Source organism: Peromyscus californicus, unplaced genomic scaffold (assembly GCF_007827085.1).
Source record: "Peromyscus californicus insignis strain IS unplaced genomic scaffold, ASM782708v3 Scaffold_15__1_contigs__length_86483966, whole genome shotgun sequence".
NCBI classification, from domain to species: Eukaryota; Metazoa; Chordata; class Mammalia; order Rodentia; family Cricetidae; genus Peromyscus; species Peromyscus californicus.
The window spans coordinates 8,713,835-8,858,013 of NW_026294447.1; the positions used below are offsets into that span (position 1 = coordinate 8,713,835).

Below are 144,179 nucleotides of genomic sequence, written 5' to 3' on the forward strand. Positions count from 1 at the left end.
CCAATAGTGGAGGGAGATTCCATAACCCCTTTCTGCTATTCTTGACTCTATAGCCAGAATCAAATGGCTAAAGCTGCTAGGTTCTGCTCCTTGCTGGGGCTGGAACATGGCCCCCTTGTTCAATTACATCTTCACCAGCATCCTGGTTTTGATGGTTTCCCTTACTGCTTAAGCTTGGCTCTCCTGATACTCAATATGTAGATCAGGCTGACCTCAAACTCAGAGATCTTCCTGCCTCTGCCTTCTGAAAGTTGGAATTAAAGGTGTGTACCACCATACCTGAACCTATGCTGTGGTGTTTTGAATAGTTATGGCCCCCATAGACTCATGTATTTTAATGCTTGGACCATAAGGAATGGTATTATTAGTAGGTGTGACCTTGTTGGAGGAAGTGTGTCATTGTGGAGGTGGGCTTTGAGGTCTTACATATGTTCAAGCCATGTCCAGTGTGACAGTCTCCTTCTGATGCCTATGGATCAAGATGTAGAATTCTCAGTTCCTTTTCTAGCACCATGTTTACCTGAATGCCACCATACTTTCACCATGATGATAATGGACTAAGCCTCTGAAACTGTAGGCCCACCCCAATTAAATGTTTTCCTTTATAAGAATTGCTGTGGTCGTGGCATCTCTTCACAGCAATAGAAATCCTAACTAAGATAAAATATGTTCTTTAATTCCTTTTCCCAAGTTGGAAGCTTAGCTGGGTAGAATCTTGGACATCTCATTGTAGCTAGCGTTTTCCTGCCTTGCCCACAGTCAGGACAAATCTTTGTCACCTGCCAGTCCCACAGCCGCTCAGACCCAACCAAGTAAACACAGAGACTTATATTGCTTACAAATTGTATGGCCGTGGCAGGCTTCTTGCTAACTGTTCTTGTAGCTTAAATTAATCCATTTCCATAAATCTATACCTTGCCATGTGGCTCATGGCTTACCAGCATCTTCACATGCTTCATGGTGGTGGCTGGCAGTGTCTCCCTCAGCCTTCTGCTTCCCAGAATTCTCCTCTCTCCTTTCCTGCCTATACTTCCTGCCTGGCCACTGGCCAATCAGTGTTTTATTTATACAGAACGATATCCACAGCATCTCATCACTGGAAAGAATGTAAGAGCTGGAGCATGGCAAGGAATGCGATGAAATGCTGTCTTCTGGACTTGACATGGGAGCTGCCTCCATGAACTCACAGTATCTCTCTGAGGAGCTATGGTCAACTCATGGTTGCTGGGGCAGGGAGGGTCATACTCCTCCATGAACTCACAGTACCTCTCTGAGGAGCTATGGTCAACTCATGGTTGCTGGGGCAGGGAGGGTCATACTCCTCCATGAACTCACAGTACCTCTCTGAGGAGCTATGGTCAACTCATGGTTGCTGGGGCAGGGAGGGTCATACTCCTCCATGAACTCACAGCACCTCTCTGAGGAGCTATGGTCAACTCATGGTTGCTGGGGCAGGGAGGGTCATACTCCTCCATGAACTCACAGCACCTCTCTGAGGAGCTATGGTCAACTCATGGTTGCTGGGGCAGGGAGGGTCATACTCCTCCATGAACTCACAGCACCTCTCTGAGAAGCTATGGTCAACTCATGGTTGCTGGGGCAGGGAGGGTCATACTCCTCCATGAACTCACAGTACCTCTCTGAGGAGCTATGATCAACTCATGGTTGCTGGGGCAGGGAGGGTCATACTCCTCCATGAACTCACAGTACCTCTCTGAGGAGCTATGATCAACTCATGGTTGCTGGGGCAGGGAGGGTCATACTCCTCCATGTTGCAGCAACTGTTAAGTTGCTCAAGTAAATAACCACAAGCTAGGCTTATGGAAGCCACCACACCCAATCCAACGCAGGTGTTCTCTCCCTCCCGCCTCTCTCTCTCTCTCTCTCTCTCTCTCTCTCTCTCTCTCTCTCTCTCTCTCTCTCTCTCTCACACACACACACACACACACACACACACAGACATACTCAAAGATATAAAATAGAAATGGAACTTATGACTAAGAAAGGTGGGTTTGGAAGGTATGAGGTGATGATAAGACAAGCTAATGGCTAATGGGGATACAAATATGATCAACTGTAGTGGGCAGCCATTCCAGCTTTGATCTGGAAGTTCCAACACCCACTGAGGCTTTGGTAACTGTCACGCCTACAAGGCGGGGCCAAGAGAGGACCCTGAAGACCCGAGATCCAGATGCGCTGCCTCTTTTGGTTCCTGGGCCCTGGACGCTGGAGGTAGACTGAGCAGAGTTCTCCAGAGAACACTGCTGGACTGCACTATATCTTTCCCAGACCTGCAATCTACCTTTCCCTTCATTTGTAAGTTATGCCACTAATAAACCTCCCTTTTAACTATGTGGAGTGGCTTTAATAATTTCACCAATAATCAACGTCCTATATGTGTGTATTTGTGTGTGTAGGTATGTGTGTGTGTGTTTGTGTATGAAATTGTAAAAGAAAACAAAAAATAAAAAATACTTGATTTTAAAATTGTACTCTGATTACTCAATAAACAGTCACATAATTAGGAAAATAATACTAATTTTGATTAAAGGCAATTATTTTTTGCAATATTCCTAATTTGTGATGTTTGAAAACGCACACACACAATTGTAAAGAAAACACAGAAAAGTGTTAAGTGCTAATGAATTGGAGTAAAGAAATAAGAACATTTTTATAACACCATTAGATTCTTTATGAAATTTGGGGATTTTATTCTCAAATTTGAAAACATGAACAGCACACACACACACACACACACACACACACACACGTATATGCTAAAATGATTCAAGGATGAATTTTTTTACTCAAAATCACTGAGGGGGTTCCTGCAAGTACCACAGCAGGCAGAGAAACAAACCCCAAAGAGGTAGGAATGCAAACTTGCTCAGTTCCATTTTATTTATTCAAACTGGACCACTTCTAGAGAGTCTGAAGCAGGTGGTTTATTGCCAGCATATTTAAACACAATAAAATTTGGAAAAAAATTTCCCAGTCAACAATCATTCCAATTCCAGGTTCACAAAAAAAGCTAACGGTGTGACTACATAGAAACTCCATTGCAAAGTACATACACAGGTGCGTTCTATAGTTAAAGGGCCCAGAATCTAGTGTGGTCTCTGACCAAGACAGCATAGAGATCAACAGGCCAAAAAATACATGTCACATCTCTCCTAAGAATGGGTTCTATTAACTGGGAGCTAAAGATAAAGGTCTAAGGAGGGAAGAATCTGGGATAAATATTCTGGGAGATTTGGGTGAAGTCTGCCTGTGTAGAATACAAAAGGTAGGTGAGGTCTGCATTTATAGATAGCGAAAGGTCACCAGGTCATTAACAACATTCACTCCCAGCTTTCTCAGTGGAATGCAGGTATTTTATCTCTTCTGAGTGTTTAACATTTCTGGTTTCCCTAGTGAGCTGTGGGTGCAAAGACCTTTCTGCCCCAACAAATCACAACAATTGTTCTATCATGTAGCATCAAAGACTGACTTTGGGCCGGGCGGTGGTGGCGCACGCCTTTAATCCCAGCACTCGGGAGGCAGAGCCAGGTGGATCTCTGTGAGTTCGAGGCCAGCCTGGACTACCAAGTGAGTTCCAGGAAAGGCGCAAAGCTACACAGAGAAACCCTGTCTCGAAAAACCAAAAAAAAAAAAAAAAGACTGACTTTGGAGGTCACAGCACTAGAAAAATGTAATTTTAGAATCTGCAAAACATGTTTTCTTGGCAAACACCTCTGGTTTCATGAGATTTTAATAGGCTTACTACAGCATTCAATTGATCCATCTTTGTGTCTTCAGTTTTTAGTTAAGAGGTTTCCATAAAATGAAAGTGGTTGGTCAGAACCCCTAACAAACCTTTTAGGAGGTGCTACTGAGTAACTTGTACTTGTCTTTGGAATAATAAAGCTAGAATAATGTGAAGTTAGAAATATGAGGCTCCAGGCATCCAGGACTCAAAATAAGACAGCTTTCTTGCACAGGAGATAATAAGATAAAAATACACAAAACTAAACAGAACTTATTTTTAAAAAAATCCATATGACATTTGAAAATAGATATTAAGTTATTTGTTTAGTCTCTCTTCTTCCATGCTTGTGTGTGTGTGTGTGTGTGTGTGTGTGTGTGTGTGTGTGTGTTTACATACACATGCCTGTGCCAAAGCACATGGGTAGATATTAGTAGATAACTTCCAGAAGTCAGCTCTCCTTCTATCATGTATGTCCTGAGGAATTCAATCACAGTTCTCAATCTCTTGAGTATTTCTTCCTCTATTCTGGGTACCTTTTTATTCTTTCAAGTCTTCTTTTGTTTGCATATAATTACTAAATTTTATAGTCATTAACTTGTTATACATTTGTTTATTGCTTTTACTTTGTAACATTCCTTGACATATTAGCATTTATGCTGGACATTGTAATACTCTTTAAGTGATAAACACCTAGTATAAATTACAACTTTCACCCTATTCCAGACAATGTACCAACCTCAGAACTATGTATCAATCCTAAAACACTAGAGGTCTTTGACAATTTCATTATTTTATACTATCTGTATCCACTTAATCTTGAATACTGCTTCTACGACATCTGTCACTCATCCAAGAGTTTTCTGTTATCTTTGCTTCCCTCTCATGAATTGTATCTGTCTAAAGAGATGCACAGAGTGTTTACCTAGGGAGCATGTGGTCCATAAGAGTTTCTGAAATGGAATGAGTAGAACCTCTGGTAAGGTAGATCAGCAGTATAGCAATGTCTGTGTTTCTCCAATAGAAGCATGGGATGGTACAAGGGCAACAGGGAGAATAAACATCCGTAGAGATCCCTTTCAAATTCTGACTCCATACCACTCTGCTAGCTTCAGATTTTGACTTTAAAATCCTAATACTACCTGTCAAATGTGAAGGCTTTTATTTGAAGTACATCGACTAAGAATCACATTGCTTTCTCTCCAGCAATTGATTGGGCTTACTTACAACCAAAACAGTCTTTCCAAGGTCAGCACTTGGGTTAACTAGGTAAGTTCAAACTCAAGAGACTGGAAACTTTAAGCAATAATTCTTATGGAGTGATCTGTTATGAACAAAAATTACCTCCTAAATATTGTGTGTTTTCAAATACATTGTAAATTGTAAAATCTCTACTTTTGTTTTATCTACCAATGTGCAAAATTTTACACACCGATCCTGAATTATGTTGCTGGTTTTATGAATTCAAGAGCATTTGGCATTTTGAACACCGAATGCCAGTTCAGTTCATACATACACATTACAGCTAACTATGTAAGTTATTGACAATGGTTCAATGCTTTTTGTCTACACTATTCAGCTGCAACTTTCCTTTGAGCTAAAAAGCACTTCATGTTCCCAGCATAAAGTTCTTTGTTACCAAGAGTGTGCCCTGCCCCAGTCTGAACAGCTGGAATTGAGGTTTATTTCAAGTTTCATGTCTGCTTCAAAGACTGTTGGCATGCAAGCAAAGCTTTATGAAAATACATAGACATTATAAATGCCACGAAAATGTCATTTTTCTGCTCTTGAAGCCTGTGCCTGTAAATGACAGTTCATTATTGATTTGTTGGTACAAAAATACACAAAAAGCTCCAAGACCTGTCTGACATCTTAATTCATGTATGTCTTACAGTTAGCGGAGGAAAAAAAAATCACAAATAGCATATACTTTTCCTCCATAGCTCTTAACAATACCACTCCTACCCTTCCCTCCGTTTTGACTCTGGAACTGCTTGCCAGAGTACGCCTCTTAGAACAAACTCTAACTCTCTAACATAGTCTATGAACTGAAAACAGGTTAAATGATACTTTTCAAAATATTCTACTCAAATGGAAAAAAAATGGTGCTCTTAACAACTAAGGTCTACTGAAGGAAAAACAGACACAACTTACAGCAAAATATATCTTTATCTGTCTGTTTCATCAGAGAGATGGAAACACCTTCCTTCTCTCCATACCTTTAATCTCATCTGTCTGTCCACAGGCTTTCCAGTGCAGCATTATCCTATTGTATATTGATTGTGCTGGAGGGCACCTCCTCGTGGAGAACAATTGATTTTTCTTTGTTAGCAAAGTGATTTTAATAGTCTTTCTACAGGGCTGTCAGGTCTCAAGGCCCCAGGAGCAAGATGCGTCCGTTAACTAGAAGTTACTGATCAATGTATAACCCACAGAAAATGTGCCTCTCTGCTGGGAGAAAACACCTCCACAGCAGTTACTCAGAAGGGGACTTTAACTCGTTTTGATAAATAGGTTGCTTGGGAGTCTCAGGTGGGTTGCTGAAGCATTGTTTTAGCTGAGCCGGAAATGAGGCATTTTGTTAAATTGTCATGAAGGTAGCAGAGTCCGATGGACATATTTTTGTCATTTAATGTTACTTTAGTCACTTTGTGACAAATGTCCTTGCAAAAGAAACAAGCCCAAAGTAGAGGTCCCAGATCTAGAGAGTGAGTGATGAAAATAGTGTTTGGTTTGTCCCTGATATCTGAAAATGGCGTTTCTGGTTAACGGTATGACATGAATGAATGTCATAGGTAGGGTCTGCAGCCCACTGTGGCACACCTGTTTGTTCTCTTTGACCAGTATTGACACTGCTTCCTTGATCTTACAGGAAGTGTCTCTTGTATTGTTTCTTCTTGAATCTGGCTCAAAGCTTTTTTCCCTGTGTATGGAGACTTTCCTCTGACTTATGGTCATGCCAAAATCGCAAAATACTTCCTGCAAGTCCTGAGCAAGCTTGTGAGTACTACTAATGATTTTTTGTCTGTTTCAAAGAATATTATCACAATGCTTAGGAGGCCGAATATGTGAACTTAAGAAACTTCTAGTCCAACCCTTCATGGTAGTTTTTGTCCATGTCATGTGAAGAAATTTATGAAATATTTGTAAAAGCACAAACAATGTCATGTTACACCCCTAAGCAACTAGATCAAATGGTCACTCAAGTCTACTTCCTTAACCAAGATATTGCAGGATTTCTAAGCACTGTGATGTAAGTACTTGCTGGAAATGTAGAGGTCCCTGTTAGAGTTCAACTACATTAGAGTCCCTGAGGTTTCTAAGGTGTAGAAGGCCTCTTCTTTGACTCGGTAAACATTTCCCAGTGTGTACTGCATATCAGATAGTGTGATAGACTTCAGGGTAAAATGGATAATGGAGAAAAACACAATCTGTTGAGTTCAAGAAATTTGTGGTAATATGGAGAAGGAATTGTCTCTTTCTCTTGGAGGTCGTGAAGTGTTTCTTGGCAAATACCACTTTTGTATCAAGTTTAGAAATACAAAAGTTTTTATATCCTTGACAATGGCTCCCTTCAAATTTGCATATTGAAGTAAGGCCTAATACCCTGGAATGTGATCTTACCAGGAAGTAGGGTCTTTGCACACATTGTCAAGTCAAGATGAGGTTATTAAAGTAGGTTCTAATCCAAAAGACTTGACTCATTATGAAAAGGAAAAATCTGGATGCGCATACAGAGGAAGAATGCCATAAAAAAGATTGAATAAATGAAGCTACAGACAGGTCAGCAGCCAGTTCCTAGGAGCTGGAAGAGATGAACAGATGGATTCTCCCTCACAGCTCTCAAAAGGGAACAACCATTTCAAAAGGACTTCAGAACATTTACTAAACTTGATCCTAACTTGTAGCTCCCAGTACTGTGAGGCAACAACTTCCTGCTCTTTAGCTGCTCACCTTGTGATACTTTGCTGTAGCAGTTCTACTGAATTAATCGTTGTTTGGACCACAGAAGGAAGTGGTTTATCACGAGGAAGCAGTGAGGAGTTGTAGCATGCTTTGTTTTTCCTATAAGTGGCACAGTGGTGTTTTCAGAACTATGCTTGACCCGAGTGAATCTCATCCCATGGGAAGAAGACTGACAAAATGAAGATGCAGGAGAATCAACAGATTAGGATTTCAGATTAGCAATGAACTGTGTAACAACTCAGATTACTTCAGGCTTCAGGATTTCAGTCTTTTTAGGGAAAGGAAGTAATGATATCCTAGTAGCTCCTTTCCTTGCCACTCAGATACAGTGTCTTTAGGGAATGTGTAGATCTATTTTCACTTTAGAATGTTTGATGTCTCATCCATTTCTTGGTGTTTTATGCTGTTTCAACAAAATCAAATTTTTCAGTAAAATCAAACCCTGAAGAGTTTACCTACCCAATACTATTCTAACTATCTATGGTACTTGTGGAGTTTGTGTAGGGCCCACAGTCACAGATGATGCAAGTTTGGATGAATATGTCGCAATCACAGCTCTAAGAAGGAAGAGGAACAGAAGTCACAGATCTAAAGGGGAAAAAAAAAGGACAAGTTACAAAATCAAATGACAATTCAGGAAAACAGAAAGTAGCTAAGTAGAACCTGGGCAAAAAGTAAGGTAAGCTGGTGGAGGAGGAGGAAGAGCAGGGGGCGGATGCAGCAAGCAGCAGGCAGGTGACAAGCAGGTGTGCCAACAAGGCATGCAGTCATGTATCTGCTCTGGAAAATTCACATGCAGGCTCTGCTTCTGGCTCTGCTCCCCAGGGGACTGGCCTCACTCAGCAAGGCCAGTCGGCGGGGCTGGCTGAAATTCAGCTCGACAGAAAGCGTAGCAGCCATGGACGAGGAAGAGGGTGACGCAGGATTAAGAGCTGTTTGTTTTCCTAAGACCGAGCAAATCATTTGCCACAGCAGCTAAAGGAGGCAAGGGTGCAGCACACTGTGGCCTATTGGCCCCATCTAGCTGACTTCCGTTTTTAGAAATAAGCCTTGGTTGGAACACCGCCATGCCCATTTGTATACAGATGTCTTCGACCGTTTTTGCACCACAATGACAAAGTTAAGTTATTATGACAGAGACCATATGGCCCCCAAGCTGGAAGTATTTACTATTTGGCCTTTTACAGAAAAAGATCTTTGGCCTCTGCTCTAGAAACTATCTAACATAAGCTCCAGAAAATTCTCAGCCCTTCCAATCAGATTAAGTTTTTTATTGCTATCTCTGTGGTCTTGTGCTTGGTATGCGCCACTCTCCATTCATCCTACAGTTATCTTTACATACAAAATAGGGTCATAATAATTTTCCTTCAAACACTGCAACCAAGCCCTCCAGCTCCCATGTCTAGCATCCCGTTATGCTGTGCTGTTTCCACACTGCTGCCTCCCAGAGACCACAACAGTGTCCGGCAACTCTGTTCATGCTTCCCTAGACCCTTCTGTGGCCTTCGCCTTACAAGGGTCTTCAAAGCACAAAGCTTCCCAGATGCCCCTGTCACTGAGTATGGAATGGCCACAGTCTAATGTGAGTGTGGGCCAGTAGCCCTGCTTTGGTTTTCAATTGCATTATTGTCTGGTTTTGCCCGAGATTGCTCCCTGTGCTAAACTCAGAAGCACTTGTCTGGGGCTGCAGTCATGTGCTCTGGAGTAAAGGTTGGCCACTGACTGCTCTCTGTTCATCTAAGATTTTGGGTACCTTTCCAACCCAGAGGCTTTGCAAGTCTTCACTCTTGGAGTCTTCGTGATTTTTTTCAGACATTGCCAGGAAGTTCTGCATTCTAACAAATGACAGGATGTATACTAAAGCAGAAAACTTTCCATGTCTTCTTAGCACTTCTCTCTCTCTCTCTCTCTCTCTCTCTCTCTCTCTCTCTCTCTCTCTCTTTCTCAGTTTTGTGAGTTATTTTGTTTCCCAGCCTCTTCATGAGACAAGTCTCACACTATAGCTCAGACTTAATATTCACCATGTAGGCCAGACAGGCCTTTAACTGTGGTAATTCCCCTGCCTTAGCCTCCCCAGTGCTGAGGCTGTAGGCACGAGTCATAATGCCTCACTCTCCTCACAGACTGTTAACTTTAATCGTATTCAAAAGAGTGATTCCTGTTTACATTTAGACATAGTTTATATAATTAGTAGTGATTGGTGACATTTACTGGGCATTTGCTATATGCTAGCTACTGAGCAATCATTTTGGTCTACTATTATTTTATCTGACTTTCAGTAGTTATTAGCTACTCACCCTTCTTACTCCATGATGAAAAACAAGGAATTAATATGAAAGTAACACAGGTCAAGGTTCTTAGTTCCTAATGTAATAAAGTTTCAACCTATTCGTCCTTTCAGGGTCTCTTAGTCTACAGTCCATGAGCTTGAGAATCACCTATTATCTCTCACCATGAGTAATTGCTGTGGGCTGACTGTATGCAACATACAAAAGGTATTTTAGTGTGACCTGATTTAGAGAGAGAGAGTTGTTGCAGACATCACTAACTTGGCTGCAGCCTTAGAAGAGCAGGGTGTGCTCCTAATCCAGCTGTTCTTCTAGCCTTATAGTAAAGACAGAGATACTCAGGGAGATTGCCTGCACAAAGCAAGGCCGAGGTCAGGTTGGTGGAGCTATCAGCTGAGCAACTGAACTGCAGTATGAAAATTGCTAGCAAGCAATCCAGAAGATGGAAAGGGGCTGCCGAGGCTCCCCGACATGGCCCCTCAAGTCGTGAAGACAATAAATTTCTGTTGTTCAAAACTACCTATCTTGTAGTATTTTATGATGGTATCCTCAGGAAGCTAATACTGGCTATATAAATAGAGAATCTATAACAAAAAAAGAAGTATCATGCATGGACTAGAGATTCTAGAATGGAACACAAACCAGAAGGGACTAGGGACTGTGAGCAATGTTCTAGCCAAACGTGGTGTTGGGTACTTGCAGTTCCATCTGTTCTGGAAACTGAGGTTGAGAGATGGCCTCAGTCAAGTCACTGGAAGCCAGACTGGGTGATACAGTGAGACTAAGTGAAATAAAATGATTTAAAAAACTCTACAGTTACTAAATCATGTATCTGATAATATCCGATTTTAATGAGATGTGTAAGAAAGAAGAGACACAGCACAAAGAAAAGTAAGTGTAAAGAACTCACTATAACAAGGTTACCATTTGGGGATTTGGTGCTAGAGACCTGGGATGAGGTATTTACAGGTAACTAAAATCCCAAATGAAACAAAATAAGAATTGGATATCTTTTGGGAGCATTTTGTCTTATAGCCGAGGCTAGTCACTATGGAGCTGAGACTGGCCTTGAACTCATGTCCTCCTGCCTCTCCTTCTCAGACACTGGGAATTACAGGTGAAAACCATCACATCCAGCCCTACTAGATATAAAGTTTAAAGTTAAATGATAGCCATGTGCGTCACTGTAGAAAGTGACTTACAAAAGATTGAAAAGTAAGCTCAATCCACAGTGTAGGCCATCAGCTATAAATTGCTAGATGTAAAAGAGCAAAAATTGCTTTCTCCTGAGATAACCTACAATCATTATTTACCTAAGGTGAACTCTATCTTTTTCCAATACAGGAATGAGGCATCACGGTCGCCTGCTCTTCAGTCGCTTACGCCAATTATTACTGACTCCCAGGGGCTTCAAGTCAAGGAACAGGCATATTCTTAGATGGAAGTGCTTTCAAGGAGCCTTCGAAATACAGTATACTCAAAGACTTGCTTTTGTCATTTTATTTAGTGTGAAGAGGGTCAATCTGCCTATGGTAATTAGAAGTGTGCATTCAAGAGGCATGCGAAGTCCCAGATGTGAGAATGAATGGCCTGCATTTAAAGCCACACTTTCCTTCTTCTCTTGGCCTCTGCAGCTGCTTGGATTTCTCGTCCTCCAATCATGCATTTCTGACAAATTTTATTCTTTCCTTAAGACAGAGTTTAAGAATCACTCCCCCCTGGCCGGGCAGTGGTGGCACACACCTTTAATCTCAGCACTTGGGAGGCAGAGGCAGGTGAATCTCCGTGAGTTTGAGGCCAGCCTGGTCTACAAAGCGAGTTCCAGGAAAGGCACAAAGCTACACAGAGAAACCCTGTCTCGAAAAACCAAAAAAAAAAAAAAAAAAAAAAAAAAAAAAAAAAAAAAAAAAAAAATCACTTCCCCATGTTGCCTGTGAGGGCCATGTGGATGCCCGGGATCAGGTCAGCCACCTGAGTCCATGTTGGTGGCCAAAGGACATGCTGCAGCTGGGGCCATGCAGATCTAAGTGGCCTGAACTGCTACCTGATGCTATGGTGACATTTGGGGCAGAGCTGCAGCTGAGGGTTATGTCTGAGTCTGTTGCCCTATTGAAGCCAGGGTCAGTTGATGTTCAAGGTTCCTGTTACAATGAAAGGCCATGTGGATACCCAAGATCTGGGGCCAAATTAGTGTCCAAGGGCCATGCTGCTGCTGGGGTCGATCTGAGCGGCCTGCACTGCCACCTGGGGCAATGATGACATTCAGACCCATGCTGCGGTGTAGTGGTATTTGCTCCGCCCATGACCTTGGGCTATACAGCCCAAAGGAGGTGGTGCTACCTGCCCTTTCTCCCTGCTCCTGCTGGCGAGGTGGATTCACTCCCGGTCAGATCAGAGGATAACTTCAGCTGTCTACTCCATTCTGTGTTCGGGAGTATTAGAATCCGCCTCGCAAGCAGGATCAGGGAGAAGGGGCATGTGACCCTTCTCCACTGCCTCCTTTGGGTTGTATAGCCCAAGGTCATGGGCAGAGCAAATACCACTACACTGCCGAGGACCCTATCTGGGTCCACTGTCCCACTGCAGCCAGTGTCTGTGTTGCCAACAAAGGTTATACGGAAGCCTGGGGTCTGTGTGTAGCCTGTGCCCTTGTTGGTGTCTGGGATGTATGCCACCACCACAGCCATCCTGGTCTGAGTGGCCTGTGCTTCTACCCGGAGCCAAGATGTCATCCGGTCCCAAGCTGCTGCAAAGGGTCATGTCTAGTTCTGGGGTCCTGCTGCAGATGGGGTCTGTGGCCAGTGTTGCCTCATGGGGCCATGGGAATCATGCATGATTTCCATGCATGCTAAGCCAGCCCTGGCCTTTGCTGGCCTAGGGATATCTTGTCCTTGCCCCTCGTTGGACGCTGCAGCAGGAGAGCTGGCACTGACCCTCCTCATGGAAGAGCTGCCCCCACCCCCTGCACTCGGGAGAGATGGTACCACTCCTCACCATGAGTGGGGAAGAGCTGATCCTGATGGCATAGGCATAGAGGAGCTGGATCTGCCTCTTGTCTGAGGGGTTTGGCCCAAGTGGCCTGGACTCACCAGCTCAACTACCACACAGGGCCACAGCCAGGCCTGGGGTTGGCCTACGCTAACATCTACCCCTTCTAATGACCTGCTGGAGCTTGTGAAGGGACTGGTCCTCTAGAATGATAACTGCAGGGTCTCCATGACACTGGTGGCTGTGGGATATTGGAGAGGAGTTTTTATGGTGATATTTTATTTGTACTGAAATGTGATTTGTATTTTAATAAATAAAGTTGCCCAGGAGTCAGAGCTATTAGAGCGAAAGCTGGGCAGTGGTGGTGCACGCCTTTAATCCCAGCACTTGGTAGGCAGAGCTAGGTAGATCTCTGTGTGGTCAAGGATACAGCCAGCATTGGAGATACATGCCTTTAATCTCAATACCAACCATAGAAGACCTGGAGGTCTGTACAGACAGGCAGTGACGAGGCAGTCATGTGGTTGGGTTTACAACCAATGAGAAGGAAGAACAGAAAGTCTATATAAAGACAAACACACAGGAAGTAAGTCTCTTTCTTAGCTGAAGCAGGAAGGGTAAGGCTCTTAGCTCTGACCTCTTGGACTTTTATCTTTACATTGGCTCTGTGTTTCTTATTTAATAAGACGGTTACTTCTACAAGTTTTGGTGAGGATCCAGTGATAATGGTGTACCAGAAACCAGAGGCCTTGAACCAGACCAGTGACTCATTGCAAAGAACACTTGCAAGTAAAGTTGTTTGGACAAAAGGGTAGACTGTGTGACACACAGCAGCTCCAAATGCCACCAGGACGAATGAAGAGGTGTTGGAGAGGCAGGAAAGATGGAGGAGTGAAGAGGATTTTGTTGTTGTTGTTTTTCTTGTTTGTTTGCTTGCTGGCTTTTATTGGTTTTATATTTTTTTAAATTTTCATTTGGGGAGCCACTGCAGGGGAGAAAGTATGATATGGAGGGAATGGGACATGAGCAGAACCAGGGTACAAAGATTCAATAAAGAAATCATGTTGGAAAAAAAAAAAGAATCCCTCCCCCTGTGAAACCTTACAAAGTGCCCATTTTTGACCCAAGGCTGCAATTCTCTCCCTTGGTCCAGCAATATACTTTTCACTGTTGCTTCCTACAATATCTGGAGATCTATGTGCCAGCCTGAAGAGCATGAGTCCCTGCAGCAAGATTTCCACTTAAATATCTAGGATCTAGCACACTATCTGACTCATGAAGCCACATGTTAAGCTCAGTGGCTAGGATACCAGAAACATACCTAGCTAGAGTAAAAATAGACAAGTGGACTGCAGAGGAAAGACTAAAGACCTTCTGTACCATCAACAGAGTAGCAAAGCAACCTACCAAAAAGAGAGACAGCCTTCCTGACTGGGGTGAAGTGGTATCTCAAAGTAATTATAATTTGTGTTTCCCTGATGGCAAGTAATACTGTACATATTTTAAAATAGTTACTAGTCAATTGTGCTTCTGTTTTGGGAAACTACCTACACACGTCATTTGCTCATTTGTTGACTGACATTTTTACCTCCTTGGTATTTAATTTCTTTGTAAATTTTGGATGATTAGTCCCTTGTCTTAAGTGTAGCTGGTACACTTAAGATTTTCTGTGGGTTGTCTGTTTGCTTTGCTGGGTGTTTCTTCTGCAGTAGTGTCAGAACAGCTTGCTTCAAAAATCTGATATCAAATATTAGAGGACGTGGAGAGCAAGGAAACTTTACTTACTGTTGGTGTGGGTACAAATTAATACAGCTATTGCCGAAACCAGTGTGGAGATTTCTCATAAAATTAAAAATTAGAGCCACCATATGTCCTGACTATTTCACTCCTGGGCGTACACCAGTTTAATTCCATATCCTACCATAGAAATATTCACAACCCTGTGTTTATTGCTACTCTGTTTACTGTTACAAATAATTAGGATCAACTTTGTTGTCCATCAGCAAAAGAATAAATAATGAAAACACTATATATAATATATTACTATTCACTCTAAAGAAAAAAGCAATCACAAAATTTGCAAGGAAATGGATGGACTTAGAAGGTATAGCATTAAGTAAGACCACACAACCTCAGAATGAAAATAAAAACATTATGATTGCTCTCATATTCAGTACCTAGCCAATAATATATGCACACACACACACACACACATATGTACATGTGGGTACAATGTAACAAGAAGAAATAGAAGAAGAAGGAGCAAATATAGAGATTCACAAAGGACTGAATGCAGGTAATAGATACAAATCGTGAAAGAGGGTAAGGACTAATTGTTTCTCTAGTTCTAACTGTCATGGATTAGTTTTGGTGGTGAATAAGCACATAAATATATATTCAGCTGTGAAAGTGTAAAATCCAAGGTGAAGCTTCATAGAGTCAGGATGCCTACTCTAACTATATAGAAGTTCATTAAGATGTATAGACTTTTGGCTTGGTTAGTTTTGGTGGGTGATGTTTGTTTATTTCCAAGTTTTTATAGATAGTTAATTTTTTAAAAAAGAAAATATTCACAAGATAGACATTATAAAATGAGATAATTTTCAAAATCTATCATGAACTACCATAATCTAATATAAAAAAATTATAATTAAATTAAAATAAGCTTGTCCTCAACATAACAAAAATGACCAGCAGGTACATGAAAAGATGTTACTAGTTGTCACAGAAATGTAAATCAAAACCACTATAAGGTATGGTCTTACATCTATTAGCATGGTTGTCATGAAAAAGTTCAAAGATAAGAGTTGGTGACAATGAGTAAAGACTGGAACTTTTGAAGATTATTGGCAGAGGTGTACAAGGTGGCTGCTTCTCTTCCTAATGAGGGAGGCTCATTAGAAAGTTAAAAACCAGGGCTGGAGAGATGGCTCAAGGGTTAAAAGCATAGAAAGCCCAAGTTCAGTTCCCAGCACCCACTTTGAGTCCTCCTAACCACCGGCAACACCTACTCCAGGGGATCCAATGCCCTCTTCTAGACTCTGTGCACATCTCACTTGCACGTGCACACACCCAACATGGACACACATATATACACATGACTAAACATATAATAAAACATTTTAAAAGTTAAAAATCAAAGTACCATATCGGTCAACTATCTCTCTGCTGTATCAAAAAGGCTATAGTTGAGATATTATCAAAGTGTTAGCACACCCATGTTCATTCATAACAGCAATAATAACTACAGCCAAATCAGAGAAACACCAGCAGTGTCTGCAGAGAGATGGATGAGTAGAAGAAAGAATAGGTGCTGTATGTTTGCAGTAGAATATTTCTCAGCTTTGAAGAAAAACAAATCTTGCAATATGCAGCAATTGGTGAGGACATAACGCTCTGTTAAATAAGAACATCACAGAAGGACAAATACCATGTGATTCCATTTATGTGAGGTATCTACAGTAGCCAAGCATTAGGTAAAAGAGTGTGTGGTGGTTGCCAGGAGTTGGAGGATAAGGAAATGAAGAGTTGCCCATCAACAGATAACATTGAAGTATTCAAGGTGCATAAGCTTTAGAGGTTGTCCATACAGCACTGTGTCTATAGAAAACAATACTATGCTGTGCATGTAAACATCTATGCGCTGAGTACATTCTGTTAGTGTTTCCTACTACATGAAAGTAATACAATAAAAAAAAATGGGTGAACAAGAAAATGAGGAAGATGTTAGAGAAATGTGAAAGAATTTGTCAGTGTTATCTAGATACGATCAAGGGTAACAGTGAGAATGAAGAAACGCTGAAAGCTGACTCTTTGTCTATTTTGTGTTTAAAGAAGGTCTTGTTAGGAAATGAAGCCAAGGCCAAGTTTTTTGGGTTTTGTTTTTCTTTTTCTTTCTTTTTTTTTGAGGCTGTCCTGGAACTCTCTTTGTGGACCAGACTGGCATCAAACTCACCGAGATCCATCTGCCTCTACCTCCCAAGTGCTGGGACTAAAGGCATGTGGCCAAGATCAGGTCAAGAATGAGTTTACTGAGGTGGGTACAAGAAGCACCCGGCAGCCCTCCATAATTCAACCCTCTAAAAGCTGATGAACGATATTTTGAATTCTGTTGATTCATTATATGGACTGAGTCCTTTTCCATTGCTTTTCTTGGCATCATTACAATCAAACACAGGCCACCATGCACTTTAGAGAATACAATGGCCTTATTTTCAGTTCATTTCCCTGCCTTGAGTATTTTTCCCCATTCATTCATTTCATACACTGCTTTTTTGTGCCATTCTTTTGTTCTTTGTTGGCCTACAGATGAAATCTGATTTTCCTTAACCAATACTTTAATTTTTAAAAAGTTGCTTTTATTTCTTGTGTATGTGAGGAGGGAGTAGAGAGGTCAGAGGGCAACCTGGTTGCTGCAGAAGTTAGCTCTCTCCTCCCCCCATGCCTGTTTTGGGGACTGAACCTAAGTTGTTAGGCTTGGCTGCAGGCCTCTCTATACCTGTTGATCCATCTCGCCATTTCTTTACGTACACGCTAATGGATCCTTTAAATTCACTCACTAGACAAACCACGTTTCTAGTTACCTATCTTATCATTCCCAGTAAGTCTTTTTCTTTTCATTTTATTCATTTGAATAGATACAATCCAGAAGACATATCAAGAAATCTGATTGGATTTTTTTCTTTGAGGGAATATTTGGAGTACTTATCACCAACTGCGAACAGAAGAGTTTGATCTGCACACCTCAATTCTTTCTTCTAACTTTTTTTTCCATCTTAATATTTTTAGGAGCTGCCTGCAAATTCTTGTGACTCTATAGCTCCATTAAGGTCACTTGCTATGCAGGTGTGCTGGTGCCAGACTCCACTGAGCTGTGTCCACTGACCTGGGACATCACAGATTTCCTTCTCTAAGAGGTAGTGCAAAGTGTATGGATCTACTGTATCACTGTCACTATCAATAGCATGTTATTGATCTCATGACATTCACATGCGTGTGTTGTCACCCGCTTTCATGTTTAGCCATCCTGCTTGACTGGATTATCTGCTAGTAATACAGACTCATCATGTGTCCCTGTATTACCAGGAAAAGGTTAGAATTACACATATACTGTAATTGTTTCTCTGCAAAGCTCAAAACCACAGTGTGTCAAACTGAAATACTTGTGTGAGATATGCACTGTGAAGGAGATTCCCTGTTATTTCTCTGGGATAGAGGAAGCTAGGCTTTCAAGATAGACAAGCAAGTATTGGATGGTTGTCTTCTTGGTTCAGTTTGTCCATACAAAATACTGGAATCTGGGAATCCTGCATAACTTATACTTCTTTCTCTTAGTTCTGTAAGTCAAACTGTCGCAGGTCAGCCTTCAGCATGGTCAGGCTTGGCTGAGGACCCTCTTTCCTGGTTTGTAGGTGGCTATCTGCTCACATGGCAGAAATATAAGAACAATATTTATAACATGAGAACCACACTCTCTTGACTTCGTTACATAGAACTATTTACCAGGGGCTCCAAAACTATCAGGACAGTATTAGATTTCAACCCCTTAAACTAGGAGTATCAATTGATTGATTAGTAGCTGAGATAATGGACTCATAATATTACAGAGATTCTTGAAGTCATATATTGGGGAGATTTTGCAAAGCTCCCCTTTGGTACCATAGGCTAGATTGAAGAAGTCATTTTCATGACTTAATTCATCAGCCTCTTATTTCCTATATTGAAACTCTTTTGATTTTAGTTTTTCTCAACTGACTTCTGATAGGTGCACCAAACTTTAATAATTTACAATGAGAACACTCTGTTCAAGTAACCAGTTGTGTTACTCTACATTTCTTAATTTCCAGGCCTATCAACCTATTCCCATACTTATAAATATTCCCAAATAAACAGATTGTTATCATCCATGCTGCTAAATAACACACTCAGAGTAGTTTAACCCTGAGAACACTTGACACTTGGGCTGAGCTCTCCTTGCATAGACCCTAACATATGTTGACACCAAGAACAACAGAAGGTGCCTTAAGTGGATACATTGTGCCTTGCATTGTGCCTTAAAAATCTCATTTCACAGCCAGGCACCTGAGATATGACTGTTGCCAGCTGGATTTTTCTCTGGCTCTGAAAAGCAATCCACATGTAAGGATATAGAAACTTCTAGATCTTTTTAAAGGAGATGGTCAGAAATTTGAAGGGAGATAGACTGGACTTCTGATTGCAGCCCACACATGACCTTTCCAGCACTGAATTTGAGTTTGTGATTGACACTGTGGAAATATTCTTCACAGGATACTGGATGGCCTGTGTGTCGTACATACATGCCCAGGTTGCAAAGTACTGTAAGGAGTTCTTCCCTAGTGCAGTGTCCACAGACTCCGGTTTTAAAGGATTAAGAAGTGTCTTCCTCCATGCCAAGCAGCAGCTAGCAAGACCATGCTTAGTATTTCTCCGGTGTAGCCCAGAGCTTCAGCCATCTGCGTGGGCACTCCCTGTCTCCCCATGAGTCTGGGAGTAGGCAGCAAGAGAGACTGACACAAACATGTTCATGCTCATGCTTCTTGCTGTACCATGCATGATTAATGATGTCCTTTGTCTCTTCACCAGGACTGTCCTGTCTTCTGCCATCACCAATGAAGCAAAAAACAGACTAGCTTATTAGTTCAAAATAAAGTCAAATTCCACTTAACAAATATTTGACACCATGTGTATCCCAACTACTACAGAGAGGCACCCAGCGTCATGTGTTTCTTCTGTTAGCTGAAGGGCTTCAGAAATACAAAAGCGTGCTACTTTATTCTGTTCTTTTTATAGTCTAAGAAAATAGTCCATATATTTCAGGAAGGCGTTAGCACTGTTTATTGACTGAATTAGTGAAAGTATCAATACTCACTGATTTAAACATTCATTTGAAAACCTTGGAAACAGATGGACATATTTTGTGCCTGAAATTCTGAGTCATTAAGAATTGTATTGTCTTTACTGTGAGTATTAAATAAGTCAGGTTTGGTGAGGTCGCTCTTCGCTTATAGATTCTCATAATTAATTGAATTCGTCTCTACTTCTTAATTTCCAAATCACTTATTTCTTAAACCACATACAACCTCTGTCCTCTGGGCTATTTTTCTCATATGAAGAATAGTTGAAAATAGTTGCAGTTTTCTTAAACCATTTTGCCTTGATAATAAACAGGTGGATTAAAATAAAACACTCATGTCCACTAAGTTTAAAGCACCCCTCCCTCTCCTGCTTTCATGTCTGCTGTGTTATTGGGTGGTACTTGGGACCTAGTATCTGACATTCAGCAAGTGCTCTACTACTACAGCCCAGCCCTTCTCTTGCTATCTGAAGTACAGGTACCATGGCTAACATCTGTAATTGGCAGAGAACTTTGTGTAGGAAATGGCTTCGAAGGATCCTCTCCTCAACTTTTGTTCTGTCTTTCTGGAACAACGATGTTCAGCATTGTTATTAGTGATTCTTACAGCAGAGAAGATAGTAAATTTTCAGATTAATAGCTGTTTCCAAACAATAAGAGGTCTCCCATACTTACATGGAGACATTCAGCAATTCGATTGTCTGTCTCTATCCAGGAGAGATTAATTCTGGGACCCTAGTGAATATCTAAACCCATCAATGCTGAAGTCCCTTGTATACATTGATATAACATTGCACACAACCTATGTGTTCCCACTACTCACTCTAGATTGCGTAGAAAAATTAACACCTTGATGGTGCAATGGAAGTAGGTTTTACACTGTATTATATAGGGAACAATTCAGACACAAAGTCTGTACATGTTCAATACAAATACATTTTGGTTTCCAGTTGGCAGTTGTTCAACAAGGAATACTTGCAGGAATACAACCTGCAGATATGAAGCACTGATCCTTCATGTCCTTGTAAACTCCTTGCTGTCTCTTCAAGCCTTACCAGCATCCAGTCTCTGTTCCCACAGCTGGCACTCATGGTTTGCTGGCTCTGCCCTAGCCAGGCTTGGGGCAGACCATTAAAGTAAACCAGTGGATGGGAACCAAGTGAAATGATCCAGAGTGATGGGTTTGCCAGCCTCTGAAGTAAGAGCTCAGCTCCTTGATTTTGGAAGGACAGAACACGTTTTGGTTTCAATTTTCTCATTTGTGGTACAAAATACCTCAAGATTTAGTCAAGGATTAAGCCTGTGGTTTAACTTCCTTCTTCCTAAGAGCATGAAGTGTTTGAGTCAAGCCACCAACCCATATCCCTGTAAATGAAACCTATTTGCATTTCTCATGTGTGTAAGCCCAGTAAATGCTGATTGCTTCCAGCTCACTGACACAGAACCATTCTGCTTCCATTCTGTTACCAAATAACAAAATCTCAAACAGAGGCCGTCTGTGGGCTTAACAGGAAGCATGACTCACGCCTGGAACCCAGAGAGCCTAAAAAACTGCAGCCGTGCTCCTAACTGCTGAAAACGTCTGTTCCCATCAGCTTTGTAACATATGTTCCAAGTGGTGGTCTTTCCTGCAGGCTTTTCTAGGGACTGTGGTTAAGGACTAAGCAGAATGTAATAGTTCCTAACCACAGTGTCCTACTGGCCCCAGTGGAAGCATGCTCATAGAACTTTATATTTATTTTTCAGCAACCTTGCTATGTATTACAATTTTTTTTCCTGTTTTTAAAATGTCAACAACCAACCAACAAACATCACACTAAAAATTATGCTTCACATTGGTTTAATCACTCCACTCATACATGGTAGTGGACTTCAGGTGAAGTGTGATAATCCGGCCTCAGCTTTTGTGTCTAGTGAACCTTTCTCCCCTTGCCTGTTAATTCATTTGTTTTGTGATAAGAAAATGGCTTCAGCTAATTCCAAAATGCCCATCTCTAGCTTCTGCATTTATGAAACTATAGAAGAAAAATGTCACACTTTATAGATTGAACAGCATTGCATCACGTGCCTGTCTCTTCAATAGTCATAAATAACCAGGCATTTCTTGGATCTGTGCAAAGTGCAGGCAGGCTGGACTAGGCCACTTAGCCCTTTCAACTCATTCCTTGCAGTCCCAGGGTCCCATGGCATGGCTCTTACATGATATACACACGGAACAAAAACACAGGGCCGCAGCCACAGAAAATCTAATTTAGCCCCCAAACTGAGCCTTGTGTTCGTGACTCCAAATTCAGCAAAATTTTCTTGTAATTTCTCCAGTTCTCTTAGACTGTCTGTTCATTTCTGTTTCACAGAAGCTCTTTGCGACGAAACTGCTCCTGGGCTTCCGCTTTGTGTATATTTTTCCCCTCGAAAGTTCTAATCTAGTTTCTGCAACATCAGGACCAAAAATAATTCAGTTGCTTTAAATGCCATATGGAATAAATAAATGTTTCAAAACAGATCAAATTTAATTTCTTATAAAAATTCTCAGCATTGGTTACTCTGATTAAATATGTAAGGGCAGCAAAGGCCACAGCATTGGCAGGCCTATAAAGGAGAAAAGAAAGGAATTAGAAAGCAAAAGACTAAAGTCGCTTTATGAATTAGAAAGTGATGTGGAATTGTTATTTTTATAGCTTCCCAGAATAAAATAAAAACTATGGGCTTGCAGCTGAAAATTGGCTGGTGATCACAGCCTGGCAGGGTGCAAGGGCGCATGCGCTGTGGATGGAGAGAGCGTGGGTTCTCAAGCATACCGCAGTACACATTGAAAACAGCTACATTTGGAGGAAAATGGTACCAACCATTTCAATAATACTCAGGGAACAAACTCCTAGCCAGCCAGCACTGCGTCCCAGGTGTTGAAAGGGAATCAGAAAAACAGGAGGAAGAGATGGCGCTTATCAGACTGGAGCTCCTTCTGTGAAGTAAAATTAAAAAACAAACAAACAAAAAAAAAAAACAAAAAAACGCAAGCCTGATCATAGAGGAAGGGCGACTGCACTGGCTGGAGGGGCTTCTCAGCGATGATATCTACTATGTGCAGAGAAACAGTGACTGACGATAGTGTCTACGACTTTTCTATTACCGAGCACAAAAGCCAAAAACAAGTTATTAATCAAACATAAATTTAATTTATGAATAGTGTACAGGGGGAATGGGAAGATATGCATGTCAGGAAGAGCCAATATGCTAGGTGTGCTTTTCCATCAGCTTTCCTTTTGAGCGCCGTGGGGTCTCCTCTGCATTAAGATTTTGAATGTCTTTGTCAAACATCCAGTTAGGTGGAAGTGCAGAACATCCACGGTTGTCACCTCCAGGGCCGCGCTCTTGTGGATTCAGATTCCGCTTTGATTAGTAACTCGGGAGGAAGGGATTTGTATTTGATACCTATAAACACACGCACACACACACACACACACACACACACACACACACACACACGTATATGTATATGAATGCAGATTTTGTTTTTCCTCTACTATCCACAAGGAATAGAAATTGTTCTATTTTCGATAGATGTAGAGAGGGAGTTCTTTACTTCTTATCTGCCAGCTTCCTGTTAGTCACCAAGAGATGAAGATACAGGGTTTCGTGTGTGTGTGTGTGTGTGTGTGTGTGTGTGTGTGTGTGTGTGTGTGTGTTGTCTTAAAAAATTTTATAATAAAGCAACACCAAATTCGTGATCAGTTATAATACACAGAAATAGTCATTATAAACCACAGTTACAGCTTCTATGAGAGGAGGGAAGTGGGAGCGATGACTGTAGAGCTGGGGAGGTCTGCAGATGGTTTCACTGAGGGTTGGGTGACTCACTCAGCTGAGGAGAGGAAGTGAGAGAGATTTCCAGGCAGGAGACCTACTTACAAAGATAGAGGCCATGAATACTGATGGGGCTGAACGGAGACACCCCATCTTTTTAAAGTTTCTTTCTATATAAATGGCCTCCAGAAACTTGATTGTGAACTGATCAGTACATATTTTTGAATAAGAACATCCAAAATATGTGCAATTTCCTGATGTTATCACTGTCATCAAATATTGTAAATGCAGATAAAGCTTAACTTGTAACTAATTAAAAACCCAATGTCATCTGAGTGATAATTGCTACCAGTTATTGATTGTGGTAGTTTGAATGTAATTGGCTGCTGTAAGCTCATAGAGCATGGCATTACTAGGAGGTGTGGCTTTGTTGGAGTAGGTGTGGCCTTGTTGGAGAAAGCATGTCACTGTGGGGGTGGGCTTTGAGGTCTCCTTTGCTCAAGTTTTGCTCAGCATGACACTCAGTTCACTTCCTGTTGCCTATGGGTCAAGATGTAGGACTCTCAGCTCCTTCTCCAGCACCATGTGTGCCTGCATCACACCATGTTGCACCATGATGATAATGGACTAAACCTCTGAAAATGGAAGCCACTCCAGTTAAACGTTTTTCCTTTATAAGAGTTGCCTTGGTCATGAAGTCTTTTCACAGTAATCGAAACCCTGAGACACTGTTCAAAGAGTTATTTCACAAATGGTCCAGTGACTTTCTTTTTTCTTTCTTTTTTAAAAAAAATGTGTGTATGTTAGTTTACAGCATTTGGAATAACAGTCTAGAGAAGAAAGAGCCATTAATCCCATTTTGCTAATGAGAAAAATGCAAGTGCAGATATACATTTTAACTTTGTTTCCCTATAACCCATGTGTGGTACTTCAGAACTACAGGCAGTAGACAGCACAGAGGCCAGGTCTGATTGTGATTTTAAAGACATTTTGTGACTTGTTTGATGAATACTACATGAAAGATTATAGAGAAGTGCTTGTCTGTGTGTGTGTGTGTGTGTGTGTGTGGAGAGAGAGAGAGAGAGAGAGAGAGAGAGAGAGAGAGAGAGAGAGAGAGAGAGAGAAGGAGAACAGATTTGTTGAATGTCATAACTAAAAAATATATTTGTCTCACTCCTAGGTTCACAGTGGAGACAGCTATTTAAAAAAAGACAAATTAACAAGAGAAAGACATGCAGATTTTCTCAACGTAAGTTTTACACAATCTGAGAGCCTTTGTAAATGTAGAACAAAAGAAATAGGAAATCTGTTTTGTTTTGTATCTTTTTATAAACAGAATCTCATTATTTATTTATGCTGGCCTGTAACTCAAGGGCTCAAGTGATGCTCTTGCCTCAGCCTCCAAAGTGCTGGGACTATCGGCAAAATGCTTAGCTAAATTCTCCATTTCTATGCTTAGGGTTGATGAGGAGTGCACTTCCTGCAGATACATGACTGAAAACAGAAGAGCGGCTTACTGCTGATTCATGGGGCGCATGGCTGGATCTGCTTGAAGTCTTCCTTGAACCCCCATGACTTTTAGGACATAAAGGAGAACATCTCTGCAGTGAGTTCCACCACATGCTTTAGGTGAAGGTCACAGTACCTCTAAGGCGAACTTCAAGTGTCAGTGGTGGGAGAAGGAGACAGTGACCTTGGAGCTTCAGCTATTTCGTCAAATGCCACTGTGCCATATTTTGGGACAGCACCACATGAATTCTATCAATGGTAACACAATTTCCTCCATTACTTCAGATCAATGTTTTGGTGCTTAAAATAATTGTTAAGCCATTGCTTAAAACAAATGACTTCAGAAAGGCTTTTAAAGTTGCTATTGATTAGATACCTCTGTATTTTTTCTCAATTATTTTTTAAAAGAGCGTTTTCCGCCGGGTGGTGGTGGCGCACGCCTTTAATCCCAGCACTCGGGAGGCAGAGCCAGGCGGATCTCTATGAGTTCGAGGCCAGCCTGGGCTACCAAGTGAGTTCCAGGAGAGGCGCAAAGCTACACAGAGAAACCCTGTCTCGAAAAATCAAAAAAAAAAAAAAAAAAAAGAGCATTTTCCAAATTCTGTATTCATAACACTTTTTTATATAGAAAATTTGGACCAAAAGAAAAATTCATTGGAAAAAATATCACACAAGCCTATTGAGTAATGCAAATAAAACAGTGCAGTTTTGATGTGTTCCCTTCACCAGTTATGGGATATTTGTCTTCTCTACATAGGTGTCATCCTTTAGTTAAGGCCTCCCTCTACCTACCCACCCCTTTCCAGATCAGCTGCATTTTCACTTGAGTCTGGTAGTTATATTTATTTTTTGTTGTCTTAAAAATATATTAATTTCATCAGATTAACATTAAATCTATTTTTTAAATTTACAAGCATTCATGCATGTTGTGGGATAATCTTTTTGTACACTGTAAAGATGTGTCTCTGCCTAAGGTGCCTTCTGATTGGTTTATTAAAAAGATGAATGGTCAAAAGCTAGGCAGGAGAGGATATGTGGCACTTCCAGGCAGAGAGAGGAACTGGGAGGAGGAGTCTATGTGTGTGGATTTTGCCAGCAGAATCAGAGCAAGTTGGACATGCCATGCTAAGGAAAAGTAAAAAGCCACGTGGCAGAATGTAGATTAAAAAATATGGGTTAACTAATTACAAGAGCTAGTTGGAAACAAGCCTAAGCTAAAGGCCAAGCTTTTATAATTAGCAAGAAGTCTTCATGTCATTATTTGTGAGCTGTCAGGGTGCATACCTGTGTGTGTTTGTATGTGCGTATATGTGTATGTACATACAGGAGTTCATATGGCATGGCATGTGAGCTCAGAGGACAATTTGTGGAAGTAGGGTCTCTCCTTCTGTGGATTCCAGAAATTTAATGTGAGTGTTCAGGCTTTAGAGCAAGCGCCTTTACCTGCTGAGCCATCTTGACAGCCCTAAATATATTTTTTGATTCTCTAGAGAAAAGAAATTTCTAGTCCTTTGCAGGAACATTTTTTTTTAATAATTTCTTTAGAAAGTCTCCTTTTTTTAATGAAGGTTCTAATCCTATTTCTTTGTTTTTCTAAATGAGACCTATATTGTTTTTGAAAATCTTTGAAAGCTGAAAAAGAATGTTATTTTACCCAGTCAGCATTAAGTTAGAGATGTTTGCCTACACACCAGAAAGAAAGTTCTATAGCTATTGAGAAGAATGGCATGTACTGACATTCATATAAAAATATGTAGGCCTCCAGGACCAGGTTCGCAAAGGAGATAGAGAAATCACCAAGACTTTGTGCCTAAGCCAAGTATGTGTGAAACATGGAGCTTTACGTGTTTATACACTTCAAGACTAGATGCAGTTCACTACTGGGGCTCTTGGCATATACCTTCTGGGGACTAGAGTGAAGTACGATATTGGAGATAGGCTAGAAAAAGGAGTTAGATTATGGGCATTGCCAATGTCATTTAAGGAATATAAGATTTTCGACATGGAATTCAGCAAACATGGATTAAAAACCTAATAACTTTACTGTAGTTTGCTTCTCATTTTATTTTTATTTTTGCCACTACCAGGGATTAAAAGTAGAGCCTCATACATGCTGGCAAGCATTCTCTGTAATTCAACTCCAACATCTAGCAGTCATTGTAGTTTCATTATCTGTAATAATAATTACAACTAACATTTATTTCCTAGAGTTGAATAATGTCCTTGACAGGGGAGAAAGATGTGGTATAAAATTAGGAGCATAAGCTCCCCAAGCGTGGTCCTGTTCTTAAAGCATTTTCCATGAAATCCTTAGAGGGATGATGGAGGTCCTTGGCAGGGGGAGGGAGTGTGTGCTGTTACATCATAGATCTTTGAATAACAGGACTAGGAGTTATCTGTTCTCTCTCTGTGCTGACATTTGCATTCATGGCGCACAACTCAAGGCTGATGCTCTTCCTTGTGCTTCACAGAAATAAAGGCGACAGAACAAAATGTTCTAGCAATTTCCACGTGCCGTAAAAAGTATTGGCCTTTATCCATAAGAGAGGGAATTATAAAAATATTGGCTTTTTTTTTTACTTAGTTTGTGTTAAGGCATGGGAACTATTCATAATGAACAGCTGCTAATCATCTAGACATAAGAGTAGTTCCAATGAAATGTATTAGTGTGGTTGCTTCAGTGCGAGAAGAACCAGCCACATTTTAAAGGAATCATTGGCTTTACTAGCATGGCTGACTCACAAAAACTATGGCTTTTTAGTCTTGGGTTGTAGACAAATTTTCATGACCTTGGAACTTCTTGTTTCAAGGAAAACTACTGACAGGTTTTGTTGCATGGACAAGAGATAACAGTCAGAAGTTACAGTACAACCATGATTATTAATGTGAAACATCCCAAAATGTTGGGTCTCGTATAACATGTTAAACTAAGTCGTTTTGTTAATGCCAATGGTTTTAACAATCTCTATTTCTATCCTCTTGAATTGATTGTCCTGTTTTTGTTTTGATTGACAAGTTCATTCTAATCAAAATGTTAAATGGGAACAAGTTGATGAGCAAGCAACTCAAGAATACAGACTTTGCAAACTCCAGGCCTGTATTTAGCCTCTAACCACTCTCCAGATACTAAGAGTATTTCAGTGTAACAGATCAAGTCTAAAAAAAGGCACCAGGTGTTTCCCACTCACTGAGTAAAAACTGGAGCTTATGTTTTAGTGTGAAATTTAAGCCCTGATTTCAGTGAGAATGTCCCTAACTGTCCCAATCCTGATTGAAGCTAAAATGCCTTTTTGTTACTGACCCAGAACCCTGCCCACTGTTTGAAAAAATGCACAACCTCTCTGGCACTCCCCAAAACCAGAACAGTAAAAAAGAAACAGATAATCAAATCATTAACTAGGAAGTTACCTGGATTAGATGAAGATCAGGATAACGAGGGAGAAGACATCTCACAGTTGACTTCTCAAGAGAAATATCAATCTCATCTTCTTAGAAAAACTGCCCTTCAGAGACTGTCAACTAAACCTCTTTTCAGTAGATGTGTGTGTATAAAGAAACAGGAAAGAGCAGAGATGACTGAAGACAGAAACTGTCTCTGGGTTCCTAGATGCTTCCTATTGCATAAAGCTACATACGGAGTCTGACATTGATGGCAATGATCTCTCATGTCCACTACCAATGCCATCTTCCAGATGGATAGAAACGATCTTGTTCAGCCCCTCTGCTGATAATTTGATGCACAGGTATCCATTGTAGGCCATGAAGTATGAGGAAGTGTAGCTAGAGTTTTCCTGCCTGGCCCACAGTCAGGACAAATCTCTCTCACCTGCCAGTCCCACAGCCGCTCAGACCTGACCAAGTAAACACAGAGACTTATATTGGTTACAAACTGTATGGCTGTGGCAGGCTTCTTGCTAACTGTTCTTACAGCTTAAATTAATCCATTTCTCTTAATCTATACCTTGCCACATGGCTCGTGGCTTACCAGCATCTTCACATGCTGTTTGTCATCATGGCGGCTGACAGTGTCTCTCTGTCAGCTTTATTCTTCCATTTCCCAGCTTTATTCTCCTCCTTGTCCTGCCTACACTTCTTGCCTAGCCAATGGCCAATCAGTGTTTTATTTATTGACTAATCAGCAACACATTTGCCATACAGAACATCCCACAGCACTTGCCCCCCCCTTTTTTTTTCAAAAAGGAAGGTTTTAACCTTAACAAAGTAAAATTACATATAATTTGGGAATTTGGGCGTAGCTTCTCTTACTACTTCCTGCTGGAGGGGGGCGCTGTATCTTATGGGGACACAAAGAAAATTTTAGGATTATGGAATAGTCCATGAGGCTGTATTGTCTGAGCCAGTTGCCTTCAAACAATTCTGGATGTTGGATCATTTGGGTCATGGTGTCATCAGAGACCTTTCAGGGGGTCTTGGCTGGTCAAACCTGATGTATCTTAATCTGGAACAAATCCATAGCCTCTGGCTTTCTGTGGGAACAAAAGCAGAATCTCCTTTCCAAAGCAACATATCCTTGTATCCAAATTTTGAAGTCAAGATATCTTTAAAATATGCATATTGGTTTAACTCAGTTTCCTTTACAATCAAATATCTCTCTGCAGTTAAGAATCCCAAAGACAAAACAATCCAGATTCTCTGTGTAATATTCATCTTTACGTGGCTTATTTTCTATATTAATTTTACTGTCTCTTTAAAGACTTTATTTTTTAAAACTATGTATTTGTTTATATAACTGTATATATCACCTTTTTTTGTCTCGTTTAAGCCTACGTATATTTTATACACATTGTAAACTGTTACATCTGAAACTGTCTTATTGTGAATCTGTTGCTTTAAACTGCAGCAGCTGTGGCTGCTGGCTCTGCCCACCTCAGCTTCCCAACATGGGCTATGGTACTTTACCGCCAGTTCTGGGAGCTATCGTGGGTCTATGCTTTTATCCAAGCAGTGTTTAGCCCAGAAACTTCTGTTTTTGTTTTGTACTAGCAAACTCTAAATCCACCATGCAGCTTAATGTGCCACTTGCAGAGGCCTCATTCCCGCCATACTGCAGGTTGAGCACGCACGCTAGGAATCCACCAGTAGCTCAAACCAGCAGCTGCTGCTCATTTGAGAGAGACAATTAGGAAGCTGTTTTTAGCTCCGTTTTAGAATCTTTTTTCTCAGTTTTTAGGTGGAAACTCTTGCCACCACGTTGGACGCCATTTGTATCTTGAGTTTAAAGAAGGAGAGAGCCATTTTCCAACTCCAAAGTCAACTTTAAATTTTAATTGAACTGGGACTATTAGCTAGTCATCTCAAAATTGCTCTGAGCACCTTGTAGTTCAAAGCTGATCTGTAGATGATGGTTGTCAGCTTAGTGATATTATTATTGTCCACATGGAATTGTTGTTGTTGTGGGGCCCCATCTTCTTCCTGGAGACTTCAGTTGATGTTAGGCCTGACCGTGATTTCCTGCAAAAAACTGATAAGAGACTCGAACACAAAGACTATATATGCGACTTTTTAGAATTAGTTAGTACTCTATATGACCATTTATATCTTAACAAAGTTTAAAATGTATATATATATCTATATATATTAATCTTGTAAATTTTGATATAAAATTTATACTTTAAGAAAAGTTTAAAGAATCAGAATAGAATCAAAAAGTTGAGATTAGTAATAGAATAGTCCCTTAATTAATTTGGCTTTTCTCCTGTCCCATAGCAGAAGATGGCTCTTTTCTTCTGGCATGATACAGGGAGTTTGCATTTTAGCTCCGTTTTAGAATCTTTTTTTCTCAGTTTTTAGGTGGAAACTCTTGCCCCACGTTGGGTGTCATTTGTAGCTAGAGTTTTCCTGCCTGGCCCACAGTCAGGACAAATCTCTCTCACCTGCCAGTCCCACAGCTGCTCAGACCTGACCAAGTAAACACAGAGACTTATATTGGTTACAAACTGTAAGGCTGTGGCAGGCTTCTTGCTAACTGTTCTTACTGCTTAAATTAATCCACTTCTCTTAATCTATACCTTGCCACGTGGCTCGTGGCTTACCGGCATCTTCACATGTTGTTTGTCATCGTGGCGGCTGGCAGTGTCTCTCTGACTCAGCCTTCCACTTCCCAGCTTTATTCTCCTCCTTGTCCCGCCTACACTTCCTGCCTAGCCAATGGCCAATCAGTGTTTTATTTATTGACTAATCAGCAACACATTTGCCATACAGAACATCCCACAGCAAGGAAGTAGCTGATGATCACCTAGATGATGTGTAGCACTGTCTGCAGGAGGTAGGAGAAGCTCAGCTGCCTCCCAACAGGTTGGCTCCACTTGGTCCTGGGACAGGATTAGAACCGTGTGAATGCTGACTTTTAACTTGTGCAGCAGACCTTCTTGGCAGTGTTTCTCAGTCTTCCTAACGCTGAGACCCTTTGATACAGTTCTTCATGTTGTGGTGACCTCCAACCATAAAATTATTTTGTTGCTTCTTCATAAGAGTAATGTTGCTATTGTTATGAATGGGGATGTAAGTATCTGTATCATGTAGCTATGATGGTCTTAGGTGATGCCGAAACAGGTCGTGACCCACAAGTTGAGAATCACTCCTCTGGGGCTATATCTAGTCTGTCATAGAATGTTGCTAGTAAAAACACTGCCATTAAAGCCATCTCTCCAGGAGTATTTATTACCAAACTGGACAACAATAGTTCCACATTCTTAAAGCCAAAGTAGAAGGCTGTAGATATCACCATCATCATCCTGCTGCTGTCTCCTCCACCTTGGGAGTGTGAAGCCAAGGGGATCGGGGAATAGTGATGTGGCATGGTGCTATTGTCCATGTGGTTCATCCTGATATAGTGGGAAGGATCCAGGAAAAGATGAGAGTCAGCACAAGCATGTTTGTGTTCTCAGTTCTCAGCAGATGTGTCTACATCTAACCTGTTCCCTTCTCAAGGTGTTTAGGGAAGCTTGCCCAAGCTCTGAGTGAGGGAGAAAGGCTGCAGCAGGAATTCATATTGCTACTCCAATAGTACCAAGACAGATATTCTAATCCAGGAAGACAGTGGCTTTTCAGGTGCACCAGATCCTACATTTCCAATTCTCAGACTGAAATATTGAAGAAGACCCATTTCTACTTTTCTCTTCCTTACACCTAAAAATAGCCATTTAAAACACCCATGGAAAAAATAACTTCCTCCAAGAATGCAAGAAAGGAGCTCACCCGTATTCTTGAGTTTTTTATTTGTTTTGTTTTGAAAACAACAACACAAAAAGTCAAAAAAAAAAAAAAAAACAAAAAACAACCCAAATATTACTGAAACGTTTCAGTGTTGGAGTGATCAGAACTAGGGAGGGTTAGAACGTATCCAGTTCACACACTCTACCCAAGTTCACAATTTAAAGGGCACTGCTGGCACAGGCTCCAGCCCTCATGCACCCTTTCCAGTTGTATTGCGGCTCACAGTCAGCTTCACAGGTGAAAGCGGATCCGTCTTCCCAGGCTGAGCTCTGCCACCAACGCCTCCCTCTGTCAACTGATCCCCTCATGGGTCAGGACTCCTCCAGAGATCCCACCTCCCTAAACTTGTTTCCAGGACCCCACTGCTCATTAAACTTTGCTGTGATGCTGGAGAAGAGTCTCAATTTCTTAGAAGAGTTGTTATCTGCTGTCCTGATTCCTTACAGTGTAGCAGTATGAGGCACATTTTTCTTTAATTCAACCAATAAAATCTGTTCTATAAGATTGCTAGAAATGTGAAAAGAGTAGATTCAGGAGCCATGGGCTGGGAAATGGCCTCTGGTTGATTTAGAAGTTACAAAATGACATTAAATTTTGCTAGTCTCATCAAATGTTGATATTGTGTGTCTTACCTAGAGAAGTAGACTAGAGGTATGAGCCACAAGTATTAGTGGCTCCATGTATGAATTTATGTAGCAGGTAGATAGTATGGAAAACATCAATTCAGATAAAAGAAGGAAGCTGAGGACAGTTTAGCACCCTTGGGGCACAGAATGTTAAAGAAAACCAGAAGTGTGTGATTAGAGAATGTTTTGGGACATGCCATAAAACTTTCAAGGCACATATTTGAAATGCAGCATAAGTAAAGTTAGATGGAGAGTGAAGGGTGCCTGCTACTTAAGGCCATAGTTCTTCTATCATTGTCTAAACAACAGTTTTCAAACTCTCAGCTACTTCAGTGACCTGCAGGGCTTCTTCAAATAGGGAATTGAGTCTGAGTCCTAGATTTTCAATATGGCTATAGTAGGGTCTCACAGAGCAGTGTGTGTGTCTGAGGGGTTGCCTGGGCTATTGGCCCAGATGAGACATTTGAGGAAATGTTATTCAGGCAGACAGAGTGTCCCTACTAATCTTTCCCAGAGAAGCTGAAGAAAAATGAGGATCAAAGTGTAGTGACGTCATGAAGAGATCACACAGTGGGCCTGGCATTTCACACGTAAGAAACTCAGGTATAAAACTGGGAAGTAGGAAAGGAATTGAAAGATATCGGAAAGTGTATTTGAAACCACAATATGATCTATAAATAAACACATGGATACAAAGTTAAAGTTGTCTTACTCCATTTAAAGAAAGCACAGGCATGGCTGGTGACACAGGACTTCAGGGACACAGAATAGAGGTGTAGAAACTGATGTTAAGAAATAGGACATTTGATCATAAAGACACCTTTAAGGATGATTGTCTTGTCCTAGGTGCTCTGGTAACTGCTGGGTGTTCATAACCATAGTTAAAACATTCAATAACTCTCTAGGGTAGGGAGGAAAATTTTCTCCAAGATGAGTAGGAAGGAAGAATGAGTGATTTATCTATAAATTAATTGATGTCATGATTGAATTTAAAAAGAAATTACTGAAATTTAGAGCAGGATCATCCCTTGGAATGAATCAGTTTAGAAGGGCACCCTACTGGATTATAAGCCAGGCAACCATCGGTGTGAGCCCCTAAAATCCCCATTTCTAGATATTTAATATCTTGTTTCATTTCCTTTACCTGAATCTGGCAGGACCTGGTAACTTGTTTTAAATGAAAATTAGAGAAAGGATAGAACGTTATTTCCAAGATTATTTCATAAAAAGACTAAATGCATGGGGCCAGACATGTACTGCTGGTCTGTGGCCACCTTGGGGCCTCACTGACTTAAACCACCATGAGTGTGTAGAGCTGTTTTTCTTAGCAATGAAATAAAACCCACCACTTTGTAAATTCCATTTTACATACACAGACATAAGACTTTAGGGGATATGCTCATCATCTTAGGTAAATATATCTGTGGCTTTATCATTCTCATTTATGATTATGTGAAACTCTTGTAAAATTGACCTGCCCACATATTTTGTATCCTACTGGTAAAAACAAATTTGCATGAAATTGTGATGAAGATGTAGTAGAATGCACATTTCTCACCCCACAGATTAAAATTTTTAATGCAGCCATTTGGATAAAACTATATCCTTCTTCATGCTGAACTGAAACACGGACAAGAAAAGATACTTCTAAATTTGTGAGCAATGTTCTTATTACTTCAGTAGATCCACCTTATTTTCTCTAATTGAGCTTTCATAGGATGCAGTTTGTCTTTCTATCTATTCAGCCATCTGTCTTTTTTTCAATATATATTTAGTTATTGAACATTTGCTGGATTTAAGTCCACTTGTGTGGGAACAGGTTCTGCTTTGTGGGGGTCCCTCCAACACTGCTATTCTAAGGGAAAGAAGGAACAGAGAGATTTATGGTAAAGCAAATATACATTGAAATGCTATGGTTTGAATCTGAAGTATTCCCAACAGGACCATGGTTTGAATGCATGGTTTTCAGGTACTGGCACTATTTGTGTGTGTATGTATGTGTGTGTGTGGGGGGGGGGGGGGGAGGCTTTGGAACTTTTTGTAGATAGGACCTAGTTGGCAGAAGTAGTTCCCAAGGACTGGTCTTTAAACATTCCAATTATGTCCTCTGCTTCCTGGCCTGGCATGATGCAAATAGCATCTATCGCACATGCCTGTGGCTGTGAACTGAGTTTCTTTGCTCCGTCCCTGCCATGATGTCCTGAATGTCTCTGAAATAATGACCCCAAGTATCTTTCTTCACTTAAGATGTCACCAGGTGTGTGATCACACTGACAAAAAAGCAAAGCATACATTCAGTATTAGGAAATCGAATTGTATTTAAAGTCCTAGTTATCAATGGGCTTTCTGCATTTCCTTTTCTTCTTCACCTCCCCTCCCCCTTTTTTTTTCAAATATGTGCATCCATGAGAAACACCCACAGAATATAGGCTCACATTATGTGCATGCATGTTTCTGTGCACATGTTACCTTTTATCTTCTTTTAAAATGTATCTGCCAGGTACAATTATGTGACAGGTATATGTCTCAGAATAAAGTAGTCATGACAAAGTCAAGACAGATACTTTCTGAGATGTGAAGAGTAGTAGTATTGAAAATGACAAATCTAAATTGTTTGCACAAGAAAGTAAACTAAACAAAACTACAAAGGTAGATTGTGGATTTATTTACTCTTTCAAAGCAACCAAAGAAAGTACTTTGTTAAGAGACTTAAAAAAAAAAAACAAAACAAAACAAAAAAAAAACCTTTCCTCATTTACTATTTAATGGGTGTAAACACTAGACATTTAGGTTATCATAACAATCAGTTTTAATGAAGGAGAAGTCAATACTCACTATCTCTACTTGAGCAGTATGGTTCTGATAAAATGAATTTATAAGAAGCCTCAGCAAGAATAGGCAATACTGTTATCTTTTTTAAAGCTAGAGTGTCAAATTTAGGGTAAATGATGTTCAAAACATTCTAAACAGTTTCCTCATCTTTGCTCCTATAATAAAACAATCATAGATGTGCTTTCTCACCATCAAAGCAGATGGCTCTAATGATTTTCTTACCACAGTTAATTCCTTTGCAAACAACAGAGACAGGTTGGCAAATATGTACTGAGAGAGCGATGTCACTGTTCATAAACGCCCTGAAAGTTTATTTTGTTCTGTCATTACTGGAAAATGGTGTTTACCTAAGCAAAATGATTTGTGTGACCCATCCCTGAGACAGCGCTGCTGTTGTGATAAATTACCTGTAAAGGGAAGGAGCACCACCTGGGTAATGTGGTTGACTGGCACCATTGACTTCATGGAGCAAATGAGCACATCTCTGTTCTCTGAGTTAAATTTTATGAAGGAAGCTACCCCTTCCTAATGGGGACACATCCATTTCCATGTTTAAGATATCCTTCAGAAGATACCGAATATAGTATATACGTTAGTGAAAAGTACCGAAGGAAAAATGCTTTAGTAAAATTTTATTTAATCAACACAAATGTCAAATAAGGGACTATTAAATCTAGCCAAGGTTTTTGAAATTACAGAGATATTTTCATGAGCTTATTTTCATTATTTTTAAGTTGTTCATGATCTCTGACTAATCAGTGAATGATATAAGTAAAATACACATATACACCTTTTTAGTAATACCAAAAAATTTCTGAAACTCAAATTGAATTACTTTGAAAACAAAATATTTGGGTTGTATATTTATCACCATCTTTATGGCCCCAAAGTTAACCAATGATTAGAGATTTTAATCTTGTCCATACTTTCCATTACAGATGCATCTAGGGGATAAATATTCCATCACAGAATAACCATTTATCACTTATTGATGTGAGCAATGTTTCCAATTAGGACACACAAGCCTTGTTTACTTTCTTAGCTGATCTTACTTAAGCTAAAATATGTTTCATGATTTGTGATTGATGGTTTGCCAGATAAACCATTTAAAAGGTAGCAGGGATAGACAAGGTGTTGGGATGCTTCTGACTATAATAAATAACATGAGATACGTGTTAAGAAAACTGTGAAATTAGATATTGAAGAGCACTGATGCTTGGGGTAGTGGATGCTTTGATTTGAACTGGAATTATAAATAAAAGAAAGTTGCATTCTAAATTGCTTAGGCCAAGAAAAGTTATAGGTGGCATTTGTGCTGGCCTCTCATATATGTCCTGAGGTTAGAATTGTTGCCTTGACTCACAACTCCAGGAAAGAGTCACCTCTCATGTTGTAAAAATATTGGCTTGTATGATATTTGTACATCACTCTTCTAAGGGATAACTAAAAAAGATAACTGAAAAAGACTATTGGTTTTAAATTTCTCCAAGCATTTGAGTACACTTAAAATACACCAAAAGGCTTTACACAAATACTTTTTGTGAGACTGAAATATTAATATTTAATTTTAGAAATAGCATTTGCATCCCCAAATACTTCCTCATTTCTTATGACTGTCTATCAAAATCCATGAAGTTTTCTAACAATTTGCATTAAAAATTCTATAAATTTATTTTCAAAAAATAATAGAAAACTAGTGTTTATATTTGTGAGGTGTGAAAAGTAATATTTTTCATTCAATAGTCATTTGTTACCAAATTTGCTCTGAGGGGATGTAGTTTTTAATTCGTTATTTTGTTGGTTTCTATATCTTCTACAAGAACATGATTTTTTGAAAATTAAATCTTCCTGCATCTCAAACAATTGGCCAAAGAAATATAGTTATTCCCAGATTCTTTCAAACTTTCATTTAATTAATTTTTTTTTCCAATGATTACCCAGCCTCATACAGATGCCAGGAACAGGGTATAAAATCCTGGACAAGGCAATGTCCCGAAGAAACTGCAGTCAAACTCCTTTGGCCTGAAACCCTTTATGCCACCATTTAATTCATGAAAGTATATGGTATTTTGCAATTTATCAAGCTCCTTTACTTAGTACATCAAGTGAGGTATAACCTGTCATTTTCAAGCATTGGTATGTGCCTAACACCAGTTGTTTTAATGTCAAGATTGTCAGGCAGAGCATGATGTATGGAAATTCCATGCTTTAAAAATGTGTTATCATACTCCATCAAAAGAGAAAACATAATCTCACAAAAGCAGGCTCTCTCTGTAGGAAAATATTTAAAAGAGCAAGAAGAATTCAATATCAATTTAATATCATGTGGTGATAGTGTACCAATATTTTTAAAATCTTGACTTTGAGACCTACAGTGAAAATTGTAGTTAGTACCTAGGAGGTAACCCCTAGGAATGCTTGGCTCTTGGAATTAAGGTTTCCCTCTGAGAGAGAAATGAGAAACAATTGTCACAAAACAGGCAACAATAGCCAGCTATTGAAATGACTGTACTACATAATAATGTGGCTGGAGTGTCTACAAACAACCAGCAGCAAACATCAGCTAAGAGGGTGTGGAGTGAGTGCCCTGGTGTGGCCAAAGCGCTCACAAACTCAATTTTGATTCATCTCGTCTGAAAAAAAAAAAGAAATAGGGTATGTTATTATGAGTGAATTTGAGAAACAAATCTTGACAGCAAGGTGTAGCTGGAGTTTTCTCTCTGGGCCCCGCCAAATCCCGGCAGTCCGACAGCCCACTTATAAAATAAACACACAGACATTTATGTTATTTACAAACTGTATGGCCGCAGCAGGCTTCTTGTTATCTAGTTTTTATATCTTAAATTAACCCATATCTATTAGTCTATAAGTTGTCACATGGCTCATGGCTTACCAGTACCTTACATCAGAACATACAGAACATTCCACAGCAGCAAGGCTCATTTTGAAAATCCCCATTTTGGAAAGAAAATATCACTCAGTACCTTGTTTTGCGTTTCCCAAACAGTAACCCAGTTGATAACTTAGCTGTGTAAGTGTGGTAAGATAGATAGCACGCGTATCTTGATGGCATGTTTCCTAGGTGTTTTCTAGTATCTTTAAAGGCTGCTTAGGGGTAATTTGTGTACTAGGACTGATTTAAGACATAGTGTTGTAGCTTCTGGCTAGAAAGAGGAAAACCTATCTAGACATAAAGGAACATGTCTGTAGCGATGACTGCTTACTTTTCAGCTGGAGTAGGAGTTCATAGGGGATCATGTGACTGGAGTTTAGAATTCCCTCCCCTTTTCTTTATGCATGGAAAGCAATTTCTCATGATGATTAAGTGTCCATGCAGACACAGGTCTGTGAATGTCCAGAACAGGGGTACAGCTTGCTCTTCTACAGGCAATAGCTATCTTTTATTGTGTGGACTTTCATGTCATCATCACTCACAGTGCTTCCTCAAGAAGGAAATTTTTGAGCTTGTAAATTAGTTGAGAAGATTTGAACATTAAAAATACTATTTTAGACTGAGTTGTGATGGCATTTCAAAGTATTCTGAGTTCAGGTGCTATTAATTTCTTCAGTCCTGAAACAGCTTATTGTTAAAGATGGAGATTACAAAATCTCTAGGCCCATAATATTCCCAATCTCTTGGAAAGACTTTCAGGGAACAAGAGCTACCCTAGTAATATAAGAATATGCAATGTGGCTTAGATGATAAATTCATACAAAAATATAAAGGTTAAAAAATAGTATAAGTCATGAGGATCTTATATTCTCTTCTGACTGATCCTCTTTGAATAGTGAGTTAAGGGTAGACTGGATGGGCCTTTGATTTCATCTTACACACATGCCCAGATTAGCCATTAGAGTTTACCCCTTAAACCTCACTTCTCATGATATTCCCCTGTACTGAATGAAAGAAGGTCTTTAAGAATTTATAATCTAGCCCAAGAAACATGGATGTTATTGAACAATTGTGGGAAAGGGGACTCTCTCTCTTCCTCTCTCTCTCTCTCTCTCTCTCTCTCTCTCTCTCTCTCTCACACACACACACACACACACACACACACACACACACATACACACACACACAAGTTAATATGTAGTCAAGGCTGGCCTCAATCTTGAGATACTCGAAATTAGTAATTTCTGTCTTCCTGGACGGTGCATAAGTACAGACCTTGGAACTGTGCAGCCATTTCAAGAATTTGAGAGTGAAGATAATCCTAAGGAAGTCACCGTAGAAATGGAGAGAAGAAAGCCTCTAAACGATAGCCTTGACATGTTGAGTCAACCCAAATGGGAAGCCCTATCTTCTATCTCTGTCCACATATGTAAGCCTAGATGTTCTCTTTAGGGTGGAGTCAGTTGGCTGGAGATGTTTTACTCTTAAAAATGGGAATTCTTAGTGAGGTGGTAGTTGGCTTCCAGACATTAGCATTTCTTCTTCCGTCTCATTGTCAGATGAGCATAGATCACTTTGCAATCACTGACATTACGTCCCCAGAGCCTTTTTTTGTGGTTCATCTTTGGTTATGGATGACAATTATTGTTCTTGATCTCAAGATCATTGGACAGTGAACACGACTAAGTTTTCAAAGTTAGACAAAGAAGTAAACATCATGACATACATCACGTAAACAGGATTATAGAGTGCACTCAAAACAATGCAAGCAACCTCACTATACAACTCACAATTTACACTGCAGACTGGTTGAAAATCATACACAGAATTACTCATTTGTAAACAGACAGATTCTCTACCATGCAATGACTTTTATCTCACCTTGAGTGGAAACTATTAATTCTCTCTTCTTTGTGATTCTCTGAACTATATCATTCTCATTATGGGGAATGTCATGAAAAAAAGACAGCAAGCCTCTGCATGAAGAGCTGTGAAATTCATCGGTGGGTAACAGCAATCAGCCTTCTTATCTGACACAGTGCTCACAAGAATGATGCACATGCCCAGAATTCAGGGAACAACAAGGAAAATGTCTAAAACTGGCCTACAGGAGATACATTTCTTAACTGGTGGAAGGCAGGTCAGACACCATGTTAGCAGGGAGAATTTAACCCAAGTCTTCATGTATACAGCCAGAAAAGCAGCTAGTGGTACAAGGGAAATCTAGCCCAGTGAGGTAGGATAGGAGATAGGCTGCCAGTTTGCAAAGGAAGTCTTGGCTTGCAGTTTGTCTGTGGAATGAAGGCGATGTGGCACCCGTGTGCTACTTGGGACCTGAATGCTGCCTTTCTGTTAGAACACAGCTCTCTGTGTTCCTGTAAACAGGGAATTTTAGTGAAAGCCAGAACAACTAGGTTGAAATAAAAGCTTAAGACAAATGGGAGCAGACAGCTGATGTTTCACTGACTAATACAGAAAAACCCAATATGAGATAAGTAACTTTACATGGAAACATTTTACACACCATATCCTGCTGGTGGGAAACATGTAGCAGCAGCTTTTACATGGTTATGGACTGCAGATGATGCTGTGAACCATGGTCTCTGGTCTCTCAGGGGGTAGCAGTTTTCTGTGTGGATAACTCTAACACCTCACACAGTGTACTAATATGTCACAGAGTTTTAAGAGCTTACACTGTTAGAATATACACTGAAGCACAAAACAAAAGGCAGGGAAAGAAACAGTCAGGTTTAAAACTACCAGATAACCATTTTATAAATGTAGCCGGCTTTTAAATAATAACAACTATCCTCAAAAAGATTGAACTTTGCACAGAACATTTTTACTCCCTTTTCAGTCCTTGTTGTTGGACCCGATTTCTCTCTTGATGAGTTCTTCCTCACAGGCATTTCTAATCCTTCTCTCTCACTGTTACTTTTCAATAGGCTCTCTTCTGGGGGCTTTCAGTAGCCCCAAAGCTAGCAATTCAAATTTGGTGATTTGTTTCTTGAAAGATGTGATTTTTAACAGATCAGTGAGGCAGCTGGTCTTAAAAATATGCTGAAGAGAATGTTTTACCAGCAACAATGTCTGAAAGAGCTAGACAGGAGAGCAATAAATATGGAACGAAAGTGGCTACATTTATGGAAGCAATCAGCTGATAACAGCAAGTAGTGGTCAGAAAGGTAATACATTCCGGCTCAAATCGTCCACATTAAAATGTAATGTTCTAGCTCTCGGCTGAGCTGCCCAGCACATCTCTGCGTTAGGAAGTAGGGCTGATATAGGCTCTTGGAGCATTCTCTGCATCAGGAAAGACATTTTCCTGTTCTCAACTAATATTTAGTTAGTGGAAATAGAAACCAAGAAGTAGATCTACTGAAGAACAGATTTTTGAAGAATTTAGCTAATAGAGCAACTGACTCATTTTTGATGCCAAAAGTCATTGTTCTCTGGCCCATGGGTTTATAGACGATGCTTTGAGTCTGTCATGACCTGATGGCCTGTGTCACCCTAGAAGACTCAGATGTCAAAATCTAATCCTGATAGAGGGCTGAGGTGATTAAATTGTGATTTTGCTTATTTATTTATAGTTGTATTGTTTTTTAGTGTAGAATACGAACTAAAAGGTTCACCTGTTGCTGCCTTGATCTTGGACTTTTCATCCCTCATAGTTGTGAGAAGTAAGTTTCTGTTGTTTTTAAAATAACCAGGTTCCCAATATTGTTGGAGTAACTTATGAATACTAAGTCAGGTTCATACTCTTTGTTTCTCTTTGTCACTCTCTTCAGATGGGTATTATGTTCCCTTCTGTCATAGTATATGCAGTGGTTTGGAGGATAGCTAACCATTTTTGTGGTTTGTTTATAGTGTATCAGGATATGCTAACATAATTTTGAGTTGTCTCCTGATGAAATGAAGTGATAGGTTTCAGGGTTATGTAGGGATTTGTTGTGTTATGTAATTTCAGCCAGGCTGGAATGTTTATTTTCAGAGTATAGTATGAATGATTTCTAGCACCCTAAGGGCAGAATGCAATAAAAGCATTTTTATTTTGATCTGCTTGCTTCCTAGAATTTCTGTAAGGAAGACTCCTATTCCCATTTTGATTTGCCATTGTTTGGATTGACTAATATTTCCTCTTCCATTTTCCATTTTCAAACATGGACAGAAGACCCCCATGTGGCCAGGGAAACTAATATCTTCCTGATGGAGCAACTACTCTGACATTTAACATTTATGATACTTATTTAACTTGAACGATAATTAACATTGCAATCAACATTGAAACAGAACAACTAGAGTCATCAGGAAATCAGTGGAACTGGCTTGTAAAATATTAGGGAAATCATACACACTTCCAGGAAAATTCTCTAAGTAAAGGAGTCTAAGTCTATGTCACTTTGTCACCTTCACAGTTCATATGACTTTCATAATCATATAAATGTTACTATTCCTGTCCTATAAAGTTAGTATGAAGATTCAAAGGGATGATATATACATCAGCCTATGTCTCTGTCCACCTTAGAATATATTTAACTCAGTATCTGATGATAGATAAATTCTGATATCTAATGAATTACATTTCTTTCCAACATTGCCTATATCGCAGCATTTGACTGATTCACTGTGTCTAATTATTGTCATATTTGAATTACTTCATATTTAATCAAACAGAAATATCATTTGGATATGTATACATATATAACATAAAGAATATGACAGATATAGTAAAAGGTGTCCATCAGTTGAGAAGTTTTTAAAGACTTACTATTTTTAATTTATGTCTGTCCATCTTGCCTTCACGTGTATACATGTGCAGCACATTTATGAAGGGCCTGTGAGGTCAGAAGAAAGCAGTAGATCCTCTGGAACTGTAATTACAGAACCCATGTCCTTGGAAGAACAGCAAGGGTTCTTCTCCTCCATATCCAATGCTCCAGTTTCATCCTAACTCTGGAAAAGACTACCTGCTGTGGCCTCTCCTCACTCTATGTCCCCATTCCCTGGTGAAACACTCTGCTTTCCTCTCCATGCTAGAACCCCTCTACCCGAATCCTGGTGTATCCTAATTCTTAAGTGTCAGTCTCCAATACCTAGAAACAAAATTTACTGAAAATTCACAGTGGTCACACCTAACAGGATCCCAGAGGAATTCCCTACCAGGCAATACACACCACTACGCTCTTCTAAGAACCAGAGAGAACAACAGAAGACAAGGAGAAAAACATACACCTAAAAAGGGCAAGACCAGATATCAGCACCTAGAATTCCAATTATCCCAAACCCAGCTGCCTAGATCCTAGCATAAAAACACAATCAATAACAGCCAAGCTAATATGTGTCTACTAGAGTCCAGAAACCCCACCACAGTAGGCCTTGAGAGTTACAACATAGCTGAACCTTAAGATAGCCTTTATGAATGATTGGAGTCTTTAAAGAGGAAATGGATAAATCCCTTAAAGAAATCTATGAGAACACAAGCAGTGGGAGGATGTGAATAAAGCAGTTCAAGACCTGAAAGTGGAAATAGAATCAATAAAAAAATTCAAACTGAGGGAAATCTGGAAATAAAAATGTTAGGAACTCAAATAGGAACTTCAGAGGCAAGACTCATGAATAGAATAAAATACAAAGAAGAAGGACACTTTGGTTAAATAAAATGTTAAATCCAAAGATATTCTAGTACAAAAAATCCAGGAAATCAGGGACACTGTGAAAAGACCAAGTCGAAGAAAATAGGAATAATAAAGGAGAAGAAACCCTGGTCAAGGCCCAGAAAACATTTTCAACAAAATTATAGAATAAAAAATTTCTAACTTAAAGAAGGAGATGAACATCAAGGTACAAGAAGCATACAGAATAACAAACAGACTGGACCAGAAAAGAAAGTCCCCTCAGAACATAATAATAAAAGTGTTAAATATATAGAATAAAGAAAGAATATTAAGAGCTACAAGGAGGATCTGGCAAGCAAGAAAAAGCCAGGGGCCTGCTTGGTGCCATTAAAAACCAAGTGGCAATCCCCAGCAGTAGGCCAGTAGGTAAGAGTCCTGCTGGCAGGCCACTCCACCACCACCACCACCCATTGGACACTGTAACCTACTCAAATCCACCAAACCCATCATCCTTTCCCTGGCCAACCATCCTCTGCAACATCAGCAGTGCCTAGAGGAACAAGCACCACCTGCACCAATTGGAAGATGATCCCCTAGAGGCACAAGCACCACCTGCACCAATTGGAAGATGATCCCCTAGAGGCACAAGCACCACCTGCACCAATTGGAAGATGATCCCCTAGAGGAACAAGCACCACCTACAACAAGTGGAAAAAGAGCAGTCTCCCAATGAACAGCCCATTCCAGAAATATCAACAGACCCTATAGACACAAGTGTCACCCGCGTCAGTTGGAATAACAGGCACAGGCAAAACCTAAACCAGTTGGAAAAACAGACTCCATAGGCTCAGGCACAACCTACACCATTTGGAAGAACAAACTCCATAGACACTAGTAAAGCCCACACCAGTCAGAAGAACTGGATGATATACTGGATATAGGTACCCAAATCCAATAAACCTCACCTGAGACAACCCTACTCAACCTGACAACCAGCCAATCACCAGAACTCTTGGCCATTCAGGCCAAAGACAATAAAGGAAACAGACAACAAAGGAACAAAACACCCATCCAACAAAGACATCAGAAGAATCAACACCTGTACCTATAGTTATCCCAAACCCAGATGGGTAAACATCAGTATAAGAATACATCCAACAACATAAAGAGCAACATGGCATCACCAAAACCTAGTGGTTCTACAACAGCAAGAACTGAACATCTCAATGCAGATGAAGCAAAAGAAAATAACCTTAAAAATAACTTTATGAAAATGATAGAGGCCTTTAAAGAGGAAATGAAAAGTTCCCTTAAAGAAATTGAGAAAAAGATAAAAAAAATTTGAAAGAAATCAATAAATCCCTTAAAGAAAGCCAAGAAAAAACAAACAAACAAACAATCAAACAGGTGTAGGAAACAATTCAATACTTGAAAATTTAAGTAGAAGCAATAAAGAAAATACAAACTGAGGGAATTTTGGAAATGGAAAACCTGGGTAAACAAACAAAGAGGAAATACAGATGCAAGCATAACCAGCCGAATACAAGAGATGGAAGAGAGAATCTCAGGCATTGAAGATACAATAGAGGAAATAAAGGCATTGGTCAAAGAAAATGTTAAATCCAACAACAAATTCTTAACTCAAAACATCTAGGAAATCTGGGACACCATGAAAAGACCAAACCTAAGAACAATAGGGATAGAAGGAAAAGAATTACAAAGGCACAAAAAATATATTCAACAAAATTATAGAAGAAAACTTTCCCAACCTAAAGAAGAACATATCTATGAAGATATAAGAAGCTTATAGAATTCCAAGCAGACTGGACCAAGAAAAAAAGTCCACTTGCTATTCCACATAATAATCAAAACATTAACATACAGAGTAAAGAAAGAATATTAAGAAATGCAAAGTAAAAAGACCAAGTAATATGTAAACGCAGACCTGTCAGAATTATATCTGACTTCTCAATGGAGACTCTGAAAGTCAGAAGGTCTTAGACAGGTGTATTGAAGACAATAAGAGACCATGTATGCCTGCCCAGACTACTACACCCAGCAAAACTTTCAATCACCATAGATGGAGAAAACAAGATATTCCATGACAAAACCAGATTTAAACAATACCTATCCACAAATCCAGCCCTACAGAAAGTACTGGAAAGAAAATCTAACTCAAGGAACTTAGCTGCAGAAACCACAGGCAATAGATAATCTCATACCAGCAAACTGCAAAGAAGGGAAACACACATACACATCCACCAGCACCAACAAAACCAAAAAATAACAGTAATTAATAATCACTAGTCATTAATATCTTTTAATGTCAATAGACTCAACTCACCTATAAAAAGACACAGGCTAACAAATGGATATGAAAATAGGATCTATCCTTCTGCTGCATACAAGAAGCACACCACAATTTCAAAAACAGACACTACCTCAGAGTAAAGGGTTTGAAAAAAGACTTTTCAATCAAATGGACCTAAAAAAAAAAGCTGGTGCAGCTATCCTAATATCTAACAAAATAGACTTTAAACTAAAATTAACCAGAAGAGATAGAGAAGGACATTTCATATTCATCACAGGAAAAATCCATCAAGATGAAGCCTCAATTCTGGACATTTATGCCCCAAATACAAGGGTACCCACATTTGTAAAAGAAACATTACTAAAGCTTACATCACACATCAAACCCCACACACTAATAGTAGGAAACTTCAACACCCCACTATCACCAATGGACAAGTCTGCAAGACAGAAACTTAATAGAGAAATAAGGGAACCAACAGATGTTATAACTCAAATGGACTTAACAGATATCTATAGAACATTTCACCTAAACACAAAAGAATATGCCTTCTTCTCAGCACCTCATGGAACCTTCTATAAAGCTAATCACATACTAGGTCACAAAGCAAATCTCAACAGACACAAAAAAATTGGAATAACCCCCTGTATCTTATCGGATCACCATGACTTAAAGTTAGAATTAAATAACAACACATATTACAGCTAGCTTACAAACTCATGGAAACTGAACAATGCTCAACAGAATCACCACTGGATCAAGGAAGAAATAAAAAAGACATTAAAGACTTCCTAAAATTCACTGAAAATGATTGCCCAACACATTCAAACTTATGGTACACTATGAAAGCAGTGCTAAAAGGAAAGTTTATAGCACTAAGTGCCTACATGGAGAAATCTCACACTAGCAACTTAACAGCACACCTTAAAGTTCTAGAACAAAAAAAGCAAACTCACCCAGGAGGAGTAGACAACAGGAAAAAATCAAACAGGGCTGAAATCAATAAAATAGAAACAAAGAGAACAATACAAAGAATCAATGAAATAAAGAGTTGGCTCTTTGAGAAAATTAACAAGATAGACAAACACTTATCCAAACTAACCAAAAGGCAGAGAGAGAATATCCAAATGAACAAAATCAGAAATGAAAAGGGGGACACAGCAATAGACACTGAGGAAATTCAGAGAATCATCAGGTCATACTTCAAAAACCTATACTCCACAAAATTAGAAATTCTAAAAGAAATGGACAATTTGCTAGATAGATACCACACACCAAAATTAAATCAAGACCAGAATAAACAATTTACATAGACCTAGTACTCCTAAGGAAATAGAAACAGTCATTAAAAGTCTCCCAACCAAAAAAAAAAAAAGCCCAGGGCCAGATGGTGTCAGTGCAGAATTCTACTGGAATTTCAAAGAAGAGCTAATACTAATACTCCTCAAACTGTTTCACACAATAAAAGCAGAAGGAACATTGCCAAACCTTTTTTTAATGAGGCTTCATTACCCTGATACCCAAACCACACAAAGATGCAACAAAGAAAGAGAATTGCAGACTAATTACCCTTATGGACATCAATGCAGAAATACTCAATAAAATATCAGCAAACAGAATCCAAGAACACATCAAAAATATCATCCACCGTGATGAAGTAGGCTTCATCCCAGAGATTCAGGGAAGGTTCAACATACAAAAATCTGTCAATGTAATCCACCTTATAAGCAAACTGAAAGATAAAAAACACATGATCATCTTGTTAGATGCTGAAAAAGCCTTTGACAAAATGCAACACCCTTTCATGATATAGGTCTTGGAGAGATTAGGGATACAAAGAACATAACTAAACATAATAAAAGCAATATACAAGAACCAACAGCCAACAAATTAAATGGAGAAAAACTCAAAGCAATTACACTAAAATCAGGAACAAGAGAAGGCTGTCCACTCTCTCCATAGCTATTCAGCATAGTACTTGAAGTTCTAACTAGAGGAATAAGACAACAAAAGGAGGTCAAGGAGATACAACTTGGAAAAGAAGAAGTCAAACTTTTGCTATTTTCAGATGTTATGATAGTATACATAAGTTACCAAAAAAATTCTACCAGGGAACTCTTACAGTTGATAAACACTTTAGGTAATGTGGCAGGATACAAGATTGACTAAAAAAAAAAATCAGTTGCCCTCCTATATACAAGTGATAAATGAGCTGAGAAAAAAAAATCAGAGAAATGACACCCTTTACAATAGCCATAAATAATATAAAATAACTTAGGGTAACTCTAACCAAACAAGTAAAGGACCTGTATGGCAAGAACTTTAAGTCTTTGAAGAAAGAAATTGAAGAAGATAGCAGAAAATAGAAAGATCTCCCATGCTCTTATACAGGTAGGATTAACATAGTAAAAATGGCAATGTTACCAAAAGCAATCTACAGATTCAGTGCAATCCTCATCAAAATCCCAACACAGTTCTTCACAGACCTCAATAAAACAATACTCAACTTCATATGGAAAAACAAAAAAAAATCAGGACAGCTAAAACAATCCTGAACAATAAAGGAACTTCTGAGGCATTACCATATCTGACTTCAAGCTTTACCACAGAGCTACAGCAATACTAACAGCTTGGTATTGGCATAAAAACAGACACATGGATCAATGGAATCAAATTGAAGACCCTGAAATAAATCCACACATCTATGAATACCTAATTATTGACAAAGAAGCCAAAATTGTACAGTGGGAAAAAAAAAAAAAACATCTTCAACAAATGGTGCCAGCATTACTGGACGTTGACATGTAGAAGAATGCAAATAGATCCATATCTATTGCCATGTACAAAACTCAAGTCCAAGTGGATCTGATGGGAGAATGTCTTTCTGTATGCTGTGAAAATATGTTGCTCTGATTGATTGATAAATAAAGCCATTTGGCCTATGGCAAGGCAGCTTAGAGGCAGTCAGAAAATCCAAACATATAGAGAGGAAGGAGAAAAACAGAGCAGAGGAGATGCTGTGAGCTGCCACTAGGAGAAGCAAGATGTAAGTACTGGTAAGCTGCAAGCCATGTGGCAAAGTATAGATTTATAAAAATTGGTTAATTTAAGATATAAGAGCTGGATAGCAAGAAGCCTGCTATGGTCATAGTTTAAAAATAATATAAGCCTCTGTGTGTTTATTTGGGACCAAGCAGCTGCAGGACATGGGTGGGAGAAATTCTACAGGATCAGAGAAAACTTCTGACTACATGGATCAAAGACCTCAACATAAATCTAGTTACACTGAACTTGATAGTAGAGAAAGTGGGAAGTAGCCTTGAATGCATGGGCACAGGAGATGACTTTCTGAATATAACACCAGTAGCACAGACACTGAGATCAGCAATTAATAAATGGGACTTCTTGAAACTGAAAAGCTTCTGTAAGGTAAAGGACATGGTCAATAAGACAAAATGGCAGCCCACAGAATGGGAAAAGATCTTCACAAACCCCACCTCTGACAGAGGGCTTATCTCCAAAATATATAAAGAACTGAAGAAACTAGACATCAAAATACCAAATTATCCAATTAAAAAACAGGATACAGATCTAAACAGAGAATTCTCAACAGAAGAAATGCACATAGCTGACAGACATTTGAGGAACTGCTTGGCATCCTTAGTCATCAGGGAAATGCAATCAAAATGACTCTAAGAATCATGTTACGACTGTCAAAATGGCTAAGATCAAAAATGCTGATGATAGCTTATGTTGGAGAGGATGTGGAGTAAGGGGAACACTCTTCCACAGTTGGTGGGAAAGCAACTTTGTACAGCCACTTTGGAAAGCATTATGGCAGTTTCTCAGAAAATTGTGAACCAATCTACCTCAAGACTCAGTTATACCAATCTTGAGCTCAAGCTTCTTGCTAGCTAGCTTTTATAACTTAAATTAGGCCATAACTATTAATCTATATATCTCCACAAAGACAGCTGACCTGAACTCATGGGAGCTCTTAGACTTTAGACCCACAGCTAGGGAGCCTGCATGAGCTTGCCCTAGGCTCTCTGCATGTGAGTGACAGTTGTGTAGCTTGGTGTGCTTGTCGGGCCCCTAGTAGTGGGACCAGGATCTGTCCCTGGCTCATGAGTTGTTTTTTTTTGAACCTATTCCCTCTTTCTGAGCCTTGATGCATGGGGAAGGAGCTTGGTCCTGCCTCAACTTGATATGCCATGCTTTGTTGACTTCCATGGGAGGCCATACCCTTTTTGAGGAGTAGAGGAGGGGGGGGAAGTAGAGAAGAGTTGTGGGGAGGGAATGGGAGGAGAGGGGGGAGAGGAAACTGTGCTTAGTGTGTAAAGTAAATAAAAACAATTAATAATAATAATGATGATGATGATGATAAATGAGTGACTAGAGATGGACATGCACATGCCCCCTGGAGCAGTTTGCTCTGGGTAGGTAAGAAGAAGCCATGGGCCTGCCTGAAGCCTTATGGCACCTGCTGGTTGGGCACCATTATGGTTAGCAAATGTATGATGGGGTATGGGAGGGAGAGAAAGATTCATGCTCTTTAGAGTAAGGTGACTCTGAAGAGGAGAAGGCTGTGAAGAACAGGCTGATGTGGAAGGCCTGTTTGCCAACCAGGAACATGATGTCCTCTGGTCCTGGGCTGGGCCCAAGGGCCATGTCTGGGTTCATGGCCCCATCCATGTCGATGTCAATGACCCCTGTTACCACCAAGGGCTATGAGGATTCCTGAGGTCAGGGCCTCCACATATGCCATGTAAATGCTCAAGAGCTACACCCCTGCAGAGACCATTCAGAACTGGTCAGCCTGGGCTACTTCCCAGGGCAATGGAGTTGTCTTGGGGGCTTGAGCTGAGGCCAGAGGCCATGTCTGAGTCCGATGTTCTATAGCAGCTGAGGTCCATGACTATGCCCATGGCCTGTGTCACCACCAAGGTCCACATGTGTACCTGGGCTATGAATTACCACATGTGGCTATGTTGGGGACCAAGGGACATGTTGCAGCTGGGGCTGTGACAATCTGGTTGGTCTAGACTGCCACCAGTGGTCTGGGTCCATGGCCCTACCACAGCTGGGATCTGTGTTGATATCTGTGGTTCCCATTACTGCTGAAGGCTGTGCAGACGCCCAGGTTATAGGTTAACAACTGAGGCCATACTGGTGCCTGAGGGTCACACTATCTGCCACTTGTGGCCATGTTAGAGTCTGAGAGACATGTTGCTGCTGAGATCATGCCAATCTCAGTGGCCTACACTGCCTGCCACCTATGGCCATGGTGTTGTCAGAGACCAAAGAGCTGTCAAAGGCCATTTCTGGGTCCATGGCCCCACCACAGTCATGGTTTATGTCAGTATCTGAGGACGTGGTTGCCACTGAAGGCAGTTCAGGTGCCCAGGGTATGGCTAACACCTGAGGCCAGGTTGGGCCCAAAGGTCATGCTTCAAACAAGACCTTGCAGATCAGGGTGGCCTGCACTGACACTTGGGGCTATATTCTTGCTTGGGCTGAGCTGTGGCTGGGGGTCATTTCTGGGTCCATGGCCCTTCCACAGCCAGAATCTGTGTCTAGCTCCAAAGCTCTTGTTGTAATCAAGGGTCATGTGACTGTCCAGAGTCTGAACTACCAAATCCAGCCATCTTGGATCCCAGGGACCACACTGCTGTTGGGCCCATTCAGATCTAAGAGGCTCACACTGCCACCCAGGTCATGGTGACAACCGGTCCCAAGAAGCTGTGACGACTACATCTGAGTCCCTAGTCCTGCAGCAGCTGGGGTCTGTGTGGATGCCTATTGCCTGTATTATAACAGGGGCCAATGCAAGCCATGTGTTGAACTATCTGTTGAAATACAAGGGCCCTGCTGAGCTGATCCCAACCCTCACTAGTTTGGAGTGACCTGCCTCCCCCTCACAGGAGAACTGACCCTGAACAACTTTGACCCTGGGATCTAATGGGTACCTAATGACCCCAGCCCAGGAAACCTGGCCCAGCTGCCTAATAGGACAACTGCCCCCACCCCACCCCCACACTTGGGAAAGCTTGCCCTACCTCTCACTATGGGCCTGGAAGAGTTGGCTCTGACCATCACCTGAGAGGAGTGCCCCCAGCAGCCTAGATTGACCAACTCAGCTGCGATGTAGGCACACATTCAGGGCTTGCGGTAGGTACACCCCAACATCTACCCCATCTATGCCCTGCTGGAGTATTTGAAGGGACTGATCCTATGGAACCATAGCTGCAGGATCTCCATGACTTGGGGCAACAGAGCATATCAGAGAAGAATGTTGGTGGGGATCCAGTACTGATGGTATACCAAAGCCAGAGGCTTTGAACCAGACCAACAACTCATTACACAATGAACATTTCCAAGAAAAGCTGTTTGGACAAAAGGGTCTACTGCATGATACACAGCAGCTCCCAGTGCCACTAAGATGAATGAAAAGGTGATGGAGATAAGGAAAGATGGAAGAGCAAAGTGGTTTTTATTATTATTATTGTTTATTGTTTATGTTATTTTTATTCTTTTTTAGCTTTTCTTTGGGAGGGACACTAAAATAGGGAGGAGTAGATATGGAGGGACTAGAAGATGAATAGGATTGGGGTGCATGATGTGAAATGTCCAAAGAATAAAAAAAGGTGCAAGGGGAAAAGGCCAAGTAAAATATGAAGGCAGTCCTATTAGAATAATACTTGACTTTTCAGTGAAGACTCTAAAAGCCAGAAGGACCAGGACAGATGTTCTACAAACTCTAAAAGACCACAGATGCCAACCTAGATGGCTATACCCTGTAAAACTTTCAGTCACCATAGATTAAATTATGATATTCCACAATAAAGTCAAATTTAAGCAATATCCACAAATCCATTCCTACAGAAGGTGCTTGGGAAAACTCCAAGTGAAAGTTGTTAACCACACCCAAGAAAGCACAGAGAATAAATAATGCCAGACTATCAAATGAAAAGAGGGGAAATACACACACACACACACACACACACACACACACACACACACACACACACACACACTCCACCACCACCACCACCACCACCACCACCACCAAAACAAGAACAAAATGACAGGAATCAAAACACTGCTAATCGATAACTCTCAAACACAAATGTTCTAAATTTCCCAATAAAAATTCACAGACTAAGAATAGGTGCAAAAAAGAGAAACCATCCTTTTTCTGCAGGCAAAAACCACATCTCACCATCAAAGATAGACATCACCTCAAGGTAAAAGGATGGAAAAAAGTTACTAAAATTAAATAGAACTAAGAAGCATGATGTGTAGCCCTTTTAATATCTGACAAAATAGACTTCAAACCAAAACCAATCAGAAGAGATAGGGAAGGACAGTATATATTCATTAAAAGAAAGATTCACCAAGAGGACATTGCAATTCTAAACATCTATACACTCAACACAGGGGCACTGAAGTTTATAAGGGAAAATCTACTGTAGCTTAAATTACATATTGACTCTCACACATAGTACCCCACTCGCATTAACAGACAGATCATCTAGACAAAAACCAGAGAAATGCTGGAGCTGACTGAGGTTATAACCCAAACGAACCTGACAGATATTTACAGAACATTATAATCAAACACAAAAGAATATATGTTCTTCTCAGCACCTCATGGAACTGTCTCCAAAACTGACAACATACTTGAACACAAAGCAAGTCTCCACAGATATAAGAAAATAGAAATAACACTGTGCATCCTATCTGACAACCACAAATTAGAGCTGGATATCAACAACAACAGAAACAACAGGAAATTTATAAGCTCACGAGAACTGAGCTACTCACTACTGAATAAAAAATTAGTCAAGAAGGAAGTTAAAGACTTGCTAGAGTTAAACGAAAATAAATACATAACACACTCAAAAATCTATGGGACACAATGAAGGTGATTCATAGCACTAAGTTCCTACATAAAAAAAAATTGGAGAGATATCATGCTAGTAACTTAACAGCACACCTGAAAGCTCTAGAACAAAAAGCAGAAATGTTACCCAAAAGTAGATGACGTTGATAATCAAACTCGGTACTCAAATCAATAAAATAGAAACAATAACACAACAATAACAACAAAAAATACAAAGAATCAATGAAACAAAGGGTTGGTTCTTTGACAAAATCAATAATACTAACAAACCCTTATTCAAATTTATAAAAAAGGTGGAATATGGGAGAGTATTCGGGTTAATATAATTAGAAATGAAAAGGAGGACATAACAACAGATACCAAGGAAACCCAGAGAACCATGAGGACATGCTTTTAAAAACCTATACTCTACCAAATTGGAAAATCTAAAAGAAGTAGATAATATTCTTGATATATACCACCTACCAAAGCTGAATCAAGATCAGAAATGCAATTTAAATAGACCTATAATGCCTAGGGAAATAGAAGCAACAATTAAAAGTCTCCCCCCTACCCCAAAAAAGCCTAGAGCACAGAATTCTACCAGACTTTCAATGAAAAATCAATGCCTATGCTCATCAAATTATTTCACAAAATAGAAACAGAAAGAACATTGAACTAAGAAAAGGAAATTACAGACCAAGTTCTCTTCTGAGCATAGATGCAAACATTCTCCATAAAATACTTAAAAATAGAATCAAGAACATGTCAAAGAGATCATCTACCACAATCAAGTAGCTTTCATCCCAGAGATGCAGCTATAGTTCAACATACATAAACCAGTCAATGTAATCCACAATATAAACAGACTGAGGGGCAAAAAGCCACATGATCATCTCATAAGATGCAGAAAAAGCCTTTCACAAAAATCAAACACCCCTTCATGATAAATTCCTGGAGAGACTAGGGAGGCAAAGGACATACCTCAACATAATAAAGGCAGTTTATAGGAAGCTGATAGTCACCATCAACTTAAATAGAGAATAATTTTTTTTAAAAAATTTCCACTAAAATCAAGAATAAGACCAGGTTGTCCACTCTTTACATAACTATTCAATATAGTACTTGAAGTGTTAGCTAGGGCAATAAGACAACTGAAGAAGATCAAAGGGATATAAAATGGAAAGGAAAAAGTCAAAGTATCAGCTGGGAAACACTTTCAGTAAAGTATCTGGATACAAATTTAACTCACAAAACCCAGTAAACCCCCTGTATACAAATGACAAACAGAGAAAGATATCGGGGAAGCAATGCCTTTCACAAGAGCCTCAAATAATAAAAACATCTTGGGATTATATTACTTTATCATAGAAGTGAGATGTGTGTATAATAAAAGCTTTAAGACATTGAAAAAAGAAATTGAAGTAGATATCAGAAGATGGAAATCTCCCCCATGCTCATTGATCAGTAGGATTAATATAGTAAAGACAGCCATCCTACCAAAAACTATTTACAATTTCAATGCAACCCCCATCAAAATCCTAATGCAATTCTTCGGAGATCTTGAAAGGACAATTTTCATCTTCATATGGAAATACAAAAAAATCCAGAATAGCTAAAACAATCCTGAATAATAAAAGGAATTGCTGGAGGTATCATCATCTCTGACCTCAAATTGTACTACAGAGCTATAGTAATAAAAACAGCATGGTATTGCCACAAAAATGTTCATGTTTGGAATTGAATTGACAGCTGTGACATAAATCCACACACCTATGAACCCTTGATTTTTGATAAGGAAACCAGAAATACACACTGGGAAAAAAGACAACATCTTCAACAAATTGTGCTTAACAACTCAGAGGACTGCATGTAGAGGAATTCAAATAGATCCATACCCTAGACATAACTGAAACCCAAATGGATCACAGACTTCCACATAAAATCAGACTCATCAAACCTGACAGGAGAAAAAGTGGGGAATATCCTTAAATTTCCTGGACCAGGAAAAAATTTTCCAAATAGAAGACCTTTAGCACAGGCACTAAGACCAACAATTAATAAGTGGGACCTCATGAAACTGAAATCTTCTGTAAGGCAAAGGAAACTATCATTTGGACATTGGGGCAGCCTACAGAATATGAAAAGATTTTTACGAACTATACATCTGATAGAAGACCAAAATATGTAAAAACAAAACAAACAACAACAACTCAAGAAACTAGACATCAAGAAAACAAGTAACCCAGTTAAAATGGGATACAGATCTATACAGAATTTTTGAAAAAGGAAAATCATCAGGAAAATGCAAATAAAAACTACTTTGAGATTCTATGTTACTTCATCAGAATGTCTAAGATCAAACAAAATATAACAAATCAAACAAAAACCCCCATGAAAAACTAACAAACAAAAACAAAAAAACAAAACAAAAAATCCACTTCCCCAAAAAACAAATGATAGTTCATGTTGATGAGGATATGGTGTGTGGGAACATTCATTCACTCCTGGTGGAAGTGCAAACTCACATGGTTCTTCAGGAAGGTTGGAATCAATCAACTCCAAGATCCAGCTATACCACTCTTGGGCATATGCCCCAAGGACACTTTATGCTACTACACAGACTCTTGTTCAACTACGTTCATTGATGCCCTATTCAGAATAGCCAGAAATTGGATACAACCTAGATGTTCCTCAACAGATAAATCCATAAAGAAAATGTGGCACATTTACACTTGTAGTATTACTCAGCCTTTAAAAAAAATGAAATCATGAAACTTTCAGGAATATGAATAGAACTAGAAATAAAAAATATCCTGACTGAGGTAAACCAGACCCAGAAAGACAAATATGGTATATATTCACTCTTATATGCATATTAGCCATTAACTCGATGATAACTGAGTTACAATCCATAGAACTAGAGGTTAGGTGTAGAGTAAGGGACTAGGGGTTGGGCAAAAAGATCTCCCTAGGAAAGGGAAATAGAATAGATAGCTATGGATGAATGGGTTTCTGGGAACTTGAACATGCATATCAAGTGGGAGGTTGGGGGAAAAGAGGGTTGAGGGAGGGAATACGAAGAGAGACAGATAAAATTAAGTGCTGTTTGAGGGTTAGTATGGAAACTTAACACAGTAGAAGCTTCCTAAAATATATACATGTGTGGAGGCAATCTCGAAATCCAATGGGCCATCTCTTGTCATCAAATGCAGCTTCAAATGCCAGGGTTACTTCTAATTGAAGTTTTGGCCGAAGAAATAAAATATTTAAAAGAAGTATGTATATATATACACACACACATACATGTTTGGATAAATGAATTTCTTCAACATAAAATACTAAAGTGTTCAGGACAGAAGTGATGTATTTAAAAAGTACATTCCCACTTTCTTTTATGACAATAGTTAATAGTTTTTAATTTAAATTGTATTTTAATGAATATACCTTGTTCTTGAACATGAAAGTTAATAGTGTGGTAGAAATCATGTCCCTGAAAATTTGTTCATGATTTGGAGCTAAGCAAGCTGCCAAGAGAGAAAAATACAGTATCAACTAAAACATGTTTTAAAATGTATGTTATGGTTTGAGAAAAAATTACTACTATGACTGAGTATGAAGAATTCTTGCTGTATACTTTAACAAGAGAAGAATTTTCTTTCTTACTAGATAGATAAATGGGATTTTAGCTCTTTGTTGAAAATCTTCAAGTAGTAAATTGTACACAGGGTAATTCCCCAACCCCCAATTCAAAGCCATATTTAATAATCATAGATTAGTTTATGTTTTTCAAATTAACTTTTGGAATACTAAATATATACAAGAATTTTGATTTGATGAAGAGAAAATTGAACAAAATTTGCAGAATTACATCATTATGCCTCTCGTTTCCTTATTGCATTTCTACATCAGTGTTCGCCGTGCTTCCTGCCTTTAACAAATGATCAATTATGGATATAAATTGGACAATCTTTGACTAAGAATTTACAAAAGCAATGTGCTGTTCAAAACGGATGTACTAGCTAGGGTTAGTACTGAGTGATCTGACCTCCAAGCACTGGCTATGTAAACACACACACACACACACACACACACACACACACACACACACACACACACACACACACACGGATAGTCCTAAACTTCTCCTTCTAAAGGAAGAGTGCCCCTGTTGTTTTATTTTTGATGAAAGTCATGCAACACAAATGAACATGGTTCTTATTTTGTGGCTGTCAGCTTTGGGACCCATTGGGAAATACTGCTGCAGTAATCACTTTTGCAGGGAGAGCCAGAGTGGTTAGGGAACTGGACACTGAACGAAGCAAGCAGCCACTATCTATGTCACTATAATTGGTATTTGGTTTGGAATCATTATCATTATTGATGTCAACATAAAAATTTTGATTCATTTCAGTTCCTCTAATGTAAAATTCAAGTAATAAAGAAATTTAGCTCCTTGAGATAGCTATCTGTCTATTGCTGATGTTAAGCTTCTAGTAAGCTATGAAATGCACAAAGGCCTTTCCTATTTATGAAGACTATTATTTTTTCTATGACACTCTGTGCTGTGGGATGTTCTGTATGGCAAATGTGTTGCTGATTAGTCAATAAATAAAACACTGATTGGTCAGTAGTCAGACAGGAGGAAGTATAGGTGGGACAAGGAGGAGAGTAAAGTTGGGAAGTGGAAGGCTGAGTCAGAGACACTGCCAGCTGCCATGATGAGAAACAACATGTGAAGATGATGGTAAGCCACGAGCCATGTGGCAAGGTATAGATTTATAGAAATGGATTAATTTAAGCTGTAAGAACAGTTAGCAAGAAGCCTGCCAAGGTCATACAGTTTGTAACCAATATAAGTCTCTGTGTTTACTTGTTTGGGTCTCTGCAGCTGTGGGCCTGGCAGGTGAGAGAGATTTGTCCTGACTGTGGGCCAGGCAGGAAAACTCTAGCTACAACTCTGACTTTTTTTATGTGGCTCTTAAATACTAATGTTTTACTAAGTTGTATCCTACTATATTGGAAAAGTTGTAACTTCTCACATTGATTTTTATAATTAATTTTTAAGTGAGGATACAAAGTGATAGGCTTTCATTATGGTATTTTCAGATACATGTCTATATTTTGTTTCACACATTGACTTTTCAAATAGAACAAAGTAGTAATTTGGATTCCAAAGCCTATCCTAAAGCATCAGATGGTACAATAAGAAATGAGAGAACTGGTGCTGCTCTTTAACTACTCAGCTGGATGTACACAGGGAAGCTCAGACTTTCTTTCCATCAATAATTTTGTTTGTTTTATACGATGCACATCAAAGTCCAACAATGTAGAAATCATCATATTTTTAAAGTTGAGGCAAATACTTACTCAGAATGGATTGCCCCATTATTGGGAAATCTGCAGACACTCATCAGAGTGGGACTGGCTATTCAGGGGGCTTCTGCCAGTGGCTGCTATGGGCAGGTCCCATACTGTGCTTCACCAAATAGAACCAGCCCCTATTTCTTTTTTTCATTCTCTGACTTCCACACTGGGAATGCTCTTTCAAGACAGTGTAGTGAAGAGGAAAATTCCAGTAATATTGTTTTCTCTTTTTGTTAATGGATGGTGAAAACAGGGTTATTTACTTCTTTCTGGGATAACAATACATTTACTTGAAAACATGTTCATGAATTTCATGTAATACATTACATATTTTCTCCTTCAATAGCTTGTGATTTTCTTGAGAAAAGAGGTCATTGTCTCATTTATAATGCTGGGAGTGTCCTCTTGTATACGCCACGTACCATGTATAAACAGAGATGTGAAAAGTGAATCCACAAGCTCCCATGGCTAAACATTGAATGATGAAAGCTAGAAATAGAACACACGTCTAAGGAAAAAAGACCTGTGCCACATAACCATATGCCTTTAGAATGTCCTTCCTCTTGCTACAGGACTACAGAGAGGGACTTCATTTGGAAACTGCATAGCGACAGATGAATTAAAGTGAACTCATCCCTCAGGAGGACAGGCTGCTGATGCAATATGACTGTATCCTTACAAAAGGAGGAAGTAGACACAAGCACAGAAGGACATTGTGTGACTACGAAGGCTGAAATTGTGTGGTGTGTTCCCAAGACAAGAAATGCCAACGATTGGCACAAGTCCCCAAGAGGCAGAGCAGACTTGACTCCATTCTTCCTTACAACCCTCAGCAGGAAGCAACTCAGACAGATTTCTTGTCTTTGGCCTTCAGTCTTCCAGTATCACGAGTCCATACATTTGGGGGTTAGTTAAGAACATGACCATTTATGGTACTTAGTTATGGCACCCTCAGAGAACTCGAAAAATTGCTTCTCAGGTTCCCAGCTTGGGTAATTTTATCTTGTAATTAAAAACATTATGTGAACTTGATTTGTTCCCATTGTGTATAATTACAAGGAAAAACATCTTCTTCACTGGCTTCCTTCACAAGTTCTGAACCTTCTGCTTTTAACCCTGAACTCACACTCTTCTTATCAAGGGCGTCCAAAATGTATAAAAGGATTGTGACATCTGGTGCCAAGACAGATTCTTATTTCAAACACTATTAGTTTACCACAGTTGAGCAATGACTCATGGAGTTTGGGGGGAAATTGTGGAAACAAATAAAGAAAATCATCTTCTAATTGTTGCTTTCAATGAGGTGCATTTCCTGCTTAGAGTTATGTGGACAACCCATCCACGTAACATGTCAAGCAGTTTGATGCTGCATTCCTTTATAATTCTTTAAACTCCATTTTAAAAATATAACAAAGCCTGTTAGCGCCTTCCCTTGATCTTTTCAGAATGCTATGAAAATAATAATAAACTTCTTGGTTGAATAAACAATCTGCCTGTGACAATTGCCCAAGTGCCTTCTGGCATGTCTAGTCCTTTCTGCTCTCTTTAAAGCTGCAAAGTGCAAATTGCTTTGCAGCAGTAATATATTCTGGTCAAAGTGAGGGGGAAGGAAGCATGTCACTTATAAGTTGAGACTGGAGACTGAATCATCTAAACTTCATCAGTGTCTTTGTGAAACTGTCTGTTCTTTAAGAAAGTAGCTTTTGCCTACAGATCAGATTTTAAACTACCATTATTATTTTTTTTTTTTACTCATAGGCAGAAAATATAAGTGTGGAAACATACAGTGATGTAACTTATGTTCACCTTTTAGAGAACACATTTGCTCAGAATGTTATGTGGCCTGGTAATATTCCATGTCCCACAAACAGGTAATGTCCCATACTTCTGTTACAGGATGATGAGGCACCCCCCCCCTCCAAGGGTGGCATAACTTGATCTTTTGTGACAATGTTTCATAGACCCAAGACAATAATAACATGGACATTGCCCCCTCCCTACACCTCAGATCATGTTGCTCATGTTGCCTTTCAGTGTTAACTAGTCTTAGGAACTGTTTCTAATAGGTAGTTGGATTTATTTTTATTTTTTATTTATGTGTATGCATGTGAGCTTGCCTGAATTTATGCGCACCAGGAACCCACAGAGGCAGAAGAGGGGCATCCTATCCTCTGGAATTGCAGGTAATTCAGTTATAAGTCACCATGTGGGTAGAGGGAACTGAAGTTTCCCCAGACTCTGCTGACTTTGCAACCATCTGCAGTATTACTCGGTGCTCTTAACTGCTGAACCCCTGGCGTTATCTTTTTGTTTGATTGGTTGGTTTTTTCAGACAGGGTTTCTCCATGTAGTTTTGGTGCCTGTCCTTGATCTTGCTCTGTAGACCAGGCTGGCCTCGAACTCACAGAGATCCTTCTGTCTCTGCCTCCCGAGTGCTGTGATTAAAGGCGTGCGACACCACCGCCCGGCTGCATTTATCTTTTAATGATGATATTTCTCCATCTTTTAAAATTACCCGTTTTATAATTCAATATACATTAAGCATACAAAGATGTAGAAAATACAAGACAGTAGAAGGCAACTGATGCAAATTTACACAATTTGTTTTTCTTAACAATATTGATAATGTATCTAATTATTTTAATTCTTCCTAATATTATATATCAGCTTCGTGCTTGTTCTCTTATGCACTATAACATGATGTTATACTTGATGTTCCCAATTGTCAGGTCCTTTTCTGGTCCTGAGTGTTTTGTCCTCTCTGCTGTGTTTGCCGGGTAGAGCCTTATTTCTTATCCTCTTGGCTTTGAGTTCAGAACTCTTAGTCCTCTGTCTGTCGGATTGCTTCTACTTTTTCTCCTCCTCCATCTTCTTCAGCCTTTCATGATTATTGGAGCATCTCATCTAACAACACAGTTACATCTGTCCATTCAATATGTGGACTGCATCTTTCCCAAGCACTTACAACCTGCAGTCTTGCTCCTCACTAAAGGCTTGGCACATAGGAAACTTGCAGTTGGTGTGCTGAAACATGAAACTTCCTATAACAAATCCCTCCCCATACCCCATGTCTTCCACTCAGTTGAAGGAACTCTTAGATGTAGATAGTAAATGAATCAATATTGTGCTCACCAAGCACACTATTTGTCACTAATCATAATTTAGTCCCAACCATTCTTTCTAGTATATTCCTGCAGCCATGGTCTCAGTTTTTCTCATTGTCTTGTTTGTCTTTTTTTCTTCATTCATTTAGTAATTGGCCTCCTTTCCCAATTCTTGCATCAATCAAACTCAGCTCAACTCATCTACTGGGAACGATCCTTCAGAAATAGTCATTTGAACACTTAAATCTCTATTGAAACTCTTTCAGTGTCTTCTTATAAGTATGGGGGAAACCCCCAAGATTTTTAATTGGGAGCAAACTCTCTCAGGCTTGATACTTGCAATTTAGTTGTGCCTTTCGTGACTCATGCCATGACACCCCAGCATGACAAACTGCACTTCTGTCATAAATACTGCTTATTTCCTCTGCTTTGTGCCTCTCCCTCTATTATTGGGGAAACTCTTCTTCGTTTCCCTTCACTAATTGCTAAGAAGTCCCTCCAGTGTCATTTTCTTCTAGATGCTTTTCAGTCAAATGCTTCTATATTCCCCTCAGGGTAGAGAAGGTGTTGGGTAAATATTTGTTGAATGAATTACTCCACTTCAGTTTGTAGATCTAGGCACTGGACGATCTGAAAACATCCCAACATAACATTAGGATGACCTATTCAAGTCAGTGTCAAATTGGGGTGCACCACATTTGTTTATTCTATGTTGACTACAGTAGAGATTTTTTCTCTGAAAAATTGCTCTTAAATATGAAATAATTAGTCCCCCTTTGTAGAATAGTAGGTTAATATAGTATGTTGACATATACAAGAACATAGAAAATGTTAACATGAAATTTCTGTGAAAGATACCAATTAAATCTGTCTCTTTGAAATTTGTGAAATTAAAATTTAATTCTGACAACTAGGTGTAATTTAAACTGTGTGTTTCTTGGCTTTGGAAATTAATTTATAATGGCCTTCCCAGAAGCTCACATTTTATATGCAAATATAATGTGTCATCGAGAAGCTACATAAAATGTATAGAAACAAGCATTAGCTCTTACCATTAATGTTTAACTAGACTGCGAGTTCCAGCAATGTATTTTCTTATTACAAAATAAGACATTGGTAGGAAATTTGATCTCTAATGTCTTTATGTCCAGTTTATTCATTATATTGTGTCTTTGAGGGTCTTAAGTTTTGGGAAACCTATCTAAAATGTTTCAAAGTTAAGATTATTCTAGGAACAAAAGTGAAAGATGTCTTTGTAAAATGTCTTTGGCAAGGACATTGATGAGTAGAAGGTCTCAGAGATTTCTTCTTGTTATTTCAGTCAGGATGAGAAGTTAATAATGCCAATCAACAGATTTAAAGAGAATTTCCCTTTCTCTATTTTTTTATGAAATAGTTGGCACATAAAACTCTCTCTTTCTCTCTCTCTCTCTCTCTCTCTCTCTCTCTCTCTCTCTCTATATATATATATATATATATATATATATATATATATATATATATATATATATATAATGTGTATACAGTCCATGGAACATGTCATTAGGGTAATTGTCCCCAACAGAGTGATACTCAGTGCTAAGAAATCCCACTAGCAGCACTAATTCTATGGAAGCTGTATAGACCTGCCACCTTGGTTTCTATGGGACCTGCCCAGGGAGAATGAAGAGGCCAGCTATTTTTTCAATGAACTGTCATATTCTAACTAAAACATGATTGAATCCTGAACTGCCAAAAGGAAACGGATGTGCTGCAAATCAGTCATTTAGTACTCTTCCTTCCACGTTGTCCTTTTGTACAGAGCTCTTCTGTGGAATTCAGCTGTTTCCACTGCTTCCCAGTGGTCACCTGCCTAGTCTAGTAGCATGACTCTCCTGAGAGTAAAGTGACTTTGGGATTGGAGGGAAGACTGCCTCGTACCCCAGGAGGAGGTGTTTTCTTATCTGTGTAGCATTGGAGAAGGGAAGTAAGAACAGCTATGGTCCTGTCCCTGTGGCCACCCCTCTAACTGATGCTGACTTAATTTCTAAAATAGGTGAAACACTGGCCTGGCGCAAAGGATGCCTGAAGTGGCAGATGGTGGATTGGGTTGGGACCAGATTGTTCATGCCCAGTCTCGTGTCCTTATGCATTTCAGCTGCTATTTTTCATTTGTTATAGAAATGCCATTATCTTGACCAGTAATGCAGTTTCCCAGATATTTTGAAATCCTTAAAGCTTGTGTTTTTGGAGAGCCTGTGCTGGAACACCAGCGGCTGTGCCTCGTGTGCATCGTATTAGGCTAATGTAGGGTGGAAAGAGCAAATTGACTTTGATAACGGATTTTCAAGTGTGCTCTTTGCGGATGAAATGCTGTTTCACTTATTATGATTTTTGCAGGCAGTAATTTATTTGTAAATGTCTTGACTGCACTTTAATGCCGCTCTGTCTCTGGGGGTGAGTCTGTGTTACAACCAGTCACAGAGATAACAAGGTTAGGGATCCATCCTCACATAGTCTTTGTCTGGGGCCTGAAACTATCCTCTGTTGTGACCATCTGACAGGAACGAATGATTCAACAAGCTTTAGCGGCATGAGAGTAGAGAGGCTCCCCATTAGCATATGGATGCCATGGCCATTGTCTGTGTGTGCTCCTTCCACAGGGAAGTCAGGAGCGGACTGCAGATCCTTAAGAAGCCTGCACCACCTCTTTCCTACTGATATGGCTTTGAATTCTTCCCGAGGGTGAGCAGTGAAGAGTAGAAAAGCCCAGACACATTACCTCCAAGTGACAGGGATTCATGTCCAGGGGACTGCTTTCTTAACACACTTCTTAGGTGCTTTCACTCATTTCTCAGACTAGTGAGAAGTTCATCTTCATGTGTAGGTTAGTGAAAGAAGACGTGATCCAGCCCAGAGTCGAGTAAGCTTCCTACGGAACAGTCATCTGGTAAGGGTGTCCACTTTTGGTGGTCACGTGATCTCTCTTATAATTACTTCTCTGACAATGTAGTACAAAGGTGGCTACAGCTGCCAATAATGTACCAATTAATTAATGAGCATGTTAGATGAACGCTTTCTTGTTTGAAGGAAAGAAAGCCGTGGGAAAATTTAGTTCAATGTTCTAGGTTAAGTGGAATGTGGGGTTCCACTTGACATGTTTGCACACCACATTTCCACTCCATTTTGAGCCATTGTGGAAACACCCCATCCCATGTAATCCAAGTTATGTCCTGCGATTCGATGTCCCTTTTCTTTTATTTCTTTTCTTTTCTTTTTATTTTAAGACTTTGAACTGTGTGTGTGTGTTTGTGTATGTGTGTGTGTGTGTGTGTGTGTGTGTGTGTGTGTGTGTGTGAGAGAGAGAGAGAGAGAGAGAGAGAGAGAGAGAGAGAGAGAGAGAGAGAGAGAGAGAGAGAGCTCTCCAGGAGCTGGAGTTATGGACAGTTGAGATACCCCCAAGGTGGGTGCTGGGAACTGAAGTTGTGTCCTCTGGAGGAGCAGTGAGTACTCTGAGTCAGTGAGGCATCTTTTCAGCCTCTTGGGTGCCTTTTCTATAGCTGTTAAAATTCCATACTCACTTTGTGCATCACCATCATTCTCTACTATTAGGCCTCAAAGTGATTTGGATTTATTATTAATATACAGTTTTATTAGCATAAGTGGAAGGTAATGGGCTTCATTGTGATGTTTGCACGTAAGCACAGAACATACTTTGATCACATTCACACTCTGAATTTCAAACCTTATTTTACCTCTTCAGTACCTCTATCGTCCCCCCCTTTCATTCTATGCCATTTCCCTCTTCTAAGCTCCACACAGGAGGGAAAACATATACTTCCCTTTCTGAGTGTGCTGGTTAATTTACTAACTTTACACCAACTAGAATTATCTAGAAAGATGACACCTCAATTGAGGAACTCTCTCCATCTGACTGACTTTAGGCAAACCTGTGAGGCATTTTCTTGATTAATGATTGATAATGGAAGGCCTAGCCTACAGTGAATGGCACCACTCTAGGCAAGTGGTCCTCAGTTGCCTTAGAAAGCAAGCTGAAGGAGCCATGGAGAGCATGCCCATAAACAGTGTTCCTCCATGGTCTCTGATTCAGTTACTGCTTTTGTTGTGGCCACGTCGCAAAACCCCCAAGCAAGACCACCACAGAGCTGATATCCAATCCAAAACAAACAGGGATTTATTGATAACAAGCAAGTCCAGGCTTGGTCCGTGTCCAACATCCAACATAGCGGGTAGAGGAGGACGGCCCTGAGCTCTCATGGTAAGGGGTTTCTAAAGGGAAAAACTACAAGCAGGGTGGTACAATCCTTTGCATCATATGATTGGGTGAGCGTGTGTAACCTTTGAATTTACTGGTTGGGGGTTACAGTTATCACTTTTGTGCAGGCCTGGACAAGTCTCAGGCTCTGTCCTTGAGCTGCCATGGGGGCTGGCTGGCCTCGCACGTTCACATTGACCCATGCACTTAACTCTAAGTTGGTTAGGGGTTCCAGACAGTAAACAACTGGCTGAACCTTGAGCAGTCAGAGTACGTGCAGAAAGGGAGCTACTGCAAGAACTATGTCTTTTGTTCACCGCCCTCCCAGAAACTGCTTGCTCAAGTGTCAGGAAACTGAAATTGAGGCCTGATCTCTGAAAGAAGACTGACAACCTGTTATGGCATCTGTTTGGTCCTTTTACTTTTCAGGCCCTGAGTTACTTCTTTGAGGGAATACAATGTGAAAATGTAAGGCAACGAATCCCTTTCCTCTCCAAAGTGGTTTTGGTCAGTGTTTAGTCACATCAACAGAAAGCAATCTGGGACACCGAGTCTGATTTATTTCACTTGCTATGATTCCTACTTCCGTTCCCTTTCCTGAATTATGTAATTTCATTCATACCTGTGGCTGAAAAATATTTTTATTGCGCATGTATGTTGCATTTTCTCTGTTCTCTCATCCACTAGTGGCTAACTAGGATGATTCTTTAACTTGGTCACTGTGACTACTGCTCTGATAAATGTGGGTGTGCAGATAGCTCTACTCTGTGTGGACTTTGATACCTTTAGCTATATGGATCATGTGGTAATTACTTAAATTTTTGTTCTTATATTTATTTATTTAATTTTAGAAAACCTCATACTTTTTATCCAGAGTGATGGGACTAACTTACCTTTTTACCAACAGTGTTAGAGCTTTTTAAAAAAATTATTTTCGAGAGTTCCATAGATAACTATCATGTGTTTTGATTAAATATTACTCTCTTCCCTCCAACTCTTTCTATAAGGCCAACACTCTCCCTCCCATCTTCACGCGCTTCTTTAGATCCACTGAGTCTCCTAGCGCTGCCGGGGTGTGTGTGTGTTTAGGATCATCCACGGGATAATGGGTAGCCTACAAGGGCCACATCGAAAGCAAACTGGCTATCTTTCCCCCTGGAGTCATCAATTGCCAATAGTGTTTTAGCTGGGGGTGGGACTTCATGAGTTCTGCCTTAAGGATTTTTTTGTACTTCTGAATTCTCACTAGCATTTATTGTTTTTTTTTTTCTATAGTTTATCAAAACAAGGACTTTGTGCTTTCTAGGAGAGATGTCCTAGAAAGCTGTCCACTGAGTTACAGTTCTTATTAAGTGGTCTGAGCTGGCCTTGAATTCTCTGTGTAGTCCAAGCTGTCTTCCTCCTGCCCCTGCCTGTCTGAGTAGTCATGATTACAAGCCATTAAAACCATCCCTAACTTGATTATTTTCTTTAATGATAGACATTCTGACTGGGGTGAAATAGAATCTCAATGCAGGATTTTTGCTGTTGTTATTTTGAAACAGGGTCTCACTCTGTAGTCCAGCCTGGACTTAAACTCACTATGTTTTTCAGGTTGGCCTCAGACATTCAGAGATCCTCTTGCCTCTGCCTCCAAGTGATGGTATTACTGGCACAATCGACCATGCTTGGTTCAAAGACTTACATTTTGCTGATGATGAAGGATGCTAAAAACTTTTCATATATTCATTGGCCATTTTGTACTTCACTTTGAAGTGTTGTTTCTCTCATTTGGACATTTATCGAAGGGATTATTGGTATTTAATTAAGCCAATTCTTAAATGATGCCAGAACAGTCTTTAAAAAAAACACTTTATGTGTATGAATGTTTTGCTTGCATGTGTATTTGTATACCATGGGTGTGCCTGGTGCCTACAGGGACCAGAAAGAGGATGAAGGATCCCTTGGAACTGAGATGCCATGGATGTGCTCAGAATGGAATCCTAGTCCTCTGCAAGAGCTTCGAGAGCTCTTAACTGCTGAATGATCTCTCCAGCCCCACAGAACAATCTTTTAATGTTAACAACAATCACATAATTGAAGTCCTTTGGAAAGCAAGCTATTACGGCTTCAGGCAAAAGTTTGCGATGGAGGGCGACTGTGTTTTAATATACTAACCTTCAAGAGCTGAAGTGAGATGACTTCATTTTCTCTTTGTCTTTGTCTCTTCTCTCTTCCCCCTTTGCCACTTGACTGTATCATACTGTGTGACTGGTTACTGAGGTGGTGTGTCGCCTTCTGTATTATTGCTTAATCCTTGATTTCCTGTGAAGTACAATGAATCTTACATTAGACTCTTCTGAATCAGGTGGTGTGCCATCTGTTCCCAGACCTGAAAACATGAATAACAGAGTCACAGAAACCCACAGCTCCCTCAGTTTTCAATAGAATCCACATTCACACACACACACACACACACACACACACACACACACACACACACACGAGGGAGAGAAAGAGAGAGAATTCCAATCTTCAGCGGGATCTTACAATCACCTAAAATTTTACATGAAACCTTTAAAATCTTTTTTATTTTTTATTTTTTTACCTGCATACACACATGAAATGGAGTGAGTTTGAGTAAATGCCTTTGTTGTTCTGGACTGATGTTAGACTTAAGTGGTTGGAAATGGTCGTGTAATTGTACATAATAGTGCATAGCATGAGGCTGCTGGGGTACAGGAGAGCAGCTGGCAACCCTGGGTATTGAAACTGATAGCAGGTAGCATGCAGCAAATTGAACGAATGGAGGCCAACCAGAGCCCGGCTGCCAACTGGTGATAGCATTTCACAGCCTTTACCTACCTTCAGTCATAAAAACAAGGAGTCATTTACCATACAACTTTAAACCCCAAGCCAAATATTTAACTACAAGCAAAAGTCTTTTAACTCTATAGCCCCCTGCTGAAATTTATTCAAATGAAAAGTAAATCGCTCTCTATAATACACCTATCAGTTGAAAGAAACAATAGATATGAGAGTTGCCAGGACCCATGTCTATCATGCATTAAACTCCTCATCCTCTTTTTTTTCCCCCAGAGATCATTTATTTGTTTGTAACGTCACCTTGATTCCAAATACATTTATTCCTGAGTTAGAGTTAACTGAATCTGAGCACTTCAGTTCACTAGCTGGTAAAAAGTAAAAGAAGATTGGCAACCTTAACTCCATTTTATATTTATTCCATTTGGAGTACCGCATCAATAATAAAAGCTTTTTATATTTTCCTCATTTTTTTACAAATTTAATAAATTTATCACTTAAATCATCTATTACACAGAAGTAACATTTTGAACATTATGCACATATTCAGAATATTTATTTCAATAAGACAGTCTGAAACAACCAAGATTTCCTTGTTGATAACTATTATTATTATTATTATTATTTCATTCAAATATGTGCTAAATCAGTCTGCTTGGCTCTTAGTAAAGTTCAATGCAATTCTGTAGGCCATATCTGTAATTCAATATTATTGACTCTAGTAATGCCTAAATAAGTTATCAGAAAAATGGTGAGCTTTTACAGTAAGACAAATAGCAGGTATCAACCAAAACTAGCTTAGGTGGAAAAATAATGATTCAATATAAGATTACCAAGATTATCTTGAAATAAGTCAGCGTTGGAAATTTTTAAAAACAAGAAATACTGTTTCCAAATTCTTCAGTAGAGTTGCCATCTCCTATATGACACCCTCAATTATTTTGACTCAGCATATTAAGTTGGTTTCTTTCTTCTTTTTTCAAAATTAACTCATCTAATTTAACACATTAGCGAGAGGAAAAAGTTTGTATGATCTTATTAATTGATGCTGAAGAAATTATTTGATAACATCCAATATTCATTCAAGATATAACATCTCAGCAACAAGAAATACAGTAATTTTCTTCAATTAGATTTAAAAAGATGCTATGAAACCCCAAGCAATGACATCATCCTTCAGCCTCTAGAAGTTCAATGTGCAATTCATCACACCATGGAGCAACCCTGTGAAATCATTCTTAATGACATGAAACAGGGTGCTCTTCTCTAATATTTGGAATGAGGAAGGAATGTTCACCAGAAATATTTTTTTAAAATTGGAAATAGATAATAGATTCTTCTCTCATACAATACATCCTGACCTAAAATCCTTTTTTTCTTTCTTTTTTTTTAATTGGTTCTTTGGGAATTTCACATCCTGCATCCCAATCCCACTCATCTTCCAGTCTCTCAGTATCTGACTCTCACTCTTGTAGTGTCCCCTAACAAAGGAAAGCTAAAAAAGAAAAAATTAAGATAAAAAATGAACAATTTTTTTTTTAACAAGGCAAAACATTCCATTGCTCCACCTTTCCAACTGATCCATGGTCTCGTCCACTTACCTTAGTGGCATTGGGAGCTGCAGGGTATCATGCAGTACACCCTTTTGTCCAAACAGCATTATTTGTACAATGCTCATTGTGTAATGAGCTGTTGGTCAAATACAGGGCCTCTGACTTTAGTATACCATCAGTCCTGACCCTACCAACATTCTTCTCTGACATCCTCTTGTTGTCCAGAATCAGGGAGATCCTACAGCTGTGCTATAGTTCCACAGGACCAGTCCCTTCAAACACTCCAGCAAGAAATGGATATTGGAGTATGCCTACTCCAGGCCATGTATGTGTGCCTGGGTAGCAGCTGATTTGATAAGTTCTGGCTGCTGGGACCATTCCTCTCAGGTGAGGGGTGGAGCCAGCATTCCCAAGTGTAGGACCAACTCTCCTGTGAGGGATAGGCTAGCTTTCTATGCCAGGGTCTGGACCCAGGCATCTACATTGCCTTTGGTGGTAACGAGAGCCTGGGACATCAATGTAGACCCTGACTGTGATGAGGCCACAGACTACAGACCCAGACTTGGCCCTCAGCAGCAGTTGGGGCAGGATGATACCATGGCCACAGGTAGCAATGCAGGCCACTGAGGTTGATATGGTCCCAGCAGCAACATGTCCCTCAGATTCTAGCATGGTCACGAGTGGTGGCTCAGGCTGGAGGTTCTTGTGGTCTTTGGTGACAGTGTGAACCAGCGACATGACCACCAGGTGGTAATAGAACCATGGATCCAGTCATGGCCCCTGGCGGTAGCTTGGGCCCAGTGAATACTACTGTCACTGGTGGTAGTGCAGATAACCCAGATCTTCATGGCCCCAGCCACCACATATCAGTCACCACCATGGCCACAGGTGGTGACCCAGAATCTGGGCATCCATGTGGTCCTTGATAGCAACCTGGGACATAAACATCATCACAGACCACTGCTGCTTTAGGACCACAGATCCAGACATGATCCTCAGAAGCAGCCCAAGCCTGGATGTCACCATGTCCCTGGGTGGCAAGCAGACCTCCCACATCACCTTTGGGTGGGGGGGAAGCAAAGCTACCCTGGGTGGGCTTATTAATGTCCTTTAGCTACCAGACCCTGTTGGCAGCTGGCAGGCCCGTGATTCCTCCTGCTCCCTCTCCTCTTAAGACTGTACACACCCACAAAATGCACTAACGACTTCCCAAAATATTGTGTTGCTTCACAAATGTAAAAAATTAAGACATTGAGGAATTATTTAAAAGTGTTCATTGAGCTTGTCATACTGTTTTCATTTATACCAGGGGCCTTAGAGAACTATCCTAGACCAGGAACCTACAGCATTGCTACAATAATCTTGGAAATGTGGAACCTATAACAATAAATGAGACAGAAAACTGCTCCAGCTGACTCCATACACTGCTGTCCTATCCCCTCGGAGCTCAGGGCACCACTGTGGAGGGGAAAGCTATGTTGCCTTCAGCTGCTGCTCCTATCAGTGGGGAGCTAACACAGATATAGTCAAACTTCAGCTTGAAATGCTTCGATTGAGTCCCTGTTTTCCAGGGCACTGGGCAATGGTGAGTTTTCTAATTGCAGGAGCTTGTGAGACAAACAAACTTTGGTTTGGACCTAAATAGATTCTGGAGGTCCTATTTATTAATTGTTGCTTTCAATGTCTGTGCTACTGGTGTTATATTCAGGAAGTGGTCTCCTGCGCCAATGCATTCAAGACTACTTCCCACTTTCTCTTCCACCCCACGGTTGGTGTAACTGGATTTATGCTGACGTCTTTGATCATCACACTTGGACATGAGTTTTGTGCATGGCAATAGATATGGATCTATTTGCAATCTTCTACATGTCGACATCCAGTTATGCCAGCAACATTTGTTGAAGATGTTTTCTTTATTCCATTGTGTAAATTTGGCTTCTTTGTCAAAAATCAAGTGTTTATAGGTGTGTGGATTAATGCCAGTGTCTTCAATTCGATTCCATTGGTCCACATGTCGATTTTTATGCCAATTCCAAGCTGTTTTTATTACTGTAGCTCTATTGTAGAGCTTGAAGTCAGGGATGGTAATGTCTCAGAAGTTCTTTTACTGTACAGGATTGTTTTAGCTATCTTGGGTTTTTTTATTTTTCCATACGAAGTTGAGTATTTTTTTGAGGTCTGTGTAGAATTGTGTTGGAATGTTGAGGGGGATTGCATTGAATCTATAGATTGCTTTTGGTAAAATTGCCATTTTTACTATGTTGATCCTACCTATCCAAAAGCATGGGAGATCTTTTCATTTTCTGATATCTTCTTCAATTTCTTTCTTCAAAGAATTAAAGTTCTTTCCATATAGGTCTTTCACTTGTTTGATTAGAGTTACCCCAAGATATTTAATGTTATTTGTGGCTATTGTAATGGGTGATGTGTCTCTGATTTCTTTCTCAGCACATTTATAATTTGTATATAGGAGGGCTACTAATTTTTTTGAGTTAATCTTGTATCCTGCCACCTTACTGAAGGAGTTTATCAGCTGTAGGAGTCTATCAGCTGTAGGAGTTCCCTGGTAGAATTTTGGGAGTCACTTATGTATACTATTGTATCATCTGCAAATAGCAAAAGTTTGACTTCTTCCTTTCTAATTTGTATCCTCTTGATCTCTTTTTGTTGTCTTATTGCTCTAGCTAGAACTTTGAATAGATATAGAGAGTGGGCAGCCTTGTCTTGTTCCTGATTTTAGTGGAATCACTTTGAGTTTCTCTCCATTTAATTTGTTGTTGGCTGTCAGCTTGCTGTTATAAGGTCATCAGAAATAATTCCCCTAGGTTGATTATGAAGATGTAATTTTGGGCAAGGATTGGAAAGTTGGGGTCACTGGGAGATAGAAGGTGTGATGTCAGATTTGTGAGCATGGAAAGAAAGAGTTAAGGAAGTAGTGCTTCTTAAATAACAAAACACCACCAACAAAAACTGAACAAAACCAAACTACATTCTCCCCCTTCACTGTTTTAGTAGGTACAGGTCATAGCCAGTTTGTAAGTTTCTTCTTTACCTAATTACAACTAGAATAAAAGTGGACACAGGCACAGCCCATTAAAAGTTATTTTCTGATAACGAGATCTGCTCTGCTTCTGGAACCCGAAATGGAGCCTTGATACATTGGTAACCATCTTCAAGAAGTACAACATCTCTTTGTTGCTGTAAATAGCACATAATTTATTTTAGAAGTAAGCCTTCACTGTGGATCGTGTTATTACCATTCTACCTGTGCCGAGGGTATTTGTAGTGTGCAAAATTCATGTAGCAATTTTATGTGATTCTTAATTACTGAGTGCTTCATTTTCACCTTTTCCTTAGTATGTGATCCTTCCTTCTGTGGGATTTCAGGACTGAAGGCCTTTGACATTTCTCTATGCAGCCTTTATGTTAAAATCTATGTGGTTTTTGGAACAAGAAGTTTTTCACAACTTTAAAATAAAATAGGTTTTCCAACCTCTAATGTACACAGCTATGATTTTCACATATCCAAGATCCACACTTCCAATTGGGGAAGCTTGTCAGGCAGCCTCAGACCCATTCTAGGAGAACACATTGAGATTTTGCTTTCTGATTTCATTCATATTTCCGTTCATTTGACAATCATGGAAGTCAGGGACTCCAAAATGTACATAACGTTCACAAAGCTGCATGCAAAGAGTCAAACACAAGGGGGTAACCAATAGCTAGGCTTCCAAACAACAGAATCACTATAGTGACCTCAGTGGCACACCCAGACATACTACAAGATTTTTTTTTTAAAGTTTCCATGTATGTTTTCATAATTCCCTTAATCTGTTTTAGCGTTGAGGTGAACAGTTCTCTATCTGTCCTAGCATGTTGGGGGACTAGGCAGCACATGGGGCACTGATTCTTCTCTTCTCACCAAGGGACTTGTTGTCAGTATGTTGGGTTACATTGTTGAACAATGTCTACATTTGGTAGTAGATGACCATAGTTTTCTCCTGCATAAAAAAATCTGTAAATTTGCTTATACATATGACCTGTGCACTGCTATTAACTTAATTTTAACAATTTCATAGTTCTTACCAGGTAACAGAAATGTTCAAGTACTTCATGGAGTTGGAAATGTCTCTGTTACAGATTTGGGACATTATAGAAATGGATGCATCTTTCTTATTCTTATATTAAGTGCATCTTTTAAAAAAGTTTCTCTTTGTCATTGGGTTCTAGATTATACTCTTTGAACAATGTCTCAACAGTGGTGTAAACTCTCTTACACTGTGGTTTTCCCATAATACACAGACAAATAACCAACTCTGAGTGAATATGCCTGACATTTATCTTTATTCACAGAGCACTCAAGAGTCTCTCTCTTTCTCCACCCCATGGACATGTGCACATTTGTCTGTATGACTATAGTAACATTGTCATAGATAACTGTACCCTTCACATTATCCTCCTACCACCATTTTATATCAGTTTAACATGGTCATTCTCCTTGAATACATTTAATTTATTCCTGTGTATTAACACTATTCTAGTTTAAAATACATTGTTTCTTTCTGGATTCCTATAATGTAGTGCTTTTTTTTTAAAGACATTTCATAACATTTATTTAGTAGTGTGTGTGTGTGTGTGTGTGTGTGTGTGTGTGTGTGTGTGTGTACATATGACACAGTATGCATGTGGGAGTCCGAGGATAACTTACAAGCTGGCTCATTCCTGCCACACCTGGTCTGTTCTGGCAGAGCTGAACTGTAGGTTCTCAATGAATTGCTGCCACAAGACTTTAAGCACACACACACACACACACACACACACACACACACACACACACACAGAGGAACTGAATGTTTTTCTTTGTTTTTTTTTTCTTGAATCTTCTCTACCATGAATTTCGTTTTTGCCTGACTTTTATCTTGCCTATCTATGTATTCCAATATATATGACACATTTCTAAAACTTAATTGCCCTCAAGATCTTGCTCATTTTCATTGTCAATCTATAACCCAAACAAGCTCACCCATCCATTAAATAGAAGGGTTTGTCGAGTCTGAGAGTATGTGGGAGGCTTTGTATTTTATAACTGTAAATGGAGGTAGCATATATCACCAAAGACATATTTATTTAATACTGAATTGTATTAATTTTATTCTTTCAAATTAAAAATTAATAAAAAGAAACTACTTATAACCATAGTTTCTCTTAAATATTTCCTAAAATAATAAATAACTGTGATCTAAAATTACTTCCTATTTCTCAGATTTGAAATTCAGTGTTTATATAACAATTAATCATATTTTTAGTTAAATAATATTGTTCAAGTATAATTATCTTTCATTTTCTACATGTCTCTCTACATAGGAGGTGATAAATCTAGGGCTGCTCTGTATTAATGCAAAAAAAATTCATTCCAGTAGGAATAAAAGACTGCAGAGGACTGTTGCAGATTTTGTCTTTGGAGTGAATTAGAGTAGCTTTGCCACTAAGTGTCATTTCCCTGGTTAAGTCTTATGGTGGTTTGAATGAAAATGGGCCCCATAGGCTCATAGAAAGTGGCACTATTAGGGGGTATGGTCTTGTTGGGGGAACTGTGTCACAGGGAGTGAGTGGGCTTGGAGGTTCTAAAAGCTTAAATCAGGCCCAATGTCACTCCCTCTTCCTGCTGCCTGCCCATCCAGATGGAGAACTCTCTCAGCTCCTTCTCCAGCACCGTGTCTGCCCGTGTTCCACCATGCTTCCTGCCATGAAAACAGTGGACTAAACCTCTGAACTGTAAGCCAGCCTCAATTAAATGTTTTCCTTATAAGAGTTGCTATGGTCATGGTGTCTCTTCTCAGCAATAGAACTAAGACATGTCTCTTTTAACAGTTTTGCACACGAGAGTGAGTTACGGGGCTTCAGTTGAAAGTACTTATCGGGGCCAAAATCTATCATGTAGTCAGAAAAATTTATATTAGAAAATATTTGTGAAACTTACATGAGAAATATCTTCTCTTAAATATGTCTCTAAGTTTGGCTATGAACTTCATTATTCTTTAGGGACAGAACCAACATTTCCAGAGGACCAGAGACCTAAGTAACAAAATGAAGCTGGGTTTAGATTCCTGAACATGTGGGTGCAGCTCAAACAGTGCCTAACCCACACTTGCCATATCAGAGGCAAAATGTACATGGTTTGGGGAGGAATATTTCATGTTCTTTGAACGTTGAAGAAATACAATCCTAAATGAACCTGTTTCAAAGGCTTCTAATTGCTATTATCCTTAACTTAGAACCACCACTGTGTGGTAATTGGTTCTTAGGTCTACCCTCCTCACAGTGTGATCGATTAGCTGGCAGAGATGGAGCTGCACCTTAATTTCAGAGAAAAACGTCTTATGAATTCTCAGGTTCTAATTATTGAAAGGCTAGGCCCGATAAATTTTCACCTTCCTGGAATCATGTGGAACTACTTTTATAAAATTAATTACATATAATTAAAAAGAGATTACAAGTAGAATAGTTATTTAAAGTAGTTGTATTTATTATATATTGTAAACATAACCTCTGCCTAGTTATGCTTCTAGTTTGAGACATTATTTTTTTTAAATCTTAACTAAAATATAATAAAGTAGCCATTAAGTGAATCAAAATGTTAAAAGTATTTTCAGTTAGTAGTGGATGGCCATTAAGGGTGTTTCTATCATACAACAATAATAACCAATAAAACACAGTTTGGGGAAGAAATATAATAAACACTTAGTAATAACATTTTTAACTAAAAATGACCCACAGAATATTTCTGTTGTAAATTTTCATGAATAAGACAATAAGCAAGGAATTCTAGTAAGGAAAAGGAGAAAACTTGCTTTTCATTTTTCTTTATTTAAGAAGGATCTCCAGTAGCCAGGTGTAGCCTTGAACTCCTTGTACTTTTGAAGATAACTTTGAACTATTGATTCTCCCAATTCTGTCCTCCAGATGTTGGGATTCCTCACTTGTATCATCACTACATACAGCTTATGTGTGCTGGGGATCAAACCCGGCACATGAACCACTGGGTCTACATCTCTAGCTCTAAAGTGCATCTAATACCAGCTTATTGGCTGCGTTTTTGTATCTAACAACTGTAGTAGGAAAATCAGTTTCTATTACAATGTTCACTTTTGGTAAATGTGTAAATGTTTCTGCTCACTAAGAGTCTCAAAAACTAAGGGTCTTCCCTTCCTATGTTTCATCATCCAATGTGGAATTTCTCCCCACTTTGTGGTGAAATTTTATTCCCATTGTTTTATAACTGTTTTGGTTTGTTGTGTAAGTGTATGTTACAAAATTTTTTGATCCACTGAGCTCAGAGAAGAAAGTACCATGAAGGACTGAGTGGGACAAGGAGACAGACACACAGACCAACACACAAGTGGGACAAGGCAGACAGCCCTGGGATCCAAACAGAAAACATGGCGGGGCTGGTGCCTTGAGGTGCCTAACAGATGGGCACTATCATGGTGAGCAAATGTATGGTGTGGTATGGGAGAGAGTGACAGAATGAATGTCCTGTGGACAAAGGCGAAAGTGGTGAGGAGTGGGCTGAGATGGGTGGCTTGATTGCCACCCAGGGCCATGTTGATGTCTTGGCCTGGGCTCCTACCAAGGCCCATGTCTGGGTCTGTGAAGCTTCTGCAGTCTGTGTTGATGTCCCTGGCTCCTGATAACACTGAAGGCCTAGAGGATAGGGCTGCACAGAGCTGCCTCTGCCCCTCACTGGCTGAAACACTAGGGAGAATTGGTCCTCCCCGTCATGGGCTGAAACACTCATGAGAGAGGTTCCTACACCCTACCTGGACAGCACAATTTGCGTGGGGGAGGCATGGGTGAGCTTACCCTGAGTACCTGAGAGTGCAATACCTGGCCATGCCCCCTTGTCTGCCATGTGGTGGTGAGGGCCAGGGAAAGATACCTCCCCTCCCCTCCCCTTCTCCCCATCCCCTCTGCCTGCTTCAGACAAGGGAGCTGACCCTCCCCTTACCAGTTGCAGCACTCAGGAAAGCAGGCCCTGCACCTCTCCTGTGCTGCACAGTAGAGCTGACCCTGTTGACAGGGTTACAGGTAAACTTACTCTGAGAACATGAGCATGGAAGGTCTGGTCCCTCCCCTCATCTGCCATGTGGTGGCATCGGGAGGGGAAGAGATGCCCTCCCTCCCTCTTTGCCACCTGTGGTAGATGGAAGAGCTGGCCCTGAGGTCAAAAGAGTTGGAGAGTTGTTCCTGCCCCTCACCTGTTGTAGCACCTGGGAGAGTGGCCCCTGCACATGGCCTAGGCAACACAGAACAGCTGGCCCTGATGGTGTAGGTGTGGGAGATCCAACCCTGAGGACATGGAAGCAGGATATCCAGTCTCACCCCTTTGTTCATCACTGCAAGGGGTGAACTAGCCAGGGAAATGCTAGAGAGCTCACCCTGGTGGTGAAGACTGGAGCGAGCTGGTAGGCTTGCCAGACCTCCAACCACCCAGGCCCAGAACTAGGATTATGAGTTGGCTCACCCCAATATCCACCTCCTCTGTGATCTGCTAGAGCACATGAAGCTACAGGATCTCATGACACAGGCAACAACAGAATATCCAAGAGGAGTCCCAGTGGGGGCCCAGTATTGATCATGTAACAGAAACCAGAGACCCCAAGCTGAACCAATGACTTTGCAATGAACACTTGAAAGTAAAGATAAATGACTAAAAAGGTATTTGATGTAACTTTCTGTGTCTCACTACTACAGCTTCCATGATGAGATTTTCCTTTTTTTAAAAAATTTTATTTTATTTTACTTTGTGAGGGAGGTTGCGAAGGCAGAGAATGGATACAAAGGGACAGAGAGATGAATGGGATTGAAATACATGATGTGAAAAACATGAAGAATAAATAAAAAGAAAATTTGTTATAAAAATATTTTGATCTTATCTTTCTAAATGATCAAATATAACAGTCACTATTGGTGAAATTATTAAGGCCACTCCACGTAGTTAAAAGGAGATTTATTTAAGGGCGTAACTTACAAATTAAGGGGTCTGGGGAAGGTGTATCGCAGTCCAGCTGTGTTCTCTGGAGCTCTGCTTGGCCCACCTCCACGGTCCAGGGTCCCGCAACAGAGAGAGCGCCCGCCGCCCATCCAGATCTCGGGTCTCCAGGCGCCTCCCTTGGCCCCGCCTTGTAGGCGTGACAGTTGCCGAAGTCTCAATGGGGGTGGGAACTTCCAGATCCAAACTGGAATGGCTACCCACTACGAGTCACAAATTGTGAAGCACTAAATCTGAAAGTTTCAAGTCACATTCATGAAAATGATTAAAAGTCTAACTCTAAAAATGATTCAAGCACAACTAAATTAGAAAAGTATAAGTAAATAATGGGGAAGGGAAATACTCTTTTAAATAAATAGCAGAATTTGCCGGGCGTTGGTGGCGCACGCCTTTAATCCCAGCACTCGGGAGGCAGAGCCAGGTGGATCTCTGTGAGTTCGAGGCCAGCCTGGGCTACCAAGCGAGTCCCAGGAAAGGCGCAAAGCTACACAGAGAAACCCTGTCTCGAAAAACGAAAAAAAAAAAAAAAAAAAAAAAAAAAATAAATAAATAAATAAATAAATAAATAGCAGAATTAGTTTTAGTTTAACATTGAGAAGTATTAATTTGCTAATTGACTTTCTTTTTATTCTTTTAAATATCAAAGCAAAATTTTCTCAAACAAAATATATTACTTTTCTTATAATTCTGAATATCTAGTTTTGTGTCCCCAAAGGATTTTTTCAGGATGAAAATAAAAGTGTATGTTTAGAATCAGCCAGCTGGACTCCATAGTTGGCATTTTCTTTGGGACATCAATCAGCTCCCAAATAAAACCAGGGACACTTATTATTAATTCTGATTGCTTGGCCTTAGCTTAGGCTTGTCCCATTAGCTCTTATAACTTAAATTAACCATTTCTATTCATCTGTGATTTGCCTTGGGGCTTTTTATGTTTTTTTTTTTTTTTTTTTTTTGTAGTCTGTATGTCCTACTTTGCTGCTTCCTCCATGTCTCTCTGGCTGGCCCCTGGCATCTCCCTGTCATGCCCTTTTCTTTCTTCCTGAGCATAAATTCCTCCTCCTATTTACTCTCCCTGCCTGGAAATTCCATCTATATCTCCTCCCCTACTATTGGTCACTTAGCTTTTTATTAGACCAATCAGGTGCCTCATGCAGGCAAGGTAAAACAGCAACACATCTTTACATAATTAAACAAATGCAGCACATCTTTACATAGTTAAACAAATATTCTGTGACACAAACACATCTTTACATAATTAAGCAAGTGCAGAATACCTTTATGTAGTTAAATAAATGCAATACACCTTTGCAAAGTTAAACAAATATTCCACAAATTTCCTTTTTTTGTCTAAATAAAATGAAAGGTTTGAGCTGTAACATAGTAAGACTATATACAATAAGAACAATTATTAAATTAGAATTACATTTATAATATTCAGTCCATTTGCATTTGGCAAATTCAGAGAGAATACTCCATTATCTATCCTATCTTGGTGAGTCCAACGTAGTGTACCTAATTTACTTTGTATCCTAATTAGTATTACCAATCCAAAATTATTTTCTTAGGTCTCAAAATACTTTCTTAGATAAACAACTTAAGCTTTTATGTTTCTCAGCCCTATAAACTTCACATCTCTTATTTAAGTTTCTTTTCTGCATTTGGTAACAAGGAAAACTATACCTGTAAGTATCTCATTTTCAAATCCATCAGAGGCTGAAGAAGGATATGATAAAACCCAAGTAAGCAGGAAGTACAGAGCAAGCAAATTCCAAAACTATGGAAATGACAGAAGCAGCTGTCTGCCTTAACAGTCACCCAGCTTTCCTCTGTACCATAGGGGCATCCATCTTCAGTCTACAGGCATAGAATATCTGACAAACTTTTCTGTGAAGCAGGCATTTTGAAGGGCTGTCCCACCTTGTCTTGGCAAAGTTCAGCAGCCTTTTTCCTTTGTGTCCTGCATGCACAGTTTAGACAGCATACTGTCAGCAGTCAAGACAAGCGCAGTTTCTTGCCCAAATGGCAGTTTTGCCACAATGAAGTGAATTTCATATGGAGATTCTTTGGTACCCATTATCCCTTTATGAAGCACATTGGTGCTGACAGGAACAGATGTGTCTCACTGTCATGAAATACCGTAGGTTATTAAACATCTTAAATGCCATAATCTGTAGGTTTCTGAAGTGTTTGAAGACAAACTATCTATCTAAAATATATCTCTGCTTAACCTTGAAAACATACCTAAGCACAAGTTTGATTATTATAGATGACTAACTACTAACTTGTATTTCTTAATTATACATTACATTTTTAAGTGAGCTGCACAGGTACAATACCTTGAACAAGAGTAGAAACATTCATACATATAACAAAAATAACCTTAATTTTGTATCAATATACAAAAATCCATACCAATGCAAAATATTTGAGATGAATAGTTGTTATCCTATATTCCTATATCCCCACTAAATGGTGACTAGAACCTATAATCAAATGAATACCCACTCCATCTCTTGAAAATGTGGGCATTGTATTCTCTAGACTGCTTCTTGTTATCTAGGGGTGATAGCATCCCCAGGCGATCCTGAGAAACTTGAGATAATGATCAAGTCCTAATAAAACTAGTTATAACATTTGTTGTCAGGTCTCTGCATAATGAGAAAGTACAAGGCTTATCTGAAGTCCTGGCTGGAATAGTCTGTGAGACTGGACCATTTCAGCTAGCAGCCTTGAAGATGTTCTGAATGCAGAACTCTGCAGAAACTGCAACAGAGGTCCTCTGGAAGGCTGGATCACCTGAGCCACTCATTTGCACTGATGTCTCATCTGAAAACACTCAAACTTTCAAAGGTAACATACATATCTGTATTTACATAAATGTGGACTGTGTATTGTACACAAGCCAGCCAAAGATGATATTTTGTTTATGTAGGTTAAAGACATCTGTCAACTTTATAAGTTTGTTTGGAATGTATAATCAAACCTCTATCCATGCCATACGAAAGGATGACATGTAATAATAAGTCATGACAACTCTGTAACCAGTAAGATTTATGTTGTCTTATCCAGTCTCAGAGCTGTTCCCGTGTCAAGGGATCAGCATATACATCATCTGTCTTGTAGTTTTCTTAAGTTTATTCTTTGCAGCCAAGACTTTCAGGGTGTCTCCTACAATTGAAGCTATTCTTTTTTTAATTTTGAAAGACTCCACAACCTTTCATTTCCTATGGAAACAAAAGCATAACCTTTACCCCAACACAATACATTTTCTGAATTCCATTTTAAGGTTAAGATATCCCTAAAGTATCTAGGCTGGTTTAATTCAGCAGTTCCTTTTACAATCCCATGTCTCTTAGCAGCTGTCATGTGCTCACCAGCATTAAAAAAATTCGAATTCAATAAAGCACCACACAAGATCCAGACTCCCTATGTATTTCCCATCTTTATGTGGCTCTTTTTTATTATTATTACTTTACTTTTTAAAAAGCCTTTACTTTTTATTTTTAAGCTATTTATTTCTTCCTATAATTATTTATTCTCATTTTCTTTTCTTTATTATGCACCTATGCACACTATAACCTGTTTAAAGACTTTTTCAGTCTGGACCTGTTTACTATACACCTGTAGCATTCTCTGACTGCATAAACCAAATCATAAACTGCTAAGTGGCAGCTAGGCCCCCTGCTGATAGGCTCTGGTGATTGACTTTGCCCCCTCCTTGGGTCTGTGAGAGCAGAACTGAGAGCTGCATTTAACTAAGAACTGCATTTAACTGCCCAGTTCTAGGAAGTTGGTGCCCAAACTATGGCAAGTCTTTTTACCTAGCTTGCTGTTTCTACTTAGCATGCAGGCTGCTCAAGTGCTCTGACGCACAGCAGTGCCTCTTAAAGGAGCCGTATGTTGTCTTCTGTCTGCCACAGTGGTCAGGGAGACCTTGATGATGACATCATCCCTCACTCTCTTTCTGTCTCTCATTAGAAAGACAACAGGCTTCTAAGACCATGTTCATTTGTTCATGGGAATTTATGGCTGCAGAGTTGTGTATCCCTGAACTTTCTTGGACACTAACTGCCTCAAGGTCCTGTTTCTGTTTGCCATTTCTGCATTGTGTAATTTTTCCTAATTGTCTTAGATTTTGTGTTGGGTGGTGGGTCTTGTTTTCATCTTATTATGAAACATTAATAAATTTTCCTGATAAACTTAAATGCTAAATGTTAAATTATAATTATATCTTTTTGCAAGCAAGCTTTTTTTTTTTTTGTTTTTCGAGACAGGGTTTCTCTGTGTAGCTTTGCGCCTTTTCCTGGAACTCACTTGGTAGCCCAGGCTGGCCTTGAACTCACAGAGATCCGCCTGGCTCTGCCTCCCGAGTGCTGGGATTAAAGGCGTGCGCCACCACCGCCCGGCTTCAAGCAAGCTTTTAAAGTAGCCCAATATGTACTTTCTATGTTTTTTGGTTTTAGGCATCCCTGCTGAAATCCTTACCTAAAGGTAATGTTATGTGTTTCTTCAACTTTTTCCCTTTTTAAATAACTTTTTTTTAAACTACAGAGTTTTATTTTATGTAGAATTTGTTAGTATATATTTGGAGGAAGCAATCTATACAGTTTGTTTTGGAACACATTCTATGCAAAAATTATTTGGCAAACTGAAGATCTATTAACAATTCTCATTTGTTTGCTACTTTAGATCTTTATTGCTTTGGGAGCAGTGGAGGGAGAGGGGTTGGAACCTAGAGTCTCACACGTGTTAAGAAAACACTCTATCACTATGCACATGCCCAGCCCCTAGCACTTTACTTTTGAGCTTTAAATATGGCTTTGAATAAAGATTTATGATAATCTTTGCTGTATGAAACAATGAATTATCCACATTTTATGAAACATTTAAAAATAATTTTCATATATACTTGCCGAAAATAAATGTAAAATCAGGATTTAACATTCTTTCTTCTGCAGAATTGTCTAAGGATTTTGGCTGAAATTATACAAAACCAAACAACCATAAGAAAAGAAAGCATTGTTTACTCTCAGGTTCTAGAATCATATTTGCATCAAATGTTAAGAATGTACATGAATTTATTTCATAACATTTAATCTTATAGACTTACAACTTTGAGATGCAAAATCATTAACAGTCACAGACTGATAGAGTTAGAAATGTCACTGTACATCAAGGCAAAGTTACTATTTCACAATGATAATTAACAAGAATTGTTATTCCAGGAAATTTTGTTCTTGAAAATGACATTAAAAATAATTGTATTGTTTGAGAAATTTCCAGGAATTTCATTTATTCACATAAATTGTATCATCCTAGTTTCCCTAGCATAAACAGTCTTCTCAGAAAAATTTGTTTCCTTATTTGTCTCTGCTCTTTAAAAGACTTCATCTTGCATGTCCATCAATCCTACACTATAAAGATTTTGTCAAAGCTCAACTAATATCTGACTCTACATGGGACAATCTTATTTAAACAAAACACTTGAAATTTGTTAGCGTCCCTCCCTCAACTTTGTCTTTGCCAGATCTAAGAGTTCATGAAAATGATGGTGTCCTTTTGGCACTCACCAGTCCCCTTGGCTTTGCTGTGAGAACAGTCTTGTCTACTAGATGGCAGGTGATGGTTTTCTGTGTGGACTTCCTCCACATCAGTTATTTGCAACTGTCCAATGCAGTGGTTCACAACCTTCTGCTGTGGCCCTTTTATACAGTTCCTCATGTTGTGGTGACCCCAGCAATAAAATTATTTCATTGCCACTTCATAACTATAATTTTGCTACTGTTATGTATTGTAGTATAAATACATGTGGACAGTAAATATTTATGCTACAGTATCAATGGTAGTAGGCAACCCCTGTGAAAGTGTCATTTGACCCCAAATGGGGTTACTACCCACAGATTGAGAACCACTGATCTAATGGGATTATAATGAGAAGCTACTGAGTAATTCATCTACATTGTTAACTGTTATCAAGTTTCAGTTTTTTCAAGTGATTCTTCAGAATTTACTTTTGCAAAACCAATGATAAAATTAGAAAATAAAAATTTGCTTATTCCCAATTTTATTTATTTGTATATATTTATATACATAATATATATTTATAATGTATTTTCCCTATATTTTATTAAAAGCAAGTTGTAACCAACTTAAATGCTCATCAAAAGATGAACAGAAAATGAAAACATGGTACATGCTGAAAGTGGAATTTTGTTTAACTATAAAGAAAAGTAAAATTATAAAATATACAGGAGAATCTAGATCTAGATGGATCTAGAAATTATATTAAATGAGGTAACCCAGACTCTCCTTTCAACATGCAGAACCTTAAATTCTTTCATATTCAAATCCTAGATGTTAGTTTCTATGTATGTTGCATATGTCTGTGTGCCATGTGGATTAAGTCATGAAATGAGAAAGGGGACCATGAGAGGAGAAAGAGGTCTTACAGACGGGGCAGGGAAAAGTGCTATAAAGGAAGGGAATTTGAGGGTAGAGGGATAGGGGAGGGGAGCAGGACAAGAGGTTCACCAAAAGAAAATATGCATGAAAATGCCATAAAGAAACCCATGGCTTGTGTACTAATTATGAAAACAAAATAAATGTAAGTTGGATCAACATGTTGATAGTGAGCATTTTTATTTTATTTATGATTTTCTTTAGACCATATTTGTCATTTCATAATTTAATGAATATTTGATATTGTCATAAGTATGTTTATATATCAAAATTCTCTTCCTTGCTTTTGTTAGAAAAATTTCAGAAAATGGTTAGTGAAATTTAGCAAGTGTGTTTTGCTATCTATTAATTAAGTGGTTTATTAACTTTAAACAATTTTTCTATTTGCAGTAATGTTAAATATTTATGAATATTGATAATGTTTGCTTTCCTAGAATTATAATGTATTAGTATATTTTATTTACATCAGAAAGAATTTTAGTAATTATAGGGTAGCAGTCCTGAAATATGACAGTATTTGATTACTTTTGTCCTCAAATTTTTATTCAGTTATAGTAAGTGTCCAGTAAGCACCAGATCTCATAGTCCTTTTTCCAGCCTTTGGTCTTGGGTCTATTTGTCCTCTATCTCATGCTAAAGCTTCCTCTCCAATTTGTTGTTGCATGTAATTCTGTGATTTTATAATTTTCTCATCCCTTTGTTTTCCACTTGATATTTTATTTTGCTTATAAATGATATAACACAGGAGTTCTTCATTTTATTCAATTTTATGGGGTTTTCTTTTTTTGTTTTGGATAAGTTTAATTACACATTTATTATGATTGGTGATATTAAAAAAGTTGTATCAGTATCTGAATGGGTGGAGGACACAGATGGAGGTCCTCCAGACTTTTGGGCCTGGGGCAGGGATAGGGGTGTGTCACAATCAATCATGAGCCTGCTAGGTGCTTCTGGCACCAGGGGATCAGGTACCATCACAGCAAGTGCTGCCTGAGGTCTACGGGCATGGGTGAGAGGAGAGGCAATAGCTCTGCTCCTTTCCTTGTTGCCGGGTTGGGCAGTACTCAACAAAGCACCAACCTGTGACCCAACCAAGAGTGCTGGTTCTGTGTGGTCAGGCACCACTGTGATGACAGAGTACAGGGTGGGGAGGTGGAAGAGAGGGAGAGGCTGAATGGCTTGTGGCCTAGGGTAAAGAGGCGAATCTGAAGAGGCAAGGGTTGTAAGAAACTGGGGTGACATGAGTGGTCACCTGGCTACCCGAGTCCAGGGAGATTTCTGGGTCTAGCTATGAGCAAGAGTCAGGTCTTGGTCCCAGGCCCTGGAGCAGCTGTGGGGTCCTGTGTGGATGACTGTACCTCCTGTCTCCGCTGGGATCCAGCCAGGGCCCTATGGCCTTGGCTGACACCTGGGAACAGGTTGGTGTCCGAGGACTGCGCTGCCACAGGGATCATGCCTCTGGGTGATCTGCATGAGCAACTGGGGCCAGGGTGACAACCTGGCCCAGGCTGCTGCCAAGGACCATGTCTGGGTCCATGGTCCTGCAGATGCCAGGGTCTTCCAGGAGCCACATAGATGCACAGGGTCTGGGCCCCAACCTGTGACCTTGTTGGTGTCTGAGAGCTATGCTAATGCTGGGGCCAGACTGATTTGCATGGCAAAGGCCATCAACTGAGGCCATAGTGTAGTCAGAGTTTTCCTGTGTCCTGCCCAGCCCTCGGTCAGGACAAATCTCTCTCACTCGCCAGTAGCAAGTAAACACACAGAGGCTTATATTAATTAAAACTGCTTGGCCATTATCTCAGGCCTACCACTAACTAGCTCTTATATTTAAACTCAGTCTATTTCTGTTAATCTACATGTTGCCATGTGTTCCATAGCTTTACCTGAGTGTCATTACATGCTGCTCCCTGGATGGCAGGATGGTGTCTCCTCCTCAGCCTTCCTCTTCCCAGAATTCTCTTTGTCTGCTTGTGCCACCTATACTTCCAGGCTGGCTACTGGCCAATCAGCGTTTTATTAAACCAATGTACAAAAGCATTATTCCACAGCATTTCCCCTTTTCAGTTTAATTAAAATGGAAAGTTTTAACTTTAACATAGTAAAATTATATATAAGAAAATAATTATCAAGCAAGAATTACAGTTATAATATTTATTCTATTTATATTTGGCAATTTCAAAGAAAATATTCTACTTTTCCTATATTTGTGAGTCTAAGGTTTCATATCTAACTTATGTTTTGTCATAACTAAGGAAAATTATAACTATCTAGTCTTCAACAATATCAAAGACCTCAGAAGGATATAATATTACCTAAACAGGAAGTGCATTGTAAGCAGCTTCCAAAAATCTAGAATGACAGAGACAGCTGCCTGCCTGGACAGTCATCCAAAGTTCCTCTGCAACATTGGAGCATCCATCTTCAGCCCATAGGCCTAGACTCTCAGTCAGTTCTCTCTGTGTCCTGTAGAATGTCTGGCAGTTTCCTCTGTAAAGCAGGAACCTGAAGGACCATCTCGCCTTGCAAAATTCAGTGGTCACTTTTTCATAGGTCTTGCATGTCCAGTTGATATAACATTTTCTTAAGCAGTTCAGGCAAGAGAAGTTTCTTGCCCAAGTGGCTATTTTTTTTGCCAAGAAGAAAATAAACTCCATATGGAGTGTCCTCAATGCCCATCCTCCTCTCCAAAGCAAATGAGTGCTGCTAGGACCAGATGTGTCTCATTGTCCAGGAAAGCCTAAGTTTTTTAAAACATTTGAAAGTCCATATTCTGTAGGTCTTTAAACTGTTTGAAGATTACCTAACTAATTGAATTATATCTATGTATACTTAATTGAATTATATCTATGTATATGTAGAAAACTTAACATGACTATAGGTTTGACCATCACAGAAGACTAATCATCAATATGTATTTTTTAATTATTCATTACAATGTAAATGAGTTACACAAACACAACACCCTAAACAAGAGTAGAAATATACAAACAGTATAACAAAATTAACTTTAAATTTGTATAAATAAACTGAAATCCATAACAATATAACACATTGTTGCTCTTTAAAAGTAGGTTCAACAATCCACCATTTTATCCTATCATATCTATATCCTATATTTCTATATCATATCTCTTCTTTTAGAAATAGATTGACTATGACCAATAACAATTTATAAAAACAACCTAAACAAAGACAAACATAATCCATATTTTGGGAATGTGGGTGTAGCTTTCTAGGCTACTTCCTGTTGATAGAGGGCACTGTATTCTTATGGGAATCCTGAGAAAATTAAGAATTATAGTCAATTCCTGACTGTAGTAGTCTGTGAGCCTGCCTTGTCTGAGCCAGTTGTCTTGAAGCCGTTCTGGCATCTACTCATCTTTTGTGAAGCAGATGTTAAACTCATGGTCAACTTGTAATAGAATTATCCCTCAAGACTGGAGAGATTTGGTTATAGCAGTCTTAGAGGCTAGTCCCTAATTACAATGGAGGAGATGGTAGAAAGAGGAGGGTAAGACTATAGAACAACAATATAGGGCTAGAGGTATGGAAATCTCCCAAGATCAACTTCTTGGGGAGGGTATTTGCACTGATATACAAAGACAATCTTTATATGATGACCACATCCTGGTTTTATGCCACATGGCAGCCTTGAATGCTTGGGACAGAATTGAAGAAGTAGTAAAGAAAATTGAGTCACTTACTAAAGTTATACAGGGCCCAAAAGAAGCCATCACTGATTTCTTACAAAGACTGACTTCAGCAATGAATAGAATGATACCAAATTCAGAAGCTAGACAAATAATAATTGAATCTCTGGCTTTTGAAAATGCTAATGCACAATACAAAAAAGGTAATTAAGCCATTAAAGGCAAGAGAAGCACCCTTGGAGGAATGGATCTGAGATACAATCAATATTGAATCTCATGACCATGATGGTGCTTGGATAGGAGAGGTGATTTCTAGAGGTTTGATGAAAAACAGTAATGTCAAATGTTTCAATTGTGGTAAACATGGTCACCTAAAAAGGGACTGTAAATGGAGTGTTCCTAGAAATAATGTTATTTCAATGAACAATGGCAACAGAATGACCCTCCCTTCTGGATTATGGAGAAGGTGTGACAAAGGCAGACACTGGACTAAGGATTGTAGATCAACAAGGGAAAGACAAGGTAATCCTTTGCCTTTGCCCTCAGGAAATGCCTTGAGGGACCTCTCATAGGCCCCCATGTCAAATTCCTTTCCATCCTCTCATGTCATCATGGAAAAAACTCCTTCCCAGAGCAATTAAAGAAACCATACTGCTCTGGATGATAGAAGAGCTTTAGAAAATAAAACAAAAATTTAAGGAAAAATATAAATCAAAATTGATAAAGATTAGATTTAGAACCTCCTCAAAGTTAGGGTTGAAAAAAAGGTTTTGTTTTTGTCTTTCAGGTGAATGAAGGCATCCAGCCAAGGAATCTGAAGACAATTGGAAAATGAGACATCTGACAAAAAAGGACAAATCATACAGAAAAAAATGTCCCAAGAAAAAGATTTTCTGCAGTGAACCATGACCACACCCAATAGCAACCTTTGAAGTCTTTGAATAGATGATGATATCCCATAGTGATGATTCCACATGGACTATGATAACACCACTAAGCTGACAAACACCACCTAAAGACTGACTTTGGACTAAAACTGCTCAGGACAATTTCAAGATGGCTAGTTAAGATGATCCAGACTCATAGACTACTCTAGCCAGAACTTGAGACAAGCCCTTCACTTTCTCATTACCCTGAGACTGAACAACAAATTATCCAGCTATCTCTCCCAGGACTTGACAATTAACCCAAAATTTTTCTATTCAGGATCCCCTAAAAATGCCTTCACCCTCAGACAGCAGGAAGTAATTTTAAGAACATGTAAAGCTGGGAAGTGGAAGGCTGAGTCAGAGAGACACTGCCAGCCACCATGATGAGAAACAGCATGTGAAGATGCCGGTAAGCCACGAGCCATGTGGCAAGGTATAGATTAATAGAAGCCTGCCACGGCCATACAGTTTGTAACCAAAATAAGTCTCTGTGTTTACTTGGTCAGGTCTGAGCTGCTGTGGGACTGGCAGGTGACAGAGATTTGTCCTGACTGTGGGCCAGGCAGGAAAACTTTAGCTACAAACATGACATCCACATTCCCAATAGGTGGGGTGGATGGTTTTTGGTCATTCAATGGGTTATGGATAATTGTCACTGTTTAGGATGGTTGGTTACAAGTTGTTAATTGTTAATGTTTAGGAAAAAAGCTCAACCAAAGAGATTAGAATCATGGCTCTTATTTTGAAAAAAGGGAAAATATGAATATGATAAGATAACAGGTAGATTATTGAATCTACTCTGAAAAAAAGATAAAGAAATGATAGGATAAAAGGGTAGATTATTGAATGTACTCTGAAAAGAAAAAAAGGGGTAATATGGATATAAGATAAAAAGGTACCTTGTTGAATTTACTTTTAAAAAGCAACTACTAATTTTAAATATTTTATATTGGATTGGGTTTTTGTATATAGTATACAAATTATGTATATTGATACAAAGTTGAGATTATTTTTGTTGGAACTTACTGTACATATATTTCTTGTTGCTGGTATTGTACCTATACAGCTCATTTAACAATGTAATGCAAATTCCTAGTCCTTGAAAATTATTATTATCAACTATTTAGGATAATAGAGAAATGCAGGTTAGTTGTTAGTCACCTATTACAATGGAACTTGTCAGGTTAGGTATGTTTTCAAGGTCAAACAGATGTATTTTTGTTAAACAGTCATCTTCAAACACTTCAGAGATCTACAGAATATGGAATTTAAGATGTTTTAATAAAAGATTCTATTTTTTTCTCCTTATTTTTATGACAATGAGACATGTTTGCTCCTGGCAGCACCAATCTACTTCAGAGAAGATGATGGGCATTGAAGAGAACTCCATATTGAGTTTACATTCTTTGTGACAAAAGTTAGCCACTGGGCAAGAAAATGCCCTTGCCTCGACTACTGACAGTATGCTGTCCAAATAGACAAGCAGGACACAAAAGAAAGGACTGCTGAACCTTGCCAAGACAAGGAAGGAAGGCCCTTTAGAAAATCCTGCTTCACAGATAACTCTGTCAGATATGCTAGGCCTGTGGACTGAAAATGGATGCTCCAACGTTGCAGAGGAACCTTGGGTGATTGTCCAGGCAGCCAGCTGTTTCTGTCATTTCTCACATTTTTTTTGGAAGCGCTTATTTGCACTTCCTGCTTACTCAGTTAATATTATTTCCTTCTTGGGTCTCTGAGGGAGTTGAAGATTAGATAGCTATAGTTTTCCTTGTTAACAAACTCAGAAAAGAAACTCGCTAAAGAGGTGTAAGTGTATAAGTTTGAAAGACATCAAAAGATGGTTTGGGGTTGGTAATACTAGTTAGGATAGAAAGTGAATGAGGTACAACATTTTGGACTCAATAAAGTAGGATAGATAATGGAGTATTTTCTCTGAATTTGTCAAATGTTTATGGACTGGACATTGTTAATGTAATTCTTGACTGTATATATTATGTATACTTACTGCATATAGTCTTTCTTATATTAGTTATAACCTTCTTTTGTTATTTTAGACAAAAAAAGGGAAATGTGGTGATATACTATACACCCTATTAAAATTGGCCTGAAGATCAGAGGACAGAACCAGCCACTAGGTTAAGCACAGAGGCCAGGCAGTGGTGGCACACACCTTTAATTGTAGCACTCAGGAGGCAGAGATCCATCTGGTTCTCTGAATTCAAAGCCACCCTAGACTACACGAGATTGATCCAGTCTAAGAGAGAAGCATAGCCAGGCAGTGGTGGCACACACTTTTCATCCCAGTATTTGGGAAGCATTCATGCCTTTAATCCCAGCACTAGGAATAAAATATTATGGCTGGGTGGAAAAAGGAGACAGGAACTAAAGCCCTTTTCGGCTAGAGGTGCTTTTAGCTGAGGAAGCCCTTTTTGGCGCGACCCCTTTCAGCTCAGAATTCAGAGACATTCAGTCAGAGGATTCATGGAGTTGGTGAGATGAGAAGTAGCTGTGGATTATTCCTTTGTCTCTGATCTTTCAGCGTTTACCCCAATGTCTGGCTCCAGGTGTTTTGTTGTTGCTGTTGTTGTTGTTTTATTATTAAAAGACATATTTCAAGCAACAACCCTTCACTGGTTCTAGAATGACTGGTCCTGCCCCTTGCTGGATACTGCAGCAGGCAAGCTGGACCTACCCCACATGGGAGAGCTCACCCTCTCAACCTTCGCACTTGGCAAAGATGGCCCCACCCCTCGCCACAGGCATGTTCCTCACCAGAATAGCACACTAGAGCTGACCCTGTTGTTGGGTGAGCCAGCCTGAGGGCGTGAATGCAAAAGAGCTGACCCCTGTCTTGTCTGTCATGTGGTAGCTTGGGTGAGTAAAAGATGCCATCCCCCTCTGTCCCTTGATACCTGTGGCCAGCAAGGGAGCTGGCCTCCAGAGTCGACAGTGAGAGAAGTAGCCCGGCACCACACTAGCTGTAGCACACAGGAGAGCGAGCCCTGTACTCCGCCAGCTGGGGCAACACACTAGAGCTGACCCAGTATCAGCCTGGAGTGCAGCAGGTGAGCCAGTCCTGAAGGCATGAGAACAGGTTAGCTGACCCCCCCCAGCCCCTCATATTCCCCCTACAGCAATCAAGAGAGAGGGCCCTGCACCTTGCCTGGGCAAAGCGGTAGAGCTGGATCTGAAGGTCCTCTCTTTGCTATAGGCTGTGTTGGGTGAGATAGCCGAGGCAGTGTGGGAGAACTTGCCCAGGTAGTGACAATGAGGGAAAGCTATTGAGTTGACCAATCCAGCTACTCCCCCAGCCCAGAACCAGGGCTATGAGTTGCTCCCTCTTCCCTCAACCCCAGCAACCATCCACCAAATCTATGAACTGTTGAAGTTTATAAAGGGGAGATAAAAACAGCTGGATCTCCATGACACAGGACAACAACAGGAATCTAATAGGAGCCCCAGGGAGAGCCGGTTATCAGTGGTGTAGCAGAAACCAGAGACTTCAAGCCAGACCAATAACTCACTTTCAAGTAAAGATGAACGGACTAAAAGGTAAACTATGTGCCTCAACGAACCACACTACAGCTTCCACGACAAGATTCTTTTTTGTTTGTTTTTGTTTTGTTTTGGGGTTTTCTTTTAAATTTGGTTTTGATTTGTGGGGGGAGGAGGTTGCAAGGGCAGAGGGCAGAGGGCAATTTCAAGAAGACAGGGGTGGGGGGAGGTAAGTTCAATTGGAATGCATGATGTGAAATCCACAAATAATCAATAAAACTAAAAAAATTTTTATTGTTAATTATTGACTGAATCTGCTTTTCTTGTCCATCATTTCTAATGTCATTTACCTATTTAAGTTTTTTTTCTTTTTTCAGTTTTTTTTTTTTTTTTTTGGTTTTTCGAGACAGGGTTTCTCTGTGTAGCTTTGCGCCTTTCCTGGAACTCACTTGGTAGCCCAGGCTGGCCTCGAACTCACAGAGATCCGCCTGGCTCTGCCTCCCGAGTGCTGGGATTAAAGGCGTGCGCCACCACCGCCCGGCTTTTTTTCTTTTTTAAAAAATATGCTTTTAATTAAAATAAAATTGCATCACTTTTCCCCCTTTCTTTCTTCCATCCTGTCCCTCCAGGCACATGGCGCCCAACCTCTACCACTGTAACTCTCAAGTTAGTAGATATTTTTCTTCAGTTATTTTTGTTACATACACGTATCTGTATGTATGTGTATCCACAGATATACATACATACATATAACCTGCTGCTCCTGCTGTTCTCATTGTCTAGGTGAGTATGGTTTCAGTGTTGACCACTACACTGAACAAACCAAAGGGAGCTCATCCCTGGGAGAGTCTAGTCCTCCTGCTAGCAGTCAATAGCTTTTTGTCTAGGAGTGGGGACACCCCACCATATTGGTTTATCCATTTTCCACATTAGCATGTCCATTGATATTGCCAGGAAGTCTTCTGTGAAACAATCTCTCCTAGAAATGGCTTATAAACAGGGCCGAAATAGTCTTTCCTTTCCTACCTGTCTTTCTTATCTATTTCTAGCTAGTGTCCTATTGTGACCACACATGTAAATACTTCTGTTCCGTCAGAGGACGCTAAGTAATAGATAGTACGCCTATAACAGAACTTCTCACAATGGCTTTTCTTTTGTTTTCCCTTTCTTCTCATTCTTCTTTTTTTTTCTATTGCTACCCACCTCTTTTGGTAACATGCTCTCCTGGTGCCTAGACCGACCCGACTCACTGCTGCAGCCTCCTGAGTGTGAGGTGTCCATGCATGTGCTACCACGCCTGACTAAATCGTTTTGGCACTAGCTCTACTCAAGAAAGGAATTAGAACACATTCGTTATCAAAGCTCCTGGGTTAACTAGCTCAAACTTTGTATTTTGGAGTTTAATGATTTCTCTAAGAGTCAATCATTAGGTGGCATGCAGAAAGGGAAGCAGTAGGGTGAGACTTGAAACTCTGGCATGGGCACAGAGTGTAAAGAGAGACAGGACGGCGAGGGGAGGCACCAGCCATCGGCGCCCGGTCCCACGCCTGCACCTCGGTTTTCCTTGGCTGGTAGAGAGAAGGTAACACCTCCCATGCCTTTCTTGTGGGGATCTGAAAATTACCCCTAGTCATCGGGGCCGGATTCGCAAGGGAAGGACAAAAGGAAACTACAGACTTAAAGCTCCTTGACTGACAGTTTCAGGAGTCTCTTCGTTCAACAAACTGACTCAGTGCCGTCGACTAGTGTTAAATATATGGATGCCGCTCCCTAGAATCCTAAGGACTGCAGGTCGAGATAAAATATGAATTTTGTCCCATTGGGAAAAACTATTCACTCCACTTTCGGAAAGCCTCAATGAGTCCTGAAGCCAAATCACAAGAATTAACCTGATTTCCTGTCTAGAATCACGTTCCTAAGATTCCTTATCATTATCACCAATAAAGTTATTCTAGTTAAAAAAAAAGAGTCAGTTATAATCAGTGAAAAGACTTATGGTGCATATATTTATGTACAAGTTTAAGTTTATATATTTGAAGAGTTTTGAATTTATTCATTTAGTTTCTATATTAAAAAATATATTACTTCGTTTGCTTTCAGCTTTGTGTTCCTTATTCTGTTAACAGCATTTTAAAAGGTCCTTTTGAACCTGAAATCTCTACTGTCTTTCTGACAATAGATGAATAATTACAGAAGCTATGCGAGTTGTTTCTTTCATATCAGAAAATTAGCTCTTCTTTTTTAAGAAGTCCGTTTTTGGTGACAGGCCTGTTTGGGAAACCACATTCCTTCTCCACAGCACATTGCTATGGTGGCCGCTCGCTGGCTGAAGTCACAGATGAGTCTCCCTTCTGAGGAGCCAACACCTGCTCCTGCTGGATTGTCTTTTCTTCCTGAAAAACTGCACAATTTGGTTCCTCATCCTTAGGATTCAGATGTTCCTTAGTAACGTTGAAAAGAGTCTTTTGTACTCACTATGACTAGGACTTCGTGCTTTTCGTACAAATTGAAAATTGAATTATTACAGAGCTAAAACAAAGTCCTTTATAGATTTAAATTAAGCAATATACTTCAAGAATACAGAAATTAAAAAAAAACATTAAAATAAACATCTGGGAGCATTTAACTTCCCGTAATCTCTTACGTCCATTGGTTTGTTTGAGAAGTAAATGATTAAAGATTCACTGATAACAGTCAATGGTCTGGGTCATTTCAACCCCTCCATTTAAGACACACTCACTATTCTCAGTCTGCCGCTTATTATTCTTATGAGAGTCTAAAATGTCTGTAGGCAGCTTTATAAATGAAAGCATCCTTTACAGCTTATTTGATACGTGTACATATCATCTCTCTCTATATAATATATATCTATATCTGTATATATCTATATATACAGATATAGATATATATGCTGTTTATTATGTTTTCTGGGAATTGAAGATATAAATTTTATATTTACCTCATTTGCACACCACCCTATCTCGCTCCCCACTTCCACACCTCCAGTATCCCTTTCACTCCCTCTCAAATTCACAAATTCAAGAACTCTTTTTTTTTGTGTGTGTGTGTGTTTTGAGACAGGGTTTCTCTGTGTAGCCCTGGCTGTCCTAGGACCAACCTGGCCTCAAACTCACAGACCTGTCTCTGCCTCCAGAGTGCTGGGATTAAAGGTATTTGCCACTGCTCCCTGGCATCATGAAGTCTTTAATTTTCTTTCCTACATATATGTGTATCTATCTCTATATTTACACATATACATATATATCTACCTATCATCTATCTATCTATCTGTCTATCTATCTATCTATCTATCTATCTATCTATCATCTATCTATCTATCATTTCTCTGTCATATATACATACATATATGTATGTATACACACACAACCAATTGAGCTCCCTTTTAGTATTGCTTGTATGTATATTTGTTTAGGACTGACCACTTGGGGTGGTAGGCTATCAAGGTCATCCATGTGTAACACTGGTTCTTTTTTCCTCAGCTCTTAAGTGTGTGTAGCTCACCACAGATGAAGTATCATATATTTGTAATCCGTGTCCTTGACTTTTAAGCAATATTAAAATTTAATATTTATCTACATTGATCTATATATTAATTTTAGTCAATTTATTTCGGTATTTAATTACATAAGACAATAAATTTTTTAAAAAGTCATTTCTATTTTTTGTTTTCTTAAATACATATTCCTGTACATATCTCTTTGCCAACATGTGGACAAGGTATTTTTTTCATAGCTTTGAATACATTTTTTGTTGTGTATTTTACCTTTTCATATTAATTCATAATCACCCCTTACGTATTGCAGGTTTTAGTCTTTTGTTATTTACATGAATGGTGTTTTTTTTTTTTTTTCCTTGATCATATTTATGGTGTCTACGTGTGTGATTTGTAATTGTTCTTTGCAAATGATGTGCATACTGTATCTCAGTATAGCACTACAGGCTTTGGGAATCACTGGGGGAGTGGCAATCCTGGGAGCCTTCTGCAGGTCAGGCTGTGCTGTGGGATGGTCTGGATGTCAAGTGTGTTGCTGATTGGTCAATAAATAAATCACTGATTGGCCAGTGGCTAGGCAGGAAGTATAGGCGGGACAAGGAGGAGAATAAAGCTGGGAAGTGGAAGGCTGAGTCAGAGAGACACTGCCAGCCGCGATGACAAACAACATGTGAAGATGCCGGTAAGCCACGAGCCATGTGGCAAAGTATAGATTAATGGAAATGGATTAATTTAAGCTGTAAGAACAGTTAGCAAGAAGCCTGCCACGGCCACACAGATTGTAACCAATATAAGTCTCTGTGTTTACTTGGTTGGGTCTGAGCAGCTGTGGGACTGGCAGATGAAAGAGATTTGTCCTGACTGGCAAACGCTAGCTACAAGGCTGGGAAAGTATGAATATGCCACTGCAGAGCAGAGAGAAGATCCTCTTAGTTGGTGCCACGTTAGGGCCAAGTGAAGTGAAATACTTCCTTTTGTGTGAAGGGGCACAAAACATAACTTTCCTTCAAATGTTCGTGGTGTGTGTGTGTGTGTGTGTGTGTGTGTGTGTGTGTGTGTGTGTGTGTGTGTGTGTGTGTAAGTCAGAGGACAACTTGCTGGAATCTGTTCTTTTTTGTTCCTCATGGTGCCTGAGGAGAGAACTCAAGTTATGAGGTTTGGCATCACATGCCCTTACCCTGGAGCCATCTTGTTGGCCCAGGAATACACTTTTTTTTTTCCAGATGAAAGCAAAGTGCAGAAATTCCTTCTGCATTCCACAAGAGGAGTGCTCCCTGTGTCTGCCCCCAGACCTCACATTAGCTAAGTCAGTCCCGTTTACCAACAATGACTGCCTGACTGTGCTGTCCTCTGCAGGACTCACTAGAGAGATGTATGTGTTAAGCTCCTGAGCATGAAGCCTGGCAGAAACCAGAAAGGTAAACCCAGGCAGCTGTTCCCCCAGAACCAGCCTTTTTGTACCCTGAATTTAACTTCCTAAGGTATAAATATGTATAAATATGCCTAGAAATACATTATCTCATTGTCTTCAGGCTCATGATCTGCCTTCCTCTGACTTCTTAGCTTTCCAATTTGCAATAATGAGATGGAAATTAATCTCAAACTAGCCATCTTTATTTCTTCATATTTTTTCCGATCGACAGGTTTGCAAGTCCATGAGTTTTCACTCTTGCACAACAGTGCTTCAGATTCAGCAGTGAGTTCCTGGGGCCTACAGCTGACACCCTATTTTGGTGCTTTGTACATTTAAAATAATGCATTATAAGATTTTTCTTAAAATTAAAGAGGGGGTGATAGATTTCACCCTGTAAGTCATTGTTTCTTTAGTTTTATTGCAAATATGAACCACTAAATTCTTTTTAAAAGTTCTAATTTTTGTTTATCATTTTTGTGGGGTTGAAAATTGAGACTTCTTTTTATTAGCACATACTTTACAAATTATAGGTTTTATCAAGACAATTTCATACATTTATGTCATGTATTTTGATCATAAGATTCCCTGTTATCATCTCTTGTCTCCTCCTCCTCCCACCAGCCTCCTCCTCTTCAGAAGTAGTCCTTTTCCTACCTCCAGGTCTGATATATTTTTGGAATGCACATTTTTAATTTAGTATCTATTTATTTTACAAAATGCATTTTTATTATATTTTCACATATGTACGTAATGTATTTTGATCATATTCACCCTCTACCATTACATTTATTGCCCCCCCAACTCTTGCCTCTTCCCAAATAGTCCTTTAATCATAGGGTCTTTTATTTTATTTATTTATTTTTTAATTTAGCTTCTTCTTAGGAGAAACAATGAGGTGTTTGTGTTTTGGAAGCTGACTTATTTCACTTATAATCACATTAAGTAAAGTTGCTTCTAACCTTTCACTTCCATTTAAAATCTATATAAAATATTTTTATTTAACATGTCTTCCAATGAATAAAAGTGAGTTTTTTTGTGACATTATTGAGAAGAGCCTGAATAACACAGGCTCTTTTTTCTCCTAATTTTTGTCTCTGAATTTCCATGATTTTAGTACACAGTAATAAAATGAAAACTTGTTTCCGATGGCATCTGTTGAATGCATGAACATCTTATGTTTGTGCTACAGAAGTGCTACCTCTAGAATCCCAAGGTGACATGAAAAGAGAAGCCATAGAAAGTATTGAGAGTGTTGACTACTTCTGAGGAGGTGGACTCTGTAACTTCTCAAACTTCTTTTTTACTGGGGAGAGTAATCTTATTACCATTCAGTGAAACACAGAATGACTCTCTTGACACTTAACCCCTCTGAAGGATCTTGGTGAAATCATTTTTGACATTGTTTCAAAAACCATAATCCTACAATTATCTAAGAACAGGAAACATCTGTGCTCTAGAACTGATGTATGAACATAACGTCGATCCTTGTGACATTCTCTGATGGAATGATAAACTGATATTTCATGAGTCTAAGAAAACAATGTAGTGACTAAGGTGGCTAGGAACTTATGCCAGACCAGTCTCCTATCCCCTTTTGGTAATGTTTACTGTACTAGAAAATCTGGGAAATGCTGGACCATAGAAATATTATACTTGATTCCAGAAAGACATTTGGTGATCTTGGATGTTTGCTTAAGGCAAAATGCAAGGAGAGTTGTGAGGTAAGTGCGACACAAAGTCTCTGAACTCCTCCCCTTTCCTAGTGACTTGGTGGTATCACTGTTTCTGGTAAGCCTTAAAGTCCCCACCCTCCCCCATCCTCCAGCCCCATCTACCCTCACATTGCTTCTGACTCCTCTGGTTGCACTCCTTTATGATTTGTTGGGTTTATTCAGTTCCAGATTTTCTTCTTTAGTTAAATATGGAATTTGTTAAATACGGAATAGAAAGAGTAAGATTCACTCTTTAATACATTTGAAATTAAAGCCTTTCAAAGGCAGTAAAGACAAGTTCTGTAATTTAGAAGAAAAAAATGTTAACAGTTCATTCAATTGCTGTTAAATTAGCCAAATAAAGTGAAATATTTTTAAGATAGTTATTCATGATTTTTAAATTAACCATTCAATTATTTGAACTAGAGTAAGTATGTAAAATTGTATCAGCATATCAATTTTCACAAATATGTTTGCACACAGAATTCTATTCCCTTGCCCTCTCTGAGCAGAGTTAATTACACATATGTGAGTTATAGTTGAGAAAGCCTCATTTACCAGAAACTTGGATATTGCTGGTATGGGAATTGTATTGTTATAGTACTAATTCTTCTCAATGTGTATTGCTAAGCTTTCACAATTTTGCATGTAAATTTTTAAAGCAATTTGATGCTTAATACTTTAAAAAGATAAAAGTATGTTGCAGTTAAATTTTTATTCTTTCTTTGAGACATTGTACATTTTTAATTTGTGAGATTATAATTTAATTATATTTTTTCTTTACCTTTCCTCTCTTCAAATCTGCCACCCCCCATATAACTTTCCCCACTCTCCTTTAATTTTATGGCCTCTTTTTGTAATGATGTTATTGCATAGACATAAGAATATATATATTTCCAAATATAACATTTTAAAAATCATATAATATTACTTGTACATATGTTCTCATTTACCATTTACCATTTAGCACTGGATAGCCAACTGGCGTGTTCTTCCTTGGGTAGGGCCACTTCTCCTGTTCCAAGCTTTGCTCAGTAGCCTGTAGTTCTTTGCATAGGGTTGAGGCCTTGTGGGCTCTTCTCCACTAAGTTTGGCATGTTTGTTGGTGTTCTCCTTGCTCAGCTCAAGTTGGGGCAGTCATGCATGTGAGGCTTTATGCATACAATCTATGGTGTTACTAAGAGACACAATCTCACCACCAAATCCCTGGTCAGTGCTCTGGCCCTTATAAATACTCTACCCCTTCTTCCTCAGTGTTCTCTGAGTCTCAAGTGTGGGAGTCCTTTTTAGATGTATCCATTAGGATAGGGAGCCATTACTCTGTATTTTGATTAGTTATGGTTTTCTGTAATGATCCATCTGTTGCACAGAGAAGTTTCCTCAATGAGGGGCGAAAATGACACTTATCTGTGGGTACAAGGACAACTGATTACAAACTGTTTGTAGGCATTATGCTGGTGTAGGAAACTGGTGATTGTAGATTCTCATCTTACAATCACTTTACCAGCACTGAGTAGTTGCCTGGGTTTGCAGTACCAGGCATGGTCTCTCTCATATTCAGTGAGTCTTTTGTCTAATTGGAGAGCTGTTGGTTACCACCAAGGTATACATACCATTCCTGTACCATTATAGTTATCATGCCATGCAAGTTGCTGACATCATTCATAGGTGTCACAGCTGGGTAGGATTGTTGATTCCCTCCCTCCTTTGGAGCTTGCATGGTGCCTTCTGGTACCATGAAAGCTAGTCCTTAGGGAGGGAGGCATTCAAGTCAATTCCAGCTCCAGGGTACAAAAGTAGCTTTCAGCAATAGGCACTTTCCTTTCATCTCTGGAGAGTAACTAAGGGCAATAGGAAGAGGTTGTACATTTTGGGAGTCTCTTAGACAGCCCAAGCCAACAGCCCTAAAGAAGGCTTCTCATGTCTGGTATTGGGTTTTTTGTTAGGTGGTCTTTGGATCATATGAGCTCATATGAGAAACATTCATTGTGGTTGTTTGAACGTGCTTGGCCCCTATAAGCTCATAGGGAGTGGCACTATTAGGAGGTGTGGCTTTGTTGAAGTAGTTATGACCTTGTCAGAAGAAGTGTCACTGTTGGGGTGGGCTTTGAGGTCTCTTTTGTTTAAGCTTTGCTTAGTGTGATAAACAGTCCACTTCCTGTTGCCTTCTGATCAAGATGTAGCCAGCACCATGTCTGTCTGAATGCTGCCATGCTCCCCACCATAATGATAGTGAACTAATTGTAAGCCACTACTACCTAAATTAAATGTTTTCCTTTATAAGAGTTGCCATATTTTCATGTCTAGCTTTTTGAGTTCTTTATATATTTTGGAGATCAGCCCATGTCAGATGTGGGGTTGGTGAAGATCTTTTCCCATTCTGTAGGCTGTTGTGTGGTCTTATTGACCGTGTCCTTTGCTCTACCAAAGCTTCTCAGTTTCAGGAGGTCCCATTTATTAATTGTTGCTCTCAGTGTCTGTGCTACTGGTGTTACATTTAGTAAGTGGTCACCTGTGCCAATTCGTTCCAGACTACTTCCTACTTTCTCTTCTATCAAGTTCAGTGTAACTGGATTTATGTTGAGGTCTTTGATCCACTTGGACTTGAGTTTTGTGCATGGCTACAGATATGGATCTATTTGCAATCTTCTGCATGTTGACATCCAATACTGAACAATCCAATTAAAAAATGGGCTACAGAGCTTAACAGAGAATTCTCAATAGAAGAATCTCAAATGGCTGAAAGGCATTTAAGGAACTGCTCAACATCCTTAGTCATCAGGGAAATGCAAATCAAAACAACTCTGAGATACCATCTTTTTTTTTTTTTTTTTTTTTTTGGTTTTTCGAGACAGGGTTTCTCTGTGTAGCTTTGCGCCTTTTCCTGGAACTCACTTGGTAGCCCAGGCTGGCCTCGAACTCACAGAGATCCGCCTGGCTCTGCCTCCCGAGTGCTGGGATTAAAGGCGTGCGCCACCACCGCCCGGCTCTGAGATACCACCTTACACCTGTCAGAATGGCTAAGATCAAAAACACTGAAGACACCTTATGTTGCAGAGGATGTGGAGAAAGGGGAACACTCCTCCACTGTTGGTGGGAATGCAAACTTGTGCAGCCGCTCTGGAAATCAGTATGGCGGTTTCTCAGAAAATTGGGAATAAGTCTTCCTCAAGACCCAGTTATACCACTCTTGGGCATATACCCAAGGAATGCTCAATCTTACCACAAGAACACATGCTCAACTATGTTTATATCAGCATTATTTGTAATAGCAAGAACCTGGAAACAACCTAGATGTCCTTCAACTGAAGAATGGATAAAGAAAATATGGCACATATACACAATGGAGTACTACTCAGCAGTAAAAAACAATGATATCATGAAATTTGCAGGCAAATGGATGGATCTAGAAAATATCATCTTGAGTGAGGTAACCCAGACTCAGAAGGACAAACATAGTATGTACTCATTCGTAAGTAGATACTAAATGGGAGGGAAGAGATGGCCAGACTGCAACCCACTACTCCAGAGAGGCTAGCTATCAGGAAAAGACCCTAGGAGGGACACACGGATGATCCTTTGAAGGAGAAGTGGATGAGATCTACATGAGTGGACTGGGGGTAGGGGGGGATGGCAGAGGGTGAGGAGTGGGGGATGAGAACATAGGGAAATGGGAGAGTCAAGCTGGAACAGGGACAGAGTGGGAGGGCAGGGAGGAAGATACCATGATAGATGAGGACATCATGGGAATAGGAAGAGGCAGGGTGCTGGGGAGACTCTCAGGAATCCACAAGGTTGACTCCACCTTGGTCTGCTAGTAGTGGTCCAGAGGGTGCCTGGACCGGTCTACTCTGGTGACCAGCCTAGCAAATAACCTAACTGTCATCATAGAGCCTTTGTCCAGTGACAGATGGAGGCAGATACAGAGATCCATGGCCAGGCACCAGGCTGAGCTCCGGGAATCCAGTTGATGAGAGAGAGGAGAGATACTGCAGGCGAGGGACATCGAGATCATGATGGGAGGACGTGCAGAGAGGACCGGTCACACTAGTGGAGGCCCATGAACTGTGGACTGGTGGTTGTGGAGCCCCATGGGACTGGACTAGGCCCTCTCGATACACAAGACAGTTGTTTGGCTTGAACTGTTTGGGGTCACCCAGGCAGGGAGATCGGGATCTGCCCCTGGTCTATGGGCAGGCTTCTGATAATCGGGTGCCTGTGGTGTGACACCTTGCACAGCCTTGGTGCAGTGGGAAGGGGCTTAGACTTGCCTAGGCCCAGTGTGCTGGGCTCTGCTGACTCCCCATGGGAGACCTCGATTTGGGGGATGTGGGGATGTAGGGTGGCTTGGGAAAGAGGCCTAGGGGGTGGGAGGAGGGAAGAGGGGGGATCTGTGGATAGCATGTGGAGTAAGTAGAAAATTTCTTAATAAAGAAAAATTAAAAAAGAGAATATAAAAAAAAGAGTTGCCATGGTCATGGTGTCTCTACACAGCAATAGAAATCATAACTAAGGCACCCACCGTGTCTAGTCTGTGCTGCCTAAATATTCTTAGTTGGTGATCTTCCCTGCAGCTTGGTCAATTTACCAGGGACTTCATGTTTAAGAGAAAACTCTCTCTCTCTCCTAGTGGCTAACAACTGCCAATAGCTCCACAGCCAGGAGTGTAAACTCCATGCTCATCTCTCTTCTCCATTCTGGGATTGGGGCTAACTTAAGCTAGCAACTAGAATGAGTTCATAGATGTTTCTGCCCTTCCTTGTCCAGAACACACTGTTTCCTTAGAGTCCTCCACCACCTCTGGCTCTTACAATGTTTCTACCTAATTCTGTAATACTTCCTAAGCCTTGGCAGGAAAAGTGTATTATATATGTTCCATTTAGGGCTGAATATTCTGCTATCTCTTATTTTCTATAAATTAGCCAATTGTGAGTTTCTGTGTTAATTCTATTGCAAATAAGAAGCTTTTTGGATGAGGGTTGAATGACGCATTGACCTGTAGACTTGACAATAAGTCATTGTTTCATGCTATGTACCTTAGCAGAATAATAGTAGTAACTTCCCCCTGGGCCTTATGACCTGTCTAGCCACAGGTTCTTGGCCTGATAATGGTGTCAGGTATGGGTCTTATCTTGTGGGTTGGGACTTTAATCCAGCTGGAAAGTAGTTGGTTACTCTCAAGGTGTTCTTGGCACTGTGGTATGAGTGAGCATGCTTTGCCAGGCCAGAATTCACAGGGTTTACAGCTGAGTAATCACTAGTTTTCTCTTCTGGTAGCATACATAGCATCATCCAGCACTATGGAAGCTAGCCATTATGGTTGAAGTTTTCAGACAAGTGTCAGCTTGATTTCTTGATTTCCCTGTATTTGATGACTCAAGTGTGTGGTAGCTACAGAAATAGTCGAGTTCTAGAGGATAATGGTTACCCTCCAAGAGCAATCACAGTCCTCTGTAATATTTGGGTGTCTATTTATTACAGGTGTTTTTTTCCTCTAAAAGGAAAGAATCACTATAACTAACATGAAAGTTTACCATCAGTTCATTTCTGCCTTAATAAGTAACATATGCCATTTCTCAGGGCCCACTTGACATCCTAAATGGAACTAGGTACTTGCCCTTCAAACTTCTTAAATCTGCTACTTTCCCCCAATTTGTGAAGTTCTGCAGGGCCATCTAACCCCTTAGTGCTGGGGAATGACCGAGGCCTTGATTTAGCTGCACTATGGGCTGCTCTTCCCTCCCTAGTAGTCTTGCCTCCCCCACAGATAACAATCCATTATCACATCCTCATAAACACTGTTTTCTCAGCACCCAGTCTGAGGGGCTTGATCTGTGAGACAATCCAGTTCACAGGAGTGGCTATGAAGTTGAATTGAGGTGAGATTCTAATTTGTATTGTCTATTAAATAATCATTATGAATAAAAATATACCGAGCCATATATCAGACAAATGCAGGTACAGATGCAATCGGGAAGATAATCCTGAAATCAGGTGGGTGAGTTTTGAAATCTGCTTCTAACACTTACGTGCCATCAGGCAGTTTGTTTCACTTCCCTTGTCTCTGTATTCATTGGAAACAAAAGCTGAGTTGATGCTCAAAAGAGAAATGTCCATGTAAAGGCCTTAGGACAGAACTTGAATCATAAGATTCATTGTTATTATAACTTCCAGCCATTGTTATCCAATTAAACTGGAGAAGAAATGATATGTATCACTTCTAGACATCTAACTTTAAGAGCATCAGCTACAGAATCTATCCTAATGTATTCCACATTTAAAACAAGCCCCTCAAACACAAGTTTAAAAAAAAACCAGGAATTGAAACAAAGTGGATAGTTATGGCAACTTTTTTATTTCTCAATCTTCTAGGATAAAAACAAAAACCCTTTACTTCATAATTTTAAGTCAATAATTTAAACTTTTTCTTTTTGCCAGATAATTGTCACCTTAATTAAATTGTGATGATGGTAGGTCAGGGAAGATGAGTCCAAGTGTGTGATAAGACAGAGCATCACACAAGGAAATAAAATGCAAGACTATGTTGTGTGTTCGTGCATGCCTGTGTGTGCATGTGCATGCGCACATGAGTGTATATGTGTTCGTATGTGTGTGTGTAATATGCAGTGATATGGCTGATCAGTTCAAAGCACATACTGTGCTTATAGAAGAGCTAAGATCAGTTAACAACACTCATGTCATGTCAGGCAGCCCACAACTACCTATACCGCCAGCTCCAGGGGATCTTACACAGTTTTCTAGCCTACGTGCATCCCTGCATTCATGTGCACACACCCCTACACACATAATTTAAATACATACATACACATGCACTCACACATGCGTAACCTTTGTTTTTAAAACAAAAAAAATTTCATTTTAGAAACTAACTTGAATTTAGAAAAGACACAAAGTACAGAGAGGCTCACTTGCTTTTCCCAGTGTTATCATGACAAAATATATTTCAAAAATTATGAAATTAACTTTACCAAAATGCTATAACTCAGTGGCAGGTTTTTTATTTCAATGGCTTTTATGTTGGTATCCTATTTCTCTTCTGAGTTCCAGTGGTGAGCATAACCTCTCCTCTGCTTAGAAATCTCATCTTCTTACTGTGCTCCAACTTGTGTGAAAGTCTCAACCTCTCCATGTTTAGTGTGACCCTGGAGGTTTGAAAGAATGTCTTTAGGGATTTTCTAGGGCATCCTATTAGGATTTATCTGATAGGTAGGAAAGCAATGGTAAATTCTCGGCAGGGATGTCAAGGAAACAGTTATCCCCTGGCCTTACTGCCCCATGTCATAGGCACATGGCCACCACAGGAAATGACTGCTGGTGGGAAACTTGTCACTTGGTTCAGGTGATAAATCACATGTCATTTTCTCATGTAATAAATTACCCCAAAGTTAATGGCTTAAAAACCTAGCTATTTGTTTTCTAATGGTGCTAGAGGTAAAACATGGGGATCACTGAGCTAAAATCAGGGTATGGGCACAGCTGTGGTCATTTCTGAAGCCCTGGAGCTACAATATTGGCACCACTGTGCTAAAATCAGCACGTCATCCAAGCTGTGGCCCCTCCTTTGCCCGAGGGGACTGTCTGACTCCTTGCTTTTTCTAATTCTTGGTGCCTGCCAGTGTTCTTCGATTCATGTTCCTCTATCCTCACAAGTAACACCCTGGCATCCTCACATCATTCTCTGACCCTCTCTTTTGCATCTCTTTCTCTGGAAGGACCTCTGTGATTGCCTTGGGTTCTCCATCTGAACCTAGGGTGAGCTCCCTATTTTAGAGTTACATGATTAACAGCTTTAATTTTCCTATGCCAAACAATGCACTCGTGATACTGTGATCAGAATGTGCAAACCCTTGAGTGTGAGCAGTGGGAGCACTAACCTGGCAGCAGCAGCTAGTGTGTGCAGACTTTTCTACTACAAAGCAAGTAGTTTCTTATATAATATTCTTAAATAGATTCATTTTTATTGCATGTGTGTGTGTGTGTGTGTGTGTGTGTGTGTGTGTGTGTGTGTGTGTCTGTGTGTGCACCCTTATGAGTTTATGTGCAGCACATGCACATGGGATTTAACAGAGGTCTGGAGAGTGCGTTGGATATTCTAAAACTGGAGTTAAGATCAGTTATGAGCTACGCTGTGGATATTAAGGACTGAACTGGGATCTTTTGCATGACAGTATGTGCTCTTAACTGCTGAGCCATCTCTCCAGTCCCTCATGTAGTATTTTCAAGTGTTTCTCTACCTGTGAAAAGCTTTGCTTGATCAGAATGTTTAGAGGGTTGAACGGTGAATTTGCTGATTCTCTAGCTTGCAGTCCTCCCAAATTCTAGCTCAAGTTTAATCTAATTCATCCTCCAAAGCAGAAAGTCACTTCTCTCATTTCCGAGGCAAGCTTTCTTACTTTTGTGTCACTATTTTAATGACATGAACTATGTGATATCCTGGCACCTTAGAGAAGCATACTGTCCACAATGTGTCCAGGGTACCTCAGTTCCTTTTTAACAGTTTGACGAGATCAAGGCTCATAAATACATGACTTAAATGTTTGCTGTAGCTCCATGTATGATTGATTCCTGAAAGTTTTTATTGTGCATTTCTGAATTAGTCACATAATAAATTGCTTTTATATAATTACATATATTCATACCCATTTATGCTACATTGAAATATGGATAAAGCAATGTTTTACTAAATGATTGCTGGATAGAGGTACTGCTCATTAAGTAGGAATGTGGAGTTTAGCCGGAGGTGCCTCCTTATCTAAGAAAAGAGGATTTTAATTCTTGTCTATAGTACCGTACACTTGTAGCTAGGCCCCTGAAAATATTCTATGTGAGAGTTCTATGTTTCTGGCAGAGGGGAAGATGGGAAAAATACAGTGCACTCATTAGTTCTGACCTTGGAAGCTGGTGTTATCGACTTGTCCTTGGTCCATGAAGTTAATAGGGCTCCTTTACAATACTGACATTGTGCTTCAGTGTGTGGGCAATCTGATACAATGATGGTTTGGAAACGGGTCTGAAGTTCCTGTTCCTTCTATTCAGTTACACAAAAGCAAACAGTATTAAAAGTCATATGATATGGAAAATCAGAAATAGAGTACTGATTTTTTTAAAAGAAGTGTGATAAAGGGGGAGAGGAATAAGATGTTTTATTTTATTCTGCTCTATTTTTTCATGTTCGTTATGCTTTGGCACACAATAATATCTTCATATAAATGTGAATTTACATTGGGCATATTGTTCTCACGTCCCTCTACCCTTCCCTTAGTCCTCTGTGCTAGCCTAGGGAGTTTCATTTCTACCTTCACGTCATATGCACCCATTCTATGTCTGGAATTACTTTTGTGAGACATTTAATTTCCTTAGTACAATTATCTCTAGTTGTATACATTCTATTGCAAATTATATAACTTCAATATTTCAATAATTAATTAGTTTTAAAAATTAGCATACAAGGTAGGAGTTATCACTGTGACAGTTTTGAGTGTGTGCTTACTAGATTTTCCTTCCTGTTCATTTCTCCAGCACCCAGAGCCCTGCTTTTAGCCTTCTCTCCCAGTGTCTTTTTCACTTCAGTGTGTTCTTGGGTTCACCTCTCCTGCTTCCTCCTCACCTGTTTTTATCCTCCCTTGATCCTTGTGTTAGAGTTCTCGGCTTTACCCACATTTAAATCTATATACACTTGCATATCTTACAGAGTAGGATCCACATGTGATAAAATTTCTGAGTCCTGCTCTTGCTGTATGCCTGAGTTCAGTTCCCAGCACCACATAGCATATAACTCCAGCACTGTGAGGGCCAATACTCTCTTTTGGACTCAGTGAACACCTGTACTCATGTATAAATACTCATATACAGATAGATACACATAAATGAACTTTAAGATGGAAATAAACCTCTATTAAAAAGTATTTTGTGGGATGTATATTGACTAGTCAGTAAACCCCAGCCATCTGCCACTTCCCCAGTTCCAGAATTAGCAGTCTGCACCGATACATTCTGCTTTTTATGTAGGTTTCAGGGAGTGGACTCAGGCCCTCCCATTTGGAAGACAAGCGCTTTACTGGCCAAGGCATCTCCCCAGCTCTGTATGTTCTGTATATTAGTCTTTCATCTGCAAAGATTTCTTCAATTCTTCAGAATGTATCTTTACTTGATTGTTTCCTTTGCCGTGCAGAAGCTCTTTAACTTAATGAAATCCCATTTATCAATTACTGGCATTATTTCCTGTATGTCTGGAGTCTCATTCAGAAAGTATTATCTATCTATGCCTAGATCTTGAAGTGTTTCAGTAATTTTTCTCAAGCAGTTTCAGAATTTCAGGGAGTAGATTTTCACAAACACTGGGGGAATTAAGATTTAGAGCTTTACATCAAGGTTAAGGAGTCTTGCTACTCATAACTTCATGAGTCCCGCTGTTTCTAAGTGAAACATTCCAGAATGGGACATACCTGCACAGGACTATACAGTAGTTTAAACAGGATGTCCCCCATAAGTCTTCGGCATTTGAATACTTGGTCCCCAGTTGGTGGCTGTTTGGGAAAGATCATGAGGTGTGGCTTTTTTGGAAGAGATGAATCACTAGAGGGGGCTTTGAGGTTTAAAAGCCCTGCCATTGGGCCGCATCCTCTCTGCCATTGGGCCGCATCCTCTCTGCCATTGGGCCGCATCCTCTCTGCCATTGGCTGCATCCTCTCCGTCTTCTGTTTTTGGTTTGGGGTGAGAGCTCTCAGCTGCTGTTCCAGCTGTCCACCACTTGCTAGCTCCGCTCCGCCAATATTGACTCTAACCGTCTGAAACTATAAACCCCAAATAAACTCCTTCTTCTATAAACTGCCGTGATCCCAGTGCTTTATCACAGCAGGGAAGTAAAAATGCAGAAAGTGACTTTTTTCATATTTGTTTATGGAATAAAAATAAAATTACAGATGCTAAGGCCTTTGTTGACCTTCAGAACACTAGTTCTGTGGGATTGTAGAGTCCATTTCATCCTTCAGATTAAAAAGTCTCAGATGCCATAAGCACAGTCAGGTATGAGAGAAGTCAGGTATGAGAGAAGGGACTAGAAATTCTTGCTTTGTCACTTCCAGCCACATGAACTTGAAAAAAACTGCCTCACCTCTTTCGGTATTACAGTAAATCTAATTCTTATCACAATTGAATATGATTACTGATCTTCAAACCTTCACACATTTAAAATAAACATTCATCTTGTTTCTGAAATGAAAACTCCTCATCCATCTTTATCCTGAACACATGTGGTCCAGGACAGCCAGGGGAGAGCACTGATCTTACCAGACAGCCTTCAAAGCCTGCACTAAAAACCGAGGTATCTACTAAGTGCTTTTGAAGTCAATGAAGCAAGAACCTCACACTAGCACCTCCAGATGAGAATCTGTCACCTGTCTCCAGCATGCACTTCTTACTCATGGGCTTCCAACGGCTCTTTCCTGTCACAGGTGTGCTCTTAGTCAGGTTTAACAGCAAAAGAAACCCCTGTGACAGCACCAGCTTCGTGTTCTTAGTGGAATAATGAAGTAGGTCAGTTCCCTCTTGCTGCCTCTCCATCCAGCCACCCTGAGCTGGTAGCTTGTAAGAGACACTTGTTCTGTCTTATTATTCCATGAGTTAGTTGAGCAGTCAGTCTAGTCTGTAGAAGCATGGATGTTTTTTGGAGTGAACTTGGTGCCAAGGTCAAAAGCAGAGTTGCATATGAGAGAACAAGGCAAGCATCTGTGGTTCCCAACAACATAGTTTCTGACTGTTATGTGTGTGTGATTACATCTGACCTGTATATTGATACACACACACACACACACACACACACACACACACACACACACACACACACTTTAAATTTTTAACCAGAAGTTCAAACAGTCGTTGGATATCTTGTGATGAAGGCAGGTTCTGTTCCACATATGAGGAACTTGAACATCATTGTCACCTTATTTCTGAACAAGGCAGACACACAAGTCGTGTTCTCAAAAGCTCAATGTCTTGCTAGCAAAGGTCGTGTGTGTGAGGCATTTGTCAGAACACATTATTAAATTTCCCATGAAATCAAGCTTTTGAGATTTCCCTTTCACAGCATCAGTCTTTAATAAGTAAACATACTTTATTTATTTATTTATTTATTTATTTATTTATTTATTTATTTAGCTCTTTTGGAGTTCTGAGACAAGAAAAGTCATTATTGCTACTTTGTTACATATTGATGTTGAGCACAGTAATATCGGCATATTTTGTGACATGTAAAATGGTGACTCTTACATTAAGAAATTCAGAGAAACTATTGAGAAAGGATTTTCTTATTTTGACTGCAAGACATTTCAGAATCTGAACTTGAAGATCCCAATGTTGGGCACAAATGCGTGGGTTTGTTTGATGGCCTTAATTAGTGATTCTGTAATTGGGTATCATGTCAGTTTCATGTAGCTAGCAGCATTCACTGAGAACATATCTAAATCCCTGTTCTTTCATTCTCTTTCAAAATTGTCATTCATTTGGCTGACAATTCATGCATACTGTAACAGCCCTGGGGTGCAATTAATTTTAGCAGTTGCACAACTTAGTAAGAAAAAAAAGTATTGCAGGCGTCATGTGTGCCTGGAAGGTCAGATGATGCCACAATTTACACCTTTGTTGCGAGACATGAAAATTAGCAATTAACATAAATATATTGATTAACATATGGATAGTTTATACTGATATTCTAATGAAGCTAATAATGTTTAATCAGCTATAAGCATACTTTCTATCATCTGTAATATACCATAATTCTTTGAAAAGTGAGAATTCAGACATATTTGGGGCTAGCATTGGTTACTGTGTGAAATATGTACTGGAGAAAACTCAGGTCTCTGCTCTAGGAAAATTTAAAAGCAATTTGATACATATTGATTTAGTGCCACCCAAACAACATCACTGATATACTTGAATAGCTTACATCCATCACATGTACCATCACTCTCCCCCTTTATTTCATTAATTACTACCAGGAACTATTTAAATACTTAACAAGACCCCTTTGACAGTTGCCCTAACCTTGTATATGGACATGTGTCAGTTTGTTGTCCATAAGTTGACAAAGTGATCTCTGTTTCACACATCTGGCTCTGGACCTTCTATGTTACTCAGCATTGTTGTGGTAACAGAATAGCTGGGTGAGTTAATTTATAAAGGTAAAAGGTTCTGCAGGACTTTTCTTTGGGCCCTCTGGGATATCACAGTGGAGTGCTCGATTGGGCAGTCATTGACTCATGAACTGGATGGAGTAAGGGCAAATAGAGGAAGAGGAGGGAGATGATGTTCACAACCTGCTTTGAAGGCCCTCAAAGAAAATCCCACTCTCTAAAAATTCTGGAACCTTTTAGTAGTGCCACTCTTGTGCTCATGCCTGTATCACGTGTACCTGTGCTGCCCTCAGACAGCTACAACAGATAAAGACCCGAACCTGACTTTGGGTTGAGGAAACTCCCCCAACACAACTGGTAGCATAGACTACGGCTTCTTAATAAGAGTCTTTTCTAGGCCAGGTGGTGGTGGCACACTCCTTTAATCCCAACACTCGGGAGGCAGAGCCAGGCAGATCTCTGTGAGTTCGAGGCCAGCCTGGTCTACAATGTGAGATCCAGGACAGGCACCAAAACTACACAGAGAAACCCTGTCTCAAAAAACAAACAAAACAAAACAAAACAAAGGTCTTTTTTTAACTGCCACAAGCCTTGGAAGCCCCCATGGTAAGTAGAGAGACATATTTTTAGAAGCACTATTACTGAGGGTACAAATAACATCTATTAAGTCCTACTGTATCCTATTCATTGCTTAAAGGACTTTACATACATGTTTCATTTCATTCTCTTCACAGTTCTATCAGGAAGTGACTGTAATTGCCATTTCCATCTTGTAGATGAATCTGAGGCAGAGAGAGGCTAACTAATTTGCCAAAGATAACATAATTATTAGATAATAGAGCTTGGATTTGTACTTAAACTAGCTGAATCAAAGGCTTATACTTTTTCCACTAGATGTGAGGGAAGGAGGAGGACAGGTCATGGAAAAACCTAGATGTTGTAGTTCAGCACTGTGTTCTCTATAAACATTTGCCATGCTGGATACTGAAAACCAACTCTTGCTGTCAGGTTTGGCTTACAGAGATTTTTCTTTGTTTAATCACTGTCTTTGTCTCACAATGTTAGTTGAAAACCAACAGGCATTATCTGATGCCTCCCAACATAAATAAGCATAGGTCACTGGACAGAAAAAGCAAATAACAAATGCAATTTAAAAGCTAAAGGCAGTCACCGTTGTGTGCTGGGTAACAGAGATGTTCCATGCACCATTTAACTCTTCTTAAGTAAACAGATTCTGCAGATCGTCTCTTCTTCGTCAAGGTCATTTGTGAGAATTTCCGCTTTAAGAAATGAAATCTGAAGCTGAAGAGGAAGTGTTTGCAAAGACTTGTTTTCAAAAATGGATTACCAGGTTGTGGTCCAGTAATTCATAAATGGTCCATCTCTTTGCAGGCTGGCATTCATTCCGCAGTTGTCAGCCTCACGTGTTGACTGTCCCCTGATGTTACCTTAGCCATCAGTTCTAGAGTACAGTTCTTGTTTGCAGTTCATCCGTCTACCAGCAATGTCAGGTCATATATCTGGCTCTACAGAAGAGAACTGATGAGGAGATGTCAATATATTGCACAACTTTTGTGGATTCAGCAAATCTGCCTACATTGGAGGCAGCAGGAGAAAGAAGACCATTTCATCCATAGTGACTTGGACAGTTGTGCTGGTGTCCTGGAAATGGAGAGGAGAGTTGTGGACAGGGCCAGGAGAATAATGAAAAAAGACAGAACAGACTTGTTGGTAGTCAGTGTAGGGGGAAAGCAAGGATAGTTCTATTGAATGCTCTTCTGTTTAGGCTCCAGGTCACAGTCATTGTGGAAAGGAACAGGAATGGAGGCTCAAGGTGAGGCAGACAGGGCTTGAGGTCTTCCCAGTAATCACATCTCAACTCCCGACTTGCAGTTGGAAAAAAAATGCCCCCCAAAACACTGAAGTTTAAAAATAGTCCAATTTGTTTCAACTATGAATCACCAAAGCCAGACATAATTGACTTGAAAAGTTTATCTAAGCCATTGTCTACTACCAAGGACATTCTAAAACTGTTATTTTAAAGGATCTATACTGTGGAAATTCCTAAGAGACATGGTAAAAGGATCCACCCAAGTACTGTGTTCTCCTTAGTCCAACTTTGTGAGCTCTCCTTTTTTGTTAAATCTTTTATAGTTCCTATATGCTTATGTCTAGATTTTATCAGGAAATTTATAGAGAAAATAACCCAAAATACTAAAAGCAAATGCCTGCTTTGTTTATCCAATCTATTCAGAAATTTCAGGTTAATAATTATGTAGCCAATCAATGATAGTGGACTTTTTATTACCTCAATATAAATATTGGAAAAATTATTGGTTTAAGCTCTTATTTGGTAACGTTTGGTTGACCCCACCAGAAGAAAGCACAATGAAATATACTTATTAATTTGTTTAATTATGTTATAAATAGCAAATAGGTTATATTTTATTTTAAACCCAGACTATACTAACAAAAAGTTGCCCACATTGCAGTTCCCTGAACCAAATGAACTTCCAATAAATTGCAGGTGTATTTCCCATAATCATGTAGTCTCTGATGCTTCTGAAGTCATAAGCATTCAGGAAGACACATTAACTTATGTGCAATATATTTTTCCTACTGTCTTCACAAGTACTCAAGCAATAAATTTGGCCCTATAAAGGTGAATTATTAACATAGTAGAGATTGTAATTATGGAATAAAATTTTTATCATTCTTAAGTAAATACAGAGAGCATTATAAACTCATTCAAGCATTTGAGCAACACCTTTCACAGTAGAGTCTCAATAGCTGCTTAACTGGGATGCTAGATCAGACAGACAAACAGCTGGGCAATTAGAAACATACAACATTGCTTATAAACCAAAGTAATTCAACATCCCATTCCCTTTTTGAATGTTTGGACTTCTTTCATTATCTCACCAAATGTCTATATATTTCCTTTTTGTATTTCATATTTTTATAAATTAAGTCAACAATCAATATATTAAACAAAGAAATGCTTTCTATTATACATCAAGCAGAATGATAATAGTGTGTTCAACTAAATGTCTGTGATGAATCCCAGCACCATCATAAATGTGTAATCTCTGGCACTTTTCTCTACCTCAGTGCTCAGTTTACAGCCCAATCTACAGAAAGGGATAAAAATAGCAGTTTCCAGAAAAAGGTTGTGGGTTTATATTAGTGCCTATGAAGCGTTGATGATCTTCTCAGTAAACATGATCTGCGATGACGGTGATGATGACTGTGGGCCCGGGCAGTGCATTCTACTTTTCTGAACATTATGGAGATGAGATTGTAAAAATATGATCAATTATAACAGTGGATGGGGTAAAAACAGCCTGCTCTTCGCATGTCAGTTACACAAAGTAGAGAAACAGTGAACAGTATTTAAAATAATTTGATATTAGCATATTGACACATAAATGTTTGACACAAGGCTGGAGAGTCACAAGAGAAAAATCAAAATTCAAGCTAAGAAGAAAAGAGGAGATCAGAGTGCTTGGTAGCATAGCCTAGTACTTCACTTCAGTGTACAGTTGACCAGCAGTTTCTCTGAGAAGAAGGTTTCCCGTTGAAGCTGGATGTGTGGTCGGGTTGTGCCTCATGCGTGCCGAGCTATAGCTGGAGATCAAATACTAGCAAATATCTAAAAGGTCTCTAAATTAGCTAGTTCTGCAAAAACCAAACGGGTTATTAAGTCACGACAGCTTGGACGTATCTGAAATGGCCTCAGAGACGCAGAAGGAACGATGCCTCCAATGCTTGTAAAGAGACCCGGAGTTAGCTAAACCACAGCTGCAGTCACTGCTGTGCCATCTGGGGACCAGTGAAAGGATGTGGTGGACATTTGGGCCTCCCTTCTCCCTCCCTCCTTCCCTCCCTCCCCTCTTCCTTCCCTCAGTCCTTCTCTCCCTTCCCCTCTCTCTCTTTCTGCGGGAAACTTGTACTGTGCGGCCCAGGCTGACCTTCCAAACTCTGGGTCTCCCCAAGTGCTGGATGACAGTGTGGCACCACACTTGTCGGTGAACACCTTGTGTGTTTTGATCATGAAAGGTTATGCATTGAGAGAAGGTGCAGACATGTGATTTGAACCCAGACTGTGTGTTAGTAAAGCACTGTACTTTTCCGTTGTCTATGATGTTACTGTATATATACAATATATGTTATTAGTTATGAATGGGTATACTTTTGTTTCTCAAACCTAACGTTACTATCTAGATTTCAAATCTTACTACCAATGATCTATCTCATTTGAGACAATTTCCTACATTGTTATTAATTACATAGTCACAGATTTCTTGAACAAATGGCCCTTCCCTCTGACAGCTTCCCCCCAGCAGCACCCCTCTCCCAGTTCCCCTCTACAGTAGGCACAGAACAGTCATGGGCTGAGTGAGGCCTTCAAGTCAGATAGTGCGAATTTGATAACTGACTCTTCTCATTGTTTCAATCACCTTAGGCACATTGCGCAACTCCGTATGACTCAATCTCTTTAATTGCACTTGACTGTGAACATAGAGGCAGCTCTGTAAAGGCATCATAAGGATGTTGTGAATAACACTTGTAAAGTGAATGGAAGCGGGCTTCGTACAGAGCAGGTGTTCAATGGCATTGCTGACTGTTACTTTTTTTTGTCAAATGTTTTCTTGAAGGCCTCCAAGGAGAGTATTTTCCTTCTGATTTAGAGGGTTGTACTGATACCCACAGTCTAGTGTCTTGGGGGTGCTGTTAGCTGCCCTAATGAGTGAGTGAGACAATGGTACCCAGCATGTAATAGGACTTGCTCTCATCTGTCATTATTAGTAACTTCCATTAGAACTCCAAAGACTGCTCCAGAAATTCTGCTGAATCTTTCTTTTTTGGCAAGGCATTTTCCCAACATTTCCCCATCGTTTTCCTTTCCTGCATCTTTAAGATTTTATTTATTCAAAAATCTTGTAGGGTCTTTTCTGTTCACTTCGTCTTACAGTTGGTGTCATTTGATGGTTTGTGGATTTTTACACATCTGAGGGGAGCGTGGAGTCTTTTGGATATATCTTATTTTGAGAGAAGGTGAATTAAACAGTGAAAGACCCATGAGGATGACCCCTCTGCATGATGTTCCCAGGGCATGGGCATGCTGCTGCTATAAAGCCTGTTCTCACAGGACAGAACATGAGAAATAGAATTTGAATGGGAACATGCCCATTTCCACTTTTCATATTTAATGTGGATGCTTCTTTTTCAGATCAACACCAGCTTTTGGAAGGGAAATATCTGGTGTTAAAATTAACATTGATAATTTATCTCTTATTGAACAACAATAAAACTGCAAATATGATATCAGACCACTTTTCCTATCAGAAGCCTATACTATAGGTATGTTAATTCTGTACCAATTATGCATCATCATTAAAAAAAATTACCTGGGACTGGAGAGATGGCTCAGTGTTTAGGAGCATTGGTTGCTCTTGCAGAGGGTCCAGGTTTGGTTCTCAGAACCCACAATGTGGCCCACAAGCATCAGTAATTCCAGTTCCATGGGATCTGATACCTTCCGTGGGCACTGTACAGACAGGGTGCACATACATGCTTTCAAACAAAACACTCATACCACAAAATAAAAAATAAAATAAAATCTTAAAGACCAAAAAATTTATCTGAAGTAGTTTGCAAAATCCTAATTCTCTGAATTTAGTTAATAGTGATATTCCAGTTTTGGCATCTTAATTATGACAAGTGAGCTATGCAAGTATCATATGCTGAAAAATTGAAGCTGAGGTGGTTGTGGGAGCTCTTAGTACTGTTTGCTGTTTTTCTATAAGTATAAAATTATTTCCACACTAGAAATTTATTTTTCAAGTGGCAAGAAAAAAATCAATATTTACAAATATGTTATTTATTAAATAAAGTAACTAGAAATTAGTTAAATCTTTTAAAATATGAAAAAAATTATCATTAAATTTTCAGTTGTATACTCACTCAGTGGAATAATTACACAACCATTAAGATGTATTTTAAAAAACAGGCAAAATTTAAAATGTTTTTATACTATTTTAGTGAGGATAAAGATTCAAACAATAGCATGTAATTAAAGTATAATTAAAATAATATACAATATCATAATTAAAGCAAACATATCATATATTGGGATGATGAAATTCAGGATTTTATTTCTGGCCACAGCTTTGTGTGTGTGTGTGTGTGTGTGTATGTGTGTGCAGGTGTTTGTGGATATGTATGTGCATGTGTGTGGAGGCCACATGTCTTCTTCTCCACGTGATTATCAGTGTCAGCCTGTTACTGAATCTGGAACTCAAATCCTGCAATGTGAAGATTGCAGGCACATGCCAGGGCTTAGCTACCTCAAACAGTGGGTTTGGAACTTAGGTCTTCATGCTTTCACAGCAAGCTCCTGCTGACAACTGTGTCCCGACCCCTTTGTGCAGTTTTCGGAATTTCTATAGCTTTTACCCTGGAAAATCCTCAAAGTTTGAAGTGAGTCTGTGAATGGCTGAGCCTTCCCAACTGGCATGTAAATTAATCATATTGAAACAAGATATTTGAACACAACTCCCCAGATTTTAATGGAAATGTATTTAATCAACAGCAGCAGCAGAATAATCTCATCAATCAATCGGGAAGGTATCCCCTTGTATGAGCTGTTGGATTTCCTCCATTCTTCTCGTCAGTCATAAATATGCCAATCTTCCAAATGCAAAAATGACTAATTTCAACTGCATGAAGCTAGATGCTCTGAAAATTCTGCCTCAACATCTGTTTTTCTGGGCACAAGTATATCGGAACACATGGAGTAAAAAATGCAACCTGTGTTGATTCAAAGTAATGCTTTGGTTTGAGAACCCAAAAAGTGAATTGCTACCCAAAGTAAAAGCTTTGAAACCTACAGGCACACTTTGGAAGTATGACAGATGAATTCCCTCTCCCCTTAACACAGTTACTTTTTTGCTTTTGTCAGTATTCATTTGTGGTCCATCTAGGACTCGGCTTTTGTGCCCTGGTTTGAGAACACCTGTAGCTCAATAAGGTCATCTCCTAGTCTTTGCTTATAACTTGATAATTTTCTTTTGACATTTCAATTTTTGCTATTTGATTATTTTATTTGAAATTGTGGAAAATAAGTAGAATTCATTTTTAATGTATTCTATAATGGATAGTCCATATTGTTGTGCTGTATGTAGATTTAGTATTGTAGCTGGAAGTTTTCCTGTGTCCCTCCTGGCTCTAAGGTCCCACAGCTACTTATAAAATAATCATTCAGACGCTTATATTAATTACCAACTGTATGGCATATGGCAGACTTCATACTAGCTAGCTCTTATAACTTAACTCAACTCATAACTATTAATCTATGTATCACCATGTGTTCCATGGCTTTACCTGTGTCCCATTACATGTTGCTCCTTGGATGGTGGTTTGGCATCTCCCCTTACTCTCCTTTCTCCTTTCACTATCTCTTTTGGACTTTCCTGCCTGGCTCCATCTTGCCCTGCCATAGGCCAATGCAGCTTTATTTATCAACCAGTCATAGCAACACATATTCACAGCATACAGAAAGACATCCCACAGCAAAGTATTATGTGCTTTCCCTTATTGCATTCAAGAATTCATTAGAGTATGTGAAACATGAATGTTAGTTCAAGCACGGCCTAGTGGCACAGACCTATAGTTCTAACTACTCAAGAACCTTTTCCAGGTGGAGGACAAATTCAAGGCTTGCCTGTGCTGCAAAGTGAGTTTAAGGCCAGCCTATTCAACTTTGTGAGACTCTGTCTCAAAACAAAACAACATTAAAGAAAAAAGGACTGAGGCTCAAACTCAGGAGGTTCAATCCCCAATACCACAAACAGCATTTAAAAAAATCAAATAAAAATGCATTTAGATGTATGATACTTACTACAAGCAAAACTTTTTTTTATAGCTTGAAGGCCCCAAGTAGGAGGTGTTTCAGTAGTGAAAGAGGGGCTACACCTTGACACTCATGTGAGTGTGAGGAGATTCCCAACACAATGTGAAACCTTCCCTTCACTAAGGGCTGAAGGCAAATACATGCTTAGAAACAAAAGCACAATTCACTGGACAATTTCCACAAATCAAATGATAAGCATTATCGGTCCTTAGAGATCAGTGTCATGGGCCCTTTCTTCCTTGAAGGCATTGTATCCTTTAAAAATGGAAAAGTATATTAGACCTTTTAAAATTTTTTAGATAGACCTTGGACAAAATTCAGGAAATGGAAATCATTCGAGAAGCCTCTCTCCATTTTCAATAAAGAAAATCTTTGATCTGAATTCACCACTTATAAAGGGTGTGTATGTGCAGGGATCCTTGGAAGATTTTCAACATTTGATGAGATAGCTCTTTGGATGGTTTTCAAGACCTAGAGGGGTCCATAATGAAGGATCACGCTGCTTCCATTAGTGTAGTTTTCCCTCTTCATGTTTGCAGACAAAGCTGTGAATCGGTCCAATTTCTTGTTTGGCTAAGGTAGTCTTTATTTTAATAGAAAGGCTAGTCAACTTGGCACATTTGCAAATGAGAAGAGCAAATGAATGCAAGTAACATTTAGATCATTCTCAGAGCCAATAGGAAATAACTTTGTGCATGTGACAGCTGTATCTCGCCCCACCCCCTGGTAGTTTACCAAAAAGAGTGATATATCTTGAAGATGATGAAGAGCTCATGTCTGGTTTTACAGCTGTTAATCATCAGGTGATTTTATGATCACGGTGGGGAGGAAATCTAGTTAAGTACAGTATATTAAAAATGCAAGTGTGTCCTTCCATAGGTCATGTTCCCTAACATGACACCTTTCAGTGTTTGAGGTCTTTTGAATTACTAAGTAGATTAATTGAATAAGTACTAATTTAGGAAATATTGCCAGCATTTATTCACTTATTTTTAGGTTATAAACTAGAGGCCACCTCTATTTAATGCCATATTTCTTTTCCCTTGGAAAGATAAATATATTTTTACAACAGAACCATAGTTAAGTTTGACTATTTTAATAGATTACTACATTGTTTCTACAACCTGATGATTCTATTTTATCTATACTTGGTGGTTATAATCGTGAAAAGAGACATTCTACACAACTAAACAAAAGAACATGAATGAAAGTCTCATTTAAATCCAGATGATATCTGATGACATATAACATCATGATGCTCCTTGATGTTATTCTGTAACTTTAGAATTAAGCTAGTATTTGAAAATAGATGCTTAAAATGTCAGTATATACCTGTTTTTAACAGTTATTAGGAGTTGTAACTAGTGGATGATATTTTAAAATACTTTAATAAAAATATTTCACACCCACTGAAATGTAAATCCCAGACAGGAGAGTGACTTAACCCATAAGGAAACAGGCACAAATACTAACCATGCAAGCTGTAAGATAGGATAGTTTTCAGGATGGGTAGAATTAATTGGTGCTGTAGTTGGTATTAATTCCCCAACTTCTCTTGGTCACAGATAGTTAATTTCAACAGTACTGAAACCCACTACACATGAAAAACCCAGCATGTTAATGCAAGATGACTTCATCCGGTGTTAGGCCATCATTTACTCAAGGGAGGATCAGGACAGAGAGGCTCAAAGTTACGTTGTTTCAATGCTTCTCTTCTAGTCCAGTCAAAGCCATCATCATGACAATCATCACAGAGCTCCTTCACAACTTAGCCTGTGCATCATCTTTGCATTGATGATGGTTCTGTGCAGCAAGTTCAGATACAGTCTTTAGTGCATCTTTTGACGTAGCAGGTCCAGTGAAACGGTTTCCAACTTAAAACAGTGCTATAAGATCCAGAGAGGAAAAAACTTCACAATTATTCTTACATCAGAAAGAGCCTCCAGAGTTCTATTTCAAAGAAATTACATACTGGTTTTCATAAAATGTGTGGTTTTGTTAATTGCTGTTTTGTTTAGAGACAGAGTCTCATCTATCTGGAGGCTGGCCTGGGATGACCTTAAACATTTGATCCTCATGTCTCCATATCTCAAGCAGCATCATGCAAGATTTTATGCTGTACTTGGGATCAAATCCTGAGCTCCTTGAAAGGGAAGTAAAAATGGTACCAATTGAGCCATATATCCATCCATAAAGTGATTTTCTGTTTAGGTAAAAAAAAAAAACAAAACAAAATGGGACTTAAGTGTATTTTTGCTACTTAAAGACTTATTGCAATATCTCTTCCTCCCTTTTCTGGTGCAGTGGGAATCATTCCCAAAATACAAATAGAGAAGCAAAAGCCTTGTTTTGTAGCTGCAAACTATTGTTTGACAGGACTGTGCCTGAGGTGGCCTGGAGTGGAATATTCCTTTACTCAGTGGCACAGACGGACATTTCTGGATGAGATTCTGCCCCCTTGCAGTGGAATGTGGTGTACATTTTGATTCCCTGGCATGCCTACACTAACACCCATCTGTTAAGATGGCATTGTTCCTAAAAGAAGAAAAACAGCATGGTGGTTTGCCAAGTTCCAAAAGTCCTAGGTATGTGGCATACATATATGTTTCTGAAGGTAGTTTCCAGATTAAAAAAAAATGTATTTAGTTTAGTGTGCTTTCTCCTAGATCATGAGTTCACTGTTGTCCATTATAAGAAACCCTATCATTAACATATGAATTATAACAAATGACACGTTCTTATGCTTGAACTTGGGGACTGTTGCACTTGAGAATGATCCACTGGGACTTAGAGTGAACACAAACTCACTGTAAGCACTTTCAACAGAGTGCCCATTTCATGGATACATACATAAATATATACAAACATGTACAATATATAACATATAACATATATTACTATCAATCATGCCCAGTGTTTCCTGAGATGATCTGAAAAGCAGAACGCCGGTTATGAAATGGAAAACCTCTTAGCTGTGTAAATGTGACATGCCAGTGCTGATTGCCTGAGGTGAAAAGGCACAGCAGTGCCTTACATGAAAGCCAAACAGTGCGGACCCTGCAGGGCTCAGGAGCTCCCGGGGGCTGCTGGGATAATTTGGTTACTGAAGGAAAAACAGCCTGTTGCTTAGCTACAGGACTCTGGGTGGCAGCCCTCTTCCATCGGGTTTCCTGGTGTTTGGTTTTGTCAATGTAGTTTCTTGCAAATGAGAATGTCTGCATTCAGACGCCCATAGTACAATTGTTTTGATTTGTAAAAGCAAGTGTGTTAGGAGGATCAGAACTACTGGGAGGTGTATAAACTTCAGAGGACTTTCCCTGGTGCTCTGGGGTTGTGTTTGACCCCATCAAACATGAAACACTCTACAAGTGTAGGGGTTTAATATGTATTTTGTAAAGAAAGACAAAGTAGTTTGATCATAGAACTACAATATAAATATCATTGGGAGTAATAATTTTGTATTAAAAACGTAGACACTTGTTGCACATACATGTATTGAGAACTTTTTTTTTTTTTTTTTTTTTTTTTTGGTTTTTCGAGACAGGGTTTCTCTGTGTAGCTTTGCGCCTTTCCTGGAACTCACTTGGTAGTCCAGGCTGGCCTCGAACTCACAAAGATCCGCCTGGCTCTGCCTCCCGAGTGCTGGGATTAAAGGCGTGCGCCACCACCGCCCGGCTGTATTGAGAACTTTATATGCGCATTTATATATATAGTTTGTGTATTTGATCTTTAATCACATTTATGTTATTTTATCAATATTACTTTTTATTCTTATCCCTGTTCAAACTCCTTAGAAACTGTTAGGTCACAAAGCAGGCCCCCATAAGCCAGTGCTGGTGACAAAGTCCTAAGATGATGGCCCATTCCCAACACGGGATGGATCTTCACTGGGTAAACAACAGAAACCCAGACTCAGCGTTCCTCAGAAAGCTCCTGTTGCAGGGTTCCGTCTGTCCACAAAGCCGCTGCTTCCCTTCTTCTCCCCTAATGGTCAGCTGACAAGGGCCAAGTGCACCCAGAACTGCCGCCTCAGCTCAAGAACACCTACCCTGCTTACGATCACAGGATGCCTCTTTGCTTTCTCACCGAGCTGCTGCTCTTGCCCATGAGTCAACCCAGCAATCTGTTCCCCAATAAACTGGTGTTTTTTTAAAAAATCCATGGAGTAGTCTAGTTTTAGTGGCTTTACTGTGCTCACTTACAGAAATAAAGAGTAAAGTACAAAGTCTAATAATGTTCTATAATTAATCTATCATGTTCTGTAAAATCATTATCATAATTACATCAAGTAATCGGCTTATTTTGTAATCTTGAAAGATTATCAAATTATTTGTATTAAAATACCAAGGGACTTTTAACATAGTCCTATGAGAAAAGTATTTGGTTATTTTTAGAAAATCATTGGTAAAAAGCTATGAGGTCAATTAAGAAAATTGTTCCCCTTGGGAGCTGGAGAAGTTCTTCAGCGGTAGAGCATTTGGCCAGTGCACATGTGTCTCTGCCTTAATCCCTAACACCTGAAGAAGGGATCAGATAGCTATAAGTTTACGATTGAAGAGCAAAGGGATTATTATGTTCCTGTAGTTTCTATTTTTTTTTTTCATATTAGGGAACGGACTGTAATTTTAATATGTTTGAAACTTTTCAACTAATGCTGATTAGGTTTGACACTTGATAAAGAATATTAAGTCAACAGTGGAAGAAACTATTGTTTGGCTAAGAAAGTCGGAAATAATATAGTGGAAGTTGAGGTCCTCTCTTGGGGTTCTTAGTCTTATTAGTGAAAGAATTTAGTACTGGATACAAACAGAAACTCAAGGACAATTTGATTAGAGTTGAAAAGAAACCCCCAGGGCATGTGAGCTGTAAACTTCAGGAGCTACTCAGAGGAGAAGAATGAAAGAGAGAGGGGAAAGCCATGACATTCAAACTGGCATGGAGGTCAGAAAAATACAGTATCTCGTTAAATGATTAATCATTGTGCCTGTCTCTTTAGCTCGGGCTTTCGTGGGCCTGCCTTCCGAGGGGCAGTCTCTCACCAGGGGAATGGCCCACTAACTGCAATGCTAGGTCTCCAAGGAGGCCCAAAAGCCTATTCTCTTGACCAGTTGTTTTTCTTTTGCTTTAACACTAAAACAATATATATATATATATATATATATATATAGAGAGAGAGAGAGAGAGAGAGAGAGATTTTAACTAAAAATTAAAGGTGTAGTTTCTTTTCTATGAATCTACAGAGCATGAATTTTGTAGTTGATTTGGTTATAAAAACAAAGCTTTCAGACTTTGAGGAGTAGACTGTGTAACTACTAACTGAATAGCCTTATATGAACAAATGGTTCTACTGAAGAAATAAGACTTGTATGGGATTTTAACCAACAGTTCATTGTGATTAGAGAAATGAAAACAGGTGCTGCTCCAACAAGAAAAACAGCGAAAACAACTAAAGAATGACTCCTGAATCAGTGCTGTGTGATAAATTCCTTTTCATTTTAGTCATTGATGCATAGGTCAGCTTTATTAAGGGAGAAAATTATTAATTACAGTGGAGGTAAGTTAAACTATCAAGAAACTAATGTAATATTATTCTTCGGATAGATTTAGAAAGTCAAATAGACATATAAAAGGGTAAAAATAATTATGGCTTATACTGAATCCAGATCATAGAAACTTTTAAAAGAGAATTCACAGAAAAGAACAAATCATGACTGGAAGAATGTAGAGTGAAACTTATTTCTCATTGTTCCATCCATAGGTCATTTATGTAACATTTTGATTGTCCATATACTCTAAACACGCAACAATATCCATGTTACTTTTTCAATGGGAAAAATTACTTTAAGGAAAAATATCTGTGAGTCACCATCATCGATATATACTATTGATTAAAAATGGAAATTTCTTAACTTAGAACTGGCTTTTAAACTAAGAGATTATATTGAATTTTTTTACATTTTGTTCTGATAATTCATGACAGAAGTATTCAAGGAAGGGTGTGTTCATTGTGACTTACAGTTCCTGAGCATTGTCCATCATGACAGAAAAGTCATGAAGACAGGGACTTGAGGCAGTTGGTCACATTGCATTCACAGTCAAGAAGCCAAGGAAGATGGATGTCATTTGCTTGCTCAAGTCTCTTCCTCATTTTGATGTAGTTCAGGATCTCAAATATGGAATGAAACTACTCACAGTTCAGAGGGGTCTTTCTATCTTAATAAACCTTATTTAGAAAATTCCTCACAGATATGCCCAAAGATTTGTTTCAATTGTGATTATAGTTGATTATATCAAGTTGACAACTGAGATTAACCATCACAATCCCACCTTTGTGAATTTAACACCTAGACATATCTCTTTGACGTCACAAAATCCCACTGCTGTAACATAAACCTTCATTTTCACCTCATAATGCAAGATTCATTTAGTGCACATCCAAGAGTTTCCAAGATCTTCTCAGTTCTCACACTATTTAAAAGTCCAAAGTCCTAGTCTCTTCTGAGATGCAGACTATCCCTTAACTGTGAGGACCTATAAAATAAAAATTAATTTACATAGTTCTAATATGGAATGACACAGAAGTAACACTTCTACTCCAAAAGGAAGAGATCAGGCATTGCAAGGAAAGATTGGGCCAAAGCAAGACTGAAACCCAGCAGTACAAGCAACACATGTGCAGCTCCATGTCTTGTTTCTGGAGTTGGTGGTAGAATCTTTTGAGCTCAAGGGTCTTGAGCAGCCATGCCCTCCCAGAGGCCTGTAACATACATTGCCTCATTTTGGGGCTGGTTGCATTCGGCAGCTTTCCTTTGCAGACATCTCATGGTCCTGACATATTCAATATGTGAAACTGTATATTCACAAGTTAGGTGGTGTCTTGCTGTCAGGGAACCTTTCACATTGTCCTAATGAGAAGAATGACATTCCTCTATAAAAAATACAGATGTTTTATTGATTGCATGCTCCATATCTGGAAATTTTGTTTTGATTTCACTGGTAATAGATTTTTTTCCTACAATATACTCTGGTGACAGTTTCCCCTTCTCCAACTCCACCAGTTTCTCCCCACTTCTCCTTGTTTGCAACCCACACCTTTTCTGTCTCTCATTAGAAAAGAACAACTCTCTAAGGAATAATAATGAAATAAAATAAGATTAAAAAAGAACAAACAAGTTGGAATAGGACAAAAATGAAAACAAAACAAAAACAAACAATTTTAAAAACAAAGAAAAGAAGCGAAGAAAAAACATAAGAAACATATAGACACAGAGACACCAGGAATCCCATTAAAACACAAAACCAGAAGCCATAATTTACACACAAGCGACTTGTAAGGTTAAAAAAAAAAAAAAACAAAGTGAAATGCCTTGGCACAACTTTATGAGATAAAGAACCTCCATGACTGCTTTTGAGCTTGTTTTGTGTTGGCTGTCTATTGCTGGACCTACCCTTAAATGTGGTTTCCCCTTGGAGAAAACTAATTTTTCTTTTTTTAATTTTTATTTTTATTTTGCAATGCAATTCAGTTCTACATATCAGCCACGGATTCCCTTGTTCTCCCCCCTACGACTCCCCTCACCTTCCCCCCAGCCCACCCCCCATTCCCACCTCCTCCAGGGCAAAGCCTCCCCTGCTGACTGAGATCAACCTGGTAGACTCAGTCCAGGTAGGTCCAATCCCCTCCTCCCAGGACGAGCCAAACAACCCTGCATAGGCCCCAGGTTTCAGCCAACTCATGCAATGAGCACAGGACCTGGTCCCACTGCCTGGATGCCTCCCAAACAGATCAAGCCAATCAACTATCTCAACCATTCAGAGGGCCTGATCCAGTTGGTGACCCCTCAGCCATTGGTTCATAGTTCATGTGTTTCCATTTGTTTGGCTATTTTTCCCTGTGCTTTATCCAACCTTGGTCTCAACAATTCTCACTCATATAAACCCTCCTCATTCTCGCTAATTGGACTCCCAGAGATCTACCCGGGGCCTAGCCATGGATCTCTGCATCCAGATACCTCAGTAGTTGGATGGGGTTTCTAGCACAACAATTAGGGTGTTTGGCCATCCCATCACCAGAGTAGGTCAGTTCAGGCTGTCTCTTGACCATTGCCAGCAGTCTGTTGTGGGGGTATCTTTGTGGATTTCTGTGGGCCTCTCTAGCACTTTGCTTCTTCCTATTCTCATGTGGTCTTCATTTACCATGGTCTCCTATTCCTTGTTCTCCCTCTCTGTTGTTGATCCAGCTGGGATCTCCCGCTCCCCCAAGCTCTCTTTCCCTTGACCCTCGCCCTTCATTACCCCCACTCATGTCCAGGCTGTTGATGAAGATCTCTTCCATTTCTCCATCATTGGGCGATCCCCGTGTCTTTCTTGGGGTCCTGTTTTCCAGGTAGCCTCCCTGGTGATGTGAGTAGCAGTCCAGTCCTCCTTGTTCCGTATCTAGTATCCTCCTATGAGTGAGTACATACCATGTTTGTCTTTCTGAGTCTGGGTTACCTCACTCAGGATGATTTTTTCTAGATCCATCCATTTGTCTGCAAACCTCATGATGTCATTTGAAAACTAATTTTTCATTTGAAAGTGTTATCACTTGGAGCTGGTTTCTGGGTTAGAGATGGGGGTGTGAGGCTACTTTTCCTCTCAGCTCCAGTACCCAATCTTGTACAGACCCATGCAGGCCCTGTGCATGCTTCCACAGTCTCTGTGAGTTCATGTGTACATCAATTGTGCTATGCTTAGAAGACCTTTTTTTCTGGGTATCTTCCATCACCCCTGGTTCTTATACTCTTCCCTCATCCTCTTCTATTGTTTCCTGTGCCCTGAGCCCTGAGGGAAGGAATTTGATTAAAAATTTTTTAAAAGATAGCTTTTATGGTACTAGAAGGTGCAATGCAAGCTTCCAAAGGAGAAAGGCAACCAATAGTCCTACCCAGGTATGGCATTTATGACCCATGTCAATGACCAGAATGTCATGATAACCCTAAGGGTGCAGTAGTGGCCTGCATACCTTGGTAGTAACCAATAACTCTCTAATTGGACTTGCTCAAGAAGAGGGAGACCAAACCTGGTACTGAAAACATAGTTAACTGCTTAGTCCTAGTGAAGTCAAGGATATTGGAAAAGAATCTACAACCACTAATTTACTAAACTTTCATAATCCCTAACAGTCTATAAATATTTGTCCTTATACCCACAAATAAACGTCATCTTCACCCCTCACTAAGGAACTTTCTCTTTGCAACAGATTGAGATGACTACACAAAACCACAACCAATCAAAATATAGAGTTGTCGAGCCCAGACTCAAGGATACACCCACAAAACACTCCACATCTGAGGCTCAGGGAACATTACAGAAGAAGGAGCCAAAAGATTATAAGAGCTCTGATCAGGGACTTTGCCATGAGATTGTTTCTCCTAGTAACATCAGAAGCTGCATTCAGAAAGTATCACCAACATGGCCACCCAAATGTGAGCTGAAAAAGGAGGACATCAACTATCATGCCAAACTGGATGAAGCAAAGCTCATGAGGCCCTAACCATACACAAAAACTATAGGGAGAAAACACCAATTGGCTGTCCAGTGCCAAATGGTTAGTCCAGAAAATATAAATACAGGTAACATTGCAAGGACTGAGCAGATTATATTTAGGAATACACACACACACACACACACACACACACACACACACACACACAAACAAACAAACACACACATACAAGAACAAATAATATACAAAGAGGCCATGAATTTGAAGAAGAGAGGGGTAAGGCCACACAGGAGGGTTTGGAGGGAGAAAAGGCAAGCGAGGAATTTAATTCAACTATAATCTCAAAATTAAAAAAAATAAATCATTTATTTTATTTTTGTATATGTACATGCATGTATATTCATGTGTCTACTACATGTGTGCAGAGCCCTGGGGTTCCAGAAGAAACTGTCAGATACCCTGGATCTGGAGTTACAGGTAGTTTATGCTACATAGCTTGAATGGTACAAACCAAATTCCAGTTTTCTGGAAGAAAAATACACATTCTTAACTACTGAGCCATCTCTCCAGCTTGTCTGAAATTGAAAGCTGCTAACATGACTTTTCTCCATAAGCTTTGTAGCTTTCCTCTCTCAGCTTTCACTCTAGATTTTTATAGGAGCACTGAACAGCATCCATGTCCCAGTCTGAATGCTACACTGTCATGGGATGTCCCTTACCAATGAAATTACCCCATTTCTTTTTAGTTCAGCTTCATACAAGTTCTCAAGACATGTGCAGAATGCAGCCTATTTTTTTTTGCTGAAATGCAGCAGGAGTGGCCTCCTGCCCAGTTTTATAGAATCATATTCTCCTCTGGAATTTCTTGAGCTGAACTTCAAGTGTCTGTGATTTTTCTTGGCCTTCTGGTTTTCTAAGGCTTTTCTAGACCAAAGCTCTAAACTTCCTTTTCTCCTATAAACCAATTCCAAAGTTCTAAGAACTTCATCATCATATATTTATCACAATGTCCCCATTTCTCAGTATTCAGTGTTAGTTACTTCTGTCACTGTTATGACCAAATAATAGATTTTAAAAAAAAGAATTTAAAGAAGTGTATATTTTAATTCATTTTAATTATTTATTTGTGTAGTGGAGCAGTGGTCAGAAGACAGCATACAGGTACCATTTCTTTTCTTTCACCATGTAGGTAGGTCTTAGGGATAAAATTCAGATTGTCAGGGTAGACACTGAGCAATCTCACAAGCCATAGGAAAACATAATGTAAGGGTTTTATACTTCAGTGGGGTAATTGCATCATGGTGAAGAGCACACAGCTGCAGTGACGGGAGGCTGGATGGTCTTCCAAGCTCCACTTTTTTTATTCAATCTGGAATTCTTGCCCAAGGAATGGTGCCTTCTACATTTAAGACGGGTCTTCTGATCCTGCTTAATCTATTCTCATAGGCTTGCCTAGAGATTTGTTTCCATGATGATTCTATCCACTGAGTTGACAATTGAGATTAACTATTGCAGAGAAAAATCTCTCAAATGAGAAAAAATACGAATAAGAAAAAAGGGAGATTCTTAAATCACTTTGTATTTATAGTAATAGTTACGAATAAAACTACGCAAAGTAGTGACAGGGATAAGCTTGCATGCCATCCTTACTTCAAGAGAAAGTAAAGCTTCCAGAAAGCTGAGAGAAGGCAAGAAAATGTCTTTGCAAATAGAGATTTATTTCTGAGTAAATTTTGGAGGACAAGGACAATAGTTGAGGCCAGTTTGATATAACTGGACCCTAGCCTGTAAAGAATTTCTAAACAGTCTTATTAAATAAGAAACACAGAGCCAAATACAGAGTTAATAGCCAAAGAGATCAGAGCAAGAGCCATGACTAGCTTTAGCTTACCAACAGCAGTAGCTTCCACAGAGAGAGCTTCTTCCCATATGTCTTGTGTTTTTATTGCCTTTCTGTTCTGCCTTCTCATTGGCTCTAAATCCAGCCACGTGATTTCCTCGTCACTGCCTATCTATATAGAACTCCAGGTCTCTATGGGTGGTGCTGGGATTAAAGGTTCGTGTCATCACGCTTGGTTGTGTCCATGACCACACAGAGACTCTGCCTGCCATGTGATTGGATTAAGGGCATGGGCTACCACTGCCAGACTTCTGTTTATGGCTCACTATGACCTGTGATTGCCAGTCAACTTTATTTATTAACATACAAATAAAATCACATTTCAGCACAAATAAAATATCACCACACTAGCTATATAAAAGATGATGAATGCTACATTTTAAAATGAGACAGTAAGTATATCTTTAATCACAAAGGTTTGATGTATCTGTTTACCTGTCTGTACATATTAATACACGGCATAGCATATGTACAGTAAAAATTTCTTATGTGTCTAATTGTATTAAGGAATTAGAAATACTTAGATAACTAGTAAGACTAAGATAATTTCCATTAACACTTTAAACATAAATAATCTTCATTAGTTATAGTTTATTTTCTTTCAGTTTTTAGGTTCTCTTTAATGTATGCCCTTTTATAAAGTCAACTACATAAACATATATATATATATATATATATATATATATATATATATATATATATACATATGTGTGTGTGTATTTCTCATTGTGGTGGTTTGAATGAGAATGACCTCCCCCTCCATAGGGTCATATTCTTAAATACCTGCTCTATAGTGTGTGAAACTGTTTGGTAAGGGTTAGGAGGTGTGGCCTTGTGGGAGGAGGAGGAGGAGGTTAGAGGTTTCAAAGATCATACCATTCCCAGTTATCTGTTTGTCTGCCTTGAGAATCAGATGTCAACTCTCAGCCACTACTACAGTGCCATTCTTTCCTGCCTATGCCATTTTCCCCACTGTGATGGTCATAGGCTCACCCTCTAAAACTGTAAGCCCTCGAAACTCTTTCTTCTATAAGTTGCTATAGTATAGTATTTTGTCACAGCAATTAAAAAGTAACTAAGACACTCACCCAAAAATTCAGTCTTTCTCGTTGTCACTTAAGTTTCCCTTACATTAGTATAAGTATAAATCTTATGAATGTCAGACGTTCCTTGCTTGAGTTGTAAGCATTAATCTAAATATCCTGCCTTGTAATTTTGTTTTTATGTTTTTTGATTTTGGTATCATTAATTTTGACTATGTTCTTTGAAGGTCCTACACTTTGAATGTATAGAAAAGCTTTGTTCTGTTCTATGATCTAGATTTATATTTTGTGGAATTAAGATGTTTTGAAGCCTAAAATGTCCTGTATTAAAGTAGCTTCAAAATTTCATGTGTTATAAACATACTTACTTAAAATGCATGTTATTTTTTCATTTAAATTGCCTTAGTAAATTTGCATAACTAATGAGGGATCTACAGCCCACAACACAGCTCCCTATACTCTAGACATTTCTACAAATATCTTTGGGGCTGTTTGTGTTGAATGCTATAAATAATGAATACTCTTCTTCCTTGCTTCCTCTCCCTGGCATACCCTTATCCTGAAGGTGCTGTTCCAATTGCCTTCCTACTCAATAAAAACTTATTAGAAAAGAAACAAGTCTGATGACAGATGTTTTTCACAGTTGCTTCCTCTAGGTAAAACCATTAGGTGCAAGGCTTCCTCTGGTGTGTCCCTGTGGAAATCCAAGATTTGCATTTTATCTTTGAGCTTATTGATACAGTTAAAGATGTTCTGAAAGCAAACATTGACACCAACACTTCAGTGTCTATTTTCATGCCATTTCATCAATAGGACCACAAAGTCTATATCTGAAAGTTCAACAATACTACACCATATATTTGAAGCCACATGTGAATACTTAACTGCGAAAAAATTGAGGAGAAGAAAGCTATTATTTTAAGTTTATAACTACAAGTGACTTTGCAGTATTTTTAACATGAGTGAGACAGAGGTCACATTTATGCATTAAGTGTGAATCTTTTAAAATATTCCTTGTAATAAATACTCAGTGGCCTATGTACTTAGTATATTTATTTGAAGACAATTTTCAGGCTGTATTTCATAAGAAATCTTAATAGATCTGTGGAGAAAGGGGCAGTGAGGTCAGATTTAAAGGGTGGGGACAAAGTGGCCTTTGAATGGAGAGGTTCATTCACAGCATTTCTCTTTCCCAAATTCCCAGTATAACCTTCAAGATGACGTCATGGTTTGGAAAGTGTCCACTGCAGGGTCATGCATGTGAATACCTCTGCTTTTACCTCCTCTCCTCTCTTCCATTGCCTTTGCCACCTGTTCCTACTCTCCTCTCTCCTCCTCCGCCCCACCCCGCTCTGCCCTCCTCTGTCTTGCCCTCTCCATTTCTCCCCTCTCCTCTTTCCCTCTCCCTCCTTTTCCGCCCATTCTCTGTCCCTCTCCTTCCCCACTCCTTTCATTTCTCCTCCTTTGTCCCCTTCTTTTCCTGTCATTTAAAAACACAAAGTGCAATGTAATTATTGTTTTGCCTCTTTTAAAATAACATTTATGTTACTATGAAAACCTGCTTCCCATAGTGTCTTAAAGATTAAGAGTTAGTTGTCCATAGCTTTTCAGGTTGGACCAGCAGCAGAGAGTGGCATTCTGGGCCCAATTTTATTTATACTTGACTCTTCTCCAGCAGCACAATACAAATTTAGAGGTCTCAACAAGAAAAGAATTCTTTCCAAATTCAAACAGCCAGCTTGAACAATTTTTTATTTAGACCATCTACTTTTATTTTCACTTCATGTATTGTTTCTGTTTGAAAAACCACAGCGCCTTATCTCCAAGTTGAAAAACATGAGCCTGTATTGTGGTACAATGTGGAATAAATGGGTTTGTACTTAGACATGAGAAACGACAAAGCCGGGCGGTGGTGGCGCACGCCTGTAATCCCAGCACTCGGGAGGCAGAGCCAGGTGGATCTCTGTGAGTTCGAGGCCAGCCTGGTCTACAGAGCGAGATCCAGGACAGGCTCCAAAGCTACAGAGAAACCCTGTCTCAAAAAAACTTAAAAAAAAGAGAGAAACGACGAAGTGCTGGTAAATGGAAGGATAAAACTAAACACCCATAGAGTCCTGCATTATTATTCAGGACACACAACACAAGAGGACTAACTGCTCACTCTGTCTGGGGTTCAGCACAAGGCTTCACACTCTCAACACTCTAGTTGTTGTTTTGTTTTGTTTTTTGATTAGACAAGGAGATCAGCAGGTAGCAGAAGGTTCAGTACTGTGAAGATGTGTGTCATATGCTGAATTAACTTAGAAAATAATTGCAGTTATTTTCATGACAGGTTAGGTAGAAACTTGGATCACATGTTGAGTAAAGCCTCCCTGAGCATCAGTTGGCTTTATGGAACATGGTGCTTAGAGAGGAGTGAAGGTCCAGTGCTGTGATGATGACCTATCTGCTCAAGAGTCCCTCTGCCTCCATCCCTCTTATTTCATGTGAATGACTAGTTTTTCACTTTCCATCTGAAAAATTATTGATAGAGTGGGGCAGGCCAGCCTCAGCAACTTGGACTGCTCTGTCTACCCAATGTGGAACAAAAATCCAGGAAGGTCCTTTCTAGTAATGCTGACAGTGTGGCTGAGAGCCTTTTGCTGTTCCAGAACATCGCATCCTTTCAGGAGAAAATCTTCAGGTTTCTGTATAGAGGCTGTTGAAAGCTGCCATTCTCTTTAATGAAAATATTCTGATAACAAGTTTTCATCTACCCACTTCCCTGATGCTTTGGGTTTAATAATTCTACAATTAGAAAAATAGTACAGCCTGCATTCTAACCAAGAGGTCTTGCATGGTGTTGGTAAAGGATGACGGCACTGAACCAGACTATTTAGATTCAAATCTAGAATCTAGGACATATTAGATGTGGAATCTTGGGCAAGTGTGTTGTCCTTTCTGAATTTCAGTTTCCTTTTGGGAACATGAACCTAGCAACATTGTAGAACATGCAGAATAAAATGTAATAACAAATGGGACATGCCTGATCTTGTACCTGATGTAGAATCTACACTTAATGAATTTTATTTCAGTAAGGTAAGTATTTGAGAAATTAAACTTCAACTCTTACAAGGACTCCCACATAACTAACTCCATAATCAGCTTCTCTTCATTTAAGGTTCAAACATTGAATTCCTTAGGTATACACACACATGCATGTATATATGTAAAATACATGTACAGACACACATACATTAAATTTCTATCAGTATCCTTTTCTGTCTCTCCTCTTTCTGTTCCATTTATATATGAGTATATACACTATATATATTTTATACACACCCATACATACTTTGATGAGTACAAGAAATTATACGACTTCATAAAACTTAAACTCATGAGATTGGTAAAGAAATCAGAAGGATATACTAGATAAAGAAAAGTCCCATTAATATGAAACCACCATTTACAAATGCCAAGTGTAGTAATGACGTTCATATATGGAGCTTATTATTCTCTCTTTGCCCTGGAAAACTACTTTTTCTGAGAGAACTCAATGGCGCTGAAGAGCATTTTCTTCCTCATTCTCCCTGTTAACTAATTCTCTTATTGCACGTCCAGAGCTACAGTGGATTAATAGAACAAAAAGCGACCAGACACTGCCAACTTTGGCGTGTTTATATTCACCTATGACATTTACAAGTGAAGACATACAGAGCCTCCTTTTGTTTCCTGGATAATCGCTCAGGTGTTAAAGAAGTTGATTCAGTTTTAAATGGCATGATTTTCTCAAGCCTTGAGAAAATAGTGGATGGCTTTTCTTCTTTTTCCATAGCTCAGATATACACACTGCAAAGTCGTGTCTAACTGTTTAATTTTACAAGACTGAAAATATTGAATTCAAAGCTTAGGTTTTAGTTCAGGTTTATTCGTCATGTTTAACACTGCCTAAACTTTCCAGGCAAATTGGAAATGAAACACAATTGAAACTAAACCAAGTCTTTTCTGCCTGGGAAGGGGCCTTAATATTTCATTTTATGTTTTCAGATGGGATCTAATGAAAACGTGATTTTATACAGATTCCTTGTGTCAATTATTCACCGTATTCCTCCTAAGCCAATCTGTGCGTTCAACTTGAAGCTTCATTAAGGACCAAGCCAAGTAGTCTTTACAAAGTACAGGGCTTCGGTGATGGACAGATGGCGGCTTTCATGATGTCAGGAAGTGTCAGATATTATCATTGGCTCTGGAATGGTGGCTACTATCCAAACAGATTGGGAAACAGACAGAAAGAGCAAGAACACCATTTGTTTTATTTAGATACATTGTGAACAGAAGGAAGCAAGGCAGAGCATACTTTTACACATCTTTTTTCCACTCCTTGTGAAAACAGTTTAGGATTTGTTATGTTATATTAGCCCTTTCATTATGCAAAGGCATGCGAAAGCCAGAGAAGCCGGGGAAAGAGTTTGTCTCATTGTGATTTTCTATGAAGTTTGTTTATTTTTCTTCTTACGGAATATGATTCTTTTAAAACTCCCCTTTCACTGGAAGGATGGATGCTTGAGACAGAGAGAAGTGAGGTGAGGCCCTTCAGAAGTGTTTTGCTGCTGAGAGCGTGAAGAGACCATGGACTTCCTGATCCAGCATGTGGGCCTCTCAGAGAAGATCAACAAAGATTCAGTTCCCAGTGGGAGGGTGTGTCTCAGTGAAGAACAGTAGATTTGTTTCTGAGAGAATTTCTCTCCTACTGGCAGCCAGAGGGCAGCATCAGCTGCACACAAGTATGTGGACCCCACTAGAAGAGTTAAGCTTATCGCTAGTCACTGGAAGCCCTAGAACAGGGCCTTGGAGCTTGCTGGGGAACTTCTTGAATTTAGTGGACAAGAATACAAGATATTTTAAAGCATGTCTGACAGATTAAAAGGTCTATAAAGTTTCCTTTTTGTTACTTCTCATATTAAATTATTGTACTCCTTTCTTCTATTTCATGAGAGGTATACAAATTTGGGGTAAGTAATTTTGATGCTCCACAGTTATGTCTTAAAATCGTAGTGAATATATTGGAAATTTGGTTCCTAATACAACCTTCATATATTTGAATATGAGGGACAGTGCTAAGATTCCTCAATATTAGCAGAGGATGCATGTTTCCTAAACAACATGGGTAATTTTATATTATACAGAATGCAAACACTGCAACGTGGAAGGTTCCAGAAGATCTTTGCAGGCCCACCTTTCTTACATATGGTGCTGGGGTGGAGGGTGACTGAGAGGTCCAGCCTGCAGCCCTGCTCTGTCTGCTTCATCACAACAGCTGTGTAGATGAGGCATGTCCACAGTCTAGGTGCAACAGACCCTGGAGTTAGGGCTGAAGAATGGGAATGTTCCTCTGATAGAGATGTGTAGGGCATTCAACAAGCACTGTGAGCTACCGCACTGAGTTCAAATAGGAGTCAAACTCCAGAGGGACATTTAGGATAACTGATAAAGTAGAGGAATATGACCAAGAGCAGCCTGAGAGTTTAAGGAGATAGGAGTGCTGGAAATAAGATATCTCAGCCGTGTTCCCAGGCAGTGCCTCCCACCTCCTCAACTGCCAGCTATTTGTAAAGCAAAACAGGCTGACCTTTCACATAAGCTAATCCACAGTGTAAGAGGTATTGACAGCTCTCCACTGGGGAGGGGGGGGGGGATCTTAAGATTACCATATCATGCTGATGATTAATTAATAATTTTTATTCACTCAAATTCGAAATAATTTTTTTATGCCTTGACCAAACAGGTGCCTCATTCAAACATGAATAAAGAAGAGAACAAGCTGAGGCCCTGGGTGGAAAGTAGGTCGGCAGGTTGTGGGCAGAGACTAGAGTAGACCCAAACCGATGCAGTGTGGCCCCTTCATGCCAGAGGCGTCTGATTCAAAATCTTCACAGCAGGTCTCATATCCTTTCTACAAAGTCTTGGATTATGTAGGAAATTTTATAGCTGTAAGTAGAATTAATAGCTGTAAGTAGAATTAATCCTTGTTCTATCCTAGAAATAATCTAGGCCCCTGACAGGTTAAAATTATGTTTCTATGGAGCATGATTTGAATATCAGCCCTGGAAATGGACATGAAAGAACTCCTGTAATGAGAAATTTAACATTAGGATTTCTGCCGAAGCTATCAATTTATTTTGAAGAATTTAAATATCTGGAAGTCATCTGAAATCTCACTTGGACTTTCAGTAGTAACATATTTATATTTTGGTGGGGTCTCAGAAGAAAAGGGGGAGAGAGAGAGAGAGAGAGAGAGAGAGAGAGAGAGAGAGAGATTTTAGCAGTAAGTTCTGAACAGTGACCTGGGGAATTTTATGTAAAATAAGAAATCGCCACTTTGGCTTCAGCAGGTCAGTTGCTTATGCAGGAAGGAAGCTAGGGTATCACCTTAGTGTGCTTTTCTAGGAGACTTAGACTTATTTTTGTGTTTATAGAATGTAATTGGCTTTTAAATTAAAAAAAAAAAAGTCTTGTGTTGCCTCTAGAAACAGAGAGAGTTCATGTTAATGTCTTCAGAAAAGCAGGTTTTTCTGATTTTGAGACTAGGAAAGAACTTTTTCTAAGAAGGGTCACAACTTACCAGCTCACACTAGTTGTTGACGCCTTTATGGCCCCACAGGCAAAGCAACTTCACTGGCTTCCTCTTTTGTTAAGATCACCTGGGCAATTAATTTTGTAAATTGTTTCTTGAACTTCAGCAAATTCATACAAATTCCTTATTTAAAACATGTTGAAAGCCACTGTTGTTAAATTTCCAAATCTTACACACCTACTTGTGTGAAGTATAAAATTCATTTTTTGTATACTGACTGTAATGTATTTTAATTTTTACAACAGCACTGTTTTCTCAAAAGATCTATGATCGCAGATTAATATCTATAACTTTTTGAAGGGAAAATAAGAATTATTAATGCTAACACTATCATTTATAGAACTCTCTAATTTCTGAGAATAGTATCTGAATCACAGTATACAGAGAAGAAAACAGAATTGCTAAACTCCATTCATGTTCGTGTGATATGCAGAAACAGCATACTCACAAGAAAGAAGAAAATTCTTACCATTCAAAACAGCCTATATTGACATCTTAACACATTTCCTTATGGTCTGTTTATGTTTTTGGCAGAACTATATTCTTTAATTTAGTTATATGCAATTAAAATACTATTTTATATTGAATTTTTTCCAGTTACTATACTCGAGTAATGAGATTGGAATTAATTTTTATGCTATTTCTTGCAACTTCCCTGAGATTTCAGTCTCCTGTGAGTTTATGTTTCTGTTATGTAGTCCAAAGAAAGTATGGAAAATAGCGAGGCATCATGGCAGCAGTTGCCAATGTAGAGTTGAGAATTGAAAAGCTAGAACATATGGAATTATTTGGGACAGTGACCACAGTAGGAAGTTTGGGAGAAATGTATGTTTTTGTGCTGTACCTACCCCTGGATGAGGTCCAAGGGCTATCAGCAGAGCCCAAGGGGTAACTTTGGTTTAATCGCTCTAACTATAGAGAAAATCTCAGTGTAATACTTACAGACACTAAGTCCTAAATTTCTTTTTCTATTAACTCAGAACTCCACAATTGAATTCTGCTGACAATGACTGATGTGATCGTAGTCTGTCACTGGGCCAATTATCACAGGAAGAGAATGGCTGACTAGCTTTGACTTCTTCATACATTTGACTTGTGGAGCCTGAAGGTAAAGTCTAAACTATACAAATGATTGGGAAATGAAGAGTTTACCCAAATCAAAGTCAGCGTGACATCTCCATGGGAAGAGGGGATGGATATCAGCAATAAAAGTTCCCAAATTCCACTTAGAATTCATATAACGTCTTCCTGCCTTAGACGCACCGCTTTGTACATTTCTTCCTGTGTTTCCCATCATGCTTTGCTGTGTCTCCAGCTCGTCTACCTCCTTTCTCTTCTTATTCTATCACACTGAGTGTCTCAGTGACAATACAACTTCCTTTCTGTCCCAAACTCGTTTCCCCAGAGGAAACCTTGTATCTGTGAAATTAAGAGAATACTTTAGTTAGGTGTCCCACCCTAAAACTTTACAGCAAAGATTGTGAATGTCTTTCCCTCATTAATCTATGTTCTGTAGCTTCTCCTTCGTTATGAATGGCATCTTCTCCCCTGTTTCACATCCTATTTCCTAGTTGTTCTTTGCTGTCTGAGCCTCTCTGCCTTCCCTGTCACCACCATCCTTTCCCTAACGCACAGAACGGTTGTTCAAGGAGCCTGGCTTATTTACCCCTTTGGTAAAATTAACCTTCTAAAATCTGATCAGGTCAGTCCCACAACCAAACCCCAAATTATTCCATTTCTTTGCATAAGTAGGAAACTTTACTGTTGTTGTTGGGACATTTATATCTTTTCCCCTTACTATTTACCCTCAGATCTCAACACACAATTCCTAAATTATTAGGCCAGCTGGACAACGTGTAATGCTGTCACTGTGCTAATATTTCTTTAATCACATACAAGAAATAGCACATTTTACTACTTCTGTCTGAGAGGCTAACATATTGGCCCTTACTATCACAGACAGGCAACTTATACAAGAGAGTTTATTGGGCTAATAACTACCTACTCTTTCTAATCACCCCCATGCCTACTCCAAGGACTGAGTTACAAATAGTAGAGTTTTGATCTTCACTTGACATTCTTTCTCCATGTAGCTCTCTTTGTGGACTAAAATCCCCTTAGAGATAGTGACTGTGTATTCTTCAGAGTTTCATTACCAACACATAGACACAGGCCTG

General features: G+C 39.4%; 1 pseudogene; it reads right to left on the reverse strand.

The window, feature by feature from the left end:
• Positions 1–18,317: 18,317 nt before the first annotated feature.
• On the reverse strand, positions 18,318–72,394 carry LOC128110604 (high affinity copper uptake protein 1-like; annotated as a pseudogene).
• Positions 72,395–144,179: the final 71,785 nt, after the last annotated feature.